General features: G+C 49.8%; 8 protein-coding genes, 1 non-coding gene and 2 pseudogenes across 18 annotated transcripts; 8 read left to right on the top strand and 3 right to left on the bottom strand.

Moving 5' to 3' along the window:
* Nucleotides 1–3,251: 3,251 nt before the first annotated feature.
* Nucleotides 3,252–4,392, bottom strand: LOC120661508. Its single transcript, XM_039940395.1, has 2 exons — nucleotides 4,338–4,392; nucleotides 3,252–4,307 (listed from the first exon to the last, which is right to left on the bottom strand). The coding sequence occupies exon 2, from the start codon at nucleotides 4,230–4,232 to the stop codon at nucleotides 3,705–3,707; it is 528 nt and encodes a 175-aa protein (XP_039796329.1). The 5' UTR covers nucleotides 4,233–4,307; nucleotides 4,338–4,392; the 3' UTR covers nucleotides 3,252–3,704.
* A 12,971-nt stretch (nucleotides 4,393–17,363) lies between these two features.
* On the top strand, nucleotides 17,364–18,264 carry LOC120658946. Its single transcript, XM_039937054.1, has one exon. It carries the CDS (start codon nucleotides 17,559–17,561, stop codon nucleotides 17,925–17,927), a length of 369 nt encoding a protein of 122 aa, XP_039792988.1. The 5' UTR covers nucleotides 17,364–17,558; the 3' UTR covers nucleotides 17,928–18,264.
* Nucleotides 18,265–20,607: 2,343 nt separating this feature from the next.
* Nucleotides 20,608–20,710, top strand: LOC120663081. Its single transcript, XR_005670306.1, has one exon. It is a non-coding gene; the product is annotated as a U6 spliceosomal RNA (small nuclear RNA).
* Nucleotides 20,711–24,332: 3,622 nt separating this feature from the next.
* On the top strand, nucleotides 24,333–30,257 carry LOC120661509 (protein DETOXIFICATION 40-like). 9 transcript variants are annotated; one of them, XM_039940403.1, is made up of 11 exons: nucleotides 25,416–25,846; nucleotides 25,934–26,029; nucleotides 26,117–26,466; nucleotides 26,762–26,990; nucleotides 27,087–27,143; nucleotides 27,237–27,473; nucleotides 27,692–27,748; nucleotides 28,320–28,558; nucleotides 28,857–28,975; nucleotides 29,187–29,273; nucleotides 29,917–30,257. In XM_039940403.1, exons 5-11 carry the CDS (start codon nucleotides 27,112–27,114, stop codon nucleotides 29,986–29,988), a joined length of 843 nt encoding a protein of 280 aa, XP_039796337.1. In that variant the 5' UTR covers nucleotides 25,416–25,846; nucleotides 25,934–26,029; nucleotides 26,117–26,466; nucleotides 26,762–26,990; nucleotides 27,087–27,111; the 3' UTR covers nucleotides 29,989–30,257. The 9 variants fall into 9 exon arrangements, with proteins under 9 accessions (XP_039796332.1, XP_039796333.1, XP_039796330.1 ...); XM_039940402.1 differs by having other exon boundaries at nucleotides 26,117–26,990; XM_039940404.1 differs by lacking the exon at nucleotides 29,917–30,257 and having other exon boundaries at nucleotides 25,406–25,846; nucleotides 26,117–26,990; nucleotides 29,058–29,204.
* Nucleotides 30,258–35,311: 5,054 nt separating this feature from the next.
* LOC120661511 lies at nucleotides 35,312–41,082 on the top strand (annotated as a pseudogene).
* Nucleotides 41,083–44,006: 2,924 nt separating this feature from the next.
* On the top strand, nucleotides 44,007–44,733 carry LOC120661512. The gene has a single exon (XM_039940405.1). It carries the CDS (start codon nucleotides 44,180–44,182, stop codon nucleotides 44,498–44,500), a length of 321 nt encoding a protein of 106 aa, XP_039796339.1. The 5' UTR covers nucleotides 44,007–44,179; the 3' UTR covers nucleotides 44,501–44,733.
* Nucleotides 44,734–49,026: 4,293 nt separating this feature from the next.
* Nucleotides 49,027–53,386, top strand: LOC120661514 (RNA-binding protein L-like). The gene is made up of 7 exons (XM_039940407.1): nucleotides 49,027–49,526; nucleotides 50,059–50,539; nucleotides 52,175–52,230; nucleotides 52,301–52,431; nucleotides 52,525–52,621; nucleotides 52,701–52,949; nucleotides 53,135–53,386. Exons 1-7 carry the CDS (start codon nucleotides 49,095–49,097, stop codon nucleotides 53,135–53,137), a joined length of 1,449 nt encoding a protein of 482 aa, XP_039796341.1. The 5' UTR covers nucleotides 49,027–49,094; the 3' UTR covers nucleotides 53,138–53,386.
* Nucleotides 53,387–53,865: 479 nt separating this feature from the next.
* Nucleotides 53,866–57,454, bottom strand: LOC120661513 (DEAD-box ATP-dependent RNA helicase 32-like). Its single transcript, XM_039940406.1, has 8 exons — nucleotides 56,959–57,454; nucleotides 56,415–56,690; nucleotides 55,996–56,319; nucleotides 55,709–55,897; nucleotides 55,465–55,626; nucleotides 54,767–55,242; nucleotides 54,500–54,654; nucleotides 53,866–54,413 (listed from the first exon to the last, which is right to left on the bottom strand). The coding sequence occupies exons 1-8, from the start codon at nucleotides 57,322–57,324 to the stop codon at nucleotides 54,097–54,099; spliced, it is 2,265 nt and encodes a 754-aa protein (XP_039796340.1). The 5' UTR covers nucleotides 57,325–57,454; the 3' UTR covers nucleotides 53,866–54,096.
* A 16,578-nt stretch (nucleotides 57,455–74,032) lies between these two features.
* Nucleotides 74,033–75,219, top strand: LOC120662845 (condensin-2 complex subunit H2-like). The gene is made up of 4 exons (XM_039941911.1): nucleotides 74,033–74,044; nucleotides 74,262–74,363; nucleotides 74,449–74,604; nucleotides 74,678–75,219. The coding sequence occupies exons 1-4, from the start codon at nucleotides 74,033–74,035 to the stop codon at nucleotides 75,011–75,013; spliced, it is 606 nt and encodes a 201-aa protein (XP_039797845.1). The 3' UTR covers nucleotides 75,014–75,219.
* A 179-nt stretch (nucleotides 75,220–75,398) lies between these two features.
* Nucleotides 75,399–86,529, bottom strand: LOC120661517 (abnormal spindle-like microcephaly-associated protein homolog). 2 transcript variants are annotated; one of them, XM_039940408.1, is made up of 20 exons: nucleotides 85,756–86,529; nucleotides 85,067–85,535; nucleotides 84,906–84,988; nucleotides 84,649–84,762; nucleotides 84,382–84,570; nucleotides 81,061–81,129; nucleotides 80,789–80,845; nucleotides 80,101–80,211; nucleotides 79,892–80,008; nucleotides 79,716–79,823; nucleotides 79,478–79,625; nucleotides 79,099–79,275; nucleotides 78,122–79,018; nucleotides 77,702–77,946; nucleotides 77,486–77,614; nucleotides 77,246–77,374; nucleotides 76,835–77,024; nucleotides 76,431–76,656; nucleotides 75,887–76,045; nucleotides 75,399–75,781 (listed from the first exon to the last, which is right to left on the bottom strand). In XM_039940408.1, the coding sequence occupies exons 1-20, from the start codon at nucleotides 86,380–86,382 to the stop codon at nucleotides 75,697–75,699; spliced, it is 4,329 nt and encodes a 1,442-aa protein (XP_039796342.1). In that variant the 5' UTR covers nucleotides 86,383–86,529; the 3' UTR covers nucleotides 75,399–75,696. The 2 variants fall into 2 exon arrangements, with proteins under 2 accessions (XP_039796342.1, XP_039796343.1); XM_039940409.1 differs by having other exon boundaries at nucleotides 75,887–76,047; nucleotides 76,430–76,656; nucleotides 77,702–77,942; nucleotides 78,121–79,018; nucleotides 85,756–86,519.
* A 2,474-nt stretch (nucleotides 86,530–89,003) lies between these two features.
* LOC120661518 lies at nucleotides 89,004–90,872 on the top strand (annotated as a pseudogene).
* Nucleotides 90,873–131,503: the final 40,631 nt, after the last annotated feature.

Genomic DNA, 131,503 nt, shown 5'->3' on the forward strand with positions numbered 1-131,503 from the left:
CCGCACGAACATAAAACGCCCGTGATCGATTCACATACGGCGGCGTTGGTGGTGTCACGAGCGACGAGCCCGGCCGGCCGCCGGGGGAGAGAACTCGTACGTCGCCGTCCGGGCTGCCGTGGGGGACAAACCCACGCGTGCGCGCGCCGTCGGAGAGCGGCCGGCCGGTCCGCCGCCGGTGAGGTCAGTATGCCGCGACAGGCGGGGAATTGAGGTAGCTGCAGGTGCATGCACGAGCACGGAAAGGGCCGGGCAGGGTGTCCCTCTCGGCTGCCTGCCCCGCGCGCGGTCATTGGACTTGGACGTCTCGATATTTCGGCCAGTCAGGCCACCACCTTTGGCTGCGGCGCGCGCGGGGCAGGAAACTCCTCCCGTGGAAATCCAGCGGCTGCTTTCCAAACGAGACAAAAGACAAGCAACAAATGTTGCTAGTACCTACTGTAGCAGTGTTATTGTGTTGGTTTAATTCGGTGTATCTCGACGAGAGGGGAAGCCGAAACGGGCCACACCTGTTGCTGTTGGGCTGTTCCAGCGGAGCGCAACGCTACAGACGAGACGACACGGTGCGGTCCAGCAAGCCGCCAAGCACCCGCCGCCCACAACGCTCCGAGGGCTGAGGGCCGGGGGGGGGGGGGGGGGCAGATCGGGCGGCGGTACAACACGCGTCGCGGCGCCACCGGCCCGGCCGCCGAGCTAGTACAGCGACGGTTCCGGCAGGGTTGTGGCCTTGGATCGCAGCGGGGGGCAGAGGGCGCGGGTGCACGCACCGGCACCGCGGGCGCGCGATGTGAAGGTGGCGGGAGGACGCGTCCTTGTCACCGGAAAGCAGGTGGGGGCGGGCGGACGGGACGGCGACGACGACGACGGAGCGGGTTTGTCTGTGCTCGTGCGGTGCGGAGCGGCATGTGTGCCGGCGGGGCTCCACCTCCGCGCCGGGACGTGCCCCCGTCGCCGTCCCCCGCTCGCTCCCCTCCCGGGCTGTCGTTTGCTCCGGGGGCCGCGCGTGGTGGGGCGCGATGCCATGCCTCGCCACGCCTCCTACCGGATAGGCTGCGCCGGACCTACGGATGTCGTACTCCGTGCGTGTCGCGTCCGAGAAATACCCCTCCGATTAAACCACTCCATGCTCCTGATTATTGCTGCATTTAGCCGGCACAGCATGTATGTAGGAGTAGTGTACAAGTGTAGATAATTTTCCCTTCTTTTTCCCTCAAAAGGGCGAAGGTTGTTAGGTATTCTCAAAAAAAGGTCGAATCAGTACCCAGTGCAAGCTCTTTAGATATTCTCAGCCGCATTCCATCTACTGCCTGCCGCAAGCGGATCACCTTGCATTCAAGCAAAAGAAATCATCTCCCCTTCTTCCCATCTTCTTATCTCCATCCACCAGATGCTACGAAAGCGCGTTCGCCGCCAGACGAGGATGGCTTGCTGAAATAAAAGTGTTTTACTCTGTATCCGAGCATGTGCGCAAAGTCCATGTAAAATTTTTATTATCAAATACACTTTGGGATGATGAAGTGGTAGCAGGAGCTGTGAGGAACATTCCTCTCTGGGAAGGTTCCGGCATGCAAGCTTCCAGGAATATGCGGCGGTTCAGAATATCAATATATTTCGAGTCAGGCAGTCAGTAGCTTTATGGAGTATCCACCGTGATATATATATGGTGCTGGAGATAAGATCCGTTCAAAAAAAAAAGACGGCAGAAAGTACTTTTATTTCAGCATGCCATCCTCGTCTGGCGGCGAACGGGATTTCGTAGCATCTGGGGGATGGAGATAAGACTGACTCCAACAGCGGAGATGCATTTTGGATAGACAAACCGAGTTTGCCTCATGTGTACAGTAATGAGAGCAAGTAATTTTTTTAGAGGACTCCAACAGCGCAGTGCAAATCGGAGAGGCAAATCAACCTCCGCCAGACCGCCACCAGCGCCGCTCGCCTCCATCCGCGTCGGCCCCGCCTGTCCCGCCTCCCTCTCGCTCGCCGGCCCGCCCTTGCTCCGCTCCGGAGACGCGCGTGGGGGCGACGCGCCTCGCCGCGCGTCCGCGTTTGGCCCGCGCCGGAGACGTGCGTGGGGGCGGTGCGCCTCGCCGCGGGGCGGCGCGCTTGGGGAAGGACGCGCCCCGGAGACAGGCTTGGGCGGCGGATGACGGGGAGCTCCGAGCCACGGTCCGCCGAGAGCCGCCTCCGAGCTCGGCCGGCGTGGTGCCATGGCGGGTGTCCCTCCTCCTCCTCTGCTCCGGTCCGGTGAGCGTCGTGGCGCCCTCCGCCGATTCGAGCTCGGCTCGGCGAGGAGCGGCTGGCACCGGATCTACCCACCCCTCTGCTCCTCCGTCGGCCTGGAGAGGGAGGGAGGCGGCGGGAGGACGGGCCGGCGGTAGAGTAACAGGAGGAGGCCCGCCATGGCCTTCCCCGCGCCGAGGGAGGAGGGCCGCCGCAGATCCGAGGCCTTCGCCGCCTTCCTGTCCACGCGAGGCCGAGGCCGGCGAGCTCGCGGCCGGCGAGCCCGAGGCCGGCCGACCCGAGGCGGCGGAGCTCGAGGCCGCCATGGGCCTCCGTTGCTCGAGCTCCACTGGCCCAGCGCGGAGAAGGAGGGAAGGGGCGGCGGCGACCGCGGCTACGGAGAGGATGGGGCGGCGCCGAGGAGGGGTCGGCCGCGACCACGGCTCGCCTGGCCCCGCGGGCTCGTTTACCTTCGAGGAGAGAGGTGATTCATTTTTACCTCTCCTCTCTCCTCGCGAAGCAAAATGCATCACCGTTTGCGTCTCCTGTTGGACCTCCGATCGGCCATGCCCAGTGCACTCGCGGAGGCATATATGCATTTGCATATGATTGTTGAAGTCCTGTTGGACCTCCGATCGGCCATGCCCAGTGCACTCGCAGAGGCATATATGCATTTGCATATGATTGTTGAAGTCATTCTAAGAGGATGGGAAGAGGGGGAGATGATTTCTTTTGCTTGAATGCACGGTGATCCGCTTGCGGCAGTAGAGAACAAAATACTCGTCCCGTCAAGCTAAAGGCATGGCCTCCTGCTTCTACTGTAGATGAGCGCGATCATTGCCATGTACGTACGCATCAGGAACTGATTGTCAAGTTTGTTCAGTTCCAGCTTATAATTTTGATTCTTCAGCTTGCTTATCTTTTCCTTTCCCCTGTGTGACCGTTTTCTTATTTTCTATTGGGGATTTCATAATATGAAATAGGACTGGGGAATGAAGTTCATCCAGCTCAAGCGCGTCATCAGAATCAGAAGGGGAAAAAAATATCACATAAAGATTCCAATTTTGGATCACAACACATGGCCATTGTTCTGTCTTTTGGAGGCCACAACAAACTAGGGGTAGTGCCCAAAGGAAAGAATCATCAGGCTCCAACCGATTTTAGTTGGAGCCAGCGAGTATCCAACCGCCCAATCAGCAACCAGATTATTGAACCGATGAAAAATGTCCTTGTTGAGCTATACTAGTATACTGGCGCTACTACACACCACACATCCCTTGCTCATCTCTAGCACTTGCTGTTTCCCATTGATGTACTACTCAATCGCCGATGGATCGGAGGCCAAAAATAAGCAGCAACCCGCGCGAGTTACAAAATTTTCATCCAGAAAAAAGGAGAGGAGGAGGAGAAATCTGAGAGCGAGTGATCGAGGAGGCAAAGGGGGGAATCAAAACCCAAGCTTTTGATGGTCGTCCTCGTCGTCATCCGTCGAAGCCCGTCCGGCTCCAGACGGCGTCGCGCACCCGCGACATGTCCCGGCCCTTGAGCGTCCGCCCGGCGCCGTCCACCACCGACGCCCGCGCCTGCCGCCGCGCCAGGTACACGTGCGGCGGCACCCACCCGCCGGCGCCCGCCTTGCCGTCGTCGTCGTCCATCTCCATCTCGAACAGCAGCGCCGGCTCCGGGTCCGGCACCGCGAAGCGGCTCGGCCACGCGGGCACCTCGACGGGCGCGGACGCCGCCGCCTGCCGCCCGAGCCCGTCCCCGAACGCGCGGCTCAGCCCGCCCTGCACCCCGCGCCGCGCCGTCCGACCCTCCGCCTCCAGCGGCCGGGAGGCTACGGGGCAGGGGCTCCCCGAATCGGCGGCCGAGTACCAGACGTCGGCCTCGGCGAGGTCCGGCAGGTCGTCGCCGGCGGGCGCCGGGGCCACGGCCCCCGGCGACCCGCCGCAGGGGAACCCGAGGAACCGCTCGGCGGCGGCGAACGGCGGCCTGAGCGCCTTGGCCATCGGCGGCAACCAGCTAGCGGCGACGCGTCGGCGTCAGATTGGTTGGCGGCAGGAGAGGAAAGCCGGGCGCGCACGGCGGCAGGAGAGGAAAGCCGGGCGCGCACGAGACCTGACCTCCAGGCAGAGAGCGAGCGAGCGAGCGACGAGACGGAGATTGGTTAAGGTTTGGCGCCGGGTGCAACCTGGCGAGGATTTATAGGCCGCGGGCGGGTGGGGGGCGGGACCCACCGGCCACCGCGGGGCCCGCGGCCCGAGCTGGTGTTGATTTGTCGCGACGGGCTCCGCGCGAGTGCGTAACCGATTCACGTTACCCCAGCCGTTTACGTGTCGGTGACGTAGTTACAAGTCGGGTCGGGTCGTCGGTCTTGGTTCTCTTTTTTATTTTATTTTCCCGTTCGAGCAGGGAAGCGGGCGGTCAATGTGTGTACATGGTGTCGTGTTCTTGTCCTCATCGTTTGCACACTGTGTCACGGGATGTGCGTGTGCATTACTCGGACTCGGCCGGCTTGATCACCGTGCACGTACGAAACGATATCCATGGCCGTATGTAGAAACTCCGCCGTGCATTCGTGTATTCGACATCGATCATGTATTCATGTACGTGTATAAAAAAAGTTGCAGTACGTATTTGGGGTAGGTAGTTTGCTTGCTCCCACAAGATTAGGAGTACTTAAGCTCCGTTCGAGATGGGATAATGCTGGGTCAACGCCGGCTTGTTCGACTGGCGAATACGATACGAGGTAGTAGGAGTAGTACAGGCCGTCGACCGTCGTACAGGTACAAAACGCAGTGGTCTCAGCTCCTCGCCAGCGTATTCCGGCGAACGCGAAGCTTCCTGCTCCGTTCCTATCTCTATTCTCTGCTGCGCACCACGCTCCACTCACGCGCAGTGCATGCGGGCGTTCGTGTCGAAGACCGCGCCGGGAGCACGGCGTTATCCCCAGAGGAACGGAGAGCCCGTGGATTTCGTTCAGTCTACGAAGACCGGGTCCACGGGTGGATAGGCACTAGGGGGCGACCCCCGCTGCCGCGCTGGCCTCGCCGCCCGCCACGTCCCCCGGCGCGGGCGGAGCCAATGCGGGTGGGCCAGCCGCCCCACGTGGTGGGATCTGGGCATCTAGCGGCGGCGGAGCGGAATGTGTGGCGCGCTGGCCGCTGGCGTCGGTGATGACGCCACCCAGCCTTCCCCTCCTCCTCCGCTGATCCTGATGGTATCCGGAAGCCTAGGGTTAGTTCAAGATAATCCCGCCACGTGGTCAGATCAAATTAGCGGCCGCAGTAAATGCGTGTGTATAGAGCCGTAGAGGAAGAGGCAAAGGGGGGAACGGTGGATGAGCCATCTACGGAGACACGGAGTACGCCAAGTACCCAACCCCGGCAACCCGTTCATTCGTTGCACCTGGACTGCTTTTCGTGCGAGAGGTACGCGGTGGTCTGCGTGGCCGGAAGGATCGTTCCTGCGAAGGCGAACCGGCCAAACGGCAGGAGGAGATTTGCAGTATTGTGGGTGGCGATCACGTCACGGGCCAAGCTCACAGCTATAGCTGTATGTAGGAGGACACGATAAAAAGGTTGGTTCACGACTTCGCGTAGTGCGATCAACGGATCGCCGGACACGCGCGCTCACGGCTTTCTTGCGAAACTGCATGAGCTCATCACTCAATTAGCTCCATGACGATGAATCTGTTCGCGGATGCAGGACAGGCTGGCGATCGAGACGGTCCAAATTCAATGAACTTGCCGCTGCTGTAGCTGCAACTGAATGCATGCGGAAGGCATGGAGCCGGAGGCCGCAACCGATGCGGAGCTTCAGCGGCGGTTTTTTTTTATATTTAAAAAAAATTAAAATTTCAAAAATATATGTCGGTTTTGGAAAATTTCAAAAATATACTCCGGTCGCCCTATGGGGGAGCGACAGGGTTCAAATGTAATTTTTTTTCTTCAAATTTGCAACGAAGTCCCTGGAGAAAAAAAAGATGGGGGCCTGTCGCCCCCCAACGGGCGACAGGCCCCTATCGCCCACCCCAGGGGCGACAGGCTCCCTCCCCCTATTTTAAACCCTGGCCACCATTCGCCGCCATTCCCTTTGTCATTTGAGCCTAAAAATTCAGAAAAAAAGAGAGGGGTGAGGAGAAGAAAAGCGGCGAAGCTCTGCCGAATTGCGTACTCCTGATTTACAGGTAACTTCTGTATAAATCCATTGATATTGTATAACAATTTAATTTAATTAGTGAATTAGCTGTATTAGATTTGGTGCTTTAGAACACTCGTTTAGTATTACAATTTCAGTACTATTACAGACTTTTTTTAAAATTAATTATGAATTAGAATAGAATTATGAAAGTGCCTTATTGATATTGCAGCATAAGCCAATGACTGCCTCAAATTGTGGAGGATTTTCATGGACCGAAGAAAAATCTAGTATAATACTTGATATCATGACCCATCTTGTTATCAGTAAGAAGTTGGATCCGTTAGCGGATGGTACGATAGAGATAGTGTTGTCCAAAGTAGTAGAGTTTAAAGATTTCACATTATTTCGAGGTATTACGACGCAAGATGTAAAGGGACACCTGATAGAACGTCGGAAGATATACATGAGAGTATGTGAACTAGCGAATCATCCTAATATCATTGGATTCTTACAAAGTTCTTGTAAGATATGGATGCGGCCAGAGGTGTATGAGATGCACATTAAGGTAACTCTCGTTCAGTTGTAATTCCGTCCGTCATTTCGAATCCATATTTATGAAATAGTAACATTGTTTTTTAATTATATGCTAGGATTACCCCAAGGACACGGAGTTGATTAACAAAACAATACCAAATTTCCGTAAATTGGTATGTATCTTCGATGGTGGACTTATGCCGCAAACTAGACGAAGGAGGCGGATAAGATCTTCGGGTGATAGTACTTGGCCTACGCAAGAACAGATACCCGGAAGTTCGTCAACTCATGTTACACCACCTGCAGCACAAACTTGTGTTAACTGGGATAATGACATGGATGACTTCATGCCCCCCAAACCATGGCCTCCAACACATGATGTTCCTCCCCCTGTATATGAACCTAGAATCAGAAAGGAGACAAAGGGAAAGGCAAGAGGTTCGTCAAGTCATGTTGCACCACTTGCAGCAAATTTGTGTTAACTGGGATGATGACATGGATGACTTCATGCCCCCAAACCATGGCCTCCAACACATGATGTTCATCCCCCTGTACATGAACCTAGGATCAGAAAAGAGAGAAAGGGAAAGCCAAGAGGTTCGTCGAGCCATACTACACCATCTACAGCACCACCATCTGTCAACTGGGATGACGATCTAAATGATTTCATGCCATGATCTATAACATATGATGTTCATCGGTTTAAGATGTATTCGCATTTAGTATTGTTAATGTTGCATTATGCTTGTATATATGTCTCGTACCAAACTTGCATTCACTGGACATGTACATAATGTCGAGTTTGAATCGTACTTAGTCGTAATGGAGCATCGAAGTATAAACATACCATCTATTGATTGTAATGGAAAATACGAGAGTGATCAGAGGCGAACGTTGAAGTGTATAAATAAGCGGTCCACAGCTGGGCGTCGGACCCTCTTAGGCCTCTGCTGGGCACGGACATGGCCCTCGGAGCTTTTAATGTCACTAGAATATTAAAAAGCACACATGTAATTAATATAACAATAAGAAATAAGAACTAAGAAATGCATTACGTAATGTGAACCACCAAATTTTACATCATAATACAACGATAATGAAACACACATCACACATGCAGTGGCATGTCAGAACCCGTTGCAAACTACGGTAAACAGATTCCGGACTAACCTAACATGCCTTAGGTAATTTAAAAAAACAGAATAAACACAATGATGCAGCATGTCACTAGCACTAGGGTAGTCCTAGTAGCCGTACCCCCACGTAGCAAACTGCGTTGAGCCTTCTCCGCAGTATCCACCCATTGCAGGTGGTGCAGACGGTGGTGCCGGAGGCGCATGGCCCTTCTTCTTGTGACAAGGGCAGTTGTAGTAAGGAATAGTGCATGGTTCATCCTGTGAACCGGCTGCATTGCTGATATCATCAACTTCGTCGTCTTTGTTACCCTCACTCACTTCCTCATAATGGTTCACCTTACATTCCAGATCAAAGATCTTTATCTGGAGGTACTCGATGAACTCCTGAACAGAATCAATTGGTGTAGGATCTACCCACCTAGTAAAACCACAGTTTTCTGGAGCATCGGAAGACTGCAAAACAAATTCCATGTAAGGTGTCTCATTGAAGATAAAGAAATGAAACAACCGAGTATTAACCATGCGTGTGGACATTTAAAGAAACGCCGACCGCCATCCATCCCGTCGGTGCACATCTGCACTAAGCAGTCCTCACCATGTCTGCATTTTGGCCACGGTTCTCTACGGTTATCGTATTGTCGAAGAGGAGTTTCATTGGTAAATTCACTCTTGTGCTGTGGCGGAAACTCAAACACTGGTTCCGGAAAGGAATCAGGTCCAAGAGGCCCCTCCCATATTATGGGGTCTCCCTTTCTTCCCCCTTTTCCTTTCCCAAAACCATAGTAATTCTTCCCGCTAGACCCACCTCCAGATATTGGGTATACAATGAGGTTTGATGTTTGAGTTGTGCTGGGAGTTCACAAACTTGGGAGTATTTATAGGCGCACAAAAGTCTGATACCCGGAGTGTGGAGTGTAAATGCACCTAAAAAATCTACATGACAACACAGTGAAGAGGCTAGCTGACCTAACACTGAAAATGCTAGATTCGATTCTCGAAATGACTACTCGATGCATCTCTGTGCATGCAGACTCACAGCACTGCATTACTGCCGCTCGGTCGATCGCGCCTAGATGCCGCCTTCCCCACTACACGCCACAGACCTTCGCTGTAGAATGACATGTCCGTCGTCCTCGCCAGAGAGACTGCTTTGAAGATGAGCTGGTGTGGTTGCCGTGTTGTCACATCTTTTTGAAATGTTGGAAGAGCACTGCTATTGGGTTGTCATCTTTTGTCACGTATGTCTGGGCAAAGAATGCGATATTTGGGAAACCCGTGATCGCCGTGCTGAGCAGTGGCAACCTGTGATCTCGTACTCGCAGCTAGATACACTATGGTTTCTATTTTGAGCTATTCGAGCTTTTTAGCAGCAGACCCTGATGTATTTCTTAGTTCTTAATTCTTATCGTTATATTAATGTGTGTTTTTTAGTATTCTAGTGACATGAAAAGCTCCGAAAATATTAAGGAAAAGTTCAAAGATTTCATAGACTCCCGGCTACAACTGCAAATTAATGGTAAAGACTACAACACACAGAGTTAAGCTCTCAACTTAAAACATAAACAACTAATTGCAGTGGCATGTGCACACGACAAGATAATTTCTTGTTGCATCTAAACCTACCATGCCTTATGGAATGTAAAATGCCGGGATTACATGGTACTACTCTACTGAGTGCACCTATGATATTTGCCCTTCCTAATTGCTTCGGGCCCGGCTTCCTTCGCACGGCGTGCCCTCTCTCGCTTTCTCTCCCTGTCAGCTTCACGTTCGGCCGCCGCCTTATGATCCACCTCCTCCATCCTCTTGCGGATCTCTTCTTGCTCTTTGTTGCGCTTCTCCTCTTGCTGTTCCTCGTGCTTCATTCGGCGCCAATGTTCTGCAGCCCATCTTGTTTTTTGTTCCACAATGTCCTTTGCCTGCTACGACTGCACGGTGTCGAACCACTGCATAAAATTACAAAGAGGCGGAGGAGACTTTGTCCAACACAAGTTAGAATCATAACTCAATGTTAGGTCATATAGAAAAATAGCGTATGTTGTCCTGCTACCTTGGCCCGGTCTTTGCCATATCGCTTAGGTGGATCATATTCGTAGTTCTCACACATAAAGAACCTCATGCCGTAGTCATCTCCTAAAACCTCAGATTGCATGAACTTGCATAACGAACCGCAGAAGCACATTGGCACATCAATTCCTTTGGGTACGGTGGCTTTACACTTGCTCCACGGAATGTAGGTTGATCCTGACGAAGACATTGGCGCTATAGTGTGGTGCGCCAAATAACAAACCATAATTTAAGCAATGCACATATCGTATACCAAATCGATGCGTGAAAATATAGGTACTGTTATAATTCTATTGTCTTATACTGCAATATCAATAAGGTACTATCATAATTCTATTCTAATGTATAATTATTTTATTTGAAAAAGTGTGTAATAGTACTCAAATTGTAATACTAAACCAGTGTTCTAAAGCACCAAATCTAATTCAGCTAATCTGCTAATTAAATTAAATTGTTATACAATATCAACGAATTTATACGAAAGTTACCGGTAGATCACAAGTGCGGAATTCGGCAGAGCTTCGCCGCTTCCCTTCTTCTCACCCCTCTATTTTTTCTGGATTTTTTTGGATTTTTTGAGGTCAAATGAGAGGAGGGAATGAGGGGGAGGCCTTATATAGGCGGCCTGACCCGGTCGCCCGTGGGGGGGCGACAGGCCCCCTTTTTTTTTCTCCAGGGACTTCGTTGCAAATTTGAAGAAAAAAAATTACATTTGAGCCCTGTCGCCCCCCATAGGGCGACCGGGGTATATTTTTGAAATTTTCCAAAACCGACATATATTTTTGAAATTTTAATTTTTTTTAAATATAAAAAAAGAAAAAACCGCGCTTCAGCGCTAGCCGCCGCCAGGTTTTTCTCCCACCCACATGCAGGTGCAGGCTCGAAGCCCAGAGACAAATGCGGCCGGGAGAGGGGAAAAAAGGTCCAAAAAAAAAAACTGAGTCGTCAGGTGAGGCCCGTGAGGAGAGATTGGACTGTACTGGTTGCACCGTGGGCCGTGGCATAGTCCTGGGAATATACCGCTGCTTGACTTGGGACACGCGGATACTTTCGGATTTTTTTGAACCGGCGACGCTCTTGGGGATTTTTTTATCGCCGTGCTTTGATCAGATCAGACGGTCGTACGGCGCGCACGTGCTTCCGATGAAGAGGAGGAATATGCTAGTTTCGCACCCAACACGTGGAGTCTATGCATGCGTCTTGCAACTTTTCAACTGTGGTAAGAATGGTGCTAAAAAAAAAAAACTGTGGCAAGCATGGGCTCAGATTCGGTGCGCGTTAACTATTGGTTTATGGGTTCGATAAACATCTGCTTGCTCCATTGGGGCAATCTCATGGTCCTCACAAATTCCACGAGGAGCCTTGAGGAAGGGGGATTTAGTTTAGAGATTCCAGGGATTCAAAGGGAACACGAGGCTATTGTTGTCTTGCTACTTCTTCATAAGCAAGGAATTAATCATTCAATTCATGCAGGTTTGATACAAGATGTCCAAATGATCATGACAATGTTGGGAAATGTTTGTCTTGTCAAGAATACTAGCGAGCAAACTAGAGTAGCATATAAATTGGCACAACATGCTGGACGTATTTGCAACTCCGTTGTTTGGTTAGGAAGTGTTCTAAGATGTATTGAACATGTCGTCCTTATAGAGTGCTACGTCACCTAATCATGTTTAATGAAAAAATCTTTTTCCTTGAAAAGAAAAAAGAAAGTTGGGCGCACTCTTATAGGGCCTAAGCTTCCAGTGTATGGGCTACAATCCAGGCAAACCCATCGTCGTAGGATGGCCCAACCATATCGTGTTATACTTATATGGAGTGAGAAAGCTCGGGCTGCCTTCCTTCCATCCAATTGAGCCTTCCGTCCAGTTCAAACGCGCTCACCATCGAGAGCTTCTAGAAGGCCCGTTTTGACCTGCATTCTCTCTCTGAAAAGCACAAACGCCCGATAATTCCTACATCTAACCCTGGGCTTTGCCCGGCCCAGAGTCACAAAGGCCCAACACGCACGTGCTTATTTTTTTTGAACCTGGGTGACGATTGAAGAAGGAATTCCAACAAATAAAGTGAAGTTGTTCTTAAAGAAAAAAAATCAAATAAAGTGAAGAGTGCTCCGGAGGATCATGAATCTTTTAGTTCCATGCATAGAAGCTGCCTAGATCATCTTACAAGATGCGAAAATAATCTGCAGCGTGCAACGTTACCAGTTAAAATAGGAAATTATTAAATAAATAATTTAATAAAAAGGAACTGGAATGGTAACAAACTGTGCTGCTTTTGCTCTAGTGATGAAACTATTCAACACCTCTTTTTTAACTGTCATGTGGCCAAATTTCTTTGGCGAGTTGTACGCTATACTTTTGATTTAAGTCCACCTCAGTATTACTCATTTATTTGGTAATTGGCTTAGAAGTTTGGGAACCAAGTTAAAAAAAATTGCTAACAAGAGCATCTATTTTATGTTGGGCTATCTGGCTTAGTAGGAATGACATAGTGTTTGACAGATCACCATCTAAAACTTATATGCAGGTACTTTGCCGGGGCACACACTGGCTCAAGCTATGGGCTCTGCTACAAAGGTGTGATGAAGACAAGGGGAAACTACAGGAGGCGTGTTGAACCATGGAGGTTCTGGTCATGCAGATCTTTGTCAACTATGGTTGGAAATTTAGTAATAGGACTTGCTCTTAATAAGTCTTTTTAGCAAACTGTTGGCTGGCTGCAAACTTCCTGCTTAGTCATGTATGAGTGATCACAGTCATTCGGGCTGCAAGCTTTGTTTTGACTGTAGCCTCTCTGGGGTCAAAGTCGGGTACTATTTCCATTATCTAAAAACAAACAGTAGCATAAGTACTACTCCTATGTCAGCTTTCTTAAGGAAAACGTGCTGTATAAGATAAAGTTAGCACCATTTCATTTCATCTCGAAACAAAGTCCCAGCCTCTGGGTGGATAGGATGTGCACACATTGTTAAGCTGATGCATAAACGACGGAGGTTGCTTGCTATAGCTTCACAGTTTCCGTTTCTGTTCCCACATCAGCGTCAGCTTCCCGATCCTCCCTCCGAACAACAGCTGAACTTTACCAGCAGAAACAAACCGATCGATCGGTAGAATCATAAAAACGTCAGAGACTAAAGGCGCCGCTGGTCAAATGGTCTCGGTTGGGTTGCCTCCGCCTCCACGGGAAGCAAGACATCCAGCCAGCCGGCGGCGACCGCGACCGGCCAACTCCCGGCCGGTGGCGGCGATGTGGGGCGCGCGCGCGGTCCCGATGCCAATCAATCAGGCATTCAGGTGGACGGACCAACCCGGCATATATTCCCAACCAACAGGAAATTGTGGACCTAGAACGCAGGTCTTTGCGGTTGGAACATTACATTTGATCCGATGCATATATCATATCTAGTGCAATGCAACTAAACGTCCATCTTAATAAACTGATCCAGATCTCAAGTCTGAACTGAACCATCCCATCGTTGTTTAAGAACTGCAACCTGCAGCTGCACCGTGTTTTTAATCTGAAAAAGGAAACGGAGATTAGAAAAAAAAAAGAGAGAATATTGGGATGGAGTTAGACTGGAAAGTTGGGACTTCTACCTCATGATTATTCTCGGCTTAAAGAGGTGACTGAGGAGTCACTTGAGTTCAGTACCGCGTATCGGCGTACAGTCTGTATTGTTCAGAGCCAGAGCCTATGTGAGCGTACGCTAACTGCTGATCATTCTTTAGTTCCGATATGGTCCATACATGATTGGGTGTCAGCCTAATGATCAGCTTGACATTAAGAGGATTCAGATGGTGACAACTCGACCGCTAGAACAGATTACTACTAGCGGTTTTGCGTACTGGGGGAAGACATGTACTACAACCGAAAAAACTCAGATTTTATAAGGAAAAAAATAGAATATGCTAAAAACTATGCACTCAAGTGATTGCACTGGTAAGCTGTTGCCCTTGCCCATCTGGTTAGTTCAACTCTTGAGTGAAGAAATATTGAAGGAACTGTGAGACAGGGCTGACATTTAAGTAACTGAAGTAGCATTTCTTGGGCCCGTTTGGTTTCCTAGAATTCTAGAAAATCAACACTTTGACCGCTAATTACTGTATTAAATAAAGGCAGATTACAAAACTAACTCCAGAACACCTGCGCTAGGAACCCTGATGAATCCAATGAGGTCTTTGACGGCATGATTAGATGATAGTTACTGTAGCAAATCATCAATTAATTAACGTCATTAGATTCGTTGCGAAAAGTTATACCCATTCTTGAAGAGGTTTTATAAATAGCCTTCATTCTGAACTTCATGCATTGCGTGGCCTAGGATTCCTTCAAGAAATTAAACCAAACAAGGCCCTTCTCTCTAGATGTATGATCAGGTAAGATTCAGCAAGACTGGAAGTTGTTGACGCAAAACTAGGGCCAACATACGAATGCACTCGATCGTGCAGCGAGCGGAGGCGCGCGTTGCAGCGCCGCCGCTCAGACCAGTCAGACTGGTGTTCGCCGGAGTAGACCGGCCACGAACCTGTGAACGCTAGACCGGGAAGACCCGTCAGGACAGGCGTACGCAGGGTTGTTCTAGGGTCGGCAGGCCACCTAGAACGCTCTCAATCGATGTAGAGACGAAGAAGGAATAGCAACTAGTAGATTGGAAAAGTTAGGGCAATAAAAAATAAAAAGATAAAAGTTGTATTGTTTGATCGAATGGATGTTCTCAATCGGTTGTGACCCTTTATATTTATAGGATGGAGTGAACTTATCCCGCAAGAAAACTTTTTACAGATCTAAATCTACAAAATTCCTAAATATACTCGGATTCCAGGTGGACCGGTCTGACCGGTCGGCGCTTTGCCGGATCCGAAATAGGACCGACCGGTTAGACCGCTTATGGGCACCAGTCAGACCGGTCTAGTCTGGCTTATGCCAATTTTGATCGTCAACAGAAACCATGTTTGTACTGCACTAGCTAGCTAGCTAGCTAACTGCGGTGCTCTTTTAAGCCAACCATCAATAAAATAAGCTGGTCTAAGACCTAATCAGCATAACTGCATAAGGTCAAGTGGCGTAAGAGGGGATCACAACTGCAACTGTACAACCTACAAACCGTCCGATGAACTAACCTGCAAAGGCAACTATAATGTCTTCCGAAAGCAGGTCCCAGGAAGGCATGAACTGATGCAAGACTCCACCGAGAGACATAAAGAAAAAAAATGGACGAAGAATTTAAACTTTTCATTTTGGGGTATGGTCGTGTTTGGTTTGAACATTGTAAGTTGTCCTATCAGAATTTAGGCACTGCATACTTGCCTAGTCAGATGCCAAAATTTTTGGTAATGTGTTTAGCAAACTAGTTTATCTTGAGAGCTACATATTTCAATCATTTCAGCTAGAATAATTTAACCGACACCTGAACAGCGCCAGCTTGTTAACCTGAATTGTATGTTTGTTACAGCCAAAATTTTGGCTTACTTTTCATGACTCATGAACATCATTTTGTCAAACCATTTGGGCCCATGTGTATGTAAGCATGTTTTTTATAAGAAAAAAATGTTGACATTTTGTAAGCCTAAGACTGACTTCAACAAGAGAAGACAAATCCATTTTTGCATCACCAATCGATATTGTGCATCACGAAATGCTCTCCAACAGCACAGGCAAAACGCGACGCAAACTGCCTTCCGAGGAGAGAGGAGATGTAAAAATACATCCCCTCTATCCTCGAATGCATTTGGAGCATGGACAGGTGGACGCCGACGGCGATGTGCCACCCTTGGAGGTGCGTGGTGACGTCGACGGCGAGTAAGAGCATGGACAGGAGGAGGAAGGCGCGGAGGAAGCCGTAGAACCTGGTGCGCAGGGCGGGGCTCTCCCCAGGCGGCACAGCGTCGGCGTCGGCCGGGGCGGGGCGGAGCGGCAACGCGCGGGCCGGCGAGAGCACGCCGTGGAAGGGAAGGGAAGAGAAGGGGAGGAGCACGATGGGGCCGCCGGGATCCGCTGCCGGCGCCGCCGCCGCACGCAGGCACCCGGTGCGCGCAGATGCGCCTCCGCAGGGAGGGATGGCGACGGGGAGGTGAAGGCGGGGCGCGGAAGGAGGAGGGCTGCCTCCCGTCGCAGCCGGCGCAGGGAGCAGGACGCGCCCGGGCCGCCGCGCGTAGCCCCTCCGCCTCGCCTTGGACGCCGCCGTGCGAGCTCGCCGCAGACCGGCCGCCGCGCGCCGCGCCATCCGCCGCGCGCTTCCCGCGGCCCGGCCCCCGCGCCCTGCCGCGGACCAGCCCCGAGTGCCGCCGCGGCCCGGTGCCCGCGCGCCGCCGCGGACCGGTCCCCGCGCCCCGCCGCGAGCAGGAGGGCAGGAGGGCCCGAACCACCATCTGCCGAGGCCCGTCGTCGAGCCTCCAGACCTCAATCGACCTCGAGCCGCCGGACCTCGAGCAGCCGAATCGAGGGGCCGGCTGGGACGGAGGAGCCGTCGTGCCCCTCCCCTAATCTGTCAGCTATTGGAGATCACAAAAAATGCGTGGGCAACATTGCTACCGTGTAGAATGCAAATGAAGAAATGCATGATCTATTTTACTTTCTTTTGTTGGAGCCAGTCTAAGATGTGATCATCGTTTTAACTGCTCTGCTAGCTGTGCTATTGCAAAACTCACCCCAAAACCAACTACTCCCTCCGTTCCAAAATGTAGGTCGTTTTGACTATTCTAGATTCATAATATTTATTATGCATCTAGATATAACATATGTCTAGGCAGAGGTGGATCTAAGGGGGGGATGAGGGGGCTCCAGCCCCTCTACTGCCCAAAATTCCATGGAGCCCCCCCTAAAATTTTGGAGACCATTGATGAAGGAAAGGAGGGAGCAAGGAAGAAGAAGGGTCACCAGCCCTCTCTGCCTCCCATTCCTGGCTTTGCCACTATGTCTAGGTCCATAGCAAAATATATGAATCTATAAAAGTCAAAACGATCTACATTTTGGAACCGAGGAAGTAGCTAGTAGTAAATTTAAAACGTAAAAAAAAACACCTCCCCAACAGGAGCCACGTTTACAGCTTACACGGCGGGTGGGCCCTGCTTGGCAAATTAAACACGATTCCTCGCGTTTCACACCTTGCGCCAACGCCAAAGCCCCGACCCGGCCCGCCCAAACACCCGACGCGCGCCAGCGCGATGACGTGGTCGGCCCGCCCACGGGCCCGTCATCCACGACCCGATCGCGGCCATACACGTGTCTCGTCGTCGTCGTCGTCCGTTTCCTTCTTCCCTCCCTCTCCGTCCGCCGTGCCTATAACTACGCCACCGCGGCCGCCCTCGCAAACGATCTGCCATTCCCATCGCATCTTCCAAGCACCAATCTCTTTTTTGCCCCAGATCGTACACGAAACGAAATTCTCTGCTGAGTTCGCGCGCGGCGTTCCGGCGGCCCGACTTGCATGCTTGCCGCGATCGGGCAGAGGAGATGGGGAACTGTCTCGAGAGTTCTCGTCGCGGTAGCTGCGGCGGCGGTGGCGGCGCCGCCGTGCATTATTCCAAGACGCGCGCCGTGTGGGTGGAGGAGGAGGAGGTCGGCAGGAAGGAGGAGGAGGCGCGCAAGGGCGAGAGCGCTCCGGCGGCAGGGGCGGCGGCGACCACAGAGGTGAAGATCAGGATCACGAGGAAGCAGCTGGAGGAGCTGCTGCGGCGCGTCGAGGACGGCAAGGAAAGCGGCGACGGCGTGCCGGCCCGGGACGTCGTCTCGGAGCTGCTGATCGTGGCGAGCACCAGCTCCAACTTCCGGCACAGGGACGAGGGGCAGTGGCGGCCGTCGCTGCAGAGCATACCCGAGTGAGCTTGTTGCTACATCTACGACGATACCCCAGCATGATGTCTTATTGTTGTTACTCCTATTGCCCTATTGGCTTCATATATACTATCATAGGCATAGCACCTAGTAGGCTAGTAGTAGTGCAGTAGCATAGTATTCATTGGGTATTTGGGTGTACATTTGTATAGGTTTGGATCAATAATACATGAGTTCGAGATAGGCTATGTATTAGTTGTGTGGTGCTTGTGAATTGAGCAACTAGTGGCTAGGAGGGCCTCTTCCATTGCTTGCTGTACGATTTTTTTGGACACTGGGGTCGCACAATTGCGTACATATATAGTACTATCTATTACTATTATTATTCAGTTTGCTGCTTATGCGTGTCAGCTCTCTTGGAACCTTCCAATATTTTGTGTTTTCGAACGAGCATCTATCGAGGATTTTTGGATGAAATCGTTCCTGTTAGCTAGCGTAGAAACTCTCGCGTTCCAAATGATGAAATGAACGAACTAGCTCGGTGTTGACCGATTCGGAAACCTCGTGTTGTTTGCGTAGTTCTCTAGAAAGACCTAAACACAGTGCCAAATCCAGTGATGATGAAGGAAGCTAAGGCGAAGTAGGAGTACTGGCATGCAGTAGAATCCCTGCTGTCATGCTGTGCCTATCCTCTGTTTATATTGTCTTAGGCATGTAGCACTTTGTAAAGAAAGTAGGGGACGTGGTTGCCCCAGCTGCTGCTGCGGTTGTGGAAGCTGGAGATGAGAGTGGTTGAGATGGCCGGTGAACCTCCACTCGGCTCCTCATATTTGGACGTGTCTGATTACTCCATCGTGCTCGTCGCCTGCAGCTTAACCTCCGATTATGCACTGCATTTCTTCCCCTTTCGTCCTCTTCGTTTTATTTTTGTGATTTCGTTTGAGTTCTCCTTTTTTCTTTCTATTTCTTTCCCTTTATTTATTCGTTTTGAAACATTTTGTGTCCAGTTCTTGCGGCAGAGGTTCATCATTCGCGTCCCCAGGTCGTACTACTTAACGTCTTAATAGATGACAAGAGTATATATGTTGATCATCAACATGGCTTTTAAAGGGTGTTTAGCTAATTAAATTGGGCATTAAATTATGTCCCAAGAGATTTAAGATGAGGTTTACTTTTGTTTTCCAACTGAGCTTCTGACCCACGCACGGCTTGAATAGTTCTGATCATTGAATCTCAGAACGTGTTAACATTAAAGCAGGTCAATGGTTCTCCATTTCTTTAAAACTCAAATTTATATCCAATAGTTGAAAGCTTGACAATTGGCATAATGAAGGCATTTTCAGAGAATTCATATGTTGCGGCTGTAAACAAGTGAGTCTGATACTGCTTCATGCGAGACAGATAGCCACGCCACAGCAGGTGCAGAACATTTCTGATTCAGAAAACCTTGCATCTGCAGGACCAAAAGAAAACGCATTTTCCCCTCCTCTCTAGGAAGCACTTCGATCCTGCAGAAGACAACAGTCTGCTGCCAGTATTTGAATGCCCGTTTGCTTTTCTGAATTTGAGGCTTCTGGAACCTTGATTCGATCAATGGCGCCGCAAATATGAGACCAGCAAAAAATACACTCTGCAGAGTTCTTCTGTACCATTGACATGATAATTGGATTACTATTATCTTGTTTTGGTTCGAAATTCCACCCATGACCCATGATCGGAGACCGGACTTCGCAGCTGGGATCAGCTCAATTGAAATTCAGTAGCCAGCACTCCATAGAAACATTCTAGGATCGGATAATGATTGTGACGCAGAGAAATTGACAAGTTCCTTCCTCTGGTTTGATGATGTATTAGTATGGCACTAGCTAGTAGTTTGTTTGCTAGCTGGTGATCTGCTCATCGGTGATCATAAATATTTTGTTTATAACCACTGTCGATTCAGACGACCTCACCCAGTTAACTCGGTCGAAGGTCATTGCAAACTTTAGCATTTCTCTCCAAGACTTGAGTGGTTATACAATCATATCATGTTTAACTGCAGTCCGTTTGTCCTTTTCCCTTCATGGAAAATTGTGATGACGAGGTGTGCTGCTATTGCTTAGCCCAACCCGATGCGAAGGGATCACCATTTCGTGGAAGCAGTTTGTCTTGCATGCGTGTCCGCGTAGCAGGTTTTCTTTTTCTCAAAAAAAAAACTAAAAATATGGCGGTGTGTGAATCATATCCTGTTAATGCTCCAAAGATGATGTTACTGCAACTGAAAAGTCAGCTCCGTCTCTGCGTTGCGTTGCATGAATATTAATTATATACTAATATATAATATACTCCAGTTACATATACATATAACTGACACTGTCAATGGGAAGAACTCTGCCCGATAGAACGGCCCAAAGAGCTATATCTATTGGTGTGACTGACAGTGGGTCTCGCTCTTTCTTTTCTTTTTTTCCCGCGCTGTGGATCACGCACCGCGCCGCGTAATATTTTCCCTGATGACGGCTCATCTTCGATAATAACTTGGGCCCATGTCCAGCTTACTCGCGCGTGCGGCCCACTAAAGCTAGCGACCAAGCGGGTGGATGGTGGGCCGCCGGGGGCGCGGCGCGGTTTCCGCGCTGGGTCCGGTGTTTCCTCGCCCGACGCCCGGTGCGGAACAAAGCTTAGTACCACCTTGGCTACCCAACGACGGAAACATCAGCTTATAAACCGAAGCGTTGCGCCTTGCTTCGTCTCTTCGGAGACATCCGATAAAATTGGAACGATACAGAGAAGATTAGCATGGCCCCTGCGCAAGGATGACACGCACAAATCGAGAAATGGTCCAAATTTTTTCGAGATTTTGCGCGCCGGTCCTTGGTTCCTCACAGATATACCCCTGGGCGCTTGTTTTCCGCCCCCTGCAGTCTTCCGCGTCCTTACCACAAGGCCCCCGCTGTTTTCCAGTTGGGTCCGTCCCGATATTTCCCTTGCAGTTGTGCCCTTGGATCCTTGCGTCAAGAGCCTAGCAACTTCAGCATAATCACAATAAGAACCTTCAGTGGACCTGCCTCACGTTTCTCGCGTCAACAGCCTAGCAACTTCTGCATAATCACAATAAAACCCTTTAGTGGACCTGCCTAACTTGTCTCCGATCCTTTACTCATGTTTACTTAACCCCATTTCATCTTTGTGATGTCCTTTACTGCCGTTATTATTCATGCTGTTATTATCCCAGATTTCTCTAGGATTTTTGGTCTTGTAGTAATTAATTGTGTGTGAATCAAATACGGGGTTGATGATGAACAGAACATAATAATTACTGGTAAAATACATTACACCAAGCGCAACTCCCATATCATACCCTCAGTTCTGCATACTCGAACGGGTGTTTTATCTGTGCACTGAGCGATGGGCACCTCCACTGCGGAGGTGCGTTATCCACGCCTGTCTCTGGCCCGTTCGATTGGCTTATGTTTCGATTCGTCCACGCCTGAGCTACCTGTTCACGGGCGGCGAGGCCGTGGCGCGCGCGGTGTCCGACCTCTGCCCGTTCCTCGCCGTCACACCCGTCCTCTCCGGTGAGCCACGCGTCCCGCGCCGTCTGCTTTGCAATCATTACTCCGCGCTCGCTGCAAACTGATGCCCCACGGTTGGTCTGCAATTTGCATTTTGCAATCAGGGTCGGGGGGGAGAGAAACAGGCGTGGCCGTGGGGTGCGGGTGGCAGGCGTTCGTGGCGTACGTGAACGTGGCGTGCAGTACTACATCGTCGGCGACTCGGCGTGCCGCTCGGCGTCTTCCTCGGCCTCTACCTCGACCTCGGCGCCAAGGTACGGAGCCCGGGCAGACAATGACAGGAACTCCTGCCATCTTGAGAAGCGATTCGAATTGTAAAATGCAGGGCGTTTGGAGCGGCATGGTGATCGGGGGAACCCTGATGCAGACGCTCATCTTGCTATGGGTCGCCTTCAGAACCGACTGGGACAAGGAGGTCTGGTCGCTGCCACTCGATGCTCTGCTAGGAGTATAGCCATTAATAGCCGTCGGGCAGTGTAAGAGCCTGAAGTGTTGTTCGCTGCATTCTGACTGAACTGTGAACTGCAGATGGAGAAAGCCAGGGCGAGGCTGAACAAGTGGGAGGACAAGAGGCAGCCTCTCCTAGAAGAATGAACATCTAGATTATTATTCCCAGCGATCGCGCGCACTTACGGAAATTTTTGATAATCATAGTGCGGTTAAATGAGCAAACCTCGCATGGTGCATTAACGAGCTATATAACAAGCTAAAAAGTACTGCTCCCTCCGTTCCAAATTATAAGTCATCATAAGAATTTTCGAGAGTCAAACCATCTCAAAATTTGACTAAATTTATTGAGAGAAACACAAAGATTTATGACATCAAATAGGTATACTATGAAAATATAACTAACAAAGAATCTAATGATATTTAATTGGTATCGTAAATATTATTATCTTGTTGTATAAATTTGGTTAAATTTGAAAAATGTTGACTCTCCAAGATTCTTAGGATGCCTTATAATTTGGAACGGAGAGAGTATATACATAAAAAATAAATTATAGTCAAATGTCCAATTTGCATTAAATTTTTGAATCCATGACTTCAAAGACGAAAAAAAGGGTCACTTATTTGGGAGCGGAAGGAGTAACACATAAAAAAAAACGCACTACTTTCTAGTTAAAATTAATGTACTTGAAGCCATTGTTAAAAAAATAATCAGTCTTCCAGGTTTTTCAATATAAATGTACACATATGGTTTTTATATTGTCAAACTGAATATTTTAAAAGTGACTCCATTAAAAGGGTTTCAAATGTGATAATCTTATGTCAACATCTTCTAGTATTTTTGACCAAAATTGGAAGTGCTTTCGTACTAGCTAGCAATGCAGTACAGCAGCAGTGATGAACTAGACCAAGGGAGATGGTCAGAGAAGCCAAACCATATGACTGCGCAAGTCCTTAGTTCTGATACTGATACCGATGCATGTGCGAGTGAGGATGCGCCTGGGATCACACCCTGGTCCATAGGACTGGGCATTCGGTTTTTTTGTTACGTTCGGTTCGGTTCAGTTTAATCGGTGTGTCAAAACTTCGGTTTACTAAAAATTGAAACCGATCGGAGCTACACAAAATAAAAAACCGAGCTGTTCGGTGATCGGTTTTTCGGTTCGGGTTTCGGTTTTTACCGAAGTTCACTGAACTTTGAGCAACCAGCACAAATGGAGCTAAGAAGCCAGCGCAACGAGCAAACAAGCACCAGAACGGGTGCAAAGCGCATGTAGCAGATCCAAGTTACAAGCAGCACAAACAAGCAACACAAAGATAAGGATGCAAGCAGCCTTATCTTATTAATATAAGAGGCAGTTCTCCTGCCGGTTCCGTTTCAAAAAAAAAAAGATGCAAGCAGCCTTGCAGCCGTGAGCCGTAATGCCATCTCCCGCCGCTTGAGACGACTTTGCCGTGCGCCGTCGCTTGGGCGCTCCTGCTGCTCGCCCGGCCCGATGCTGCTCCCGCTAGTGGCTGTGGCTCCCGCTAGCTGCTGCACGCCGCCGCTCGCTCCCGGGCGCCTGCGCGTGATGCGGGAGCGCCGGCGCGGGGAGGCCGGAGAGGCGGAGACGGCGCGTGATGCGGGAGCGCCGGAGCGGAAGGCCAAGCCGCCGCCTGGTCTGGTAGCCTGTGTGTGGCTGCTGCGTTGGGAGAGGATAAGATTTAGGGTTCAGTTTTGGAGGCAGGGTATTTGTATGCACATGTTTCGTGGACCAAGATGGGCCGCTCTAAGTTGGGCTGTTAGCTCTGCCACGCCTGCGCCCTGGTCTGGTATTTCGGTTGTTCGGCATTTTCGGTGCGTGCACGCTCAAAACCGAAGCCGAAGCCGATCACCGAATTTCGTAAACCGGTACCGAACCGAAAAAACCGAAAAACCGACAATTCGGTTCGGTTCGGATCGGTTCGGTGTTTTCGTTAAAAAAATGCCCAGCCCTACTGGTCTATGCACGAGGTCGCAGCTCGCACCGAGACAGACAGACAGTGCGTGGTCACAAGCAAGAGCAAAGATTTACCCTGTTCGCTGTGCTGGTGCTGGAGGCTGCTGCTGGAGTGGTGTGAGAGAAAAACACTGCTGGCTGGAGACTGCTGCTGGAGTGGTGTGAGAGGAAAATATTATTGGCTGGTGCTGGAGTTTCCCCAAAAAAACAGAGAGCAAAGATTCCCCGCTACTTTTGTCAGTTTAAAAAAAAATCTTTAGCGTTTCTCATAACTGGAGGCATCTGAGCACCTAAATGAGCAAGCTTTAGCAGAGGTCAGAGGACACGCCGAAAATTGTTGAATTCAGAAATGGACACACTTCGTGATGCCCTTTCAGTTTCAAAGACGCTGGACCAAAAGAGCACCGAGCAGGCTAGCAGCCACCTTTTGCTGTAGCGTCGTGGCAGAGCGTCAGAACGGCGTCGCCTTTTTCACCTACCGCGGCTGTCCTCGCTCGCTCACTCACCAAACATGCAAAGCTTGCAAGATCTGTCGTCACCGAGCGCGAGCGAGACACGGCACAGTTACACCAAAGGATGATCTTATTCTTATCACGAGCTAGCTAGACTGGCACGAACCAAAAGATCTTGCTTGCACTTGCGGCCGCTAGCGGCAGCCGGCAGCACACCCATCACACGGGCACCCTCCGTCACCCATCCACCAGTCGATCGAGATGGGTCGGACGGGTGACCACCACGCCGTCGACGGCCGGCTAGAGGCGCTGCTCTCCGGCGCCGGCGAGGGCGGCTCCGGGCCATGGCTCCGGCGCATGGCGGCGGCGGCGGCGCTGGAGCTGCGGCTGCTGGCGCCCCTCGCCGTGCCAGCCGTGGTGGTCTACATGCTCCTCATCGTCATGTCGTCCACCACGCAGATCGTCTGCGGCCATCTCGGCAACGTCCAGCTCGCCGCCGCCTCCCTCGGCAACAACGGCATCCAGGTCTTCGCCTACGGCCTCATGGTACGCACGCAACGCTGCAACGCAACGAACTCTACTACTCCAACAGTCTGCGTACGTATTCCTGTACGCACACCCATATGTATATATACTGTACAGCTCTACGTACGCACACGTGCAGCTCGGGATGGGCAGCGCGGTGGAGACGCTGTGCGGGCAGGCGTTCGGCGCCGAGAAGTACGAGATGCTGGGCGTGTACCTGCAGCGCTCGACGGTGCTGCTCATGGCCACCGGCGTGCCGCTCGCCGCCATGTACGCCTTCTCGGAGCCGCTGCTGCTGCTGCTCGGCCAGTCGCCGGAGATCGCCGGCGCCGCCACGGAGTTCGCGTACGGCCTCACCCCGCAGATCTTCGCGTACGCCGCCAACTTCCCCATCCAGAAGTTCCTGCAGGCGCAGAGCATCGTGGCGCCCAGCGCCTACATCCTCGCGGCCAGCTTCGCGCTCCACGTGCCGCTCAGCTGAATCGCCGTGTACGTGCTGGGCCTGGGCCTGCTCGGGGCCTCGCTCACGCTCAGCCTCACGTGGTGGCTCCTCGTCCCAGTGGCGGAGGGCCCAGTGTGGCGCGGTGTGGCTCTCGCCATACCTCGGCCCGGCCCATAGTGGGAATATACATCGGCCCATGAAAAAAGTCCGGTTTACCTCCCTGACCCTAGCAGCCGCAACTTCGTCAGTTCCTCCTAGTCGTCCCCGCTGCGCACCGAGGCACCGCGCGCCCGACGCCCTCGCCCAGATCCCGGCTCCCTGCAGCGGCGCCCTCGCCCTCCGCCCCTCCGGCCCCGACGCGCCTGGGCACCTCGCTGCCTCCCCGGCTCCCTGTTGCAGGCTGCAGTGGCGTGCCGGTGCCCACGCCCTCCGGCCTTCATCCCGGCTCGGCGCCTCCCCGTGTCCGCGTCGTGCCTGGGTGTCTCGCCGCCTCCCCGGCTCCCTGCAGCGGCGCGGGCGCAGCCGGCAGCCCACTCTCCGGCTCCCCGCAGCGCCGCTGCGGCATCCGGTACTCCATCCCCTCATCCCTCTACCCTCTCCCTCCATCCCTTGGTCACTCTCAAATCTCAATTACAGAATTACTCACTCACTGCAGCAGAAACTAGGGAAGGGAAGGTAGCCGCCGGCTCAAGCTCCATGGAGCAACAACCAAGCTCTAGCAGAAAAGGGAAAAGAAAGGCACAAGGAAGAGGTGAGAGAAGTAGTGTTTTTTGGGTGTTGTATAGGATTGAGAACTTAAACTAATTTACTTTAATGTGAATTTGATTATTTATTTCAGATCTAAAGAGCTATTTTAGTCCATTCGGATCCAGTAGCACAAACCCAAGCACTCATCTGTTGCAGAAGAAGGATCAAAATATTGTTGAGGCCATGTCTTTGGTTATTGACGTGAAAACACGTTTGAACAATTTGAGAAGCGAAGGTTATGAGCCACTACTTGAAGAAGTCAAAACATTTTGCCAAGAAAATGATATCCCAATACTAAATATGGAAGATAGTGTACCAAGATTTGGTAGATCAAGGAAAGGAGGGAGAAACAACATCACTCAAGATCATTACTTTTGTGTTGATACTTTCTTTGCTACCATAGATGCTATCACAACAGAGTTTGATCATCGATTCAGTGAGGTATCATCGGAATTACTTACTTGCTTTGCTTGCCTTGATCCTAGAGATTCATTCTCTAACTTTGATGTGAATAAACTTGCTCGCCTCACGGATATATATTTGGATGATTTTTCTTTTAATGACCGGAAAAGAATAAGAGACCAATTAGAAACCTTCATTATTCATGTTAGAAGAGTTGAGGCATTCAGAGCTTGTTATGACCTTGCAATCCTAGCAGTGAAAATGGTTGAACTTAAGAGGCATGAAATATTTCCCTTGGTTTATCGCCTAATTGAGCTGGCATTGCTGCTACCAGTAGCAACTACATCAGTTGAAAGAGCCTTTTCAACCATGAAGATTATTAAAACTGAGTTGCAGAACAAGATGTCCGATGGTTGGCTTAATGACTTGATGGTGGTGTATATTGAGCGAGAGATATTTAAAGGAATTGATCTTGAATCTATCAAGAAGGCTTTTCCGAAGAAAAAAGATAGAAATATGCAATTGCCAAAGTCTCCTAGACGCAACTAATAATAAATATACCGGTATAACTCTATACTCTAATTGTGTATCTTGTATTACATTTAATATTTTAACTCTAATATTTCGTTACTAATTTATGTTTTCTCTTTGTTTGATAGTTTCTTTGGTCCAATTGTTGATTTGATGCGTACTTTACGTGTTTTTCTTCATTTGAGGTACTTCTAAACCATATTTTTGTTGTGAACATTTATTTCCGTATAATATTTAAATATAATCTAGTAATCCACCGCCACACCTAAAATTTTCAGCGTCCTCCGCCACTGCCTCGTCCTGGGCCAGTTCGCGTACATCGTGTGGAGCCCGCGGTGCAGGGAGACTTGGGCCGGGTTCACCTGGGCCGCCTTCGCCGACCTGCCGGGGTTCGCCGGCCTTTCCATCGCGTCGGCGGTGATGTTGGCGCTCGAGGTCTGGTACTTCCAGGTGCTCATCCTCCTCGCCGGCATGCTGCCGGACCCGCAGGTCGCGCTCGACGCGCTCACTGTCTGGTGGGTACCCACATGGCTGCTGACTCTCTTCATTTTTCAGTATCCTGAGCTTAATTGGAATCTCTGAATCAAATACTGAAATGCTGCGCTCTGAATTCCGGTAACGATAAGCAATTGTTTCCTTTGCTGACTGTTCTCATTCCGTGTTCGGAAAAGCAGTTGGCTTGTGAAAAACATTCAATCTCCACGGACTTACGCGCTCATCATTTTGTCTGCAGCACTTCGATCCAGGCATGGGTGTTCATGGTCTCTGTGGGCTTCAATGCAGCTGCCAGGTTACTTCATCCTGCATCAGTGCGTCTCACTATATTTCTCACCTGTTGGGGACATATTTTCTCAAAAGGAAAAAAAATGCAGCATATTATGGGTACAATATGCACTTAGCGAGTCTCCTGCTCCATGTCCTAACCGACAGAAACCACACCGAAAATGAAACAGTACATTCTGCATTACCTCACCGTACAGTACGGACACATGTCTTCACTCTTCAGCAGTTCAGCGCAGCTTCCTACGATGTTGCCAAACTCACATGTCCTAACTGCGTCATCAAACTAGGCATTCAGTTCCATCTTCCATAGCCAACCTCACGAAATGCAGTATTCAATGACCCCATCCAATCACCCATTGCTATAGCTTGAGGCACATGATGATGTTTTCAACCAATACTAATACAGTGCAATTTCTTATACAATCTTCATTAATTGGAGTGTCAAATATCAGATGAGCAAATTTTTAAGTTTTATAAATCCACTTTACCAGATTTTGGTATCTCAAGTGGTCTTATCCGTATCAACAAGAATTTGTTTGTCTGAACTCGATCTTATCTGAAGAAATTGTGCACTGCAGTGTGAGGGTAGGGAATGAGCTCGGCGCCGGCAACCCCAGGTCTGCCGCGTTCTCTGCATGGATGGTCACCGCTGTGTCGGCCTTCGTATCAGCAATAGCTGGTCTCGTCACTTTCCTGCTGAGGGACAAGCTCAGCTACATCTTCACCACCGGCGAGGTCGTCTGGCGCGCCGTTGCCGACCTGTGCCCCTTGCTCGTTGGGACCATCCTGCTCTGCGGGATCCAGCCCGTGTTGTCAGGTAAGGTTTCAGCAAGCGTGTTGCGGCTTAATCCTCAATTCTCAGTTACTTAAATCGGAGTGATTGTTAAGTGCAGTGGAGTATTTTCAGAGTTCAGACTTATGGAATGCTTACTAGCTAGTAGATTGAATGTGTTTAGCAGCCTTCAGCTTGGCTTGTGCTGATTCAGTGGAAAAACAACTTCAGATTGTTCACCTTTAACTCTTTGAGCTAACAAATTGTATGGAATACTTCAGTAGTTCAGTGATGTTCTGCTGTTCCAACTGAAACTAAATATTGTTTCATTGTACTCATGAAGGTGTGGCCGTTGGTTGTGGGTGGCAAGCGATGGTAGCGTACATCAACATTGGATGCTGCTACTTCATCGGCATACCCCTCGGTGTGCTTCTTGGATTCAAGTTTGACTTTGGAATCAAGGTACTGCTGATTCTGAACATGTTACATTTTAAATCTGCTTTCTACCATCGGAGATAGTAAAAATCACACCGCCCATATTCAGTTGACTTCTCGTCAGTTGTTGGAGCCTGGAGGGAGAGACTGAACAACGGTTATGAGTACTTGTCCGTAGACCATCTGCAAGTGTGAGAACAGAGCTTATTCTGATAATCTGATACGGATTACATTGCAGGGATTGTGGGGAGGCGTGATAGGGGGCACCGTGATCCAAACACTTATTCTGATCTGGATCACGTTGAGAACCGACTGGAACAAGGAGGTAAGGAACCTCTGATGGATGATGATCAGCATAGTCCTGGGAAACCGTGTCAAATATATATCGCGTGTGGGGTCCACTACTAGAAAACGCCTTAGATCCACCCAAAAGTACCCGTATGAATATGAACGGGTACCTATGCTAGCTTAGGTACGGTTCATCTTCATACCGGTATTTTTGGGGTGGATGGAACCTATGAATGAGCCTACCAACTGGTACCTAAGGCTCTCCATAGGTACCGGGTGGTAATTTTTACATTAGTATCGGGTGGTACCAACCGGTACCTAAAGGTCCTTCACGGGTTATTTCAAGCACGTGCAAATCCCAGGTTTAATATTTTTTCTTTGACGGGAGACTTAGGTACCGATTGTTTTACCTTATACTTAAGATCCAGACTTTTAGTCCGGGATACGCAGAAAACCGGTACCTAAGGGTCTCACCACCCGGTACTATAGGACTATTTTCTAGTAGTGGTCTCTTCTAGGTTATGTGGTTGTGCGGCATTTTTCGAGCTATTTATTGTAACCCAGTTCATGTTTCTATGATCATTTGGGCTCTCTAGTGGTCTTCTCTGAATTTGGCATTAACGAAAGTAGCCCTTTTGTTTTGCAATAACTTATTCCCTTTTTTGCTCATCTGGATGTAGGTTGAGGAAGCGAGGAAAAGATTAGACAAGTGGGACGACACAAGGCATCCTCTTCTCGCAAACAAGGAGTGATTGTCAGATGTGGTCTGTGGATGAAGAACCCATATGCTCAAGTAGTCAAGTTGATGCAAAATATTTCGGTTGACATCGGCTTGTGCCACTGCTATGGTCGACCACGCTGTCCAGACTCCAGAGATGAACTGATGAATAGCCTTTTCTCCGAGAACATGTTCTAATTAGTAGTTCAGTCAGGAGATCATGCTAAACTTCAGAATTACAAACTGTTATCCTCACACACTGCTTTCATTGAAACGCAGCCTTGGCATGTGTGCTACGATTTAGATTCCTTGTACCGTACCGTACCTCCGCTCGACAATACAGGCTTAAAAACAATGAAATCTACAAAATCAAAACATATTCGACTACAGTCTCAAGCAGGAGTTTATAGGGATGGTGTGTTTAAGGCCGTGTCCAACGGCCGGCGGTACCGCCGGTTTGAGCTGACGTGGTGGAGTACAAAATAACAAATTTTTAGAAATAGTCTAGTTTACACCTTTGAACTATCATAAAAACCTGATTTTCAACCTTAAATGTCAAAGCCGGATAAGATAGACCATCCAACTATTGAAACCGGACAAATTTGACCCTTTAAGTGGTTTTCCATTATATAAAAATTAAAAATATTCAAATTTAAACTAAAAAAATCATAAGTAATTCATTTTAAGTCAAAAAAATATAAAATGGGTATCATTTTTTTTTAAAATGTAGCCTATCTATTGGCACTGTCATTTATTCGAATCCATTTTTTATGTTCATCGTATTTGGTTACTTGTAGTTATGCCTATTATTTTTGAATAAATAAGATTCAAATAGAACAATAATAGATGGATTACATTTTAAAAAAAAAATTGCTACTAGTTTCATATTTTTCTATTTTAAAATGAATTAGTTTTGATTTATATCTTATTAGAATTTTTTATTTTTTCTTAAAAATACAAAACCACCTAAAGGCCAAATTTGCCCGATTTCGATAGTTGAATGACCTATCTTATCTGATTTTGTATTTTAAGGTTAAAAATCAGATTTTTACGATAGTTTAAGAGTGTAAACAGGTATTTTCCCTAAAAAAATTTTATGCTAACGGTTCTTTAGGCCCTTATTGGTTGCCTGCGAGTCGCAGTTCAGTATCTCGGGATGCAGTGAGTGACAGTTTGATTGCGTGCATCTGCTACCGGCCCAGGCTTTCGGCGTGCAAATGCCCCTCCGTGGCTACGCTCCATCCGTTCCAAATTATAATTCATTCCAAAAAATCTTGGAGGGTCAAACTATCTCAAAGTTTGACTAATATTATAAAGAGAAACACAAAGATTTATGACATCAAATAGTTATACTATGAAAATATATCTGACAAAGAATCTAATAATATTTAGTTGGTATCATAAATATTATTATCTTGTTATATAAATTTGATCAAATTTAAAAAACTTTAAATCTATAAAATTTTTGAAATGACCTATAATTTGAAACATACAGAGTACGTGAGAATCGGCCATATCTGCCGGGTCCAGATCGCGCGAGCGCAGCAAGCGCATGAGCGTGTATAAAAGTAGCATTGGTGCCTGCTCATTCAGACAACCAATCATGATCTCTATTTGGCCTGGTTGGATTAGTCCATTCAACCAAACGTCATCTTTTTGCATGCGCCGGACCTGGCCAGCCGTGGCCTAGCTCTCTCGTACGGGAAGCCAACCAATCACCCCCTTAGTCACTAGCTGATGACACGCTTATCAGAGTGTTGTGTGAGCAAGGGTAGAAACTGAACTTAGTCCCTAGCTGATGACACGCTTATCAGAGTGCTGTGTGGCTGTCCGCACCGGGTGCGCTAAAGCACCCGGTACGCCACCCTCCAGTACCGGTGTAGCAGAAAAATCCCTGCACCAGGTACTCGGGTACTGTAAAGAGGGACGGTATTGTTGCGGACGGCCGCTCGCACGGGATTTCCAGCGATGTACGGACGATACAATATCAACTCCTCCCGCCGCTGGTCCCAACCAACCCTCCTTCGCGCCGGGGCTCCGAATGGAAGGGCAGCCGCCGCCGCCGGAGCAGCAGCTGCTCTGGCCACCATCACTGCCACCGTCCTCGCTCGCACAGATCTAGCCCGTGGCGTGGAGGAGCGGCGGTGCAGCCTCGAAGGGAGGAGTGCGGCGCGGATCAAGGCCACCCGCACGCTGCTGCCCGTGTGTGTCGCCGCGTGACGCGCCACTGCCCGCCGTCGCGCCGCCGAAGAGGGAGAGGAAGGGGACGCCACCATGCTGGCCTCCGCTGCGTGCAGCAGCCCCTGCTCCATCCCGCCGCGCGCTGCTCCCCGTGTGCCCCGCCGCTCTCGCCGCCCGCGCGTGGCCGCCCTTGCGCAGGCCACGCCCGTGCCGGCCGCCGAGCACAGCCCACGCCCGCGCCGGCCGTTGCCTCGCCTCCGCGGCCCACCTCGCCGCCGCGCGCGCCACTGCGGCCCGCCTCGCCGTGCGCCGCCGCGGCCTGAGCCGGCACGCTCCGCCGTCGCCACGCCACACGCCGCCACAGCTCCCGTCCCGTGCGCGGCCGCGGCCCGAGCCGCCGCCGCTCGCGCAGGGGCTGCTGCTGTCGCTGTGCGCCGCCGGCCCAGTCAGATCCGCCCGATGCGGATCTCGCGGCGAGGGAGGTCCGCCGCCGCACGGTCACTGCGGCCCCGCACGCCCGCCGCTGCCCTGCACGCTCGCCGCCGTCACCATGAACTCGGAGCCGGACCCCGCCACCGCCCGCGCTGGCCGCTCGCCGCCTCAGACCCCCGCCCCCGGCCGCCCTGGCCGCTCGCCGCGCCGGAACCCCGCCGCCATACCGGACCCCCGCCCCTCCCGCCCGCCGGTCCTTCCGTGGCAGCAAGGCTCGGAAGGTCCCGCCGCGCGCGCAGGGGAGGGGGAAGGAGGCCGGCCGCGCGTGCAGGGCCCGGCTCGGCACCACCGCGACCTCCATGGCCGCCCCTCCTCATCCTCCACCTCGCCGCAGCTCCGTTGCGCCGCCGCGCCGCGTGCTCCGGCGAACGCGCAGGCCGCGCCCCTCCTCCTCCACCACCTCTGTGCTGCCCTCTTCTCGTGTGGACGTGCGCGATGGCGCACGGGGCGGGAGCACGTGTTGACGCGGCAGGGAGGCGCAGCAGAGGAGTTCCGGCGGAGGGAGGAGAGGGAGGAGGAGGGCGAAGCTCGGCTTGCCGCCGCCGCTGCCATGAATCGAGCAGGAGAAGGGTAGGTCGAGCAGGGAGGGGAATGGGTGGGGAGCCGGGGTGGGGAGAGAGTGAACGGGAAGAGAGAGAGAGTGAAAACGTGAAATCAGTATGACGCGTGAGTCCCGAACTTTCGTTGATACAGAGCATGAGTATAGAGTATCAACGAGTGCGGAAAAATTGAGTATAGATGAGAGAATATTGATGAATGAGATATAATATTTTTTTAGAAAATGAATTTAGAGTATGACGAGTGCGGATAGACTGAACCGGGGTACAAACTGAAAAGAAGCTTACCTTACTTTAACTTTCAGCTCTCCCTCTGGCCGACGATATTGTCAAGGTCGTTGGAGGAGGCCTAAGCGTTTGCACCGTGCTTCATGAAGAGGGCATAAATTCTTAAGAACATGTCCATTGATTAGTTCTCACAAAAATGGCCCAATTTCTCCTCCTTTTGTCATGGGATAATAATACTATCTTATCTCTACTAATGGACAGTGGCTTTTCTATACCAGATAATACCAAGTGGTAGTATTGTGCGCTATAAAAGACCTCCTTTAGAAACCATGTCCAGAGCGAGCACCTGCATGGAAAGGATGCAACAATGCACCTCCTTTAGTTTGTCATCAAATGGTAGATATCAATAATTATCTACTAAGTAAGAGTGGTGAACCACATGGTTCAAGAAAATTGGCTGAACCACACCATCTAGGATCATCCATGCATGCATAATCATTTGGTGCATTATATTCAACCGAACACACGCTAAATAGATTAGGCGTTAAAGGCGAGCAGATACTTGAAGACTATCCTCCTCATGAAACCGAAGGGAGAGAAAAATTGCAAGATGTGCGGCATCCTTTCAAAATCACATGGAGTACAATATCCTCTAGGACTCTAGGTACTGGAAAAGTGGAAATCACGTTGAGAGAAGCTCATCACCAGTTCACCATTCGTACAACTTGGAATTTTGAACCAACGGGTTTGAACTTCTCTCCTTCCCAATTAAACTAAACCAAATAAAGGGGCAAGATGTGTGATCATGTGACAAAAAGTTCACTCCAGAAACCGTGTGATCCGTTGTCTTTGGCTTGCAAAACTCGCAATAAACTTGGACCTGCAAGAAACGAACAATCATAACCCTGCTGGAGAGGGCGCCAACACAGTACCCGGCGCCGTCTATATAACAGGCGCCCACGTTCCAGCAGCCAGCTGCAAGAAGCTCACACCAAGCTTATAAGTTATATAACCAAGATGCAGCAGCCAAGCCCGGCGCCGCCGTCCGCCGCCGCCGCCTACGCCAAGGTGGAGAAGATGGACGCCGAGGAGGCGCGGCACCTCAGGGCGCAGTACCTGATCCGCAAGGTGCTGGAGGAGGCGGCGACGCCGGCACCAGCGAGGCGGCCCCGGCACTGGCGAGGGCGAGGGCGAGGATCGGCGTCCGGCTGAAGAAGCTCAGGCTCGCCATCCGGGGCGTCAGGGCGCGCGCCCGCCGCGCCGTGCGGAGGCATCTCCGGAGCCTGATGAGGAGGCTCGCCGCGCGTGGAGCGCCCGGGCCGGGATCATCAGTGAGGCCCGCACCGGAGCCTTCCTCCTGATGCCGTGCCGGCCGTGATGCCTTCAAGCTGCAACAGCGCGTGTGAAGGCAGGCCACCGTGCTCTGTTCGGTTCGAACACGGTGACAGAGGCGAGAGGAGAGGCATGGGTCGCATGAGCTCGCGGCGAGACGGTCTAGACAGATAGCGACTCTGGTGACGGTAGCAGATATTCCCCGCCAGGTCGCGACGTAGGTAGAGAATGAGTTTGATCTTGTCGGTGTCGATGTTCTGAGACGGCATCCGTCGATTCAAACACATGATATTCCAGTTGATCTGTCCTGTCGAGAAATTAAAGCTGCATTCGCGAGCACACCGAAAAGGTCTTGCAGTTCTTGCCGCGCTGCAAGCCTGCAGCACACCTGGCTATATATATATCACATTCACAGGCTCGTCCCGTAGTCCGCGGCCATCAATGGATCCATCCATGGGGCGGCGACGGGCGGGTGATGACCACGCCGCCGGCCCCAGCGAGGCCGATGGGCGGCTGGAGGCGCTGCTCTCTGGCGCCGGCGATGGCGGGGTCGTCTCGGACCCGTGGCCGCAGCGCATGTCGGCGGCGGCGGCGCTGGAGCTGCGGCTGCTGGCGCCGCTGGCCGCGCCGGCCGTGGCGGTGTACATGCTCGCCGCGGCGACGACGTCGTCCACGCAGATCTTCTGCGGCCATCTCGGCAACGTCCAGCTCGCCGCCGCCTCCCTCGGCAACAACGGCATCCAGCTCTTCGCCTATGGCCTCATGGTTGTATATTCATGCGTACCCGTGGCTGCGTGTGTACGTACGTAAACGTATCTGTGTTTGACGTATAAATACGCGTACGTGTACGTGTACGTGCTCCTTGCTCCTGCAGCTTGGGATGGGCAGCGCGGTGGAGACGCTGTGCGGGCAGGCGTACGGCGCCGAGAGGTACGAGATGCTGGGCGTGTACCTGCAGCGCGCCACGGTGCTGCTCACGGCCGCCGGCGTGCCGCTCGCCGCCGCCTACGCCTTCTCGGAGCCGCTGCTCCTGCTGCTCGGCCAGTAGCTGGAGATCGCCGGCGCCGCCGCGGAGTTCGCCTACGGCCTCGTCCCGCAGATCTTCGCGTTCGCCACCAACTGCCCCGTCCAGAAGTTCCTGCAGGCGCAGAGCATCGTGGCGCCCAGGCCCAGCGCCTACATCCTGGCCGCCAGCCTGGCGCTCCACGTGGCGCTGAGCTGGCTCGCGACGCGCGTGATGGGCCTGGGCCTGCTCGGGGCCTCGCTCACGCTCAGCCTAACGTGGTGGGCCTTCGTCCTGGGCCAGTTCGCGTACGTCGTGTGGAGCCCCAGGTGCCGGGCTACATGGGCCGGATTAACGTGGGCCGCCTTCGCCGACCTGCCCGGGTTCGCCAAGCTGTCCGCCGCGTCGGCGGTGATGCTGGTGCTCGAGGTCTGGTACTTCCAGGTGCTCATCCTCCTCGCCGGCATGCTGCCGGACCCGCAGGTCGCGCTCGACGCGCTCACTGTGTGGTGGGTCTCCGGCTTCCTTCCCCACTTCTCGTATTTATATAGGTTAACATTTCCATGAAAAATTCTTTGGAAATTACAATTATTCCTGCCTTGACTCTGACCTACATTTTCATTGTTCATTTTGTCTTTCATTCATACTACATGGATCTCACATATGCACTCGATGCTTTGAATGCAGCACTTCGATACAGTCATGGGTGTTCATGATCTCTGCAGGCCTCCAAGCTGCTGCCAGGTTGGTTTACTTCATTTTGTATATTTCCCACTGTATTGGCTTTAAGTTGAACATGTCTCTCTCTATATATAACAACTAGCCTCCAAGCTGCTGCCAGCTGCTTTTCTTCTCTTGTGCTTGAAACGGCCGGCAGCAGCATGCATTGATATTTTTCAAACATTTTTTTCCTGAAACGAAGTTCGGCATGCATTGATAGAGAAGGAGACAGTGCGGTGTCTCACCGTATCATACTGTACAGTAGAGACACATGCCTGATCGATGTCTCCGAGCTTCCCAAGATTTTCATCAACACGGTTTCCCCCGGTGCCGCCAAACCCACATGCGAACGCGATCGATGCGATGGCTGTGTGATGACCAGCCCATGCGTTCAGACTTCACTGCTCCAGTGAGCATGTATATCTACAGTGTAGTGTATATAGGACACCTGGATTTAATTTGCAACAAAGAACGCACCGAAAATGTTTTTTTAAGGGAATCATGAATTCTGATCTGGAGGAGTTTGTGCTGCGCGCAGTGTCAAAGTCGGGAACGAGCTGGGCGCCGGCAACCCCCGGTCCGCCGCGTTCTCCGCGTGGGTAGTCACCGCCGTGTCGGCGTTCGTGTCGGCCGTGGCCAGCCTCGTCACTTTCCTCCTCAGGGACAAGCTCAGCTACGACTTCACCGGCGGCGAGGCCGTCTCCCGCGCCGTCGCCGACCTGTGCCCCTTGCTCGTCGGCACCATTGTGCTCTGCGGGATCCAGCCGGTGTTGTCAGGTGAGCCTGGATTCTACTCCTACCTGGGTTTGTTTCTGGATTCTGAACGATTAACCTCCTCGCATGCCTCATGTCCAAAAGCACTGTGGAACCCGGCCTAACTCACAAGGGGTTCGGGGGTTTTCTTGGCCTGCTGTGAGAAAGTCATTCTACCTCTCAAACAATGCCGTGAGGGCGGTCTTACCCCCGCAGGTCAAGTTTTTTTTTTGAACGATTAACCGGCGGTGGTTACAAAATATTTTGACTGAACTTACCAAGGTGTGGCCGTTGGCTGCGGGTGGCAAGCAAGGACGCGTACATCAACATCGGATGCTACTATCTTATCGGCATACCCCTCGGTGCTCTCCTTGGATTCAAGTTTGACTTTGGTGTCAAGGTGCACGGCTTCAGTTCATCGGAGATTGCAAACTCGCCGTCCATTTCCAGTTGACCTGTTGGTTCTGACTTCCGTAAGCTATCTGCAAATCTGAAAACGGATCTTGCGTTGCAGGGATTGTGGGGAGGCATGGTAACACCTCAGGTGTTAATTACCTGTCATTAATGCTAATTACGGTTATTAGCGCCACAAACCACTGCAGGGAAACTTTTTAACAAATTCTGCCCAGTTCAGCCCGGACCGGTCTGACCGGTCTAGACTACCGGTTTGACCGGTCGAGCTCGAATTAGTGGTTTTGGGTCCCACAGCATTTAAATTTCTTCCTCACTCTCACAGCAGCACTCTCTCTCGCGCGTGCCCAGCTCCCTCTCCTTCACTCTCCCGTGCCCTCCCCTCTCTCCCAAACCCTCCCTCTCAAATCCCTCACCCCAAATCAAATCCAAGGCGTGGGAAGCTTCAAATTGGAGTCAAGGATCGTCTCTGGCATGAACTCCTTCCCGGGGTGAGGTGGAATCCAAGTTCTTCGTGGGGGAGGAGCCCTTTCAAGGTAAACAAGTTAGAGTTGAGTTGATCTCCTTTTCTAGGTAATTATGAGTGAATCCATTTGGTCAAATACTCTAGTTAGATCCATGAACTAAAGGCTAGAAGGGAATGAGAGTTTGAAGGCTAGTGTACTCATATAAGGTATGTCACCTAGGGTTGGGTAAATCCATCTTTTAGAGGTTTTCGTCAATTTCCTTTGGTCAAGATCATCTTTATGTATCCCTGAACCTAGGTCTGGAAAGTATTTGGAATTTGGTGGACTAGTTTAACCGCGACATGGACTCCAGCTTGTGATCTGGGTAGGACCGGTCTGACCGGTCGAAGTGACCGGTCTGACCGGTGGCGTGGCTGAGTATCAAGAACCGGTCTGACCAGTCTGGGGCACCGGTCTGACCGGTGTGGCAGTGACAGAAAGGGTTCAGTCTGGGGTAGTTAATGTAATCAGTCAGAAATTGTTTTGGGTATTGGGTTAATTATAATTCTTGCAAATCATGCATGCATTCTCTCATATCATATGCATATGCACACGTGTAGCGGCCGCGGCGGAGGAGGTCGTGTACGAGGTGGTCGCGGAACCACAGGGGCCACAGGGGCAAGCCCCGCAGAAGGAGGACCGTGGGGAGTCGGCCCAATGCCCATCTCACCCTAGTACTGAGTAGCAGACGCAAGGCAAGCCCCGGTGCATGTCCTATTATTTTAAATTATGATTCACTATGTATATGTTTTATCTATTACTTGTGCATTACGTATTAGGAATTGATTGGAACCCTAGCTGCATGATCCCTAGGTTTCCTTGAGTTTTTACTAGTATGTCTAGGTCGATTGCGGTGCCTGGCTAAATAAGTCCGGTAGAAGTCGGGCGACTTCGTGTCACTCGCGAGACACAGAAAACTTTAGAAGCCGAGTAATTGCCGGTTACTCGCGAGATACATTATTATCTTTATACTTCAGTATTTGAGAAATGGATTGAAATGGATATGGAGCTGTGAGACCGGGCGGGGATGATGGTATTAGGTTGGCAGCAGGACAGGTTCCTGGGTGTCTTAGCCCCGTCCGTGTCGATTAAGGACCGGTCGTTGTGGCAGTGCTGATCGGGGATTGAATTGTACAAACCGCATGCCGGGAGTAGGAGGTAGTCGAAACCGGTAAGCCTAGTACTGCTTTGCTTCGAAAGTACAGGACTTCAACTCACCTCCTGGGGTAGTCGCGGATAAATGGGGATGCATGTTTACTTTTGGTGGTCTCACGTTGAGCTCGGCTGACCATATGATGGTGGGGCGGTCCTGTAGTTCGAGGTGGGGAGGGGAATGGTTGGTGCGTGTGGTCCGACGGGGCCTATACGTGCCGTGTTGGTTAGGTCCACCTTGCAAGGTTAAATCGGATCGATTCGCCGTGTCTCGCGGATATGAGGGCCTTGATCTCTTTGTCACCTCGTAGCAAATGAGTTAGGATATTAGAGATATAAAAATAGATACTATTCTGAATCTTAATTGGATGCTCCAACATGCGTGTGTAGATAGGCAAACATTAGTGAGAGTCTATCTATATAAAATATGCGGCTAAAACATTGAAAGTAAGGATACACCTCTAATTGCTATTTCTGCAAAACAAACCATCAGCCAAATGCCGTGCATGTCTAGGTATGTGGGCTAAGTTATACCCACTAGTCGGGTAAGCCTTGCTGAGTATTAGTATACGGCACCCGGACATCGACTTCTGCCCCTGCTGTGTCAAGTTCATCCGCCGGGATGCAGAGGGGTGGGAGGTGGTGGAGCGAGACCCTTAGGTTAGGGGATCGTCGGGTTGTACACTCGAGGGCAGAGTGTTCAGCCTCTCTGTTTTGCGCAGACCGGTCTGACCGGCCCGTGGGACCGGTCTGACTGGTGGAGGCGGCAGAAGGGTGCCGACCGGTCCGACCGGTTGGGTGAACCGGTCCGACCGGTCGAGAAGGATCAGAACTGGTGATAGTTAGGATAGATGTATGACCTTTTGATTTCGAACTTCAGACCATCTATTGTAGAGTTTTGTAAATTAATTGCATATATTTGAACTCGGTTTGTAAAACTTATTGTTTCGTTTTCATTGAGTTTATTATTTCAAGTAATATGCCGTGTTTGTACCATATGCGCCCACCTTCGCGTGGGACTACCGGTGATGTTTCGATCGGGCCGTGGGTTGAGAAAGGATCGTCAAATTAAACTGTTAAGTTAATGTGCCCGATGTATTCAAATGACGGCCATTACGCTTAATTAGAGATTTATTTTGACGGTTCCGTCACAGGCATGATTGGGGGCACCCTCATGCAAACACTTATTCTGATCTGGATCACGTTCAGGACTGATTGGAACAGGGAGGTAAAGTCTAGCCACCTCTGGTTATCGTCATGTTCCTCGGTAGCCGCTCGTTTCACTGACAGATGATCCTTGATTAAATCTACCTCACATGCCGACTGCCGAGCCGCATCTAAGTTATGCGCCGATGCGCTATTTTAGGGCAATTATTCCATGCATTGCCTGCTTGATTGTGTGGCCATTCTATTTTGTTCCTCTCTGAGTTCTTTACAACAAAAAGGATTTTTTTTAACTTGTAAATTTATCTGCCCTTTTGTCTGAACTGAATGTAGGTTGAGGAAGCGAGGAAAAGATTAGACAAGTGGGACGACACAAGGCAGCCTCTTCTTGCAAACAAAGAGTGATTGGTGATGTCAGGAGTGGATGGAGAGTCAAGATGCTGCTGCAAGTTGATCCAATTCTGCAATGATAGACCACTCAAATGAAAATTCAGTAATGCACTAATGTGCAGTTCAGTCAGTTTCATATGAGGTCATACTATTTCAGAACTGGCACACTATTCCTCCTCACCTTGTGGGCCATGATACCCTTTTAAGGCACGGACCAGAATGCTTTATTGTTTCTTGCAACAATCATTTCAAAGAAATATGACAAGCTGCCTTAATAAGTACTTGAATGAACCGATTTCTCTTCGGTTACTAAAATCGTCTCTTTCTTTTCCTCTAAAGGAAACAGGTACTAAGTTGTTTAGTCTATGAACATCTTGGCAAAGTGTGGCTCTGAACCAAACATGCTGTGCCTAGCTCTGATCTGATCTCCAATACTTTTTTGGTGCCATCTCATCAGCCACTGCGAACTGCAATTATTGACCACAAGAATCGGTTATGCACTAATGCATGGTTTAGTTAATTTCATATGAGATCATGCATGCTATTTCAGAACTCGCAAGCTAATCCTTTGACCTCACCTAATGGCTAATGAATAGTGATACTAATTTGAGGCACCAACTGTGATGCTTTACTAATCCTTTGGTACAATTATTTACCAGAAATATGGCAAGTGGCCTTACTGAAACGCTACATTTTTTTAGATAATGGAAACGAGTTCCAGCCTCTACAAAATGTACACTAATAAAAAAATATTACAAAACATAGCCGCCCATTGGCTAACCGGGAGATGAACAAAGGGAAAATGATCTAAACCAATCCTGAGGTTATACTTCCACCCGTAATTAGCTAACTCTAAGGCGACGGTCTCCAGTGCAAGACTCGCCCTTCGGGAACAACACCTTTATCCTATCTTTGTGCTACATAGAGTGAAGCCATCGCGATTACTGAAATTGTTTAGTGTCCATCAAGCTTCAACCCTAGCGTTGCCCTGAAGGCAGCAGACGGCAGACCTGGTTGGAATTAGAAATTCTGAAGGCTGCTGGAGGCAACAACCGAAGAGACAAATGGGCGCTAGGCCTTGTCTTGCCTCATCCTTTGATACATTAGGAGCCATGAGTTCAGATGAAAAATTTAACACAAATTCATCAACAGAAAGCTAGAGCCGTTTCAACTCCCATCACCTGGACAAATGGCATGTGGGTGCCTGGGCGGTAGCATTCAGGAGAAGTTGTCTCCGGCGACCTGATAAGGCGCTCACCACTATGTGCATATCTTATGGAACCTCGTGGCCGTGCTGTGCTTGCTGAAAACAAATTCTTTTCTGCAAGGCTGGATATTGTAGTGAGCCGATATGACAAAAATTCAGGCCTGAGACGGCAGGGTTTCAGATGAAAAGAAAATCTTGAGCTGGCAATTGCGTGTCTGCAACTGTATGACAAGATTGAGAAGCTGTGAGAAACTATATTTCATCCTACTATTAACTCGTTATGCATTCATCGAACCAACTCACCTCAAAAACTAGCACAAGAGGTGGATGTGTAAGCATTTATGGCAAACAACATAGAATCAGCTAATAAGGATGACATGAAAGAAAAATACTTTCCCGGGATTTGTTAAAATTTTGACCTGCTTGAATTTAGTAAGAGGAATCATGCCTCATCTGGCTCTTTCAGTGACCTCACAGGTCACGAGTGCCGGCAGGGGCGACATGTTTAGGTGATATAGTGGAGGTCAGAAGTTATTTTCAAAATAGTGGAGGTCAGAAGCTGACCTTTTTGGCCTTTGGGCGATGTATCAGAGACAACAGTTTCCAGGCGCAAAGCGAGAGATCTGGTGCAGGCCTGCCTGGACCTGATGCAGTTTGCCTCTGACGATCGCCATTGTTTATGCCCTCATCATCAGTTGACTTGCATCGGAGCACAGCCTTGAGTCCTTGACATGTGTTGATTAGCGGCAACGGGAATCTCTGAGGAGACCAGTTCGGAAAGGACCTCTCCCGGTTGGTTGAGATTCTGATGAGAAGCTGGAAAAACGTTTTTTTTTAATTAAAGAATTAGTGTATTCTGGGAAGTGCTTATTTGCTGGAGAGGGATCAATTTGTGTTTCAGCCAATCCAGTGATGAAGCTTGTAAGGCTACTCTGATATAGTACGTATCTCAAACCAGAACCAGGGGCGAAGCTTATGGTTAGGTTGGGCTGGAATTGCCCCTGTTTTCGCCTATTCTGATCGCTATCAAGTTGTTTCGATCTTAAGTCGCTGTTACGTTTTAGGTTTCTGGGTCACATGGAACGGAAGCACATAATCGTCGCGGAGACACTAGCACCATGGTACCTCACTGGTCCGGACTTGATGTTTAAATTCCATGAGAAATTTGGAATCCATGTTTGAAGGGAGAAAGGGACGGACAGCTAGATGGGAGCGCAAAATTCTCCTAGTACCTGAAATCGCATTCAGAGCTCATAATTTGTTCGTCATGTATAGAGTTACAGCCTAGATTTTTTTTCTCTCTTCCACGAGAGACAGAAAGATACCGAGATGTGACTGAAGTTTTCTACAGTGGCCTTGTTTAGTTGCAAAATCCAAAATTCCAAAACTATCACATCGAAAGAGAATTTTATATGCATGGAGTATTAAATTTAAACAAAATAAAAAATAAATTGCATAATTTGCTTATAAATTGCGAGACGAATCTAATGAGTCTAACTAGATTATGATTAGATACTAAATTAATATAGTAACTACTACAGTACACATGTACTAATGATGTATTAATTAGGCTTATTAGATTCATCTCGTAGTTTACAGACGAGTTTTGTAATTAGTTTTGCAATTAGTCTATGTTTAATATTTCAAATGTGTAAAAATTTCATTTCAAAAACTTTACGACTGCAACTAAACGAGGCGAATGTGTGTGAGCACGTATTTTATTAAGAGGAAAGAAGAAAACACAGTTATATGAATGATGTGACTATCGTTTTTGGCAGTCTGTCATGAGCTTGGGAAAATGGAAAATGGTTATAGAGAAAATAAATAAATAAACTCGGAGATGCAAGAACTAAACAATGTTTATGAACATTGACGCTGCCTGTCCAAGTAATACCCTCATGATCTCATCAATAATTCCAAAAAATATAGGCGAGAGCCAGCCTGCAGGAGCCCTACCAATTACCGAGCACCAGCCTATATAGCAGGCGCACACGTCCCAGGACAGACGGCCAGCTGCAAGAAGCTCACACAAAGAAGCCTCCCCTGATCTCCTCCTCCTCCTCCTCCTCCTCGTCGTCGCGCCATCGTCGTCGTTGCTGCCTAGCCACAACGCGGCGTCGGTCGCGAAGATGCTGCTGCTGAGGGCGTCGACACCGTTCTCGTACGCGAAGGTGGAGAAGGTGGACGCGGAGGAGGCGCGGCACATCAGGGCGCAGTACCTGATCCACAAGGTGCTGGAGGAGAAGAGCCCCGCGGCGCGGTCCCGGCCGCCGGCGCTGGCGCGGGTGAGGACCAGGATTGGCGTGCGGCTGAAGAAGATGAGGCTTGCCATCCGGAGCGTCAGGGTGCGGGCGTGCCGGACCCTGCAGAGGCACCTCAGGAACCTGAGGAGGCTCATCGCGCTCGGAGGTCAGCAGGGATCAGGGGAGCCTGCAGGGTCGCCTTCTTGATGCCTCGCTTCCTGGGGGAAGAAAACGAAGGAAAGTTGCCATTTTTTTTTTTGTTTTTGGTGTTCTCGTGTGGATCAAAGCAATGGCTAATAACATCTGAGCTTTGCTGAGAGGTTTGGGATCACAACTTGTATCAGTTTAATTAGGTGGGGGAAGGAATCATATATATACATACAAAATGTGTAATAGTAGTAGCAATCAAGCAATGCACCTGTTCAGGTTTTGCATTTTCATGCCTTGCTGTGTTCTGGAATCCTGCTCTGCCAGTTCTGCAGAAGCCAGAGATTTCTTTTTATTCTTCATTAATTTATTTACTTTTTATATAGATTTTGCTAGTTTCTGTCTCATTTTATCATGTTCTTACTAGATGTTTTCCAATAATTCAGCAACCTCTGTATCCAACCGTCCTCAGTTTCTGGATCTGCGTTTTTTTTTGTTCCTGCACTCTGCAAGTTTGCTTGATCCCTGCTGATCTGGAGCAGGATTGACATGATCGATTTTAAAAAAAAACTCATCTTACCTGTTCCTCTTGTATACATGCAACTCTGAATCTTCAATCAGATACTTGTGTATAAATTCCACTTCTCTGCATCATGTATTTCAAAATAAATAAATAAAATTGTGCTATATTCATGCATTTTGTGTTTCTTCCTTCCATCTTCTGGAAGTTGGTTAAACAATACTACAAATCTACAATAGGAGCGGCAAAAATTAGAGGTATCCCTACATCTACCATATCATTTGGTATCAGCCTTCTGATCCTGCCGCCTATCCCCACCTTCACCACCGCCACCGCCTTCTTCTGTTCCTGCGACCACCAAGGCCGCCCAATCCCACCCATCGCTCCAGTTTGATCTGGCATGGCCCTCGCCACGCTTCATCGTATGGACACCACCCTTGATTCAATCTCCGAGAGGTTGGATCGCATGGTGCAGCTGATAAAGGAGATGACCATGGGGATAGATGCATCCATGGCTTCGCCGCCAATTCCTGCATCACCGACGCCGCCTGCTGACCTGCAGGCTCCATCTACTCCATCCCGGCAGGCGACGCCAGCGATCTTCGCGCCATCGACGCCGACACCAGCTGCGCCACCCACCGTCATCGATCCGCTTGTGGGAGGGGAACAGCAGCCCCTGCTCCGCCTGTCGAGGCCACCCTCATCGGCGCGGATCCTCGCCGGCGGCGTTTCCGCCCGTCGCGGATCCCGTTGCCCCGCCCGTCGCGGTGCAGTCCGCGCTCCTCCTCGGGCCGTCCGTCGCGGCGTCCATCATCCGTCACTGCGGATCCATCCCCGCCTGTCGCGCCCCCATCTGCGGCGGTCCGCGTCCATCCGCGCCCGTCGTGCGCCGTGCGCGTACCTCCGTCCGTGGCCGCCCGCACGCCGTCCACGCGCGCCTCCGCTTGTCCGCGTCCGCCCGCGCGTCTGCACGCGCCTCCGCCCATCCGCGGTCGTTCGTCCACCTGCTGTCGCCTGTCGGTGGCTCTTCATCGCCCATCGCAGCCTGTTGTCATGGCTCTCCGCCATCTCGTCCGCTCATTTCCCTACTTCTACGGTTGGGATTGGAGCAGCAGAGGTCCGCCTTCTATGCCGCACCCCGCGGCCAAGACTCCCACGTCCGCGCCACGCGCGGTCTCATCTGTACCGGCAAGCAGGTCCTCGTCGCCGGTTGATACGAGGTCATCACAAATGCCACTGGCCACCACCAGCACCGTCATTGTCTCCACTGACGGCTTCGCCAACAACTCCTGCAGCAACCTCGGTGGCATTCGAGTGCCCAGCGCCGCTGGCCATGTCTGCATCCACCGCCATGGACTTGCTCGGTCTACTCGACGGTCTACTCGCTGCTGGCTCAGTGGTGGCTCCACCAAGCACTTTCTCTGCATTGGCGTTCCAGCTCGAGCTCGGCGTTCTCACAGACATCATCGCCAAGAATGTCACCGTCAACAATTTTCCATCAACATCTGCAGCCATGTTCACCCACCACAGCTCGAGGACGAGCTGTCTTGGAAGGGTGGAGTAGTGTTATGGCAAGTGGAGCCGGTCCAGGGCCATGCGGTACTGTAGCGCGTGAACAGTACCGCGTGAACAGTGCCGGGAATAAAGGATTAGTTGGGTTTGTTAGGAAGGAGATAAGTTAGATTGATTCGGTTAGGATATTGCTTAGGGGTCAAGTCAGTTGTCTCTATAAAAGAGACTATCATGTATCAGTTAGAAGGAAGCAAGAAGAACCCTAAAAGTAGTCAGAGCCTCCAAAGGAGGGCGACGAACAGGTTCTTCGTGCTATCCCTACATCTACCATATCACACACTTACCTTGACAAATACCTACTACCCAATAGCTCGGAGCACGTTTCCTTTTGAGCAAAAGAAAGAGTGTGATCAGTTGTTTATGGTAGATGAGGAACAATACCTACTCCCCCATTTTCTCGGCAAACGTTTTGAAGCTAAGTACTTCATGTTCTCTCCACAGCCAGCTACTGATCATCGAGAAGAAGCAGCCAAAGAAGTCACGCTTAGCTTAACATCAAATAAAGGGCACCCGTTTGATGGATGAGAGCATGTGGCCTGTCCAGCGCAACATGAAAGGAGAGTGAACAGTTGTTTATGGTAGAGGATAAAGCAGATTCGTGGTCCAACCACGCTGAATCGGTGACCATTTGGCAGAATAACTGAGCACACAATGATGATCATCTTGAATCCAAGCAACTGGTCTTTCGCCCACGGCAGCTACTGATAATTATAAGAATGACCTCATCATCAGCTTCGCAAGGAAAATGCAGACCGTACTGAAAAGAAAATCGATGGAAAGTTGCAAGTCTGAATGAAACGCTTGGCAGAACCTGTTTAGAAAAAAAAGGGTGAAAGAATAGTTCGCTCTGTGCTCACCACGCAGCTGCGTTTAGAAAAAGTAAAAAACGTTTGAACTGAAAGTTTACAAACTATCTTTGGTCTGCTGGCAGATTTGAAAGGAGAGAAACACTAGAATTTTCGGAGCATAAGTTTCAGCACTTCCTCAGCTGTTGATCTCGATCAAATCCGAAGCTGAACCCTGGGTGCTGGCAGGGGCCAAGAGGCTAGGTTGTTTATATTTCGTAATTTTGAGTAATCAATTTTCTCTCTTTGTAATAGCAGCTGAACTCTTTTTTGTAATAGCAGCTGCATAAGCGTGCTCCGGCATTGCGCGTTGTAAAAACTCTCTTTTTTTTCTACCTATTAATACAAAGGAGAAAAAAAAGTTTACAAACTATGCTACTCGTGTCTCACTCGGTCAAGGCCATCTACCAGAAACAGCCTGACTGTCGGAAATTTCAAGCTTTGATCAAAGGCTGAGCAAAACGCTCGATATGAACGTGTCTTTTTTCTAAAGATGCTATTTGAATTGAAAATCCAAAAGGAAACGAACAAAAAAAAAAGGAAACAAGAACACTCAGCTCAATTTGAAAGTAATTAAGCGGCCGGGGTTGAACGCATCGTTGACAAATGCCACCAAGGTGTCAAGCTCACGGGGCGGTCATTCTCACGCAGAAACGGCCGCAGCCTGATGGCGTCAGCGGCGTCTTCCTCCGGCACTAAACAAGGTGATCACAAGCCGCCATGGCCGCAGCCCAGCGATGTCAGTCTGGCGGAGATTGGTGGTCGTCTCGTCTATCATCAAAGCGGAAAGCTTTAAGTAAAACAGTCCAAACTTGAAGCTAATTTTCTTTTGGAGGAGGAAAATTAAAACTACCCCCCTCCATTTTAGGAAAAAAACAACTCTAGATTCCCGAGGAGTAAAAAATTTCAGATTTAATCAAGTTTTACAAAATAGTATTAATATTTATTTTATAAATAAAATAAATAATATTAGATAAATCATGTATTATGTTTTTATAGTAATTTGGAGACATAATTATTAGTAATCTTTTTATAAATTTGGTTAAATTTGAAGTTGGTTGACTTCTTGCAAAGCAAGAGGTAGCATCTTTTCTGGGACAAGCGAGTAGAAGCATGTGATTATTCTTCCTTTTTTTAGGGGAGGGGCAGGTTTGTTTCAATAATTGCACGGTGCCGAAGTTTCCTACATGCCTTGAACTCGTGTCGTTGTGACATCGTCACATCAAGGCTCAGCTTGTCATAGAACGCGCCTACTGAGGTGTATCGTGGCATATAAGAATATAGGTCATGACATGCGTGCGCATGAACATTGCAGATACCATAATCGAGTATGATTTTTTCCCTTAAAAAGATCAGGCTCCGTTCCGAACTCGAGCTCAAACTAAGCACGACCCATTTAAGCCTGCACCCTCATCTGCATCTCTACCCGTCGATCAGAGATCTAACGGGTGAACTCGCAAGCGTTTTTTTTCCATTTCTTGGCGAAACTCACAAGGGTGAACTCGCAAGCAGTTCGGGACAGCTTTGAAATCGTAGCCCATCCGGGCCCGTTACGAACCGGATGATGCTTCCGACCGGATTCTGTTGCAACGGCCTGGCCCGGCCCAGATAAAACCCCGACGCGCCTCGTCTCCATCTCCCCGCATCGAGATTCCAAAGCCCTTCCTCTCGCTCTCGCCTCCGCGCCCTAGGGTTTCGCCGCCTTGCCGGGGACGAGATGCAGCCGCCGGTGAACGGGCAGCAGGGCCCGCCCCCGCCGCAGGGCTCTGGGGCCCCGGCACCGCCTCCACAGCAGCACCAGGCGCCACCAGCACCGTATTACCAGCAGCAGCCGCAGTACTACCAGCCGGGGCCGCCCCCGCAGCCGTGGGGCCAGCAGCAGCAGTATCCTCCTCCGCCGCAGCAGTACGCTCCGCCGCCGCAGCAGTACGCGCCCCCGCCACAGCAGTACGCCCCGCCGCCACCCCAGCAGTACGCTCCTCCACCACCCCAGCAGTACGCGCCTCCGCCACAGCAGTACGCGCCGCAGCAGCAGTACGGCACCGCGCCAGGAAGCGGCGAGATCAGGTCTCTTTGGATCGGGGATCTCCAGTACTGGATGGACGAGAACTACCTTAACTACCAAGCCTTCGCGTCCGTGGCGCCGCAGGTGACACTTCTATCTTCCCCTTTGATATGCGTGCGGCTGTTGTAGTAGCTGTGTTGCTTTTATTTATGTTTTCTGTTCGGTTTTGGACAATAGTTGCTTGGTCAAGTGTTTCCTTTGAGGGGCTAAAACGCTTACATTGCATACTATTTTAATCTAGATGATAGGTTTTAACGCCCAGAACATGCATATTTATTTTGTTAGGCTGTAGGCACTAATACTAGGTCGTACTGTTCATCGTTTTGAACTTCTAATTCTAGATTCTGTAATGTACCATTTGCAATGTGTTTCTTATATCATTCATTGGAGTGTAACACATTGGGGAATTTACTTTTCATGTTATATCAGGATTGGTAGTGTGTTTTGCTAGGTCGCTTGATTGTTTTGCCAACTTTTGAAGTTCAATTTCTGGATTAAATAATAAGTTTATTTTAGTAAAGTTTACTTCATATACTGTTATTGTTGTATGATGGGGAGCATAATCCTTTTGTTAAAAGTAAATTTTATTCGTACTAATACAATCAAGTAACTGCAGATTGCCAATGTGAAAATTATACGGAACAAACAGAGTGGGCTGTCTGAAGGTTATGGATTTATTGAGTTTCACTCCCGAGCTGCTGCAGAATATACTCTGATGAACTTCAATGGGCAGATGATGCCGAATGTTGACATGGCTTTTAAGCTAAACTGGGCTTCAGCTAGCACTGGGGATAAGCGTGGAGACAATGGTTCTGATCACACAATATTTGTTGGTGATTTGGCTGCTGATGTTACTGACTCCATGTTGGAAGAGGTGTTCAGAGCTAGCTACCCTTCAGTTAGAGGGGCCAAAGTTGTTGTTGACAAGGTCACTGGACGCCCCAAAGGATATGGTTTCGTGCGCTTTGGAGATCTGAATGAGCAGACACGTGCAATGACTGAGATGAATGGAATGATGTTATCTACAAGGCAAATGAGGATTGGACCTGCAGCCAACAAGAAGAATATGGATGCCCAGCAGACATACACAACTAATGGTATGTACCGGTGGAACATTTCCGTATAGGTTTATTCCCCTTTTCTGTTGTTTCATACTTGCTTGCATAGAATCCTAAAAGGGTACTGATTATGAGAGCATCTAAGTGCATCACAGTATCTTTTTGAGTACTAAGCCAACTCACATATTCTGATTTCACTGTTCTTGCTGGATGAACTAGTTGTCATAGCTGTTTTCTTATTTGTCAGTCCACCTCAGCGTAGCCAGCATCGCTTCTATTGCTGTAAACAGACATTTCCTTCCAGCTCTTTCCTTTTAAGTCAAAGATTGGGATAACGTAAGCATAACTAAGTAATAAACCTCTGAACAGAATTCGTGTTTCTCAAAGCAGGATGCCATGCCATCTGCATTTAGGGCCTGGAAATATCTTCAGCTGTCTCCTGTAAGTTAGGTCAGTGTTTTAATTTTGTGAGATTTTGGTTCTAAAATACTTTAGAGGGCCAACTATACTATATGTGTTCTCACTCTCAGCCGTTACTGTATCTAAACTAGTAAATTTACTTCTGGTCCTCCAATTATTTCTCTCTCTCTTTTTTGAAACTTAATAGTAGCCCATCATGCTCCAGTACTTGTAATAGTTTATATGTATAATTTCCAGACGGTCTATCATATCTTATTATTCTTATTTCTCATTCTCAACTTTGACTTTCTTGTATCCTCACCTAGTAACACCTGTAGCGTATTTATTTGGTTTATTTCAGCAATGTAGCGCAGAAAGCACTTAGTTTTACTTTTAGTTTATCTGATTTACTCAATTTACCATGTTGTTGATTCCTTCCGAATTCTACTGCAGTGCAGAAAATATTCTTTCTTTCTTGTTCAACTTTTCATTGCATGTGCCTGCACTTAATTCCACGTGCAGGTTATCTGGTTTATAAGTTTATTCCATATTGTACCATGTTGCAGATTCTATTTGTTTTTATCTTCATTAGTATGCTTTGAGTACCCCTTTTTGAAGTTATGCATATTTGTTCACTTAATGTTTTTTTTTTGCTTTCTAGATATTATTCAAATAGTGCTGATTTATGTTTTTTTTTGTTTATCTATGTTGCAATCTTGTTCACCACATGATGCGTTGTGTTGGGTCTTGGGAGTTGGGGTTGGCATGGCAACACAGTTGCCTTTTTTTTTGTTTCTGATTTGGAATGTTTCTTCTGTGTCAGCCAATCCAGTACATGCAGTGAACAGCCCTTGAAGCAAGGATTCCTTGTTCTTCCTCTGGCCTCTATGGGATGCATTTCTATATTTTTTTATTTGCGGGCTTCAGTTCTTTGGGTTATTAATATGATAGATAAATTTACTATGAAATTATGAAAATATATAGTAAATAGTATTAGTGCCTACGCCCCAAATAAATTTATTATGAAAATATATACTGTAACTAATCTAGTAGTACTTATTTTTTATCATGAATGATATTACTTTTTCATATAACTTCAGTCAAAGTTCAAATTGTTTGGCTTATCGAAAAGCGAGAATTGCATTCTTTTGTGCATGGAGGGAGTAGATTATACTATTCTGTGCTGACAGCAGCAACACAATGGGTCTCCTGTGTTTAGTATGAATATAGGTTTGCCAGCTTTGTTTCTGATGGTAACTGTATGTGTATTTGCAGGAGCATACCAGAGCTCTCAAGGAAATCTTTCAGAGAACGATCCCAATAATACAACAGTGAGTATTTTTTCAGAAAAAGAATAAACTAGGAATTGCTGTTACCTTATCTTCCATTATTTTGCAATAGGTGTTTGTGGGTGGGTTAGATTCCAATGTAAATGAGGAGTATCTAAGGCAAACTTTTACTCCATACGGAGAAATTGCCTATGTGAAGATTCCTGTAGGCAAGCGTTGTGGATTTGTTCAATTTACAAGCAGGTTCATAAATTCTTGATGCTCTTTAGCTGACCGTTCTGACTTGATATCTGTAAGCTAATTCTTTGTTGCCCAATTGGTTTGCCATACTTTTAGGTCGTCTGCTGAGGAAGCAATCCGTATGCTCAATGGGAGCTTGATTGGTGGGCAGAATGTTCGGCTTTCATGGGGGCGCAGTCCTCAAAACAGACAGGTATTGTGTGGAAAGTAGAATCTTAACTTTTGCTGAATGCTCGCATTTAACATTGATTAACCTGAGTTTATCCCCTTAGGCGCCCCAGCAAGATGCCAACAGCCAGTATAACGGAAACAACTACTATGGATACCAACAGCAGGGTTATGAAGGTTATGGCTACAGTGCACCCAATGCACAAGACTCAAGCGTGCAAAACTATTATGGATACCCTGGTTATGGCAACTATGAGCAGCAGCAGCAACAGGCAGCACCCCAACAGCAGCCACTGCCAGCACAAGAGGAGCAGCAGCAGCCTCCACCACCACAGCAGCAACCCCCGCAGCAGGTAGGACCCCAACAATCATGTGTTCCCTTAAATCTTATGCCTTTTAGAGTGGAACCAGGAAAGTATACAATGTTGAAAGACTTTCTTCTCATCCCCCCAGTGATCCCAGAATTTGTTGTACTCCATGTTCGTATGTTAACTTTCATTTTGACTGATGAATAACATTGTTGCCTTTTATTCTGCAGTGACGACCACTGCAGGGATGATTGCTTTGTGCACTTCCAGAGCGCTATCAGCTTAGAGGAATGTAGAGTTACAACTGCAGTTCACTTCCACCGTGAGGAGTCCTATAGATTAGTGGTTATGCAGTTGCATGGACGTGGTTGAACTTGTTCTTAGGGACCAGTGTTATGTATGATGACACTCCTGATGTTTCTTCTGAAGATCTTGATTATTGAAGTACGTTGTGTGTCTTTGAGATTGATGTTTTTGTTGAACCGTTGGTCTGCTGCTTTCTACATTTCTTTAGAGGTAGCCTGATTGCGCTTATGTTTCATCGTTGTTGGTTGAATTTCGCTGAGACTTTGCTGTCAGTGATGCTATACAACCTTTCCCAGCGTGTGCCGATGCGCGGCATGTGTAATGAAACTGAGCTGTCTGTTGTTGCATCACCGTTTCCCAGTATTGGCCGACTTCGTGATTACCGACCGTGCATCAACCTTGGAGGAGCAATGGTGGGATCCGTGATCTAGGCATCATTACAGGCGAAGTAGACATCAACCGTTGTATTTGCACAAAGCATTATCATAAGTTTTTCAGAGCAAAGCAATTTGCTATTATTGAGAAGTTTGATTCATGCTCTTGGTGCGATTGAAAATAGCGACACCTTGTATGTGAGCTTATTCATCATCAGAAATCAATATTATTTCCACTCGTCAGTACGTAACTAATTAGATTGAAGCAGTCATTTTCTATCGTTTTAAATTCGAAACTCCTTAGATCCATATTTCTTTTACAACTTGGCGGGTTACCATTGATTTCTCTTAATACCTGGATATGCCTGATAAGTGGGCTAATATCTCATATATTAACTCCCAGAAAAAAAACAAAGCCGTAACATGATCAAAATTTCACACCCTCCGTAATGGAGAGCTCACTAGGATGGGCAGCCACCACCACGGCAACTTACGCCCATCAGTCTCCCAAGTTAACTGTGCATTTTACTCAGGAGCTTCAGGGCCAAGGCCTCCTGCTGAGCGAGGACGTCACCATCCTTAACAGTGTCATCGGCTTCATCGTCACTATTGAAGTACCTCTTTTTGCCCTTTCTAGCTATGTCTTGGTCTCTGTCAGACTCTGAGCCGCTATCCTCTTCTGACTCGACTTCTTTCTCCTCCTGCCTCTTGCGCTTCAGCTTCAGCTTCTTCTGCAGCTTCTTCTCCCGCATGCTCTTCTTCTGTTCAAGCTTGTCCTCTTTGTCATGCTCCCGCATTTCTCTCAACATCTCAGCATACCGCTGAGAAACTGGAGCAACAGAAACAATAAATAAATAAAAGAGTTCAAATCATTCATGCAAGATTATACAACTTAGAAACAGGGACAGAATAGACTTTTATCCTTGTGAACCACGGGTTCTGAAGCCACTTCTTCAGCTACAGATGCGAGAGGTGGGATGGCATTGCCCTCATCATCATACTTGACCCTTGTTCCCACTGGCCTGTGCACATTTATCTTCAGTTTCTTCTTTCTCAAGGGCTTTCCAAGTCTGACAAGGATAATTAGTTAGCATGACTTTAGCAAACAATACCTGGAATTAGATATTTGGTAGCCTGAAATTCATAGGGTTCATTTTGAAAATTGTGTTGCAAGGTACATACTCGATGATTTTCTCTGGTTCTATATTTGTATCTGTGGCGGGCTCCTTGGGACGGAGGACATCATCAAGTTCATCATCCATATTAGCATCTGCAATGGGCTTCTTGGGATAAAGGATGTCGTCGTCTCCATCACCCATAGTCAAATCACTGTTGACCTGTGGATTGATGATAAATTCAGGTTTGGAACTGGATTTCATCTGTTTCTTATCAAGATCCACCATATCCTTCTTTGACACATTCTTCTTGTGGCTTATGAAGCGAATGGTGGGGGTAACAGGCAGACCAAGCGAAGCAGCATATGCAGCAAACTGCTCTGCAGAGAACTTGCTCAGGTCGAACACCTTTTTGTCTTTCTGGAGATAGACTGACTTAAGATATGTAACAAAAGCCCTTCTACCCAATTGTTGCAGGTTGGGAAATTTAACCAGCACCGATGCTATATTCTGAGATATCTGTTCCAGTTGTTCAGCCTTTGGCTGCATCAAAGCAATTAAGAAAATATGTGATACATCAAATAAGGAACACATTGGATGAAGTAGTTTAGATGAAATGCACTAGTTGAGTAGTGCTGTGGTACAAACAACTGTCAAGTTTCTGTAAATCAAACCAAAATCATTCTAAAAGCTTGTCTTAGTGCGTACTGGCATAGATCAACCATAATCAGCTAAGCACAAAAACCAGAAAATGTTCCTGCTAACCTTCCGTATATGTATAGGTATTTTGCTTTCAGTTGCCTTCAATTTTTCAAGCATTGCTTCTTCCTCAGGACAAAGGAACATAAGTGATTTCCCTTTCTTATTGTAACGAGCTGTACGGCCAACTCTATGGATGTAATTATCAATGCTTTCTGGGCAATCAACCTGCAAATGTGATAAACAGGTTACAGCATGAAAAATAGTAAAATACAGGAAAAAAATAATAGTGCTTAAAGTAGTGGCATACCTGTACCACCCAATCCACATTCTTTATATCCAGTCCTCTAGAAGTTAAATCAGTTGAGAACAGAACTGAAGTAGATTCATTGAAATCTGCAACTATGGCCTGCTGTACTACATGTCTCATCCGTCCATGCATACATTTCAGAGGAACACCAGGACGAAGTTTCTTAAAAATTTCAAAAACGAATTTAACCTGCATAAGTCCAATATTGAAAGAAATTAACAACATTCATGTGTAGACCAATACGACTGTGCAACAGTGTACTTTTCAGAGGACAAATAAATGATTACCTGCTTCACACTAGATAAGAAGACTATCGTCTTTGAATTTAGATGCCTTTTAATGAAGCTCCAGAGCATATTTAGCTTCTGCTCAAGAGGTACAATCATGGCATACTGCTCAAGAGTATCAGGGGTGGCTGTTCTGGCTTCCTCATGCACACTTATATATTCAGGATCCCTTAGGCTAACCCTTGCAAGGTCCTTAACTGACTTCGTTTGTGTAGCAGAAAACAGTAAAGTTTGTCTAACTTTGGGAATCTGAGAAATGATAGCATCAACCTGACTTTTGAAACCATGATCAAGAATTTGATCTGCCTCGTCAAGCACCAATATCTGTTTTCCATAGGAAAAAAAAGGAACACTTTAGATTATCTAAATCTCCAAATTAGGCATTCACTATTATCATAGAACAAGATATGCCTGTTGACCTGGAGCTGTGAACAGTCGAAATTGGCAGTTTCATTGAAGTGCTGGACTAACCGCCCAGGTGTGCACACTAAGATATTCAAGCTGTTCACATGTTCCTTCTCCATCTCGATACCTTTGCGCCTACCAACAATAACACCACCACTGAAGTTATGGAACTCCCCCACCTTCTTGATCACTTCAAAAATTTGCCCAGCCAAATCGTTTGTGGGGGAAAGAATAATGCAGCCCACACCATCCTCTGGACCCCATCTCTCTCTGTACAGCTTCTCTATAACCTGCAAAGAGAATGAATGTGATGAGGTAAAGCTGACAAGGAATCTTAGCTGCTATGGTCCATCACACCTCACTGTAGGGGGCTATGGACATGCAAATATGATGAATTGGACAGGCGAGGTATGAGCAGCAATTTACAGGGAACAATTCAGAATTCCCAGAGCTAAAGTTAAAACTCTAATCGCAATTCATAGTCCTAGGACCGATCTTCCTTCTGCTTCCCCAACACCCAAACTTTAGGTGGCAAATAAGCAGCAGCGTGAGCTTTACCGGGATGACGAAGGCCAGGGTCTTCCCGGAGCCGGTCTTGGCCGCGCCGAGGATGTCCCGTCTGCAGAGAGCGTGCGGCAGGGCGGCGCGCTGGATCTCGCTCATCTCCGTGAAACCGTTCTTCCGCAGCGCATCCTTGGTCATCTGCGACAGCGGCAACTCGTCAAACAGCGTGCACGCGCTGTACTCCGGGTGCTTCCGGGCAGCCGGAGGCGCCTTGCCCGCTCCGGCGGATTTCGAGGGCGGCGGGGGCTTGGTGCCTGAAAGGGGCTTGGCGGCTTCGATCCATTCGTCGAGGAGGCGGATCTCGTCGGCCTCCTGGAGGCGGGTCTTCTTCGCCGCGCCGCGGCGCTGCGGGCGGCGCATGGCGCTAGGGTTTACAGTTCCGGGAAGGAGAATGGGGGTGAAGGTTCTAGAAGGCGTGCGGCTCTGGTGTGCTAGGGTTTTAGGCTTTTAGCCGGGGCGGGATTTGAGAACTCGTAGCCGATAGAGGAGGTTGGGCGAGGCTGGAAAATTGAATTTAATGTTTTCTGACAAACCCTATGTAGTTGCTTTTGTGTTTTACTAAGATTCTATTTAGAACATTAGTCTATGGTTAATTTTGAGAGATAATATTTAGCTTTGAATTGATAGGTTAAGAATTAGCCTAAGTGGGTTGTTTGGATCCATGGGCTAATGCCCACCCTCTCTCTTTCATTTTCATGTCTAGGTGTGTGTGCATCCTCACTTTTTTGTGGAGACCATGCAAATATTAATTCTATTATCACCTCGTGAGGCTAAGGATTTTAAAAGAAATAATCCACTTTAACTTAAAAATATGCCACATGTTTGGATGCATAAGAATAATTTGGAACTAAAAGGTAAGGGCTAAGAGGGAGGGATTCTCATCAGGAAAGAAAAGGCTGGGATTGTATATTTCCTCCATCCAAAATCGCATGGGTAGTCTTGTGTTGGGTCCTGCTAATCCCCGCGCGCGCCAACAACGCTCCTGGCGCACAATTCCGACAGGGGTCGCTTTCCTTTTAAAAAAAATGATTCTGCACAGTTTTCTAATTTTGGAAAATTATAACTTATAAATATAATTTGCAAGTATAATTTTTGGCACATCTTCGCTGAAGTCAGATTCTTATCATAACTTTTTATGATGTTTACGTATAACTTTTTTTTAATAACTTGAAATTAATAATTTTTTAGCACAACTTTCACAGTACATACAAAATTTAATGCGTAGTTTTCTAAATTAACTTATAGAGATAACTTTTCACCACAAATTGTATGAAGATGTTATGTGAAAGATTCCTCACACAACCTTTGTACGCACAATTTATCATGCAACTTCTAAGCACAACTCTTGGTATAATTTTTTAGTATGATTTCCATATAAAAATTGTCAAGAAAACTTCAGACATATAGAAGATAAAAGAGAAAATTGGAAAAGAAAAAATAATAACACTTATGGAACGTAAAGGAAAAACAAAAAAATGAAAAGAGAAAATAAATATCTGTGACGTCACTCACGTGGGAGTGGGCGAAAATTAACAGTGGGGTGGGGACCGTGCATCGTGCGCCAGGAAACCTTGCAGCGTGCGCTTGTAGAATTAGACTAGTCAGGTTGGCGCGCTACGCGTGCCTATACCAAAAACGTGGACCTAAAATATTAATAGAAAGATATTATTCATTACTATGTTCGAAGCAACATCGTATCGATGTATTGAGTTAGATCTAAAAATTACAGTAAAGCGGCATAGTAGTTTTGTGTCTGAGAGCGCGCCAATCTCAAGCATTATAGTATAGAGGTACAGGTAATTTTTCCTTAGGAATTTTTTTTGTGTCAGTAGGTATAGTTTAATTATTTTAGTAGGAAAAAAAGTAAGATTAGAAATGAATGAACATTTTAATTATATTTTGTGGATTTACGGAGGGAAATCAAAACCCAAGAAGTAGTACAACTACCACATGTAAATGTAGTATACAAAGTTTAGTTATTATTTTTATATGTAGAAAGTAGTTAAATATATTTTGTATTGTCAAACAATGAAAGAAAAATATTTTTTTAAGATAAAGAGACTAACTTAATAGAATCGTGGGCCCCACGTGGGTCCCGCCTGAATAGTAAGCGCCATGCTGCCCTGATTGTCTTCTTGCGATCAGGGCAGCATTGTTTTTGACTTTACCTTGGTATTACTCGTACTGAAGCATTTTTGATGGCGAGTAGTGCTAGTTATCTTGATGTTCGTAGCATGATTTTTAGTAGATCTATCATGTTCTTATTGTTTACCATATACGAATATCATGTTTTCTCTATGTGTTCATGCTTGATCTTAAGCTAATTCTCGTCGTAAGAGGATTAGTTGCGTAGAGTTAACACCTTACTTCTTTTCTATCTAGTAGATCCAATCTGTTATGGTTTATAAGGATTTAGCTCAATATCTACTAGGTTAGGCCCTGCTAACGGATTGGATGTTCTGGTGATGTAATAGATGCTTTATCTTAGCCTTGATAGGGATTGTTCCAGGAATCGGCTCTTGCTAGTTCTTAGGCCTCTGTTTTTTGTTATGTTTAGTTATCTGTTATGTTTGCTAGGCCCAGTTACGTGTAGGATGTTCCGATCTAGCGGTGAAGCTTTTACTATTGTGGATCGGATCAGCTAGATTTAGTTGAAGCAAGTTTCTCATAATTATTTGCTTTATTCATCAATATCCGGATACAAGCAGATCTAATCTGACACCGGGACTCGATCGGCTCTTTAAAGCCGATGCAAGAGTCGTCCCGGAGAGCCGACCACGGCTCGGACTAATGTTTACACGTGTTTGTGCATGCAGGCAAATCGTTTAAAGCACATTCGCACCTTCCTGATCAGGTATAGGTCAGGTGGCACGCCTTACATTCTCCGGAATCTTCGGCGTGTGCCGGATTGCGGGCCGTTGTCCGAGGAAGCAGTGCCTGCCAGCGCCCCGGCGACCTCCCGGTTCTTCGTGTTGCCTGTCGCTACTCGCCGGTGGGTTTTGACCGACAACACATTCTGGCACGCCCAGTGGGACCTTCATCAACAATAATGCCCGCTGCCGAGATGACTGGACCTCAAGACCAAGCTCCTGTTCCGCCGGTCACCAAACCTGTCACGTATGAAGAGCTGACTCCAGAACACAAGCAAAAATATGATGAGGTCAAAGCTCAGTTTGAAGCTGATCTTATCAACTCTTTTGAGAGGACCCGCAACCACGGCATCAGGTGGAAGGGGTTCTCACCAGAGGGCGCACTCGACAACGTTGATCTGTCCGTGCCGTCAGAGGAGCGCACCATGGCCCTACGCCAGGAGATGAACTATATGGTGGCTAATACGCTTCATCGGCACTCAGAAAGCCTGGTGAACGAGCTTGAGCGCGTGGCACATCGCATTGTCCAGGAGGTGATCAAGAACCAGTACTCCCCATCGGGACCAATCCTGGGGAGCCACAGGGGAGAAGCTGCATTGCAATCTAGGCCGCCAGTATCGTACTCACTCGCGGCAGCAGGACAGCAGAGCTCGCCTATCTACGTCGTCTACAAGACTGGCGGTGACCCCGGGGAGGGACAGTTCCTGAGCGAGCCGCCCAAAGAGATCCCGCACGGTTACACGTGCGTGTACATACCTGACAACATCAGCCCAACACGCACGGGGCAGCTGGTGGATACAGGGGCCTCAGGAGCAGACGCAGAGAAACAGGCATGGCTGGTAAAGTACGCTACCGGGCCGAGTGCTGAGCCCTCGGCCCCAGAAGTTCTTAGTGTGGAGCAGGTCTGTGCAATACTAAGGGACCAGTTTGGCATCCTGCCCAAGAGAAAGGCGATCGGCTATTCCAAGCTGTATCCAAGTGACTATGATTTGATCCCGTTGCCACCCAAGTATCGGCTTCCGGAGTTCACCAAATTCAGCGGATCAGAAGGAGCCAGCTCCATTGAACATGTGAGCCTGATACCTGACGCAGCTTGGGATGATCTCAGTATCGGATCCTCTGAGGGTCCGTTTCTTCTCCCAGTCTCTCACAGGTTCAGCTTTTGGATGGTATACATCACTGCCTCCAGATTCGATCCGGACTTGGAGGCAGCTAGAAGATCAGTTCCACACCCAGTATCACTCAGAGGCTGCTGAAGCCGGGATTGCCGACCTCGCCCTAGTAAGGCAGAAGCGAGGGGAAAGTGTCTCAGAGTACGTGCAGCGCTTCTGAGAGGTCAAGAACCGATGCTACACGTCGCGCATAACAGAAAAGGAAGCGGTTGATTTGGCAATTCTGGGACTCGCTAAGCCGATCAAGGATCTGGCTTTTTAGTTGGAATATACCTCTCTGGCACACATGGTGCAGAAGCTTACGACATATGAACACTACCACCCCGAACTATACCAGGAAAATTTCAAGCGCCATGTCAATATGGCCCAAGCAGGTGATTCTGATGATTCTGGTGAGGAACAAGAAGTGGCTGTGGCAGAGTGAACCCGGGGGGCAAACCTCGTCCCATGCAAGTGGGTCAAACAGAAGGGGCTTGTGAAGGGCTTTGACTTTGATGTGGCCAAGGCAGAGCAGATATTCGATCTACTGCTCAAGGAAAAGCAGTTGAAGCTCCCAGAGAATCACAAGCTACCAACGGCACAAGAGCTGCAGGGGAGGCTGTACTGCAAATGGCACCACCCGTTCACCCATGCCACAAATGACTGCAAGGAGCTACGTCGGCAGATCCAATCGGCTATCGAGCAGGGCCGATTAATTCTGGCTCAACACAGGATGAAAGTGGACAGTCAACCGTTCCCACAAGCTAACGTGGTGGAGCTGTCAGATTTCGGACCCAAGGGCCAGAACTTAGCATTCCATATCAACATGGCGGGACCCATGCGCCGCCATGAAGAGCAGAGGAAAGAGGCCGCTTCTGGCAAACGGCCCCAGGATAAACACGAGCCGGAGCAGCAACATGTTACTGAAGAACAAGTGCGTCACATCCGCATTCAGCTCCCAGCTTCCAATCGGCTTCTGGAAAAGTACCAGTATCAGTACAAGTTGCGCCGCCGATATGAATCGGAAGAGGAGGAGTATGACCACCGCACAGGGAGGACGCTGGGGAGGCGCCAGGCTATACACGACCACTGGCATTGCCCGTTCTTCAGGTACTGTTGGAATTCCGGCATGAGCCGATTGCCTACTATAGATGATTGCTTGGAGTGCAGACCTCGGGGACGACATCCAGGCGAGACGTCGGTGTTCCAGCGCTTGGGGCCCAAAACACGTCACAACGACCATGTTGAGCGGCTATCCAGAGACGATTTTGAACTAGAAGAAAAAGATAAGTATCATCGTCCACGATGGTATCCTGATGGGCTCAGCCGCTCACAGAAGCGCAGGGTGCAGCGCCTACGTAATCTTGAAGAGGCGGAGGCAAGGTACCTTGACGTGCTGAGGAAAGCGCGTCCGGATCTCGCAGAGCAAGTCAGGCGCCTGCAAAGGGTGGAAAGGCGCCCTCCAAGGAGGGAGTGGCGCCCCAAGTAGCCAAGAGCTGATGACAAGCCATCAGCTGATGTGAACATGGTGTTCATGCTCCCGTCGGAGTTTCGGGCGCCCCAACCGGAGGAATTGGCCATCGCGCAGCTGGATCTCGGCCCACAGCCGATCATCTTCGAGAAACCCAAGGAGAAAAGCTACAAGCGCCTGAAGGGATTGTATCTCAAGAGCCTCATCGATGGCAAATCTGTGAACAGGATGTTGGTCGATATTGGCGCCGCAGTCAACTTGATGCCGTACTCAGTGCTGCGCCAGTTGGGTCATTCCACTGCTGATCTTATCAAGACCAATGTGATGTTCAATGATTTCAACGGTCAGCCGTCGGAGGCACAGGGTGTCCTCAATGTGGAGTTGACAGTTGGCCGCAAGACCGTTCCGACATCGTTCTTCATCGTCAACAGTAAGAGTACATACACAGTGCTGCTTGGGAGGGATTGGATTCACACAAATTGTTGTGTTCCTTCCACGATACACCAGTGCTTGGTCCAGTGGGATGGCGATGAAGTGGAGGTGGTCCGTGCAGATGATTCCAGTGAGGTTTCGCTTGCAGACATGAACGCCTAGGATGTGGAAGGGCAAGAACCAATCTCAGGGATCGCGCTGGAAGACTGTGATCGGATTGAAGCGACAAAAAACGGGCTGAGGCTGGTCTTATCCACTGGCCTCATAGAGTAGACACATCCTGACAAGCTACGAAATCCAGCAAGGTTAGAGAGGCCAGTCCCAGCGACCGGCCCCAAAAAATGAGTAATATATACTTGAGGTTACAATTGTTACATTATGTACAAACAATGGCCTTTGCTGAGGATTCAGTTTTGAATAATAATAGAAATGTGGGAACGGCCAGCCCGTGCGGTTGGCCGGAAATTTTTGTTGTTATCTCCCTGTGTTTGCTGTCGATGTCGATCTTTCAGATGACGGCAAGTTAGGGTACTGATTTACGTCTGCTGACGATTTGGAGGAACTCGATATCGGTCCCGGGGATAAGCCGCAACCGACATTTATCAGCAAAAAGTTAGACCCGATCTTGCGTGAGCAAATGATAGCACTGTTGAAGGAGTACCGGGACTGTTTCGCATGGAATTATACTGAGATGTCCGGCCTGGATAGAAACATTGTCGAGCATAGGCTCCCGCTTAAGAAGGGGTTTCGGCCGTTTCAGCAACCAGCACGTCAGATGAAGGCCGAAGTCCTAGAAGAGGTTAAGAAAGAGGTGCAAAAGATGCTGGATGCAGGATTCATCAGGCCATGTCGGTATGCGGAGTGGATTTCCAGAGTGGTCCCTGTACAAAAGAAAGATGGCCGATGGCGGGTCTGCGTGGATTTCAGAGACCTCAACAGAGCAACGCCAAAAGATGAATATCCGATGCCTGTTGCGGAAACATTGATCAACGCAGCGGCTGGTCATAAGATGATGAGTTTTATGGATGGTAATGCCGGCTACAACCAGATTTTTATGGCCCCAGAGGATGTACACAAGACCGCGTTCAGAGTACCAGGTGCGGTCGGGTTGTTCGAGTACTTGGTTATGATCTTTGGATTGAAAAATGCCGATGCAACGTATCAACGTGCCATGAATTGCATTTTTCATGATCTCATCGGCAAGTTGGTAGAGATCTACATTGATGATGTCGTGGTCAAGTCCACATCGGCTGGGGAACATCTGGAAGATTTGCTTCAGGTCTTGGAGCGGACTCGAAGGTTTGGGCTCAGAATGAACCCAAAGAAGTGCGCCTTTGGTGTATCGGCCGGTCAGTTCTTAGGATTCCTGGTGCACGAGCGGGGAATCGAGATCGGCTTGAAAAGTCAAGAAGCTGTAAGGACAATGAGACCGCCTACTATGAAGAAGGAGTTACAAAAGCTCATCGGCAAAATCAACTTTGTCAGACGATTTATCTCCAATCTATCTGGGTGCATCGAGCCGTTCATGGGTTGGGTGAAAATCAAGTCTGATGCTGAGTTTCGTTGGGGGGCAGAGCAACAAAAGGCTTTCGATGAAATCAAGGAATATCTATCGAGGCCTCCAGTGTTGGTTCCACCCCAGCAAGATAGGCCTTTCTACGTGTATCTGTCCGTGGGTGACACTTCCATTGCTTCGGTATTGGTTCAGAAGCACGACGGCTAGGAGAGGGTGGTTTTCTACCTCAGCAGGCGCATGTTGGACGCCGAGACCAGGTACCTTGAGATCGAGAAGCTTTGCCTCTGTTTATTCTTTACATGCACAAAGCTTCGTCATATTTTGCTCTCGGCGGAAACGATTGTCATCTGCAAATCGGATGTCATAAAGTATATGCTGTCGGCTCCAGTTCTGAAAGGCCGGCTCAGAAAATAGATGTTTGCATTATCAGAGTTCGATATCCGATATCAGCCTGCGAAGGCAGTCAAAGGACAGGCACTGGCAGATCTCGTGGCAGACAGGGTCAGCACCGATATAGCTGCACTGTTTATACGTTCCTGGGCCATATTTTTTGACGGATCGGCATGTGATGATGGATGCGGCGTGGGAATTCTGTTGGTATCACCACGAGGGGTGACTTATTCTTTTTCCATCAGGATGACTGCTCCATGCACCAATAATTTAGTAGAATATGAGGCCGTGCGCAGAGGGATGAAATTACTCCTGGAAGCTGGTGCAGAGGCAGTGGAAATATTTGGGGATTTGAATCTGGTGATTTCTCAGCTCACGGAAGAATATAAATGTGAGAGCGGAGCTCTTTTCCCAATATGGATGCAATGCCGTGAGTTGATGTCCCAATTTAGGTACATTAATTTCCACTGGATACGCAGAACTCTGAACAATAAAGCCAATGATTTGGCACAAATGGCTTCCGGTTACAAGGAAACAGCCGATGGGGTCGATGTGGAGGTTCAGTTTCTAGAACCTGGAGACTGGAGAGCCGATATCTTCAATTATTTGAAGGATTCGGCTCGGGGGGCACCCAGAAGGATAGGACTCAAGGCTATGAAGTATGTTCTGATTGGGGACGACATGTTCTACAGGACTTTGGAAGGACTGCTGCTTAAATGTCTGGGACCTGCAGAGTCGAATCGGCTCTTGCATGAGATTCATGAAGGAGCTTGCGGCACTCATCAATCGGCTCATAAGATGAAATGGCTGATTAGGCGATCGGGATATTACTGGCCTACCATGCTTGAAGATTGCTTCAAATATTACAAGGGATGTCAGGCATGTCAAAGATTCGGCAAGATTCAGATAGTGCCGGCATCAGTAATGAATCCTATTATTAAGCCGTGGCCGTTCAGGGGTTGGGCCATGGATATGATCAGCCAGATTAACCCGCCGTCTAGCAAAGGTCACCAATGGGTGTTAGCTGTTACAGATTATTTCACGAAATGGGTAGAGGCGGTACCCATGAGGTCGGTGGCATCAAAAGATGTGATCAATTTCGTCAAAGAGCACATCATTCATAGGTTTGGGATCCCTCAGACCATCACGACCGACGGAGGGTCGGTCTTTATTTCGGAGGAATTTAGAATGTTTGCCGATGACACGGGGTTCAAGCTGATCAGATCATCTCCATATTATGCCCAGGCTAATGGACAGGCTGAAGCATCCAACCAGAGCCTTATCAAGCTGATCAAGAGGAAGATCGATGAATATCCTAGGCGTTGGCATGAGGTGTTGTCAGAGGCTTTGTGGGCATATCGAATTTCGTGTCACGGATCCATCAAGACGTCACCATACCATCTGGTCTACGGTCAAGACGCTGTGTTACCATGGGAGATCATGACCGGATCAAGGTGTGTTCAGTTTCAGAATGATCTATCGGCTGAAGAGTATGCAGCCTTGATGAATGATAATGTGGAGGATCTTACAGAGCTAAGATTTTGGTCAATTGAGAAGATTAAGGAAAACAAGGCTAAAGTTGCTCGTGCATACAACAAAATGGTCAGGCTGAAAGAATTCCAGGTTGGAGACCTAGTTTGGGAGGCAGTGTTACCATTGGGAACTAAAGATAGAAAATATGGCAAGTGGTCTCCAACTTGGCACGGGCCGTACAAGGTTGATCAGGTTTTGCCTGGAAATGCCTACATGGTTGAGGAGTTGGATGGTGTCAAGTTCCCTGTGGCTGTCAATGGCCAACACCTCAAGAAATTTTTCCGGAGCATGTGGGAGGGCGAATGACAAAAGCCGATGAAATCCATCTGGCTGTATCATGAGAGGCCAACACGTTGAGTTGGCCAGTAAAAAAAATCATGGGAGGCCAACACGTTGAGTTGGCTAGTAAAAAAGGGGGAAATTAGGCCAACACGTTGAGTTGGCCGGTTAAAAAAAAGAGAAAAGAGATAATATATGAGAAGCGAGACAGCCGATGTGTGACCATTGACTTAAGCTATTTTAAACAGTTACAAGTTTCAGGTTAACAGGCAGTACTAAATGTTTCTTGAGCCTATCTATTAGTTCAGGAATTCTTCTATGGCATGGATGGCTTCTGTACGGACGGCGTCTTCTCGTGCGATGATTGCTTCGTCATCCTTGTCATCGCCTGTTACTATCTGCCGACTCAAGGTGCTTATCTTTGCAAACTCTGCTTGTATCTGCTCGGCTATTTCTTGGGTTTCTTGCTTGGAGTTTGCAATAGAAGCTTCCTCGGCCTGGATGAGTTTCTTGGTGGTGCGGACCTTTTCTCCGAGTTCTGCCAATTCTTTCTTCAGGAGACCGAGTCGGTTCATGTTGGCAGACACGTCAGCTTTGATATCTAGAGTTGCCTTCTTCTGGTTGAGGGCCTTGCACTTTTGAGCAATGTCAGCTTTCAGAGAGACTTGAGAACGACGTGCTTCTATTCTTTGTTGTGCTCTATTCACTTCTACCCTGAAGAATGGAAGATTGCTGGCTGGCCAAAGCTTGATTTGCAGCAGCTTCGGGAGTTGGGATTCTATTTGCTCGAAGATGTTCTTTATTTCGCTGGAATCACCAACTAGAGCAGTAATTGGAGCAGAGAGCACACACTTGATATTCTGAAGCTGATTTGTAATTGTAATCGGCTGCTATGGTGATTGCACTTCTGCATTCGGTGCATTCAGACCCATTGATGCTGGGTCAAAGGAGAGCAGGTCTGAAATATTGAAGCCCTGCCGATATGATTAGTTGGGAGCAAAACGCATTAATGGAGTGATCAGCTGATTCAAATCGGCTCATAAAGTTACCTGTTCTGAACAAGAAGTGATGATCGGTTCAAGTGCGGCCGATCCAGTTGGATTGGAGGTGACGACAGGGGCTTCGATTATGTCAGCTTGTTCATCATGCACATCCGTCAGAGCATTGGAAGTTTCAGTTGCTCCAGTGTCAGCTTCCTGAACGATGACTTCGTGTTGTACTGGGCTACTAGTATTAAGGTTGTCTTCAGTTGCGTCCTGGAAATAGAATTACAGCCAATCAGAATATATATGTATGCAACAAGGAAGAGGCTTTGGGAAAATGAATTACCTGGTTGGTGTTAGACTCTGATGGACTCGGGGAAGCTTGTGCTGATTTCTTGATGACTCGCCTCATGATCATCTTCCTTTTCTTAGTTGGGACTCGGGGGGCAACACTTGCAGAGGTTTGTCTTCGTTTAGAAGCCGACTGGAGTAAGTCTGGCTGAGCAGCCATTATTACTTTCTTCATTGATGGTGATCCCTTGCAAAAGAGGACATCAGGAGCAGTTGGAAGAAAGTGGAATGATTCCTCGTTACTGGTCACGGGTTCTGGATCATCTTGTTGCTGTAAGCAGGGTGAGCAGAATTAGTCAAGTAAAGGGATAGAGGACTCAGAAAGGATAAGTGCACAGATACAGTACCTCTTCCTCGGGGATTACATATTCAGGATCAATTTGCTGCAGTCGAGGACCTAAAGCTGTTCTGAAAACATGAGTTTTTCACATTCCCCACCATGTGCAGAAGTCGATTGATGAGGGAGTGAAGGACAGATCGGCTGGTATTGGAATGTGGAGGTTGTCAAACATGCTGTAGCATTTTGAACTGGTGAAACCATCAGGCAGATCGGCTCTACTCTCCAGCAAGTGGTGAATATGAAAGTGGGGAGGGACTTGTCCTAAGCCAAATTGCCGAGCTGCTATGACTGGTTGATAGGTTTCATAGCCTGGTTTGATGATTCTATTGGAAGTACTCATGCCAACAGAGAGGAAGCCAGGTCGAATCATCAGGGAGTATAGATGCCGAGTGCTGTCGTCATCGGCAAAACTATCAAGCCTAATGGCAGTTGGGTTCTCAAAGGATTCAGATTCAGTGAATGGAAAATAGAGTAGATTGTTTAGTCCTTTGTAGAAAACTTTGAACCAGTTTGCTGCATCTGTTGGATTCAGTCTGCTGCCAGGGAGGCTGAATAGGGCTTGACCATAGCTAGTGCATCTAATTGGCCTGCCGTTTTCATCGGGGAAGGAGTTCTTGGTTAGGCTTTGAAAGTTTGGGATCTAATGCTGAAAGTAAAGTTGTGCCCATAACTGAATAAACCACCAATGGCCTCCAGTTTTGAGTTTCTTTTAGTTGAGCAAGTTGGTTTTCATCAGGTGGAGACATCTGTATGTTTCTCCAAGGAAAATTTTGCCTAGGCCGGTGCGGTTGCCATGGGCCAGGTGGTAGGCCAAAGGAAGGTAATTCTTAGTTGGAGCTAAGGAAGGACCACAGAAGATGAAGTGTTCTAACCAAAGATTTAGAAAGGCTGTGTATTCCTTTTCAGTCACTGGACCTTTTGTTTTTATGTGCTGGTTCATGTAAGTGCCCCAGTTTGTGCAATTTGCCTTGGATGAAAGTTTAAAGGGGACTTCTGCCATTTTGTGGGCAGCAGGATTGGGGGATCCAATGTCTTGGCCAGTGATCATGGTGACATCTAGCAGAGTAAGGGTCATGGGACTGTGGCCAAAGAGGAAACAATTCAGAGCATCAGACCAAAAATAGCCGATGGTTTTCATAAGGTTCTCATCTTTGTCAAGGGATGATAATGATAAGCTAAGTGCATCGGCTATGTTCAATTCCTGCCATAAGGGCATATAAGTTTTTGCCACTCTGCTATACCATGTAGTCCGGCTCTCAGGAGTGTTAGGCCAGGCTCTTAAGTAGTCAGCCCAGAGGTTCAAATCAATATTTTGACTTACGAAAGGGATCCTATTTGCTTCACAAGAGATTAAATCTGTGGGATTTTCATAAGTTCGTGGGTCAAGACAAAAGGATTTGGGATTGGAAGGATGCGACAGAAGGATGTCTGACACATGAAGTTCAGAGATTCAGAAATTTACATGTGGTGTCATATTTCAGAGTTTAATTTGTTGGAGGCTCAACAAGCTGAAGAAAGTCAAAAGGGCAGGCTGAATATTACCTTTAGGCCGCAGATTGCCGCGTCATTGGTTGCAGAATTCGTCGTCTGAGCTGCAGAATCCGCCATGGTTCAGATCTGCTGACTTAGGGTTTGGATGTTTTGCGGGTTTTGATTCGAATTCTGGATGATTTTGCGAGTTTTTGCTCGAATTTATGGAGCGGGGTTCTCGAATTACGCTCGGACTTGGAGTGTCTATTACGAGTCAGATTCAGAATGGAAGTGGTGTTCTGTTCTTATGCGGGTTGCTTCCAATTTTGAATTCCATCAGTTCTTGGACATTAGTAAAGCCTGATGCGATGCCATCGGCTTTTTTGGGAATAATCCAAACAAATAAGATAAAAAGAGACTTCATTAAAGGTTGGATTTTTACAAGCAAGAAGCCTATTTGACAAAGGATGAATCCTTCGGCTTTACAATACTACTCCTTCACTACTACCTACATCTACCGCTCATAGGTACCTAGTACCTACGGCGCTTGGGGCTTCGGGCCGGCGCATCTCCGCCGTCGCTGTCGTCGTCGTCGTCGCTGGCGCCGTCGAAGGCGCTGCTGCCGCCGTCGGTTTCGGCGTCGCTGCTCCAGCCGCCGCCACCGCCGCCCTCTTCTTCGCTATCTTCCTCGGAGGACCCGAGGAATCGGAAGGGCTTTTCTCCCATCGGTTCGTCGCTGCTGGAGGAGGAGCCGATTTCCTCTTCCGAGGAGGAGTCGGCTCCGTCCGAGGAGGAGTCTTCCTCGCTGCTATTCTCCAACTCCTCCTGGAATAGGAGTTGGAGGTCTTCACCTTCGGTCTGGGGCTCGTCGTCTTCGGAGGCGATCCCGAAGTCGAACTCCTTTGCATCCCAATGCAGAGGAGCGAGCGCCTCGTACGCTGCCGCCGGGTTGTACTCCGGCGTCGGTTCCCGACTCTCTGGAATGGAGTCGAGGGAGGAAGCAGATAGGTCTGAAGAAGAAGGGGAAGAAGGTGGGGAAGGAGATTGGCCGATGGAGTTGGAGCCGGAAGAGGAAGAAATCGCCATGACTACCGGCTACTAAAGGTTGGGGTTTTCTGTGCTATTTGGCTTAGGGAGGAATATGAGTTTGCGATGAAGAGAGCCGATTCGTGATGAGATTAAATAGTAAAAAATGAGAGATGGATCGGCAGTTTCACATTCTACGAGGAGCCAGTTGCAGTGACGTTGCGTCTTCCTTGGTGGTTGCAGTGTGTTTTAATGAGCATTAACGGGAAGATGAAGCGACGGAGTGGTTTTGGAATTATCATTGCCAAAACCAGGGGGACATGTGTTATCGCCATAAATTAACAAGGTTAATTAATGGGCCGCGAGTGAGTTGAGCTTAATGAAGAAATTGAAGAAGGCTTATGAATCGGCTCCCGCGTGAGCATTTGGGCCATGTGGGCCATGTATCCTTAGATTTAGTTCAGATTGAGTTAGAGATAGAGTCTGATATGGACACATTAGTTTAGATTGTTTCCCAAGTCTCCGGGCTATAAATATGTACCCTATGATATTCGTAAAAAGAGAACGTCATCACGTTTTGCAACAACACCTTGGCGCAACGCCGCCCCTAATTCTAGGGTTTCATCCAAGTAAGCGCCATGCTGCCCTGATCGTCTTCTTGCGGATATCCGGATACAAGTAGATCCAATCTGACACCGGAACTCGATCGGCTCTTTAAAGCCGATGCAAGAGTCGTCCCGAGGAGCCGACCACGGCTCGGACTAATGTTTACACGTGTTTGTGCATGCAGGCAAATCGTTTAAAGCACGTTCGCACCTTCCTGATCAGGTATAGGTCAGGTGGCACGCCTTACATTCTCCGGAATCTTCGGCGTGTGCCGGATTGCGGGCCGTTGTCCGAGGAAGTAGTGCCTGCCAGCGCCCCGGCGACCTCCCGGCTCTTCGTGTTGCCTGTCGCTACTCGCCGGTGGGTTTTGACCGACAACAACAGTATCACACAAACTTTTTCACCAACTAAACACCCCTTAAGGCACGGACATCTAGACGAGAAGAAAAAACAAGCAACATATATTTTAATAGTCAATTTAAAATGTTGCAACTATTATTTTCGCATGTTCCAAGGTGAAAATATTGCATGAAACATAGTATTGATGTTGCGGCTGGAATTTTCTATCCAAGAGTCAAATGACATAATTATTTTTTTCAATATTGCATCTATAAAGTTTCGATGTTGCAGATGTCTTATTTCGATGTTGCAATGCAGCATCCGATGAAAAGTTTCATCGCAAAACTATTATTATGCACATGCTGCGGAGTGCATCCTTCATGTAATAGTATGTCTTTTAAAGTCTACTATCAAATGAATTTATGCCAGGGAAGGAAAGGTAATGTCGGTGTCCTGACCCGACGTCCGGATCCAACTAGTGATGATGCTGCGTGTTCCTCGTCCCAGATGGTTGATGCAAGAGGCAACACAGTCACGCACGGATTTATCCTGGTTCCGGCCGGGGGTGGGGGTGGGGGCATACGTCCAGCAAAGGGGTGTGCGAGAGCACTGTACTGTCTTGCACCGGGGGTGTCTGTAGTAGGGGGTACAAACGAGGCGAGAGAGGGAGGGAAGCTCCCAGGTCTCTGCTAGAGGAGGGATTGATTGAGGCAAGTGCCAATATCGGGACTCTGAAGAGCGTATGTGTTCTGTGAGTAGTGCCGAGTGTTGTGTTCTACCGGATGGATCGACCGACCCCCCTAAGGGAAAGCCCGCCTCCTCCTTTTATAGACACAAGGAGGGGCGGTGTACATGCACAGGAAATCGTGGAAGTCGTTGTCTTCTCCCCGAATCGCGGGGGTGCAGTGGTCGAGCACTGTGGAAAGTACACTGTGGGGTATGGTGCCTGGCGTGACTATCGTCCCGGGCGTCGTCCTTGGCCTTGCGGAGATCGCGCCGGTGTCCCTATAGCTCCAGCAGGCGGCGTGGTTGTTGCTGTAGGGGGTACTGTCCTCTAGGCGTGGCGTGGCGACGTTTCGAGGGTCCTGCGGGCCAGGGTCTCGTCCTGGTCAAGACCGGAGCCGCTTCCGAGGGTCGTGCCCATGCCGCTCGATGGCTCCGCGGAGCGGAAAGCTTGAAGGAGGTATGGAGAGTTGGCAGTACAGTGGCTGGAGCAGTGCCGAGCACGTCTTGCACTGCGTCGTAGGTTCCCACAGTGTCACCACAACGTCCGGTATGGCGGATGAAGCGTCCCCTCATAAGAGAAGACTTAAATGTGATACAATATCAGTCCCAGGAGGCTGATAACACATTTATTACATCAGATGGTACATCACCATACAACTCTATGCGGTAATGGGCAATGAAGCGCCACTATCGCGAGGATGACAACTAAAACCCACACAACAACATTAATTACGAAGAGGTCATCAGAGTCTTGCGCCATACGGAGCTTCCTGCGGTTGACCCTATCCACAGGCAAGGTTGAGTGCAGGACGGAACCCCTACTTAACGTCTTCGAGAACGAAGTCTGGATCTTTCTCTTTAAAAATTAAGAATGGGGGCATAACAGAATTATAATGCACAGGGTAAATCAAAGATAAGGCTAAGGTTTAATTTGTGGAAAACCAATTTGTCTGCTGGGGTTTATTTGAAATAAAGGGGTTTTCAAAAGCAATGATCTTATTGAGTAATACACGGGGTTGTTTTCGACCTTAGCCTCAGAATCTGGCTGGACTGAGCTGCATCTGCTAAGAGAAAAAAAAATGATCGGTTTGATAAGATTTTGAGGGCTGTGGGGATAATTTGAGGCTGCAGGAGTGAGTTCAGGTGAATGGGAGCTTGATTGATATTGCATGGCCAGCATCGTCCATGAAGGAAAAAAAAAGAAAAGGGGTGAAAAAGAGCACCATGGTTGGAGGAGCGGAGAAGAAGATCGAAGGGTCATTGGGGATTTTCTGTTTCTTTATTTATAAGTAGGCTCCATGTTTTAAAAGCCCAGCACTTAAACAAAACAACCTGGCCTTTGTCACATCACCACGTGTTTCCCCTTTGTGTGTACATGCACTGGTTAATGTAGATGATCAATATGCCATCTTGGCCATATGTTACTGTGCCCCCATATAGATGATCCTTGTAACACTGCTACGGCTGAAACAGAATCACAATGAAAGATCAGAGCAAATCCCTACCAACTGAGCTATATTCTTCAGTCCAACCCCACCCACCCAGCCTCCGGCATGCGCAAAAGTACATGTGGAGGTGATGCGTCATGGCTTTTATGGTTAGAAAGTTCACTTCCACTGCTTATTTCCAAAAACCAAATTACAATTGAGAGCACATGTGGAGGTGATGCTTCTTGGCTTTTATGGTTAGGAAGTTCATTTTCACTGCTGATTTCCAAAAACCAAGTTACAATTGAGAACTTTCTATTTGTGAGCTGTGTCCTGAGTTTATCTTTGCTCCTCGTTTTGAAAACTGGCAGATAACTCTTTATACAGAATGCTCTCCTTGCCAGCATAGCTGAGGTTGAACAGCAGAGTGAGATGGATACTCGAGTTTCGACGTGGAAAGAAAGAATTGAGCATGCCTTGGAAGAGCAGGTTTGCTCCTGGCTTGAACTGCCCACCATTCCCCATATACAAATTTGTATAGCACTTACCCCTCATGCATCCTATGTCTTCTCAGGATAAAAATCCACCTTTTGATATCGGTTCATACGGAGAACAAATCCTTGACACGCTTTCAAGTAGAGACAATACGGGGATTGCATCTTTTAGTGAGATTGTTAGTGGCAGACCAAAGTATGAGGTTGCACGAACATTCTCTGCCCTGCTCCAGCTGGTAACCCCCTTCTCTTCCAATATCATATAATCTGGTGAATCGTGAGCATTTCTAAGCCACATTATTGTTCCAGGTGAATGGCAGAAGTGTTGATCTGGACAAAGGACAAGCCACGAATGAGCTGGTGTGTTACACAGTCGAGAATCCATTCCATGTAAAGGTCATCGGTCCCAACCGGAGGCCAGAAATGGAAGCACGCTTTGCACGGAAGCGAGGGAAGTCCCCACTGCAAAATCCTGGCCAAAGTGGTGAGTCCTCCCTGGCGCAACAGGAGTCCCTGAAGAAACCATCGCATAAAAATGGCAAGATTCCAGTCAATACAGCTATCAGGCTGACTCCTGATGGCAAGCGAAGGCGAAAGTCAGCTGCTCACCTAATGCAGCCGATCAACCTGGAATCCAGCAGGTGAATGGACTGTAACCTCAGATTGTGATTCTTGTTGTAACCTCAGTGGCAGGGTGGGCTGTAACCTGTAAGTTATGACTTAGGCCTAGGTAGCGGGTGTACATGTATATTAGTTCGTTGTGCTGTTATGTAGGTACGCTATCAGCCCCAAGTGTAATGTTAACAGGGCAAGATTTGTTGACGGACTTGCCCTTTTATACCGGGACGACATTGTCAAGTGATTCATTCTGATTCAATAAACTAGCATTTTGCCGAGTCTGTTAGGTAAGTTGCTGTCTTGAAACTGCATGCCTCAAAATTACCGGATATTATGGTGTTGAAGTTGTATTTAAATTTGATCAAAGATTTTTCTTTTTTGAAATGGCAACTTGAAAGAGCGAGCAACACCATGAATAAGCTGATCATTATCATACCTGCTACACAGAACAATCACATTCGAGATGGTAAGGCAGTTAACCCAATACATCAAGCCGATGCTTATCACACTTGGCACACAAAACGATCACAGTATCACACACTAAAGCCTGCAACAGAACTTGCATCATATCCCACACAAGATTCTTGACACTTGCACCACAACTAACTTCAAATTACCGAATAACATGTAAACCTTGCAGGACCAAATGGCCATAAGCAAAACGGCAGAGGATAGCCTTTCAGCTAGCTATATCACCGACGCGTTAAACATCACCAAGTGAGGAGATGATAGAGCGTGGCAGCCTCCCGAAGCCGCCGTAGATTGTTCTCCTTCACAACTCCAGTGCGGCCATTCCTTGCAGAAGGAAGCCCGTCCAGTGGACCAAAGCATTAGCAGTCGGGGGCAATCAAAACTAGCACAAATGGAATTCGAATGTTTCAAAGGGTTTATTGCAGTTACCTCTTGTCGAGTTCCACCTTCTTTTCCAGGTCTTGCACCAGATTTCGCAGCATTTTGATGTGGTGATGCAGCGCCCGGGCGGTTTCATGGCCTCCCTTGGATTCACATAACTTCTTCAGAACATCTGACGCGATGAAGAAGAACCCAGCTGATTTGCTCCTGGGGACATTATCCCAGCATAAGAATGTATGCCCGATTACACAGCTAATCACACACACACACAACCAAATTCAAAGCAAGCTTATTCGCAATCTAGTATGTTCAGAATCAATGATTGGGATATGCAGCCATGAAACAAGAAAGACTGGCTTTTATAGAACAGACCACCCATAAAAGAGTAAGGTTGACAGGGAGACGCTGTTTTGAGCTAAGCCTCTGTTTGAAGAATATATAATGATGCGATTGTGACAGCAAGAAACTAACCAGGCAACCTAAATGCAATTTTTCCCACAAAGGGGGATCCCCCGGATTTCATTACTTGAGAACAAAATGGCAACCTAAATGCAATATGTGAAGGAGAGAAATGGATAGTACATATTGATACCTCAGTAATTCCTGGAAGATGATTTCAACAGATTCTGGAGTGTTGACCAACACCTGTCTAAGATTTGGATAGCGTGCAATGTTCCTGAAAGTAAGGAACACTTGCTTCAAGATTTCCTGGTCAGGAATCCCACGGTTCAGCAAGTGGATTTGCTTCAGCAATATGTCTACGGCTCCAGCAGTGACTAGTGTCTCGCAGCATTTCTTCGAATATTCTGTAGCCGTACCTGTAGGATAAACAGAACATATAAGTGTATAACATCCTAGCTCTTAAACAAAAGTGCTTAGACTGACAAAGTAATAGCTCAACTGAGACAGAACTGGGATTATGATATCAGAATCTAATGTCCTATGATGAATCTAGATTGGAGAAAAAATTAAAAAGGGTGCATAGGTTGCATTTACTCAATGTAGTGCAAGCTTGTCTAATTCTGTGTGTGCTCCTAGACTGACGAAGCTGCGACAGTGCAGCCACCAATCTGTTGATCAGGCGCATACTATCATCAACTTGTGAAGAAGACTTCTGCAGTCTTGATCTTATATGAGCAACTTCTTGCTTCGAAGCTTTCCGCACAAGGAAGGCTTTGACAAATGACTGCAACAATCAGTTACATTGGATGTCAATGAAAATAGTGCACCATCTTAGGTACGATTGTTTATGCTATGAAATGAAGGATCTTTTGCATAATGAAATCATGTTTGACACATTCAGAATCTGGATGGATGCATGAAATGAAACAGAATGTTGATTTTCATAATTCCAACTAACAAAAAGAAGCATAAAGAAATCAGGCATCATCTGCCTCCCTATTGTACCTGTATTGTAGTAACGACTTTTCTAGTTCTAAAAGCAGCTTGTCGTGCTACCCAACCACGGAAATGAGCCTGGATAACAATCACAGCTCGCCTCCTCAATTTAAGGAACAAAACCTTTCTCCACCATCTCTGCAAAAAGAAAAAAAATATATCAAGTATGAAATCAAGTTTGATTTGTGTATATCCAATTAACAAAAACAACTTTATAGAAACCAGACATCATCTGAATTTTTATAGTACCTGTATTGTGGTAATACAGTTTCTAGTTTTAATAGCATCTTGTCGTGCGACCCAACGACGGAAATGAGTCTGGATAATAGTCACAGCTCGCGTCCTCGATTCAAGGAATAAAACCTTTCGCCACCATCTCTGCAAATGGATTTATCAGGTTAACTCTTTTCACACTTAAATGATACTACCCAATGTATAAGCAACTTAAAAAAATAGCACACATACTTGAATGATGTTGATGCAGCATACAATACGATTTACTCGTTTCCGTGCCAGCCAGCCACGGACAAAAGATTGAATTGAGATCACAGATGTTCGTACAGACTGATGGAACAGGAACTTCCTCCACCATCTTTGTAGCCTTATGACTGAATGCAGCACAATCTTCAACTCAAGGCTTTGATGACATTTTCTCTGTTGACATTGGTCAAGTACACAAAGTCTTGTGTAGGTTTGGAGCGAAGAAGAACCTGTACAAGTAATAATCGGTCAATAATATTTTAGAAAATGCAACGAAAAACATATCCCAGCGTGGCCTCTATATCCATAATTCCATAGACGCACCCAACCGTCAATATGTAATAAAAATATATCAAGAAATAAAAATATATCAAGAACAAAGTTAGATGTACGATGCATACTAACCTAACAGTCTCTTTCTAGCTAACCATCCTCTGACAACTCGCTGAATCAGTACTGCGGAGAGTTGGTTGCGCTGACAAGCCTGACGGCACAAGGACAATCTTACTGAGGTCTGGATTCCTACAATAGCCTGAACTTGCCTTGTGAAGCACTTGTGTACTGAATAACACCGCCAATGGCTCTGGATTTTAATTGCAGCAGTTATCCTTAAGTTTCTGTTGTTCAAGAATATTCTATATGCAGATTGTATCCTCTGAGCAGTCAGTGATTCCTTGCAAATAGGTAAACCAATCCGGGTAGATACAAGCTGTTGGTGCTCTAAGAATGCTTGAGAAGAAATATTACTGCTATAATCCATATCATCCTCACTTGCAAGCTTACGTACAGAAATTACGTTGGGAGTCTCAACTTCACACAACTGAGATCTAGCTGTACTTTTACAGCTACTCTCAAACATATTCAATGGAGAACTGGGACGAGGTATAGATTCATGCCCGCTTTTGCACGGTTGAGTGGCAGAAATTATAGAGTTGCTCTGTTTGTTGTCAAGCTGCTGTGAAGCGGTTGAACCTAGACTGTCCATGCCATCAAAACTAAGAATATGAGCAGCAGCAGAAGCTTTCAATGTATCCACATGCTCGCAGTGCTGCCATGAAGTGGCTGAAGCTATGGTTTTATCATCACCACTGCAATGCTCCTGAGGGGAAGGAGCAATGCTACTAGTTTTGGATGGAGTTTTACCTTCTGGGAACTCATATCTTTCAAAGGGCTCATTGTTCTCGAGCCTTTTTCTTCCTCTAATCCAAACCCTTACAGCCTGCTGAATTATAATGGCAGATTTTCTCATCTGCACAAATCTATTCCTCTCCATTATGCAAATGAAGTATCTGTTGTAGTTTTCTGAAAAGAAATGGATGCCAATAATGTAACAGGGGCAAAGTTAATGCATAAATCATGAAGAATTAGTAGGGAGGAAGTACCATGTGCTTGCCAAGTAGTGGCAGCGGCAGTTAAAGGACAACGGTTCCTTTTCAAGGTCGTGGCTGACCATGCCTTCATAGCACCTTGCAGGATAAATATTGCCTTCTTACGCTTGCAATATTTATTCTTTGCAATAAAACTTCTAGTCTGACTCTGAATAATTGTTGCAGCCCACTCTAGAAAAAAAAACGAATTTCACCAGATTGAAGAAAATTATAGTGTTACCAGCATAGCTAATATGGTTAAAACATGGGAATTCATAGAAAAACAGCACTGTGTACAGCTACGGAGTATAATATTTGAATATTTCACAATGATATTAAGAGATTTCATTCAGCAGCAGAAATTTGCAAAGTGAAGAATTGATAAAGAACAAACCCTGGTTGGTACATGAGCCATCTTTGTTATCTCTCTGGTGGAGTTGGTACTTTACATCATTCTTTCCTCCAGATCTATATCTTGCTGAAATATTAGTCTGCGGGCTCTCATAGTGCAACCTCATATTGATCAAATTCTTTAGTTGATCCTATAAACCAAAGAAAATGCTTTAGGCATGCTGACCAGGACTCTAACACAAGGCAGGATAAGAAATTTGAAGTTGACAAAAAAATATTACCAATCTTTTGTCATTAGTCAGATGTGAAGATAGGAAAGCTAGCAAAAGAATGGCACTCTTCTCATCAATTAATACACCATCAGCTAGGATATTACTACCTGGAATGTCCTGCATATCGCAGATAAACGTTTGAGAAAGAAACTACTACTTCTGCAAACAAACAAATAAACCACTACCTGAAGTACATCTGCAAATACTTTTCCCATCTTGCTGGATGGGCAGCTGGTGATATCAGTTAAAGTATCAAGTTCATGACAGGTGAACAATTCCTTTCGGCAACCTGTTTGTGTTTCCTAACAACAATAATCAACAGGAACAATGAGCATATCATAGGAAGCAAAGTTGCACCTAAAGGTGTAATTCCAGTGCAAATAAAAAATAGAACCTCGTTAGGGAAAACATCAATGTTCAAATAATAGTTGACGAGACAGTTCAGTGCTCTCCTGTCAAACTGAGGTGAACTTTCAACTGTTATGCCATATTTTGAGCGTATCACCTGTAAAAGTGCGCAGGAAAAACATACACTGAAATCAGACAACAAAGGCAGGGCTGGAAAGTTAGCACCACACAAGTTGACAATTAGTAAGCTTATAAGAATCCCAACTCAAGTAATGATTAAAGCTTTTAAGATTAACAATGAATAAATGATGTAACTGTGTTACCTTTGAGCTTGCAACATACTGAGGTAGTGAATCATGTAAGGAAATAACTTAAAGTACAAAATGAGGAACATGGAAAACCAGAATACAGAAAGGAAGAGCAAGGCCAAGTGGCCAACAGTCATTTTACAAACTAAAGAATACTTAGGAATATGCATTTTTGAACAGTCTTGAGACTTGGCACGTGAATAGAGTGTCAACCATTCACTCATTTTACAGGCACCAGGCATAGGAAATCAATTTTTACAACTTTCCCACTTAGTGTTTTTGGTTTCCTAAAAGCAGACAGTGACAACAAATACTAGTGTATCCTGTGAGATAATCAATTAGTGAAGTAGGGAAGTTACACACTGACTCATATATTTCTTAGCGTACAACTATATAAGCAATGGAGAGAAAAAAAAGGAATCTTACCTGAACCCAATCGTAAAGCAAGACCATGTGTGATTTGTTCTCAGGCATTCGTTGTTCCTAACAGAAGAAATAGAACCTCTCATTAAAAGTAAAGAACAGAAGTCTCCGATGAAAATGATAAGCAATTAAGCACAGAAGCAAACTTATATGGCAACTTCATCAAGGAACTTTGTTCTATTGCTTGTGATGGAATAAAGAAGGTACTGTGTGGTACATTTTCCTATCCTGTCCAAATATTTGAACTGTTTTAGACAGATGAATGAATCACTCACCATTGACATCAAAGGTACACCTAGCCTGGTTAATTCACGAGATAATGATGTGCTAGCTAACAAGGGCAGCTGAACAGGAGCAAAAGATAACTAGAGTTAATGCCATACAGATCAATTATTCTGGAATCAGAATGGGTTAGGTGAAAACTCAAAACAGTCTTAACAAAAAAACATTATGAAATTCCTAGCATACAAATTGCACAGCATCTCACGAAACCATTATACGAGTATTTACAATATAACTTACTAATTTTGAGAATAAGCGTTAGGATGAGAAAATTAGATCATACACATAACCACTAACTAGAAAGCTTTAGTGCAAACCTTGTGATTAAGGCAACTTAAAAAAACTCAACCTGCAGGCATTTGCTAAGAAGACCTTCTCACGTAGGTCGAGAAAACCCCCGAACCCCTGCCCCACCCTTACACAGGGATGTTGTAGCCCGTATTTGAGAGTGGACCGGGGCGGGCTAAGATCTGTTAGAGTATATTAGGGATATCTCTATATTAGGTAGATTAGGATTGTATTTGTATCCTACCAGATCTGTAGGAGAGGCTCCTCGCCCTCCAAGTCATGTACCCTTATATATTCAACCCCAAGGCTCAGGCTAATACAATAATCAATTACACCAATCCTATTATTCTACATGGTATCACGAGTTCAGGTTTAAACCCTAGGCCTCAAACCCTAGTTTTCCGCTGCTCGCGCCGCCGGCGCCCCTCCTCTCACGCCGCGGCTGCCCTGTTCCCACGACGCCCCTCGAGCGCGCCGCCCTCACCAAGCCCTAGCGCGCCCCCGGGGAGGTTGCCCATGACCTCCGCCGGGGGCAGCGCTCTCCACCCTCTCCACGGCAGATCAAAGGTCTGCCGATCTTCTAGTTATTGCGGCAGATCAACCTGATCCGCCGTCGTCGTCGTCAAGCATCAGCGAATCGTGATGGAACTCACCTTGGATGTGTACCGGTGGCCTCCCCTGCTTCATCCTCCTCATCGCGTCGGACCTCTTAGAGATCCGCCGCCGCGGGGAGACCTCGTCACCCTCTCCGCGCTCGCCAAGGAGGACGCTGGGCGTCGCCCCACCCCGCGCTGCCGTGGTGGTAGCCCGGGACAGGTCGACCTCGACAGCAAGCCGCCATGGTGGTGGTCGGCCAATCTGCGCCATCCTCGCGCAACCCCATGGGCTCATCTTCATCGGCGGTGCTGTTTCGTCCCACCTCTCCAGCGACCTTCTCGACGGGATCCGCCGCCCCGCGCCGCGAGCCGTGCCAGGTCCCCTCTTCTCCGGCTCCTCGGCATCGGTCCCAGCAGGCGGATCCGCCCTCCCTCTACGCGTCCCCTCCGCCGGGAGGTCACCGCTGCAGTCATCCGCCGCCGTCGCACCACCTCCCCGGCGGGATCCGCGCCGCCTCAGCCTGGGCTCATCGCTCCTCCGCCCTCTGTCTCCCTCTCACACTTGCGTGCAAGTGTTGAAGAGGAGAGAGAAGGGCTGACGGGACTTCTTCTACTCCGCGCACGCAAGGATTTCTACACGAACTGCTGCTGCATGTATCTTTTTTAGGTTTTTCCCGATTCGCTTATCGCGTTTGAGTCGCCCACCGCCTGTCGACATCGCGCCTCTACTTCGACGTCGGCATCGACTTCACCGGCCTCTTCTTCGTCCACGACTGTGCGGCATGGCAACATGGATGGTGCCCTAGGGGACGCCCGTATGCACCACCCACCTCGCCACTTCGTCTGCACGTCGTTCTTGGCCGTCTCGTCATCGCCTTCACCGATCGGGACGCCTTCACCGACTTCGCCCACCGCCGTCTCGCCTCATGCTACTCGGTTTGATCAGCCGAGGTGCGTGATCCACTCGGCTCCCGTGACGTTCATCTTCGTCAAGCGCGCCCCTTCACCGAGTACGGAGGGTTGCCACTGCGTCGCCTCTTCGGGCAGCAGTGCCGCCACCAGTGGTCTCATTCATCTTGCATCTTCGCCGCCGCCGACCACGTCCTTGACCTCGTCTTCAATGACGCGTTGCTGCGCCTTGCACGCATGGTCTTCATCAAGCTGTTCGAGTTCTTCGCCGACTTCTGCGACCGCCGCCGCCGCGACTACTACGCCAAGCTAGCTGGCTTTTGGGCTAGTGCTCAGCTGCTCTATCTCTACGCTTCTTCTAGCACGACCTCGTCGCCACCACCGTCATCTGTACTTCGCCTACTTCGTCTACTCCGACAACCACGGGCTGCTTCGGCTTCTTCTTCCTCGCCGTTCTGCACCGCAACTGTCGTCGAGACCTCCTCTGCTGGTCCCTTACATTCTACGACTTGGTTGTGCGCTCTCCCTTGTACGTCCGGTATTGGCAACACCGGCGCGTACCTTCGTCCCCGACGCGCTACTGGGTCTGGCAAACCCAGTACTCACCTCGGCCTTGGCGTTTTGACGGCGTCACCCTCCCTTCGCCCTCGACGCATCACTGTCTTCGTCTACGGCGCCTCCGCGCCACCACTGTTTGGCGCCCCCTTGCGCGCCAGCGGCTTCATGTGCGGCTACCTCTGCATCGGCTAACTCGACAGCTACGTCGACCACGGCTACCCTACGCACGGCATCATCGACCATGGCTACTTGTCCTCCACTTGGCTACCTCGACATCGGCCCAAAGGGCTATTGTCTGCTTGAGCAACCTTGTGGTTTTCCACTCCAGCCACAACATCTGCGGCGCACTGACCGTTGTGACTGCGGGGGGATGTCAGTTTACCGACTTCTCTCCAGTCTCACTGTCTGCGATGCTCCCGCTATGACTGCGGGGGGATGTTAGAGTATATTAGGGATATCTATATATTAGATAGATTAGGATTATATTTGTATCCTACCAGATCTGTAGGAGAGGCTTCTCTCCCTCCAAGTCATGTACCCCTATATATTCAGCCCCAAGGCTCAGGCTAATACAATCATCAATTACACCAATCCTATTATTCTACAGGATCACTTCTAGTTCCATGTAGTTCCATGTGCTTTGGCGTGTAGGCAAGCGAGGGGATTTTTTTAACCTCAAGCCTGAAATTCGCTCCCACGGGGAGTTGAACCCAGGACCTGAGGAGTGCCACCTAACCAATCCGGCTAGGGACTCGTTCACCTGATTATGGCAACTGAGAAGGATGTGAAACTGAAGGTTAAGCTAATTACCACAGTGACTGCACTCACTGCAGTGACTAAAAACCCACTAACAAATAGTAAGCAATCTATAATTCCAGATCTTTGTGCGAAAAAAGGTATACATAATAGTAAAATTCAACACGAGTAATAAGATCTGTAATAAGTTTATACTGAACAATTGACCTGCTTATGGATGAATAAATTCCACAGCAATGAAAGAATAAGCTCCTTATCCCCAGTAATGATGTCTTCTGCAGAAATTGTGACTCCATCAGGATCAGATAATGGAACCCGAGCTTGCTTGATGTATCGTATAGCAGTGGTGCAGTTACTCAACCTCTTCTTTTTTGTATCTGAGGGAGCAATCACATTCTGAAACAAAGCATATTTGCACATTAAATCAAATAGAAAAGCATTGGACTGATTAATATAGCCGAAAGAAATACTTGCCAAAATGATCGATGCATCTGAGATGAGCAGCTGAACAATTCTACAGAGAATTATGCCATCTTGGAGATCTTCAAATAGACTCCTTACAGTGAAATCATATTCTGATAGAGCAGGCTGGTGAGCAAAAGGAAAATTAGAGTAATCTAACAGATATTTAAATAAAATTCTAAACTACACCATTCCTGAAAAAAACTTATAGCAACCTAAAACACAAAAAGCAGATTGTTCAGCACAGTAATACAGACAAATCCATATACCTGTTGATAATTTAGTTTATACCCCATAGTTGCGAGGTGCATCAGAAGGTCACCTTCTCCGTGCATGGCCTCCCCCAAAGACTCTACAATTCAGTAATCAGTTGAACACTTGCACGTCACATAGAACAATAATAAAAAACAGATGGATTCAGCTATATTACCCTGAATGATTTGCCGACTAGATTTTACTTGGCCTTGGTGACAAAATAAGAGAGGGGATCCACCGTCAAGGCCATCAATTCCAGCTTCAAGAGGTAGAGCACTTTCTATTTTGGCTCTATCTAGTGCAGCAACAAACAGAAAAATTCTTTTCAGTATGATATTGCCCGATGCTTCACTATAACCCTGTACATTGTGCCCTTCTACCACCTTCTTGTGCGCACAAAACTTTGCAGTCATGATTTGAGAAAACATCTGCTTCTCCAGAATTAGTTTTAGAAAATGAACCTCCTTGTCCCGTTTTCCTAATCCACACTGCATCAAGGAATCACCGCCATGAACAATATGCAAGCCAATCCTAAGCCAATCTGGATTGTAGCACATGAAAATCCTAGTTGCTTTCTCTTTGAGCCTAAGATCAGTAACAAGGGGGCACTGTGCTTTCATCTTCAGTCTGCCTTCATCAATGCTCTGAAAAAAAAGGAGGGGGGGGATCAGTGGTTCTGCTGTGTAAGACTGAAAACTTTTTCCATTCTATACAATCCACAAAATAACCAGACAACACAGCAGTTTGGTCTCGATTTGAAGATTTCTAAACTATATTGCTATAACAATCCAAAATGAGTAGTAAGCCACAATGAGACAGTTAGATTTCCAAGCCATCGAGTTTCAACCCTCCAAATCGTCTCACCTTACAAACTTGAAAGATCATGACGAGCACCTCCTCGCACGCGCCCTTGCTCATATACCTCCCCATCCTCTCCGTGACATCGTCCAGGCTGCACACCTCCCTCAGAGAATCCCGTAAAGCGGCAATCATCGCCGGCGTCATCTCCTTCCTCTTCTCCCCGCCGCGATCACCACCACCGCGGCGCCGCTTCGGGCTGCGCACCCCACGCGCCCGATCTCCACCGAGAGCGTCGCGCTCGCCCGCCGCGCAGGGCTGCGCGGCCGCGGCGGTACCCGTGGCCGCCGGGGAGCAGCCGCAGGCTGCTGGGTCGCGGAGGAGCAGCGAGAGCCATGACGAGGCGGAGGCGGCGAATGAGCGGAGCGCGCGCTCGCGGCCGGACTCGGCGCGGCGGGCGGAGCGCGATTGGTCGACCTCGAGCGCGCGGAGGCGGCGGCCGAGGGGCGTCGGGGTAGGGGCGCCGTCTCCGGGCCTCCGGAGGCGGAGCGGCGTCGGCGTGGGAGCCTGGAGGGGAGTTTTGGAGGCGGTGAAGAAGGTCGGGGAGGCGGGTACGTGCTTGGGGTTAGGTCTTGGGGTGCGGAGGTTGGAGAGGTCGCGGAAGGGGGAGGCGGCGGGCTCGCGGCGGCTCATGGCGGCCGGGAAGGGACGCTCTAGAAGGTTCGGGAGTGAGCGCTCATGGGATCGTGAAGGTTCTGGAAGGTTGGAGAGGACCGGGGGGCGGGGGGATTGGAGGTCGGGCTGGAACTAAGACGAAGACATTTGGCGTTTGAGCGGGAGAATTGAGGTTGGATGCCGAACGGTCGAAATTCGAAATGGACGCTCCTCTGACGGTCTGACCTCTGTTGGGCTAGGCTTGCATGGGCTTCAATCTATCTATTGCATACCAAGGCCGAACAATCTTTTCAAATCTTTCTAAATGAACATTTTTTTCAGTTTGAATTGAACATTTGAATAGTGCATGCCGAACAAAAATGATTGCGCCCGTGCTTTTAGAAAGTGCTACTGCATGAAATATTTTAAAACGAGTGCATACTTCTATTCCATGAGGCTCTAAGAAAAATTTCCAAAATTTGTTAAGCGCTTCCTTTTAATTTGGTTAAGTGGTAGCGTTCCAACAAACATTATCTACACTCTAGAACCCACAATACACTACTAGAAAACAAGTCTTAGGTCCACCCCAAAAGTATCAGTATGGAGATGAACCGGTACCTATGCTATGATGAATGAAATTTATGAATGAGCTTTAGGTACCGGTTGGTATTATCAACCGGTATCTAAGACTCTCCATAGGTACCGGGTGGTAACTTTTATATTAGTATCTGGTGGTACCACCAACCGGTACCTGTAGACGAGCCTTAGGAGCGTTAGGTACCGGGTGGTACCACCAACCGGTACCTTATGCTCGTCCATTGGTTACTTTAGAAGGAAAATATCTCTTTCTCGATCAGAACAACTGTGTAGCTGAGATAGTAAAGGAGCAACACGCGAGGCTAGAGGTCGCGAGTTCAAGTCCCAACAAAGAGAATATTTTGCGTGAATTTTGAAGGCTTAGACACCGGTTGTTTTACCCGGCACTTTGGGGGTACCGGTTTTTGAACCGGTACCAAAGGCTCCTCGCAACTGGTGCCTTAAGCTGTTTTTCCAGGAATGATATAATTCGGGTTGGCCTTGACCATAAGGACAGCGATGTTCAGGCGTTAATGTTTGCCGTGAAAAAAAAATAAGGGGGGTAGGCAAGGAGAGGAAAGTGGGGTTTTATAGTTGATAGAGGGCGTTAATTAAGGCACTTTCATTTTTTGGCATATTAACCATTTTGATTCATCCATGGTCGCGCACACACATGTTGTATAGCACTTCTAGCCCCATAAACTGTGAGGGGGCAAGGAAAGAAGTAAATAGAGGAATGACGTAAGCGCATGCATGCATATCAGCATATGTGTGGGAGACAAATACTGGGTGAGTAGCCTTGCACATGCACATAGTTTTAAAATAAAAGGACCATAGGTTCAAAATCGAGCATCGAAATCAAAATTCATTTGCGTAGTTGTGTTTGTTTCAATAAGAGCTTCAAAACAAAATCTCACACTACTATATTTCCATGATATATTTTTTGAGAGAAAATACTTTTTAGTGTCTTTTAATTTGCTTATAATGTCTGCAAAAAATTTTCTAATGGCTTTACAGAATGTTGCTTCACATGACTGAGTTCAGTTAAGTGGATATTGGTTTCATGTTGTAAAGATAGATTGTCTGGTGTGGTTAGTGGATAGGGGTAAACAACTTTGTTCGATAGGTGAATATTTATTGCATGATCAGTAATAGGAAGATCAGTTAAGTATTTTAACTAATTTATTTTAGTATTTTTTCCATTATACATAAAGCAATTTACATGTAGTTGAAAAATATTGTCGAAATATATATTTTGAAGGTCTCTTTAAAAAAGATACAATTGTACAATCGGAATTTGAATTTAATCGATGGTTTAGGAACTTTTAAAATTGCTTGCATGTACTCACTAGGATAAACATTGTACGCGGGGTGGTGAAAAAGAGTAAATTTAGAGTCTGTTCGGCTGATCGGTTCTCGGCTTGTTTCGACTTATTTCCTCTCACATAATACTATTTATTCTACCAGCCGAATATTATTCATCAGATCAGCCGAACAACCTCTTAGACTGTCGTGCAATAGCACAAATGGACGACTGGACGGAACAAAATCATTACTATAAAGAATTTCTTGATAAAAAGGGTAAATAAAGATAAATGCATAACATAGTAAGAAAGCATGCGGTTGGTGGCTAGAAACAGGCGCCTTGTGGGTACTTTGGAAGTTTGGATGCCCCTCCTCCCATCGTGTGCACAGTGCACGGACCATGGTCCTTGGCTCCCCATGCCCAACCGGCGAGCGCGCACACCGCACCGCCCGGCTGATCCGGCAGGATCGTGTCCTCCAAGTAGGATGCCGCGCGACGCGACTCCGGTCAAGGCCCAGCCGGCGGAGCGAATCCTGGCACTGACGAGCGCCGGTGCGCAGGACGAACAGGCTTTTCTGACTGGCCATTGCCCGCGCGCCACGCGAAGACCACAGTCGCAGAGGAGGTGACCGCGAGTCCACGACGCTCCCTGCGGTCGCCGTCCGCTCCCCGTTCTGCCACTCCCCAAAAGCACACAGGAAAAGAAGTTGCTGCCAGAAACGGAAAAGGCTTGGCACGGCGCACCAGCTAGCCAGTAGCCACACCCATCGACAGAAGCCAAAGCCAAGACCCCGGTGCCGTGCTGTGCCCGGACGCGAGCGACTAGCCGGCTAGTAGTAGTAGGAGAGGCAGGCAAGGCAAGAACCGCTTGCGGCGGCGGCGACAGGCGGCTAGCGGGGATGATGGAGCCCTCTGCGGCGGGAAGGCAGGCGGTGGACGCGTACCGGAAGGCGCTGGCCACGGCGGCGTCGGCGGCGGCGTACGCGGTGATGGCGCGGGAGGGAGCGCCGCACGCTCGTCGTCCGGAGCCAGCAGGCTGGCGTCGGCGGCGGGCGCGAGGAGAACCTCCTCTTCGACGCCGCGCGGACGTACCTGGCCTCCAGGCTCGACCCGCGCGCCATGCGCCGGCTGGGCCTCACGCTGGCCCGCGCCAGGGACGGCGACGGCGGCGCCGGCTGGCGGAGGGTCCTCTTCCTCGAGCCTGGGGATTCCACCGTCGACGTCTTCGAGGGCGTCCAGTTCAGCTGGGCCTGCGTCGAGGCGCCCAGCGGCGGCGGGGGCAAGATGAAGGCCAGGAAAGGCGAGCCCGGCACCGGCGGCGACCGCGACTTCGTGCTGGAGCTCAGCTTCGACGCCGAGCACACGGACGTCGCCATGGACCGGTACGTGCCCTTCGTCATGGGGGCCGCCGAGGAGGTGGAGCAGCGGGACCGCGAGCTCAAGATCTGCATGAACGAGGGCCGGACCTGGTACAGGGTCAGCCACCACCATCCGGCCACGTTCGACACGCTCGCCATGGACCCGGAGCTCAAGCGCTCCATCGTCGCCGATCTCGACCTCTTCGCCAGCAGGAGGGACCACTACCGCCGCATCGGCAAGGCCTGGAAGCGCGGGTTCCTGCTCTACGGCCCGCCCGGCACCGGCAAGTCCAGCCTCGTCGCCGCCATGGCCAACCACCTCTGCTACGACCTCTTCGACCTCGACCTCTCCCGCGTGAACATGAACAGCTCGCTGCAGTGGCTGCTCGTCGGCATGTCCAACAGGTCCATCCTCGTCATCGAGGACATCGACTGCTGCTGCGATGCCGCCATGTCGAGGGAAGATGGTAAGGCGCCGGCGCGTACCGGAGACGGTGGTGGCGACGACGAGATCGGATCGGCAACGGCACCGCGTCGGATTCGGACGCTCCCCTACCTCCAACCAAATCCAAAATCAAACCCAAATCAAAGAACGATCAGGTAGGCAACAGTCTCTGAAGTCTGAACCACCTGTGGACTGTGGTATGAATTATGTTAATTTCTTCATGACACTGACTTTGGTTACAATGGAGCACGGCTCGAGAGCCAACTGACCCCGTTCCTGAATGAACTTCTAGGGACCTGCCGCCGCGGAGGGCATCACCCTGTCCGGGCTGCTCAACTTCATCGACGGGCTGTGGTCGACCAGCGGCGAGGAGCGCATCATCATCTTCACCACCAACTACAAGGACCGCCTGGACCCGGCGCTGCTCCGGCCGGGGCGCATGGACATGCACGTCTACATGGGCTACTGCGGCTGGGAGGCCTTCAGGACGTTGGCCAGGAACTACTTCCTCGTCGACGATCACGAGCTGTTCCCGGAGATACAGGCGCTGCTCGTGGAGGTGGAGGTGGCGCCGGCCGCCGTGTCGGAGATGCTGCTACGGAGCGACGACGCCGGCGTCGCGCTCCGGGGGCTCAAGGAGTTCCTCGAGGACAAGAAGCAGCAGGCAGGGAAGGCATGAACCAAAAGGGAGAATATGCTAGCGAAAGGAGCAAGATGAGCCGCAAGCTTCTCTAATTCTACTAGTATTTTGTGTTCGCAAATGTGAAATGTCATATGGCCCGACTGTCACGTTGCTGCTAGACACTGCTGGTTTACGCATGGCTATGGACTTATCGTAGTGGCAGATGATGCTCTGTGTCCTGATCTTGACTCCTAAATCCTAATCGCTATGCGGCACTCCTTAGGCATGGTTTCATCTGATGATGGCATTTTGCATGGTAATTTTGTGGACTGGTGACCTTTAATCCAATCCAATGCTGACCCAACATACTAGACTGAGCTGTGGCGCTCGCGGCCCTGAAACGAGCTCAACGTTTCACGGACTCCCGCAACGCCTTCGACTTCGAGCGAGGAACGCTGCTGGCAACGGCCTAAAGGTGGCGTGGCGTGCACAGGGCAGCGGGGGAGGTCAAATCAGCCGGCTTGGCAGGGAAAGGCCAAAGACGAGGAGAAGAGACACAAGCTCTCGCATCTGGCGGCATCCCTGCTTGGTCCAAGATTGCCGCCTCGCCGTTGTGCCCGGCTGCCCGCCTCCTCCGCCAGGTGAACTATTGCTCAATGGCGTCGCACTAAGGCTAAGCACCTAACTAGAAATGAATCCCATGCCGTTAACCTTAATGGCGTGAGTGTTCGCATAGTTCGATTGAATTCCATGGTTTTAGTCAATAGTTCATCAAGCGTGTTCTTGTAGCAGCTAATAATTTTGAGAGACTTAAATATTAGTTCATTAGCCGTGTTCTTGCACCAGCTTTAGATTTAGGAGTACTTTAGATTATGTAATGCGTAATGTAGATATAGATTCTGTTCCTTGCTTGTACTTAGGCAGTTTCTCTTTTTTCTTTTTTGTTTCTTCTTCTCTTTGCTTTCTTTGTTTTTTTGTTTTCTCGAGTTTCTTCAAAAAAAATGTAGATATAGATTCAAAGGGTTACTCTTATAGAATATTTTATATGAAAAAATTTGAAAAACTATCACAAGAGTCCGATTTCAACCTTCAATTATGAAACCAGATAACGAATGTCATCCAACTGTTGAAGCCGAACAAATTTAGCCCTATAGATAGTTCCAAATGTGGTTTTCCATTTTATGAAATTAAAAGTATTCAAATCTAAACTAAAAATCATTAGTAATTCATTTAAATAAAAAAAATACATGGGTATCAAAAGTGCCCTAAAAATGTATCCTATCTATTGGCACAATACTTGTCAATAACTCAGATTCAATTTTTTATGTTTATAACATTTGGTTGCTTGTAGTTATGCATGTTACTTTTTAATAACTAACATTCAAATATAGAAATAATATATAGATTAATTTTTTTTGAAAAATTGTGGTACCGGTTCCATACTTTTTTAATTTGGAATGAATTAGTTTTTAATTTTGTAGATCTGCATCTACTTAATTTTTTAATTTTATTTTGAAAAATTCAAAACTTCGAAACCATCGTAAGACCAAATTTGCTCGGTTTTGACAGTTGGAAGGTCTCATTTATCTTGATTTATTGTTGAAGGTTAAAAATCAGATTTTTGTGATAGATTGAGGGTGCAAATCAGACTTTTCCTTTTTTTATAATAGCAATGGTGCTTAATTCTTTAGAAAATACAATAGATTTGATGTTTATGATGATTATATCTACTGGATTGATAACAGTAAATGTCTCAAATCTTTTGAGAATATCTTAAATTTATTTTTTTTCCAACGCCTCGCTCAGTTCCTTACTCCTTAAGTTAATTTGGTGGGTACTGAGCAGTAACGGTAGTGGAGGCAGGCAATTATGATGCTCACGCCTAAAGACAAAATCCTCAAGAACGGGCAATGCAGCCAAGCAGGTGTGTCTAGCTCCTTGCCAATTGTCGTGGCTGGCAACAAATCACCGCGTCGGAATCAGGGCTCCAATGTGTGCATCTCCCTACATTGTTCTTGTTCCTGGTTGCTTCTAGGAAGTAAGTGCTTGTCCTAGCATACGCATCAGTTATCAGTATATATGGCTGGGTGTAGGCGAGGGAGACGACGGCATCGCAGTTGGCAGCCGCACTAGTCCGGCCTCATGCGTTAGGTGGTGACTAGTAAAGTACCCGTGCTTTGCTACGGTCTCCAATCTGTTTTGCCTGCTCATTCGCCCCATCGTCCGTGATACGTGTGGTCGCACTGCTGGCCTCCACCGGCGTGGGGCCGTGCCGCTGGCCTCCGCCTGTGAGGAACGTCGCCGACGGCCTCCGGCTCGTCGTCGCCCGTCTCCGCCATAATCTGATCCCCGAAAAGGCAGAAATTCAAATGGTGATCTCAACCGACAATCGCCATTTCCCATACATCAATCCCTCAAACTAATAGGGTCATCACATAATGAGCAGCAGTTCTAAAGGTGGTTGTATAAACCTTCGTCACAGTAACGTTGAAACTGAACATTCTAAAGAAACTAAACATTCTAAAACAAACTGTCGTGGTGCTGCAAACCACAGCCGGGTGGCGGAAGGCACCCGCCCTAGCCCAGAGGGTGTGTACTCGGGGGTTAGCTAGTCTTAGATCAATCTTCCTCAAGAACTTGATGAACACAACGGGATTTAGAGTGGTTCGGGCCGCCGGAGCGTAATACCCTACGTCCACTGTGTGTTGTATTGCCTTCCACGAGAGTGAGAAGGTGCGAGAGTTTTCGCCTGTCTGGATTGTGTTCATTGTCCTGTGCACAGCGGGCTCCTCCCTTTTATATCTCAAGGGGGCGCGTACACGACTGTTGGATCCCCGACAGGTGGGCCCAACGATGCGATATAAAATAACGAGGTGTTCATACATTATGGCGTTGCAGGCGAAGGAGATCTCTCTCTTGGATTCGCTCGCCTGCTCCCGGAGCCCTCCGTCCATCATGTCTTGGCGCTGTCTTGTCGAGACGGAGCGCGACGCAGCTAGTAGCATCGCTTGCTACGTAGCTGAGCGGCTGTGTAGGGTGCGGCGTAGGCGGCATGATGGAAAAGTGCCGGGCCGTCGTATCCATTTAATGCGGCAGACGTGCTCTGCGTGGGCGCGGCCCAGGCGGCTCCACTGTGCTCCTTGGTAATACGCGGCGCGCAGCGGGGCCTGACAAAAGGCTGTCTTGTGTACCGCGGTGGCAGAGCACGCCTTGTCCATCGCATTAAATGCGGTAGGTGGGCGAGTCTTCCTGCGGAAGACTCGCGCACAACCCCACGTCTCCGGGACACGTGGCGGCTCCGGACCCCTACACGGTGAGGGGAGTCCGGACGGGCGCAGGAGGTTCCGGACCCCTCTGGGGGTCCGAGGCCCCGGCGGTCAGCTCGGAGCTTCCCTTTTGTGTAGACACGTGGCGTCACCGGACCCATCCTCAGGCGGGGAACGGTCCGGGGCCGTTGGCCTGGTGAGGGAAAAACCTGGCCTGTGGGGCCTGGCTACTCCATTTTTCCCGCGCAGCTACGGGTAACTACGCGGGTCCTGCCTTGCTGCAGTAAGAGTGGGTATCCCTGTTACAGGGTACCGACAGTGGCCCCCGGGCCCACCTTGGGAGAGGTACGAACCCACAGGTGGGGCCACTTCAGCGATTTGGCTCTGTATAGCTTGAAGCTCCTTTCCGCAGGGGTCTTGACCGGCTTTGACCGCCCATTGGGTTGGTTGCTGCTTCATCACGTCGCAACGGATTACTGACTACGGGCCCCACGATCAATGGTTCACCTAGTCACACGCGCGACGTTCGGCATTGCTGCGGCCGGAGTAAACAGGTCATTTACCACCGGCGCAGCTCCCGAAAAGCTCGGCCACGCCTGCGATTAATGCGCGCACGTCAGCTCGGCTTTCGCCTTGCTTCACGCGCGCAGGCGACGGTTCGGATCCCGTCTTCTCGCACCCTCGTTGATTACCCACCCTCCCTGACATGTGGGCCTGGGCCCCCACGTCATGGACTGGGCGGCCAACTCCGGGTGCGGGCGTCGCTTGAGTTCCGGCGACGGTTCCGGGGCGCGCCGGTTGAGTCAGGCTTTATAACGGGGCATACCGCATTCCACGGTTGCTTTCCCGCATTCGTCTTCTTCCTCCAGCCTTTGCGCCCCTTTGCCTCCGAGCTTTCCTCGCCCTTCTCTCCCCCTTACACAGGCTCCTTCCTCACCCACCAAGAGATGGCATCCCTCGTTCATCCCCGTCGCTTCCAGACTGAGGGTGAGCTGAACACAGTGTGTCGCCTGCTTGGGTGGAGTGCTCAGGAGACCGGCTGGGGGGTGCGAGCAGGCTCGGTTCCCCTTGGCAACCTCCGCGCCGGGGAGTTCGTGCTATTCACCTCGCATGTCTCCGCCGGCGTGGGACTGCCGATTTCTTCATTCTTGCTGCTGCTGCTGGAAGACTTCGGCCTCCAACTTCAGCATCTGACGCCGCACTCCCTCCTCCTGACGTCCATCTTCGTGCACCTATGCGAGATGTTCGTAGGAGTTCGGCCCTGCGTCATCCTCTTCCGCTACTTCTTCATTCTGGTGAGGTCCGGAAGGAGCAGGGACGAAGTGGGAGGGTACTACTTCCAGATAAGGAGCGACCTGCCGACTCCTTACATTCCCGGCCTTGCTGGCGGAAGGTGGGAGGAGTGGCGCAGGGATTGGGTGATCGCCACCACCGAAGCCAACGAGCGCCTTGCCCTGCCGATCGCGGGGCCCGCCTCCGACAAAGCATCCTGGAGGGCCAAGCCGTCGCTGCAGCCGGAGTTCGACTCCGTGCTGGACAAGATCAGGTCGCTGGCGGAGAGCGGCCTCACCTCATGGCACGTGCTCGGCGACTTCGTGAAGCGACGGATCGCCCCCCTGAAGCAGCGGCCACGACCGGCGTGGAGCTTCACCGGCCTCAACGATTGCAGCAGGACCCACCGCGGGGAGGGAAGCGACCTGACCCAGGAGGCCTTGGAGGTCCTGGTGCGGAACGTGACGGGAGACACCTTCATCCCGGAGAACCTGATCCTCCCGCAGGGCATAGTCCCCCTCTGCGAGGACTCCGCAAGGGTGGCGGTGCTGGCAACCCTGCCGACTCTGGACGACGGGGGACTGGCCCCACGCCAGACCGGAGGCGACGCGAACCGCGGGCTCCGAATCCCTGGCACGTCCGGGGATCAGGCTACGCTGGGCGCTGCGGGGTCCGGTGTCACTACGAAGGGGAAACAGGCCGCGGCTAGCAGCGCGGCCGCGGCCGGTTCTAGCCGGGCCCAGAGCAGCTCCGGTGCGTCGTCGGGGGACGCAGGCCGGCGGAGGCTACTCCGGGGCGACGGGACCCTAGTCTCGGAGCCCGCCGCGAAGCGCCAGAGGTCTTCTGAAGGTGCAGGCCAAGGTAGCTCCCGGGCTGCCGGCCCCCACGGGTCCTCTGGCGCAACTGGACCACCACCATCGCCGCTGAGGAACTCATCGCGCCGGCAGCGAGAGCAGCAGCAGCAGGAGCAGCCGCAAGAGCAGCGGCAGCAGGCGCACGGACGGCAGCAGCAACAACAGGTGCGACCCCGGGCTGCGCCCATGCCGCAGCCGCAGGAACAGCAGCAACGGGTGCAGGCCCGGGTTGCGCCTGCATCGCAGCTGCACGGGCAACAACAGCAACAGCAACAGCAACAGCAGCAGCCACAAGAGAAGAGGCCCGGGCTCCGGGGACGCTGGGTACCCGGTACTGCTGGGTTAGTGTCATCCTGCTCTCCTTGCCTGCGCCGGTGTTCTGTTTGTTTTTGTTGATGGCCTCCTGCTTTGCTACCAGGGCTTCCCGCCCCAGCGGTTCTTCTACCACCGTTGGCACATCAGCAGGTGTCCGGGCGGCGGCGACCTCGGCATCGACAGCGACGGTGGCAGCAGGTGCGGGACCCTCAGGTACGGCGTCCTGCTGCTTACTCCATGGCACATGATGCGATGCTGACTGTCATGCCATTTCCAGACTCTGCAGTGCTCAGTGCAGCAGCGGCGGCGGCGGTGGCGCCGGTGCTGGGTGCTGCCGCACCCGATATGGTGGTGGAGGTGCCAGTGCAGGGCGCAGCCGCTCCTGACGCATCGGTGGAGGGGGCACCCGGTGCGGCCGCGTCCGTTACGGCGGCAGCGGGAGTGCCGGAGTTAGGCTCGGCCGCGCCCGACTCGGCGGCAGCGGGGGCACCAGAGCTGGGTCCGGCCGCGCCCGACTCAGCAGCAGCAGCGGGGGCGCCGGAGCTGGGTCCGGCCGCGCCCGACTCGGCAGCAGCAGGGGCGCCGGAGCTGGGTCCGGCCGCGCCCGACTCGGCAGCAGCAGGGGCGCCGGAGCTGGGTCCGGCCGCGCCTGACTCGGCAGCAGCAGGGGCGCCGGAGCTGGGTCCGGCCGCGCCTGACTCGGCAGCAGCAGGGGCGCCGGAGCTGGGCTCGGCCGCTCCCGACTCGGCGGCATCGGGGGCGCCGGAGCTGAGCTCGGCCGCTCCCGACTCGGCAGCAGCAGGGGCGCCGGAGCTGGGCTCGGCCGCTCCCGACTCAGCAGCAGCGGGGGCGCCGGAGCTGGGTCCGGCCGCGCCCGACTCAACGGCGGCGGAGGCGCCGGAGACAAGTGCCGCAGCGGAAGCCCCTACCTCCAGCTCCGGTCCTGTTGCGGAGGAAGAGTTGGAGGTGGTGTTTGGCAGACGGCTCCTGCAGCTCCAATCCCCGGAGGAGGATGCGACTCCGCTTCCTCAGGTGCTGTTGCGAGTTCGGCGGTCGATCGAGGAGGCAACCTCCTCTGCCGAGGCGGCCTTCTGGCGGGAGTGGTCTGCACTGGAGAGCGAGCGCCAGCGCCTCTCCGACTGGCACACCCGCCTAGAAGCGCACACGAAGGCAGAAGCCTCCCGCGCTGCGGAAGCTCGGTCGAAGCTCAAGTCGGACCAAGAGGCCTACCGAGCCAGCCTTAAGAAGGTGTTTGACCGAGAGCTCGCAGTGTCAAACCGGGAGAAATCCTTGGCGCAGCGGGAGCAGGACTTCACCCTGGAGGTTGTTGGCTTCGCTGCTCAGCGGTCCGACCTCGAGGCTCACCTCGCAGTTCAACAGTCCGAGCTGGAGAGTCGCAGTGAGGACCTCGAGTTCCGGAGGCAGGAGCTCGACGTCTTCTCTGCGACTCTGCAGGGATGGCGCGAGCAACTGCAGGAGAGAGCCAGCCAGCTGGCTGCCGACGAGGCGGATCTGGAGGAGGGCCGGAAGTCCCTCGCCAAGCGGGAGGCCCACGCCACCGGCATAGAGAAGGAGCTCGGGCGCCAGTGAGAGTCGCTCAAGAAGCTGAAGGGATATGCGGAGCAGAAGGAGGCCAAGCTGGAGGAGCGGTCTCGCGAGCTCGAGGAGAGGTCCCGCGAGGTGGAGGCGGCCAAGGCGGCCTTGGACACCCGGGTGCAGGAGGCTGTCCGGGAGGCGGTCCAGAAGCACCAGGAAGACCAGCGCGCTGGAGCTCAGCGGATCGCTGACTGGGCGGCCGAAGCGAGCCTCGCACTGGTGCCATTTGGAATGAGCCCGATCCAGGTGGCGGAGCCGCCAGCTTCGGTAGCTGACGCCCTCCCAGTGTTGAGCTCTGCTTCGGATAGGCTCCAGCGCCTGGGGCCGGTCCTTACTGGACAGCTTGAAACCGAGGGCCGCGAGCTGATCCGGATGGTGGCGGAGCACATCTTGACCTGCCTCCGGAGCCACGACCCGGCCATCTCGCTGGCGCCCGTGGTCGATGGCCCTGTAGCAGGGACGGAGGCCGCCGCTCGGGACAGCGTGCGGGAGGTCGTTGACTTCGTCGCCGCCTACTTCAAGCGAGAGCCTGCGGACCCTTAGGCTGGGGATTGTATCTTTTTTCCTTTGCATTATGTAACAAACATTGTATTAGTTGAAAGTTTTTGAAATAGAAGAAACTTCAACTCAGCTGTTTGTCGGTTGTTGATTTGCGGTATGCGGCATCCTGGCGCCCTGGCCCCCTGGCGGATAGGTTCAGTTGTTTGGACCTGTCTGCCACGTGAGCCGTAGAAGATACTCCGGACCTCCTTGGGCATAGGTGTCACATAGTTTGTAAGACGAGCAAGCGTCTTGTTCCCTGCGTAGCATACAGAACTACAGAGAGAAGAAACAAATTTGCTTATATGGTAGCAATGATACTGCAACTTAGCTGTTTGGCGCATGCAGAATCCATTCATGGTGTCTGGGACAAGGTGGATGCTCGGGCCCCCTGGGAGATAGACTCAGTTGTTTTGAGTCTGGCTACCACCCTAGAGGCGGCTCAACCTGTGTACCACTTCAAATTCACAGCTTAGTAGTAGGCCCGCGGGACTTATCCCTGACCAGTGCCAAGCTGGTACAGGGTCCGGGGCTCAAGATGCGCAGGTCCAGGTTGGTCAGTGCTTGTTACAGAGTGGTGGAGTGCGTAGGCTTAGGGTCGGAACCAGGCTAAAGCGCTACGCAGGGCTCCGGACCATTCCAGGAACAGCACGATCTTCCCGGACCTGGCTTCACTGTCCCAGACCCTTCGCAGCAGTGGGTGAGGCCACTTTGCTGTGCTCGATCCTTTGAGATATAGTGCTGGACATGCCGTGTTGGACTTAGGAAGCCAGCTCTTGAGTTGGGACGAGGTCCGGGCCCCTAATTACCCGGCTCCAGGTACTAGAGTACTCGTTACAGGGTGGTGGAGAGTGCAGGCTTTTGGGTACGGAACCAGCTAAGCGGCTACACTGGGCTCCGAACCGCCCCAGGAAACAAGTACCCGCTCCCCAAAGTAGGTCTCTAGGGGCCCGGACCCCTCTCCAGCAGCAAGAGGGTCCGGACCTGTACGGTAGTCCAGCAGCTCAATGCGGATCTTAGTTGCAGCAGCAAGAGTGGAGGTCCCGCGGGGGTTAGAAAAAGGCGAAAATTCCGAGAATCGAAATGCGTAATTTAGCTTCTACACAAGGATAGAACTAGGAGAAAATCCTTCCTTTGCAAACTCGATGTACATGGCTTGCACGATGGATGTCAGAGGCCGGGTTTATGAGGTCGGACCTCTACCGCTCTGAGCCGCGCGTTAGCCGACGGTGCGATGGATGCCAGAGGTCGGGTTTACGAGGGTGGCCCTCGACCGCTCTGGGCCGCACGCTGACTCTATTTTATTACAAAGGAAAAGTTATTTCCCTGCTCTGCCTAGGTGTAAAACTTACGCAGATGCTCTATGTTCCACGGGTTGGGCAGCGGCACTCCGTCTTCTGTGGCGAGGCGAACGCATCCGGGCCGGCATACCTCCGTAACCTTGAAAGGCCCCTCCCAGCTGGGGGAGAGTTTGTGGAGCCCCGCTCGGTTCAGGATCCGCCTGAGGACGAGGTCGCCAGCCCGGAGCTCCCTACTGTGCACGAACCGTTGATGATAGCGCCGGAGCGCCTGGTTGTAACGTGCATTTCGGATTGCTGCTCGCCACCTTCGTTCGTCAACGAAGTCCACGTCATCGCACCGCAGCTGCTCCTGCATGGATTCGTCAAAGGCCTGGACCCGTGGGGAGCCCAGGTGAATTTCTGGGGGAAGGCATGCTTCGGCCCCGTAGACCAGGAAGAACGGAGTCTCCCCGGTAGCCCGGCTGGGTGTGGTCCGGTTGCCCCATAGTACACTCGGAAGCTCGTCAACCCATTTGGCTCCATGCTTTTTCAAGCAGTTGTAGGTGCGGGTCTTGAGTCCCCTGAGGATCTCTGCATTCGCTCTCTCAACCTGTCCATTGCTGCGGGGATGTGCCACGGACGCAAAGCATAGCTGGATGCCGATGTCCTCACAGTACTCTTGGAAGAGTCTGCTTTTGAATTGGGTCCCGTTGTCCGCGATGATGCGGTTTGGGACGCCGAATCGGCACACAATGGACCTGAGGAATGCGACTGCTGATTTCTTAGTAATATTCACCACAGGAGTAACTTCCGGCCACTTGGTGAACTTGTCGATGGCGACATAGAGGAACCGGTACCCGCCGACAGCCCGGGGGAAAGGCCCCAGGATATCCACACCCCACACAGCGAATGGCCATGAGGGTGGAATCATCTGCAGGGCTTGAGCTGGGGTGTGTATTTGCTTTGCATGGAACTGGCATGCTTTGCAGGACCTTACCAGCTCAGCCGCATCCTGGAGTGCTGTTGGCCAGTAGAAGCCATGCCGAAAGGCCTTGCCAACAAGCGTGCGAGAGGAGGAATGACTTCCGCACTCGCCTCCATGGATCTCCGCGAGCAGTTCGCGGCCCTCTCCCTGGGAAATGCATCGCATGAGGATTCCGTTGGCGCCACGGCGGTAGAGATCCCCTTCTACCACCGCGTAGCGTTTAGCCAATCGGACTATGCGCTCAGCGGACACATCGTCATCAGGGAGGATGTTATCCTTCAGGTAGCCCTGGATCTCGGAGATCCATGCATCGGGAGCTCCCAAAGCAGGTAGGAGTGGCTCCGTGAGGTCACCAGGCTCCTCATCAGAACACACAGCCCCGGTTGGGCACCATAGGTGGAATGCTGCCGGGGCCGCTAGCTTCGAGGCGCCAGCTTGGTCCCCCTCACCCGGCTCGGCAGGCTGGGCGGTAGGTTTCAGCAGCCGTCTTTCAAAGACACCCTCGAGCACAGATGCTCAGGTAGATGCTCTCGCAGAGAGATCATCTGCTGCTGAGTTGTGCTCGCGGGGAACGTGTTGCAGCTCCAAGGCGTCGAAGTCCTTCTCGAGCTTCCTCACGTGAATGAGGTATGCCGCGAGCTGGGGATTGTTGCAGTTGCAATCCCCTCGGACCTGCTTGATGATCAGCTGGGAGTCCCCCTTCACCAGAAGCTGCCGGACCCCCAATGAGAGGGCTTGCGTCAGGCCGAAGATCAGAGCCTCGTATTCCGCCATGTTGTTAGTGGCCTTGAACTCAAGGTGCACCATGTACTTCAGCTGATCTCCGTTTGGGTCGATGAGGACCACACCAGCCCCGGACCACTTCTCGCGGGCGGACCCATCAAAGAAGAGTGTCCAGTGAGGCTCGGTGAAGACTGGTGTCCTGATTTCTGGCTCCGGGTGTCCAGCATTTATGACCGGACCCCCAGGGTTGCTTGGGGAAAGGAGTCCACTCCGCTATGAAATCAGCCAGTATCTGGCTCTTGACCGCGTGGCGTGGCTGGAAATCCAGTTGGAATTCTGCCAGCTCTGCTGCCCACTTGGCAATATTGCCTGTGGCGTTGGAGTTGTGTAGGATCGCTCTTAATGGGTAAGAGGTCACTACAACAACTCGGTGTGCTTGAAAGTAGTGGCGCAGTTTCCTGGACGCAATAAGTATTGCATAGATAAGCTTATGCGTCTCAAGATACCTGGCCTTTGCCTCGTGGAGGACTTCACTGACGTAGTAGACTGGCTTTTGGACGGTTCGGACCCTAGTTCCTGGGTCCAGCTCGCCCTTGTCCATCACATCCGTCCCTTGGGCCCCCAGTGGTTCTGGGTTCCCACTGGAATGAGGCTCCCCCGGACCTGCCTGTGCAGGCCCCGGACCTTCAAGCTGGGGCGAGGCTGACGGGCCTCCGTGTCCGGGGTCCGGCTCACCACCCTTGGCCAAGGAGTCCTTGGTGCTCCCCTGGGGAGTTTGCTCCATCCTTTCGGCGACCAGCACCATGCTGACGGCCTCCGCAGATGCATCAAGATACAGAAACAACGGCTCACCGGGTTCTGGAGCCACCAGTACTGGCAGCGAGGTGAGGCGCTGCTTCAGCTCCTGGAAGGCTTGTTCAGCCTCTTCGGTCCATGAAAATGGACCGGACCTCCTCAACAGCTTGAAGAAGGGAAGGGCCCTCTCAGCCAGCCTCGATATGAAGCGGCTAAGAGCAGCGAGAGATCCAGTAAGCTTCTGGACGTCCTTGATACGGCCAGGAGGCCTCATTGCTTCGATCGCCTTGATCTTGGCTGGGTTTGCCTCAATGCCTCGATGTGAGACCAGGAAACCTAGCAGCTTCCCTGCTGAGACGCCGAAGATGCACTTCTCTGGGTTCAGCTTGGTGCGCGTGGCGTGAAGACGGTCGAAGACGAGGGACAGGTCCTCCACTAGTGTTGACCCTACCTTAGTCTTGACCACAATGTCATCGACATAAACCTCAACAATATTTCTAATTAGATTACAAAAGGTTTTGTTCATAGCTCGTACAAACGTGGGTAAGGCATTCCTTAGACCATACGGCATGACAATGTAGCAATAAAGCCCATCTACTGTTACAAAGGCAGTATGCTTCCTATCCTCTCTAGACATCTGAATCTGGTGGAAACCAGAGTATGCATCTAGGAAAGACAAAAGTTCACACCCGGAGGTGGAGTCCACGATCTGATCGATACGCGGAAGAGGATAGGGGTCTCTTGGACATGCCTTGTTGAGGCTGGTGTAGTCGATGCACATCCGGAGCTTCCCGTTGGCCTTTGGGATGACGACCGGATTGGCCAACCACTCGGGATGGTGGACCTCCTCGATGAAGCCGGCGTGTAGGAGCTTGTGGACTTCTTCGCGGATGAAGTTCTGCCGCTCCACGGACTGCTTCCGAGGCTTCTGGCGCACCGGCGTGGCGTCAGGGTAGATCCTCAGATTATGCTCGATCACTTCCCTGGGGATCCCGGGCATCTGTGACGGTTCCCAGGCGAACACGTCGACATTTGCCCGGAGGAAAGCGATGAGCGCGTCTTCCTATTTCTCCTCCAGGTTTCCCGCGATGCGGGTGGTCCTGGTGGAGTCTGTTCCAATCTGTACCGACTTCACGAGAACTTGGTCCGGGTCAGATGGTTGGACCTTGGGAGCCTTTACAGGCGCCCTGGGTTGCGAAGTGGACGGATCCTCCTCGGAGCGTGCAGCCTCTGCCGCCAGAGTATGCAGTCTCTCAACTACAGCGACGGCAGCGGTGCGGTCACCCTGCACGGTGAGGACTCCGGCAGGGGAAGGCATCTTCAGGACCAAATACCCGTAGTGGGCAATGGCCATGAAGCGGTAGAGTGCCGGTCGGCCAATGATGGCGTTGAACGGGAGGTTCACCTCTGCAACATCGAACATGACGCTCTCTGTGCGGAAGTTCTCCTCGGTCCCGAACGTGACCGGCAATGTGATGCTCCCCAGGGGGAACACCGGGTGTGGGCCCACTCCGGAGAATGGGCGAGAGGGAGTCAGCTTGGACTCTGGGATCTGCAGCTGCTTAAATGCTGCATAACTGATGACGTTGAGACCAGCTCCACCGTCAATCAGCACGTGGTAGAGCCTCACGTTGGATATGACAGGAGCGGTGACTAAAGGTAGCACACCAGCTCCGGCCATATTCTCCGGGCAGTCGGACGGCCCGAAAGAGATGGTGGTGTTCATCCACCTCTGGTGCGGCGCCGCCCTCGGGACCCCCGGCTTCACCGAAAGGACCTCCCGGCGAAGGGTCTTCACGTCCCGCCGGGAGACAAGCTCCCAGCTAACGCCATACATTACGTACAGCTTCTTGCGGCGGTCGCCGTTGTCGGAATCGGAGTCGTCGTTGTGATAGACGCCCTTTAGCTCTCGGGCGGGGGATTGGTACCCCAGCTCCTTCTCCCCGGCCGCGGCCCCACTGTCAGAGGCCTTCTCCTTGCCGGCCCGCTGGCGAGGAGGGGGTGAGCCATCCTTAGAGGACTGCTCACGCCGCCCACTGACCCGTTTCGCGAGCTTTTGGATCTCGCGGCAGTCAGCGGCGCTGTGGCGAGCGGTGGGATGCACTGGGCATGAACCTCCGCTTCCACCTTGCGGGCGAGGGCGTTTGCCGTGTGTATTCTGGCCCCCAGCCGCTGCAGCCGCAGCCGGCGCCGCTGCTGGCGCTGCTGCTGCAACGACTGGTCCGCCGGAATGCGGCTCCCCGCGACCCCGGTTCTTCTTCTTCTTCTTGCCACCGCCCTGAGCGGTAGCACTGGAGCCACCAGCTTTGGTGTCTCCATCTTGGGGGGCTGAGTGCCACGCACGGCCCTCAGCGGCCCTGGCACACTTGTCTGCCAGGGAGAAAAGCGTAGTGACGCTTTCCACCTCGTGCGTCGCCAGCTTCTCGAGCATCTTCTCATCACGTACCCCCTGACGGAAAGCAGTAATAATAGATGCATCTGAGATACGAGGAATGGTACCCCGTACCTTGGTGAAGCGCGAGATGAAAGCCCGAAGCGTTTCCCCGGGTTTTTGCCTCACGGCGTGAAGGTGTGCCTCCACACCATGCTGCTGGTAGGCGCTGGCGAAGTTCGCTGTGAACCTCGCACAGAGCTCTTCCCAGGACTGGATCGTCCTGGGTGTGAGATTCATGAGCCAGGTCCGGGCTGGCCCAGACAAGGCTACATGAAAGTAGCTTGCCATGACGGCGCCGTTGCCACCAGCCGCTGTGATGGCGGTAACGTACACCTGCAGGAATTCCGACGGGTTAGTAGTACCGTCGTACTTTTCCGGCAGGTGGGGGCGGAACTTGGGTGGCCACGCCACGGCGCGGAGGTGCTCCGCAAGCGCAGCACAACCCACCCCGGCCACCGGTGCGCCCGACTGAATCCGGGCGTTCACCGGAGGCATGGGTGCCGCCGCGTCCAGATCAGCATTGAGGTTGCGTCCCTCAAAGTTGAGGCGGCGCTCTCGCGCCCTCTCGACAGCGATGCGGGCATCCTCCCCCGCGCGCCGGCGGTTGAGCTCCGCCCGCAAGTCTTCTGTTCGTGCACCCCTCACGGTAGGGGAGCGCACAGATGCTGATGCTCCGCCCTGACGCTGGTGGTAAGGTACCACCGCGTTGTCAGGCGGAGGTCGTTGCCCAGTCTTTGCAGAACTGGGGGAGGCCTGAGCCAGATGGAGGAGACGATCGACGTCGTCCCACCACTGCCTTAGGGCGTCTGGCGAGGCTGCCTCAGCCGGGGGGTTGCGAAGCAACTCCCTAGCCGCTGCCAGCGCTCCTCCGCTCGCAGCCTGTGAGGGGACCCTTGACAGGCGCCCTGACTCTTGCCGGCGGGCGGCACGCGCCACCGCCAACGGTGCCTGCTCCACAGGTACAGTTGCCCCTGGAGCAGGGACGCGAGAGGCATGTGGCGTGGAGGACGCCACCCCCCTCCGTCATCTCCACGTCGTCTACGCGAACCATGGGGACGAAGAAGATGATGGAATGCGACCAGCTGGCTTCCCCTACCTGGCGCGCCAAATGTCGTGGTGCTGCAAACCACAGCCGGGTGGCGGAAGGCACCCGCCCTAGCCCAGAGGGTGTGTACTCGGGGGTTAGCTAGTCTTAGATCAATCTTCCTCAAGAACTTGATGAACACAACGGGATTTAGAGTGGTTCGGGCCGCCGGAGCGTAATACCCTACGTCCACTGTGTGTTGTATTGCCTTCCACGAGAGTGAGAAGGTGCGAGAGTTTTCGCCTGTCTGGATTGTGTTCATTGTCCTGTGCACAGCGGGCTCCTCCCTTTTATATCTCAAGGGGGCGCGTACACGACTGTTGGATCCCCGACAGGTGGGCCCAACGATGCGATATAAAATAACGAGGTGTTCATACATTATGGCGTTGCAGGCGAAGGAGATCTCTCTCTTGGATTCGCTCGCCTGCTCCCGGAGCCCTCCGTCCATCATGTCTTGGCGCTGTCTTGTCGAGACGGAGCGCGACGCAGCTAGTAGCATCGCTTGCTACGTAGCTGAGCGGCTGTGTAGGGTGCGGCGTAGGCGGCATGATGGAAAAGTGCCGGGCCGTCGTATCCATTTAATGCGGTAGACGTGCTCTGCGTGGGCGCGGCCCAGGCGGCTCCACTGTGCTCCTTGGTAATACGCGGCGCGCAGCGGGGCCTGACAAAAGGCTGTCTTGTGTACCGCGGTGGCAGAGCACGCCTTGTCCATCGCATTAAATGCGGTAGGTGGGCGAGTCTTCCTGCGGAAGACTCGCGCACAACCCCACGTCTCCGGGACACGTGGCGGCTCCGGACCCCTACACGGTGAGGGGAGTCCGGACGGGCGCAGGAGGTTCCGGACCCCTCTGGGGGTCCGAGGCCCCGGCGGTCAGCTCGGAGCTTCCCTTTTGTGTAGACACGTGGCGTCACCGGACCCATCCTCAGGCGGGGAACGGTCCGGGGCCGTTGGCCTGGTGAGGGAAAAACCTGGCCTGTGGGGCCTGGCTACTCCATCTTTCCCGCGCAGCTACGGGTAACTACGCGGGTCCTGCCTTGCTGCAGTAAGAGTGGGTATCCCTGTTACAGGGTACCGACACAAACTCGTACAAGCTCCAAGATCAAGTTAGAGCGAAAAATCCAACAATGCCTAATGGTCACGATGAGACAGCTTAGCTTTGAAGAATACATGCGAGATCTGCACTTGCGACTTGAACTTGGAGATCGATATTGGACTCCTCCAGCATCTCACTCTGCACACAAGGAATAAATAAATACCACCAACACATGAGGAAGGCTAGTACCCAAGCCATAGACTAACCAAATCAAATCAAACCATAAGATAAGAAACAGCCCGCCACGCAATGCCTAGCACTACCTTCTGAATGTCTGCCTTGGAGACGAACGACTCGGACATGCTGTCGAGGCTGTCGTTGAGCACCTCGGTGATGGCCTCGGCCTGCTTGGTGGGCACTCCCTGCGACTCGAGCTTCCTGACCTGCGACGACCACAGCCCCCCCACACCCACGCCAGCGTCCCCGTCGGAGGAGGAGCATTTCGCCAAACACCTCCCGAGCACTCGTAGGACCCAGGACGTAGAGGCTTTACCAGGGCGAGGGTGTCGACGAGGAATGCGCGGCAGCCGTTGGTCTTGACGAGCTATGACATGGCGCGGGAGGCGGGCGGCCAGCGGTGAGGCCATTGCTACTGCTGCTCCGCGCTAGGCCTTTGCTTGCCGTCGCCGGCACGAGGCTGGGCTGGCCGCGCCCCATCGCTGCCGGTGCGGCGTGACACTTGCCCGAGGCCAGGCCGACCACCGGCCCGCTCTTGGCCACGCTCGCCGCAGCCTGCCCCAGCCCACGCTCGCCGCAACCCCATCGCCGCCGCCGGCACGAGGCCACGCTCGCCCACCTGAGGCCAGGCCGGCCGCTGCCCCGCGCTCGCCGGGAAGGAGAGGGAGGGGGAAGAGGAAGAGGGGGATCCGAGGGAGGCGCACCCTAGAGTGGTTGTCGGCCGCGCTCTCCGGGAAAGGGAGGAAAGGAAAGAGGAGAGGAGGGATCTGGGGGAGGCCGAGGCGTACCTGGATCCAAGGGAGGCGCACCACATAGTGGCCGCCAGTCACCAGTGTAGGAGTCGCGAAGTTCCTACGCGACCGATGGAGGCAGCAGCCGGGCGGAGTGTCGATCGGTGGCGGCGGGGCTTCGCGCCTGCGGCGACCAGGCACCGTGACCAGGTGGGGCAAGGCGGCGACCGGGGGAGACGGCCGACTTGGGGTGGCGTGACGGACGGGTGCGCACGCCGATGCGGTTGCCGGCGGCCGGGCGGACGGCAGCGTGGAGGTAGGGACGTGCTGGGACGGACGGTTGGGTGCGTGGGCAGGGGGCGCTGTGGCGTGGGCTGCGGGTCGTGCACTCGTGCCTCGCGTGTCGCGGCGGCTTCGTCCGGCTCGCGCTGCCGCGCGGCTTAGCCGACGCACGAACCACTCCCACATTATAGGAGTAGAGATATGATTAAGAGGCAATCATATATGAACCAGATATAGATCCGAAAGGGATTAGAATCCTAATGGATTTCCGACGTGATGGACCATTAGTGGGATTTATATAACAAGAGGTGGGTCTGTAGGTGGAGGAATTAACCGGCGTCATAAATCTTAGCCGTCGCCGCCGCCGCCTCTCCACTTCTCCACGAAGCTCTAGCCAAGCATGTAGTGCAAGTACACCAGCGACCGGCGTTGAAATAAGGAGGACCCGCGAGGTGTGATCTGCTTCCTTTAAGTTGGGGCAAACTATACATCTCTACTTCTGCTGCACTGCGCATCGAGAGGTAGCTATTCATGATCATCTGTTTACATGACATCCATAGAACACGGTAGAATCAGAGATTCGTGCTAGCGCAGAGGTTCCCGTTTGCTTAAAACTAATCTCTTCCAGTCTGTGATTTGCGCCTCGCGGAGCAGCTTGCGGATGGATCTGTTGACGGTAGCGGCGTCGTCGCCGTCCTACGGGAAGGCGGTGGAGGCCTACAAAAGATGGATCTGGATGTCTGAACATCCGAATTATCCGTATTCGTATCCGCTTAAAACGTAAATATGGATATCCGTATTCGTATTCGATTTTAATATGGATGTCATATGGATGCATCCGAATCCGATTTTAAGAATTTTTCTCTATCCGATTCCATATTCGTATTCGAGGAATATCCGATCACATCCGTATCCGTCCGTATCCGCAAAGAAAAAGTGACTAGTGAGACAATGTTAAACTTATCTTTATACCTAATTACTTGATGATGTACACTATTTAAATTACTTAGAAAGCTAGATAACTAATAATATATTTATTAAAATTAGTAATGATATAAAAATTAACTTAACTATTTAATATATTTATTTCATGATTAAAATTATTTAATACGAGTCAAATTAATTATTTATTTAATGATAAAATCTTTTTATATATCTTAATTATTAAGTATTTAAATATTTATTTATTTTACATTTATAATTAGTATTATATATTTAATATAAAAGCTATGCATAGATAATTATATTCTTTTTCTATTAGTTATCTTCTAATCTTTTACTCACTACTTGTATAATGATTTTGATTTACTATAAAATTGTTGACAAAATCAACTGATACTCATGATAGCTCTATGTTTCAAATCGAGAAGGTATCCGGATCCGAATCCGGATTCAAACTATCCGTTTTGTATTTGTATCCGATGAGATCCGCATTCGCATTCGTATCCGGATTAAAATGTGGTAAAAGGTGACATCTGGATCCGATTTCATCCATATCCGATCCGAATCCATCCTTACTACAAGCCCCTCGAAGGAGACGGATGTGACACCCTAGATGTTTGCACAGTAGAACTGTATTTATTTTATGCATCATGTGCTTAATTGCTTGAACAAGGGTCTTGTTTTAAAAATATAAGGTTAATTGTGTAAATATGAATTAATACAATGTCTTTCATATAAATTAATTTGAATAGGATGTGCAGATATTGCTTTTGTGGAGGGTTTATTTGTAAAATTCAGTGTAATCATTACATGGCAAAAAATTTTACTTTTTAGTCTGAATTTGAGGTGAATTTGCAATGGAAAAGACAAAAATCCAATAAATTCAAAATCCTTCCTATGTTTTCAAAATAACTCTTTAACATTTGGTCAAATCAATTTTTGCACAACATCAAGGTTGTAGATTTTGAAAAGTTGAACAACTTTCATGTTGGGCACTTTTTCATTTAAGCCCTAGTTTAGAAGTTATTTTATTTTATAGTGGGACCCTTGAACTTTTTAGAATTTGCAAACCAGTCCAGCCTCCTTCTTCCTCCTCTCTCCCTCTCTGCGTCTCTGCGCGCCGGAGCTGAGCGGTGCTGCACGCCGCCAAGGAGGGCCGCAGGCCACCTCCTGCTTCGCCCACCGCCCCACGCGGCACCCCAGCGACCTCCTGGACCCACTCCCCCTCGCGCTGGACCCCTCCTCCCCTTGCCACGCCATCCCGACCGAGCTCCGCGGCCGCCACCTCGCCGTTGCCATGGCTAGCTCGCTGTAGTGCCCCGGACCCCCAGCTCTCGCGCGCCTCAGCACCCAGAGCACCCCTGCATCCTATTCCGCTCACTCTTTCGCTAGCTCCCTGCCCCAAACCTCCAGAACACCGCCGCCGCCCGCCCAAGCTCCGACGAGCTCGACCTCACCATCGACCAGCCACTCTAGCCCTCCTCCGCCCACGCAGACCCTACCTCTAGCTCCGCCTCATCCTCGCGCAGCTAGCAGACCTCTCCTCCTCGCCCAGTAATCACCGGAGCACCCTCGCCGCCGTTCCCCGTGCTCCGACCGCCGCTGCTCGCCGTCGACGATCTCCTTCCGCCCGCTCCTCCTCGACCCAAACCCACCAGAAGGTAGCACTTGGCGCCCTGAAGCTCCCACGCCTCTCCACCCTCGCCGCCGGCGACCAGAGCCGCCGGAATCGGCCGGTCAACAACTCCCCCTCGCTCTGACTCCGGCCAGGGACCTTGTTGCTAGGATTCGAAATCTTCTAGGGGCCTGGTTGCAAGTCTTCAGTTCTTTTCCTTTTGTTTTTAGGCTGAACTTTGAAAATGCCTAGAAATTCGTAGAAAAATCAAAAAAATGCAAATCCAAATGTTTTGAAATCCTTGTTACAAGAACTACAAGTTTTGTTACATGTACATCTTCAGTTTTGATCTGTATTTTAATCCAAGAAAAAGAATTGAATAATTAGGCTTTATTTGTTCTATGAGTTCTACTCAGTAACTGTATGTGGTTTTTGGCTAGCTTATATCTTGCAGTGTTACTCGTGTCTGATAAAAATTTGAACCGTTTTTGACATGTTGAACTAGGTCAAAGTTTCAAGATTCCTAAATCTCCTAGTGTTACTAAATTATTTGTGCTGGTAAAATTATGAAAGTCCTGAGTGTGAAACTTTTTCCACACATGCATGTTACTAAAACCTTGCTGTTTCCAAAGTTTGGAAAATTTTAGAGCTGTCTAACTATATCTTTTATTTAATGCTTGTTATGTAGGCTTTAATTGTGATAAATAGTTTCCTTGCCTAGAAAAATCTAAGAAAATTTTAGGAACTCTATTTTGGTCATATGTTCATGTCTGTAAAATTTAGGATCCAGAAATGTTATAGAACTTTCTGTGCTAATTAGTTTTATCATATGTGGTGTATTTTACTCGAATTTATTACTCCTGTTTTATGTCTAGATAAATTCTGAAAACTTTATGGAACGTTCACAAGAATATGGAGTATGTTCTTAAAAATTTTGAGCATCATAAGTGTTATTGTTTGTTCTGTATAATTTAATCTTGTTCTAGATGCTGTCTGAATAAATGATTTATTCTGATTATTTGGCTGCATAAAATGGTATGAAACTTATAGGGTAGATTGCTCTTTGTACTTCCTGTTTGAGGTAACTTTGCTGAATTTAAATGTTTTTTTGGGTTGAGTTACTCATTTCTTAGCAAATCATGATTTACATGCTTTATAAACTAACTAACACTTACTTTGTAAGTATAATCAAATTGTTTTATGAGGTTGATCATGTTGTTTTGTGTAGTAATAGTTATTAGATAACTACTCTATAAACACTTTCCCAGATGATAAGTATGTTTTCTTAGTGTTAGACTACAATTTTATCGTGAAATATGTATGTGGTAATGTCATCTCTTGCATCACATATAGATACGACTAGGGATGGCAACGGGTCTAAACCCATCAGGTTTAGCCGTCACAAACCCAAACCCATGAAAAATATTTGAACCCATTAAAAAATCCATACCCGTGACGGGTTTAGAATTTTGCCCAAATCCAAACCCATCGGGTTAGCGGGTACCCACGGGTTACCCGTGGGTCTACACTTTACTATACAATTTTTTTTATGATCAATAAGTTTGACATAGTAAACATCATTTGTAGTGTATTATGAGTAAGAAATCTATGTTCACTAACAAGCTCTATATTTAAATGATCATAACACCATGCAAAGTCATAAATCCATCACATGCATATACAAACACGACAACTGCAAAGCGACAACACCCATACCCATCACCTAAGGGTTCACTAAAATAAGAATTGAAGGAAAGGGATGTTAAATTTGTTATAAACTCACAAAATAAAATGACATTTGCTCTATGTTGGATCGGGTTTAAAAAAACCCATGGGTTCACAGGTTCGGGTATTATATGAACAAACCTGTGCCCATAAACCCAACGGGTAGGACTTTGTGCCCTTTAATAAACCCACGGGTCTAAAAGTTGACCCAAACCCGTACCCTAATGGAGCAAAAACTCATCGGGTTTCGGGTTTCGGGTACCCATTGCCATCCCTAGATACGTCTGTTCTAGCGGACGGGACGTACGAGCTGATCCCGGAGTCCGAAGGAGTTGATCAAGAAGCCCAAGTGAACGCCGCCATACTGACTGAAGACCCGGACCAAAGTCCGGAAGAGCCCAAGGCTGATCTAGTTAGCGACTACCGCGAAGGCAAGCCCCGGACATAACCCAGTATTTCAAATTATGCAACTTATCGTTACTATTTACTTGTGCATTTACAGTTCTTAGTATTTGAATTGAAACCCTAGATGCATGATCCTAGGAACCTATGTACTGAACACTAGACTTGAGTTCGAGTAATTGCTATGCTTATAGGACCGGTAAAAGTCGAGTGATTGCCTGTCACTCGCGAGCTTAATAGGAATTGTTTGTTTACATTCTGCAATAACTATAAGGACGTCGGTCGGGGTCGTGTTTGATATCATGACCTTGGGTGAGACCCCGTTTGAGTTGATGAATTTTGCTAAGGTCACGGTATGTAATAGCGGTGGTTAAGTGTTTGAAAGTACTAGCCACATGCCGTAAATATGGTATGCGGTAAGCCTAGTAGCTGATCGGACCGGTGAGTGGATATACCTTTCACTCTCTCTAAGAGATAGGTTTTTATTTATGTTTATGTTGCGCAACACCACGGGGGTGCAGGGAGGAAGTTGGTGCCATGTAGTCGGGGAGAGTGACCCTATCCACAAGCCGGAATGAAAGGTTAACGGTTGTTTGGGAACGACCCGACGATGTTCCAAACGTGTGTGTTAGGTTTACCTTGCAAGGTTGGAAATCCGATTCGAATCGTCCGTCTCTCGCGGATATTGAGACTACTTGATCCCTTTGCCACACAGAGTAATAAGAGTAACATTATTTGATCAATTTTGATGTTTGACTAAAGTTCTACCATGGTTGATTAGAATTAGTGGCTTACATAGAATGGTTAATCAACTAGAATGTTGAAAACTAAAATGTGAAATTAAGGACCTACTCTTTATTGCTTTTTAGCAAAAGAAAAAACAGAGCCTTACAGAACCCTGCATAGTCTAGCTAAGTGGACTAAGTATATCTGTTGACAGTTAAGTCTTGCTGAGTATTAGTATACTCAGCTTTGCTGTTGAATCCTTTTTCAGGAATGAGCTTTGAGGACCAGACCACTAGTCTGACTTGGTCCTGCTCTTTGCCCTCTGGCTGGTCCGTTGAGTGGGATCTGTCTTCGGCCGGCAATGACCCCGATGAGTGATACTTTGCTTGGGCTAGCTTGGTATACTTTTGCGACGTGTTGTAGCCGTCGTGTTTTCTTTCCGCTGCTTAAGCTCTAAACTTTAAACTTATGGCTTGTATAATGTTTTACTGAGTTTGGACCTGTAATAATGCTTTGAACTTGTTGTAATAACTACTATGCTTGTGTTGTAAAATATATGGTTGTGATATCTCTGGACTCGCCTTCGTGCGGGGTATGCTTGTTCGATACGACATCCGGTGGTTGTATCGGGACATTACCTGACAGACCAAGAATTGTTCCGTTTGAAGTGCGTTTGAGTCGGTGTTGCCTTTATGGTGATGGCCAGCGCACTTGAGCCGGGATAATTCAGGTGGTTCTGCCACAATGGACGTCGCGTTATCATTCGCAACGCTCATCACCTCCCCGAGCCCCTCAAACTCCGACAACAACCAGTCCAGAAGCTAAAAGATAACCTGAGAACCCTCGGCTGGCTCAGGCAAGGGCAGAGGCTCTACTCTGAGAGCAGCAAGAGCCTTCTTGTACTCTTGGTATACTCCCTCGGCTCGCGAAGCGACCTCCGCGAAAACTTGCTCGAGCTCACCCACATTAGCATGAACCTTCTCCAATTCGGTGATCCTTCCCTTAAGGGCAGCCTTCTCGTTCGCATCTCTTTCCACAGTATTCCGAAGGCTCTCTAGAACCTTCACATTGTCCGAAGCAGTTGTCTCTAGCTTCGAACACTTGGCCTTCATTTGCTTGTTTTCGTCCTTCAGAGCGAGAATTTCCGCCTCAGCCCGCCACAGTTTGTCCGCCAGACTCAATCTCTCAGTGGTGCCCTGGACCCGAAGGTCCGCATCCGCCTTGGCCTTCGGCATCAAAATACGGCTGGCTTGGGCAAGCTTCTTGCTCAAGTCAGCAACAATGAAGGCAGCATCGGAGGTGGATGTTTCTGCCACGGCTGCATTAAACTCTGAATCAAACACAAAATCACCTTCGGGGACACCAAAAATTGAACAAAAGCTAAATGCAATCAGGCCCCGCCTTACCCTTTTTAGGGGGGGGGGAGAATCCCGGTCATGCTAGGCCCATGCATCACGGCCAAAAGCTGCTGCATCGACGCAGACACAACTGCAAAGACAACAAAAAGGGGGCCCTCAGGTCACAAACAAACCAAGTGCCCATGCAAAACAAAGTAACGAAGCTTACCGGGTTCGTCGAAGTTCAACCCCTCCAGCATCTCCAGCTCTTTGTCCGCAGGTGGAGCCGAGGACCCACCCGGGATATCCCCGCCCCTAAGAGAGAGCAGCGTCTCAGCAACCAAGACCTCCCCCTCCTCGATGCCAGCCGCATGGGTAGGAATGGCGTCCGCCAACACCGGCACCGGAGCCTTCGGAGCACCGGCCGCAGGCCCGGTGGGTCTCGGCTCAGGTGGCTTCGGAAGGTCCGAAGGCTTGGCGCCAGTCTTAACGAGACTCTGAATCCTCCGGTGTTTTGTTATACCTTCGGGGGGACAATAAAGGTTAATTAGTGCATTCGCCACCTCAACCCTTCGGCCGGAACCAAAAAGCATGGTCCCGTACTCATCGCAAAGATCATATTGAGATCTAAAAAGCCTCCCTTCGGGAACTACAATCTCTCCGCCCACCATCCCCATGAGCTCTTCCATAAAGGAGGGCGTACCACCATCTCCCAAAGAAACCTCCTCGTTCTGCGCCTTCCTCTTAGCGCTCTCGGCCCTCGCTACCGAAGCCTTCGAGCTCAAAGGCTTCCTCCCCCTCTCGCGACCACGACCACCCCCTCCGCCACCTTCGCCCGAAGTCCCAACCTCCTCTTTCTTAGCCTTGCCCTTGGACTTCTTCGACGCCACCTCGGAGCCAACATTGCCCGGAGGCGTCATCCTCGGAACTGCACCCGCAGGCACCGGCCGAAGGCCGTACTCAACGCCCATCTCCGACAAGCATCTATTCAAACGAAGGTTCCTCTTGCAAACCTCGACCAAGGAAAGATATTTCTTCCTGTTCCAAGGCCCCAAGATGTCCGAAGCCTCCCGCTCCAGCTCGGCAACAATCACCTCGTCACTAGAACCTTCAGGTTTCCGAAGACCGAAAATTGGAGAGATCAAGCCATATGCCATCCCAGAAAAACGCTTCCACTCGAACCCTCGAGGAACCCAACCAGCGGACAAAGGCCAAATCCCAGCAGCCAAAAACTCTTCAACCACGTCTCTGCCCCCGCAAACTTAACAGGCCGTCATAAAAGCTTCCACACACGGTTTAAAGCCTGGCGCACGCTTGTTGTACGAAGGCTGATAAGTGTGATCGAACGGCTCGATATCCGAAGCTAACAGAAACTCCTCCTCATTCGAACCCTCGGGATCCGGAAAACCGATCTTGGCATAAAACCAGTACCCCAGCCAGTTCCCCTCCCATTTGTTTTCCTGGGCTGCGGCAAGCACAACCTTCGTCAAGCATGTCTTCTTGTTGGACTTGCGAGGGATGAAGGTGCAACACCCATTCTGCACCTCACTCTCTTCCTCATCATCATCCACAAAAACCTTCCGAGGTTGATAGTGCAACTGAAACAGCCTACAAAAGGCATCAACGGACACCCCCACCTCCGAACGTCCTCGCAACCCACAAAAAATTTGACAACGCCGCTATCCCGTTCGGGGTGAAATGGTGAAGCTTCACGTTGAATGGCTCCAGTAGCTTCGGAACTACAGGATCCATCAGAATGCGCAACCCAGCAGTAAAAAAATCCTTAAAAACAACCACCTCTCCAGTCTGAGGCACTGGGAAAACCTCTGGGCCAGGAGGGCGACACACCCCCTCGGGAAAAATATCCTTTCGAAACATAGAAATTGATCGTACTCTGAGAGACGACAGATGGCTCGAAGAGCAAGGTCTTACGCTTCTCAGGACCCATCAGGTCGGAAACACTCGCTGAAACCCCCGACAGACTTCCGCTGGCCTGTTCTTGTTGGACCGTCGGACGCGAAGCCTCGGATCCTTCGGGATGTTCAACGGGATCAGAGTCTGCGCGGAGAACCGCCCTCTTAATAAATGCCATATCTACATAAAAACAAAGAAGGGAAAATTAGAAAAAAGGGTTCAAACGAACCTTCGATCAACCTCGTCGTTTGCTTAGTGCGAGCCATGAACCGTTATTCTACTTACACCAAGAAAAACGAGCAGCTTGATCACGCACGAAGCGGAACCATCAGAAGAAACGCTTTGTTGTGGGCTTTTTAGGGTACCCACAGCCGGGTGGCGGAACGCACCCGCCTAATCCCAGAGGGGGAGTACTTGGGGAAGCGCTAAGCGATTAGGCTCCAGCTCCATCTTGAGAGGAAACCTTGAGCCGACGTTGTGCCGACGGAGGGGGGGGGGCTCCCGGTGGTTTCTTGAGAGAAAACCTTGAGCCGACACCAAGGTGTCGCAGGGTGACACGCAGCAGGCGTCGCCCCTGCGCGCCACCGTGCCGGCTCTGAGGTGTCGTAGTGGCGACGCACAGCAGGCGCCGCTGCCGTGCACCACCGCACCGAGGACACTGCCGCTTCGGTGCCAGGGCATGCGGCGTAGGTGACGCCGTGCCATTATTCATCTTATCGTCGTCGTTGCAGAGGATGAGCTCAACCTCAGAAGCCAGGAGGCGAGCGAAGATCTGGCGAACGCTTGCGCGTTCCCCACGGACGGCGCCAAATGTTGTGGGCTTTTTAGGGTACCCACAGTCGGGTGGCGGAACGCACCAGCCTAATCCCAGAGGGGGAGTACTCGGGGAAGCGCTAAGCGATTAGACCGATTAGCTTGGGGGCAAGAATGCCAAGAACACGATGAACACACACCGGGTTTAGAGTGGTTCGGGCCGCCGGAGCGTAATACCCTACATCCACTGTGAGATGTATTGCTCTTAGTAAGAATGAGTCTATCCTCTGCCCAGCTGGGACTTGGCCCTTCCTCTAGCGAGCGTCTCCCTTTTATAGACCAAGGGGACGCGTACACAGGCGTTCAGACCCCGACAGGTGGGTCTAACGTGGATGTATAGTATACTGCGCAGAAAGCTTTAATGGAACTACAGCGGCTGAGAATCTCTTCTCGGATACGCTTCATCACCCTGTAGACTTCCTGACCGAGGGGAGTCTTTATTTGTCCCATCGGCGAGGCACCCGTTGGTGCAATGTAGCTTGCGGCGTAGTCTGTCGAGGCTACCGTGTAGGCGTCATAATGGGCGAAGCCGAGCCGTCGTGTCCAACTGGCATAGTAGACTGACATACGCGGCGTGGGCGGCGCCAGTGACTGCACTGTACGGCTTGGTAATAGGTGACCAACATTGCAACCTGGCAAAAGCCGCCTCGGGCTCTGCTGTGGCAGAGCGCACTTCTGCCTACCGCATTGAATGCGGTAGGTAGGCGAGTCTTCCAGTGGAAGCCACGCGGCCCCGCGCGCGTAGCCGCCACCTGTGGACACGTGGCGGCTCCGGACCAGCCCCAGGCGGGGTGTCAGCTCCACCCCGCTTGAGGGGTCCGAAGAGTATATGGGGGTCCGGGACCCGGCGGGGGTCCGGGCCCCAGCTGTTTTGGCTGAGGGCTACCTCCTCCGGGACACGTGGCGTCGCCAGACCCTCCCCAAGTGGGGAGCAGGTCCGGGGCCGTTTGCCGGGAGAGTAGGGCTCCGGACCACAAGGGTCCGGCTGCTCGGCCGTCAGGGCGTAGTTAACTCTTGCCTAGACACAGCAAGAGGGGGTACCCCAGTCCTGGGGTACCGACACGTTTTATAGCAGAAAGCGTCAAAGGTAAGCAAAGCTCAAGAGGGCACATGTTTTACCCCCCCCCCCCCCCCCCCGCTTATATAGGCGGGGGGAAAGCAACAGTACCAACGGTAAATCGAGGAGTCGGCCGCCCAAGCGACGCAATCGGAGCCTGACACGTTGACAACCAAAATCGACCGTTGCAGCCGACGGTTCGGGAGACGTTTTTCCTTGGGAGCTTCCCGAAGGTTACGCGCAGTCGTCTTCTTTAACGCGGGTTCAGACCGTCGGCTTTGGACCTCGCCCTCAAGGGGCTACTGTTGGGGATTGGACCTTCGGATAGGCTCCCACCCTCGGAAATGCTCCCTAACTCGTTTGCAGGGCTCCAACGAAGGAAGGCGAGCATACCCGAAGGGCGACAGTCGCTCCCGAGATCGCCCAGGCTAGGGAGCTCACCTTCGGGTGGCCGAAGGTGACGAATGGTCACTCAGAAGCAGCTTAAAGACCAAGACCTATGATAAATGAAGGATCTCACCTTCGGGTTGCCGAAGGTGACGAGTGGTCACTCAGAAGCACAAGCTTAAAGACCAAGACCTGCGATAAATGAAGGATCTCACCTTCGGGTTGCCGAAGGTGACGAATGGTCACTCAGAAGCAAAAGCTTAAAGATCAGGACCTTCGGGACCAAGGGGATCGCCTTCGGGAACGAAGATGACGGCTGATCGCTCGAAGACGGAACCTTCAGGGCCGTGACCTCCGAAGTACCCTGAAGGACACGAAGTCCTTCATCGGGTGTAGGCGTGCGTGTAAAACGTGAATACGTGAGAAGGTCGGATTTGTACACCTCTCACCTTGTAATTTTATCCCAAAACCGGCTGTAAGTGAGCTGTAATTGAGTTGGAAGGGGGCAATTTAGGAAAACTTGGCTGAGGTCTAGGGTATAAATAGCCCCCTCTCCCCACAATGTAAAAGGGGTTGAATTTTCTGGTTATTACTGGAGAATTAAGTGCCTACTTTCATTGCCATTTTCATACTGTTCATGCTCCCTGTTTGGGCATCTACGAAGCTAAGATCCCAACACCACCCTGTTCTGCTTAATTGAACAAGTCCAATCGCGCCAGATCAACATCTCCCTCGCCCGTAGCTACACCCTCACCACCGGTGAGCTCGAGCTTCGCGGGTGCGATTGCTGCATGCAAATGATCGACGGCACCAGCGGCGAGCTCGAGCTCCGCGGGGGCGACCATCGCGTGCTAGGTGAATCGAGGACTGTCGCACCGTGGTCGTGCCCCTCCCTCGGCTCAAGCTGCTTGCCATGGACGACGTCGACATCGGCTCGACCGACCGTGAGGATAGGATGGGGGCCAGTGGCGCTGATGGGAGGCGGTAGGACGGATCCGGTGGGGCGGTGCTTGAACGGGCGGGAGGCGCCGGTGGATAGAAAGAGGCGGCGTTGGTCAGGTGAGGCGGCGCGGGTGGGGGCAAGGGTGCTGGTGGGGAGGCGGTGCGGGTGGATAGAAAGAAGCTGCTGCCAGGTAGCAATCTTGGCCCAGGCGTACGAAAATCGAGGGCTTCGATAAGCTGCCTGGCACAGGAAACTTTCCTAGGCTGCCCCACGGAGGGAGATATATTTTATTTTTTCCAATGGATACATCCGAAATAGCCTAAATATCATATCTTGGGGGATAGTTTTTTGGGTGTGCTATTTGCAAATAGCTCTAAAAATAGCCCCCTTTTGTGGCCCTATTTGGATCCTTTTAGGCTATTTGGGGCTAAAAGGTGGAGGGATAAAAAAATATCTCATGGATCCAAACAGAGCCGAACATTGACCAGTCCAGTCACCGGCTCACTTAGTACTGTTAGGGATGGACTTAGCCTGGTGTTGTAGGCTTAGGTCCTGTTTAGATCACAACTCGTAAACCCCGTAAATGCAAAAAAAAAGTCACATCGAATGTTTGGACATATGCATAGAGTACAAAATGAAGTCTATTTATAAAACTTTTTGCATGGATGGGCTGTAAATCGCGAAACGAATCTAATGATCATACTTAATCCATGATTTGCAACAGTGATGCTACAGTAACTATCTGCTAATTATGGATTAATCATAGATTAATTAGTAGATTAATTAGCATCATTAGATTCGTCTCGCGATTTACAACACATCTGTGCAAAAAGTTTTGTAAATAAACTTCATTTAGTACTTCAAATTAGCAAGATTTCATCACAAATTTTTTTTGCGTTTCATCTAAACAACCAGCTGCTGGCTGCTCAAATAGGGGGAAGATGCATGCTATTCGTGGGTATTTCTGAAAGTGCAGTTACATTCTTCATCAAAAAGTGCAGTTGCATTGCACATGTTGGCATGGTGCATTTTTCTACTGTTAGCTCTGTGTTTATCTAATCCTGCATTTGGGTCTGTTATGGTATTTCCAAACATTTGGGCCATGTTTAGTTCCCACCCCATAAACTCAATCCTGCATTTGGGTCTGTTATGGTATTCCCAAACATTTGGGCCATGTTTAGTTCCCACCCCATAAACCCTATAAACGCAAAAAAATATCACATCGAATATTTCGACACATGCATGGAGTACTAAATAAAGTCTATTTACAAAACTTTTTGCATATATGGGCTGTAAATCGCGAGACGAATCTAAGGAGACTACTTAATCCATGATTTGCAACAGTGATGCTACAGTACCATCCGCTAATTATTAATTAATCATGAATTAATTAGCATCATTAGATTCGTCTCGCGATTTACAACCCATTTGTGCAAAAAATTTTGTAAATAGACTTTATTTAGTACTTCAAATTAGTAAGATTCTATCGCAAAAAATTTTTGGGTTTCATCTAAACACACCCTTGGTCTAGCCATATCTTGATTGCACGGACGTAGGTGTGTTGCGAAAGGGTCGCATCTTGTAGTGCTTCCCTGGGCAAACTGCATGTCAGCATACGGAGTAGGCATCAATTTAAAACCAGCCAGCCGAACACATCGATGGTCAAATAAACACTAGGAATCGTCAATTTAGAGAGGACAACACCGTAGATTAGGCATCCAGGAAACTCTAGCCAATGGAAATTAAAAGAGAAGTCAAGTTGCAAAGTACTAGGAAGAACAATCTTAGCGTGCTGTGCAAAGTACTAGGATGCACAACAATCCCTTGATGGAAGCTCAGACTCTCAAAGCAAGACAAAAGTGAACATCGTACGATGCTTAATTGCATGGCAGTTCCAGTTCCAAATCATAGGTCCCATGATGTGATGGGAAGTAGAATGATGATTGTCCCAAACTAAAGCAGACTCTAAACATTTGGGATGGGATTTAGTGAACCACCACAACCCTAACACTAGCTTGACACAAAACTAGTAGATAATACGAGGAGAATTGAAGCATCAGAAAGGCTCGGAAGACTTGCGACAGCAAGGGCCTGATTTATTCTTGATTGAAAGGCGCTATTACTTCCCATCACGGCTTGCCTCTCCCTGCTGCTTCTTGTCCTGCAGGAACTCCACGAGCCCCTGCAGCGCGACGTCGGCGTCCTCGCTCCGCAGCAGCATCTCCGACACCTCGGCCGGCGTCACCTCCACCGCCGAGAGCAGCTCCTTTATCACCGGGAACAGGGCGTGGTCGTCGGCGAGAAAGTAGTTCCAGACCAGCGTTTTGAACGCCTCCCAGCCGCAGTAGCCCATGTGTACCAGCATGTCCATGCGGCCCGGCCGGAGCAGCGCCGGGTCGATGCGGTCCTTGTAGTAAACTTTTTGCATTTTTGACCACTAATTTAAAGTATCAAATAAAGTATAATTACAAAACCACCTCCACAACTCTCCGTATAAATCGGGAGACGAATCTAATGAGGTCTGCGACCACGTGTTTGGAGGATGGTACTGTAGCATCACTGTAGCAAATCATCAATTAATTACCGTCATTAGATTCGTCTCGAAAAATTACATCAATCCCTGAAAAGGTTTTGCAAATAAACTTCATTTAGTACTCCATGCGGACGTTCGTCTTTTTGTGAAATCTTGATGGGACGTTTAACCAAACGCGCATCACTTTGCCAAAATTTTTTTGAAAGGGAATCTTATTAATTTAGAGTATTAAATAAAGTCTATTTATAAAACTTTTTGCATAGATGGATTGTAAATCGCGAAATGAATATAATGAGTCTAATTGATCTATAATTATTATTAATTTATAGTTAGCAGATGATTATTGTAGCATCACTATTGCAAATCATGGATTAAATAGATTCATCTCGTGATTTACAACCCATCCGTTAAAAACTTTTTTGTAAATAGATTTTATTTAATACTACATAGAGCATTAAATAAAATTTATTTACAAAACTTTTTGCACGTAGGGGTTGTAAATCGCGAGATGAATCTAATAAATCTATTTAATTCATGATTTGCAACATTGATGCTACAGTAACCATCACTAAAAAAATCATAAATTAATTAGGCTCATTAGATTCATCTCGCGATTTACAATCCATCCGTGCAAAAAAAAATTATATAAATAGAATTTATTTAATACTTCAAATTAGTAAGATTTCCTTTCAAAAATTTTTGGTAAAATTTAGTCCCCCTATTTTAGTCCATTTTTAGTCCCTAGGAAGCCAAACAAAGGGGTGGCTAAAAAGGGACTAAAAGCCCCATCTCTATATTAATGTTTTTTATTCCCTCCGTCCCGAGCTATTTGGATCCTTGGGCTATTTTTTTTAGCTTCACCCAAAATAGTCTAAATAGGGCTATTTGCAAATAGTCCACCCCAAAAAATATCCCTCTAAAGGAGTGCTATTTGGGGCTATGTCGTCAGGTGGGATCTATTGATTCTTTCATTGGAGTGCTATTTTATTTCTTAGATTAAATTTTAACTTTCAAAATAACCTTTAACTATTTCTCCAAACAGAACCAGTAGAGACAATTTAGTCTAGAGAAAGTTTGTTTGGCCTGCCTGCCAGATCAGGGGGCAACTTAACTCCTGAGAAGTGGCATGCAGCTCGTCGCCGCGCATTCGGAACTTCGGCCCGGAACTACTAGTAAATGGACGAGGAATCTCAACAGAGAGTTTTGTTTTTACATTTTTCTTATATATCCTTTATATATGACATCATTGACTTTTTTGTTTGCATTCTATCTTTTTTACGTTTGTATTTGCATTCTATCTTTTTTCTAGACTTCAGGCATCAGTAGTCGCTCTTCCTTGCGCAGCACGCCTCTCCTTGCCCAATCGGGCTGCTGCCTCGAAAACTCGGTTTTAAGCCCGGCTACTCGTGTAGCCGTTATTGTGGGCGCAGATTCTGTCTTGAGATGTGTATCCGGCTACCTCCAACGGTGCCCTGTAAGGCGAGCTCCAACGGAGCCCCCTAAAACGCCCCCCACCCTACCTAGGGGGGTTTTGGGGGAGCGAGCGGTTCAACTGCTCCCCCTACATAAGGGGAGAGATGAATCTCCCCCTATATATGGAGGGAGATCACATCTCCTCCTATACTCTAATCACATCATTTCTTCATGATATTAATCTCGTTTGAGTCCTGTAACATGATGATAATGCGTATTATGACAGTGCAAATACTGTATGTTTTTTAAATTCAAAAATAATAAATAAATAGTTAGTTAATGAGTGATAGTATATAGAGGGAATAGATATGGGGGAATGGTTGGAGAGAAGGAGTTATAGGAGGAGGAATCTTTTGGAGGGAGGTAGTAAAATATAGTAAATAGTATGTTTGGGGGGAGTTCGATGGGGGAAATAGTTGGAGATAGCCTAAACCGCCTCCCACCCCACGTAGGGGGAGCTTTGGGGGAAAATCCGATCTAACGGTTCCCCCCAAAGCTCCCCGTATATAAGGGGGAGTTGAAACTCCCCCCATATATAAGGTGAGTTTCAACTCCCCCTATATCTCTAATCACACCGTTTCTTCGCGATATTAATTTTATTTGAGCCCCGTAACATGATGATAATGCGTATTATGATAGTATAAATACTGTATGATTTTTTTAAAATTCAAAAACGATAAATAAATAGTTAGTTAATGAGTGATAGTATAGAGGGAATAGATATGTGGGGAATGGTTGGAGAGAAGGAGTTATAGGGAGAGGAATCTTTTGGAGGGAGGTAGTAAAATATAGTAAATAGTACGTTTGAGAGGAGTTGGATGGGGGAATGGTTGGAGATAGCCTCATGTTGTCCCATTTAAATGTATTTAGGTATTTTTATTTTTTCTTTCCGTATTCCGAACTTTGCCCTGCCGTTATTGTCAGAGTAAATGGACTTAGGCTATCTCCAACCATTCCCCCTCTCCAACTCCCCCAAACGTATTATTTACTATATTTTACTATCTCCCTCCAAAAGATTCCTCCCCCTATAACTCCTTCCCTCCAACCATTCCCCCATATCTATTCCCCCTATATACTATCACTCATTAACTAACTATTTATTTATCATTTTTGAATTTTTTAAAAAAATCATACAGTATTTGTACTGTCATAATACGCATTATCATCATGTTACGGGGCTCAAACGGGATTAATATCGCGAAGAAACGATGTGATTAGAATATAGAGGGAGTTGGAACTCACCCTATATATAAAGAGAGTTTCAACCCCGTATATAGGGGGAGCTTTGGGAGAACTGTTGGATCGTCAACTCCCCCAAAGCACACCCATCGGTCGGTGCGGGGAGGTAAGGGGAGCCGTTGGAACTCGCCTTAAAGTCCGCAAGCACCGAGGAAAAGCCTGTTCCTGTATGTACTGTGACCTGCATCCCACCACTAACATTTTGAATTTTGAACATACTACTCCTGACCGTTGCAAAGTGATAATTTATTGAATCTTTTTTGAACAACCAAGACCGTTTGTGGGCGATGGCACTCCTGCCCCAGTTAATAAGTACAATTAAATATAGAAGTGTACAATTAAAACATAGAAGTGAGAATATGCATATTCCTTCTTTCATAAAAAAGAGAACATGTGTATTCCAATTTTCTAGATGGCGGGTCCTAGAGAGGATTAAAGTCTAACTAAAATATATCGGTACTGTCTACTAGTACATGCTCGTACCTAGAGAGAGTGAAGGTAAAATATATCCGTATGTTTACGGGTATATGCTGGTAACTTGCCTATAAATACTCACTTACAGAATCATATCTATACCTTTTTTTTCTAACTTCATGTGTTCGTTGGTACCGGAATACACTAGTACCATCTGTATATGTACTCACTACTACCATAGGTAGCTCTTTCTGTTCCACAACGGCAAAGCACCGCAAGAAGCATTTCTCAAATCGGCAAGCACCAAGAAAGTCTCTCCGTTTGTCTCAGCAATTTCTTCTCCACGAATAGAGTAGCACATCAGGCAAGCAGGAGCGCTCATCGCTCTGCTCTCTGTTTTCCCCAAATCTCAAATGGTAGCACCTCCCTCCTCCACATGCTGAGAGAAGCACAACCAGCTGGAATCCAAAACACAAATGAGCATACGGCATACGAGTACATATAGATTAGCATGTACTGCTACATGAATGCACAAATGAGATTCTACAAGAAGACAGCAATAATGCAGTTATTGTCAAAACAAGTTTGTTTCAGATTAAGCAAAACAAACAACATGCATGTACCAATATGCACAATCATTTTGAGAAACTTTAGACCAAAACTCAACTACATTCTGAAGAACCTGAAAAATCAAAATATTACTACTGGTGATGAACCTGAGAAAGAATGGACGTTTCAATTAGCAGAAAGACTCGAGTGCTCATGCTATACTAAAACAATTAGCAGGAAGCAGGAACATGAAGCACGGAGAGAAAGAACGGAGGTTTCAAAAACTACAAACTACAAACTACATGATTGCACTGCGTTCGGCTGGTCATCTCCCCTCCAGCGCTACAGTATTTTTCTCTCACACCACTCCAGCCACCAGCTCCAGCTCCAGCCAGCCCAACAGTATTTTTCTCTCACATCATTCCAGCTCCAGCCTCCAGTTCCAACCTGCCGAACACAGTGAATAAATATTTGTACGCATGCGCAGTGATTAGGATGCTTCAATCCAGTCATGATTTGTACGCATCCAGAAAAATCAATTCATAAATCAAAAAATAAAAAAGAAGCCAAGCAGAGTGAAGACATGAAGCAGAGGCACCACGGGGTTGACCTGGAAGTGCCCATCGGGGCGCTCGGCCTCCTTCGTGAGCAACCATGGCAAGCACGTCGCTGCTGGAGTACCAGCACTGCGCGCCGCTCCTGCTCCTGCGCTTCGACTTCGCGTTCACGCCGCGCCGGGACAGCATCTGCGTGGGCGGCGGGCAGTGCTCTCTGCCTCGGCCACTCGCTCTCCGCGCCCGGCCAAGAGGTGCACCGCGGCGCCATGGTGAACCCGACGGCGAGCTGCCCGCCCGGCGCTGGTGCCCGTGCCGTCCCGCTACCGCCGCTGTCCGCGTCGCTCACGCTCTACATGAACACCTCCGAGAACCGCTACCCGGGGTGCGCCTGGAACTTGGACGCGCCGCCGTCGAATGTCCAGAATAGGCCGTGCCGCAGCCACATGCCGAGGGGCCATCTCCGCGAACTCCGCAAACCACGCCGTGTGCGGGAAAGCGCCGCCCGCGCGCACACGACCGCGCGCTGCTGCCCGGCGTCACCCCCGCCGAAGAACGGCGCCTCCAGCCACTTAGGCACCACCAAGAGGTACCTGTCCCGCGCTCGGCCGCCGTGCGCCGCGCCTCCGCGTCGCCACGCGTCGGATAGCGTGGCCCCGCGCCGTAGCTCCCGTGTGCAGAGGAGCAGGGGAAGCCGGCGTGCTGGAGGGAGGAAGGGAGCCGGCGTCCTTGACAGAGGAGGGAGCCACAGCTGGGAGCCGCCAGCCGTGGCGCTGGCCTGGAGGTCGTCCTCGAGGAGCCAGAGCGGGCGACGGGCTGCGAGGAGGGGCGCAGGACGAGCAGCCGCAAGGACGAGGGAGCGGCGAGGAGGGGTGCAGAGCGAGCAGCGGCGACGGCCGCCATGGCCTCCACTATCGCCGCACCATGGCCGCCTCCGCGGTGGAGCCCGAGGCCATGGACCCGCCGTGCACGAGCTCCGCTCCGGACGGTCCGTCGGTGCTGGAGGCGACTGCACAAGGCGTGGCGAGGAGGTGGCGGCGGCGGAACGGTGAGCACGGTGGAGAGGAGCTCGAAGAGGAGGAGGCCGCGAGGAAGCGGCGGCGGCCGGCGAGCTCACAAGGCGACGCCGGAATGGACGCCCCGCCTTCCACACCGCCGGATCTGGCCGGCGCATTACCTGATCTGGACCTAGCGTTGCCGGATCTGGCCGAAGCACCGCCGCCGGGGGCCGGTACCGTCGGTGGGGGAGAGGACGAGCGAGACGAGAGAGGTTGTTCAAATGATTTTGAAACAGTGATAGGAGGAGCCGGCTATTTTATCTGAGTACATCGTGAACAACTTCCTGTCCCACCGTATGCTATACATACTTGCTGTACATGATACTGACCCACCTGCAGCGCTACAGAACATGGCACAAATCTCTATACCTAATTCAACGCACGGGTTACCCTACTACCATAAATAAATCTTCATTCGCCTCTGCTCCCTACGCGCCGCCCCCTGCGTTTCCTTACAAAAGAAGCTTGCGCCTGCACCCTGCAGCAACTAGTAGTCTCTCGTATTATGAACTGTAATTCCCCAGGTCAAAGGCTGCACCGGGCTCTGGCAGACCAGTATTCAAGCGTACGTAGCGGAGTGGCGGAGTGCTACCGGCGAGAATCGAGAAAAACTCTCAGCCATGCCACGCAAATAATTTTTTTGAACGAACGCCACGCAAATATTAATTGTGTGTACATCTTCAGGCCTTGTTTAGTTCCTTCAAAATTCCAAAATTTTATAAAAATTTCCCATCACATCAAATCTTTGAACGCATACATAAAGTTTTAAATGTAGCTAAACAAAATAACTAATTATATAATTTGTTTGTAATTTGCGAGATGAATCTTTTAAGTCTAGTTAACCTATAATTAGATAGTAATTATCAAATATAAACGAAAGTGCTACATTACTTTACACCGAAAACTTTATGCATCTAAACAAGGACTCAGTCCGGAGAAATTCAGCGTTTGTCAGAGTGTTCACGGAACGGCACTGGCTTGTTATATATTGGCAACAGTAGCATTTACCTTTTAGCTGGCTTAATCATTAGCCATCTGATCGGTTTTAGAATCCACAAACAGTAATATACAAGCGCAACTAAATCCCGTCATTTGATAATACATCTCACATATGAAAATTTAGCTTACCGTTACCACCTCTCTCCTGTGTTGGTACTATTTCAGGGAGAAGTTTTCATTAACTTTAAGACATATTTTGTGAATATCTCCATTTCTCTTTCTCTCTCCCCCTCACACCAGATGGATTGAGTATGCGACCCTCGCCTCACCTCCCCGACCTCTAGCGGATCCATGGCCATCTTCTCTGACCTCCATATCCTCACTGCACCTCCATATCCTCACTGCCGACCTCCCCCTGCACTCCTTGTCTCCGCCGCCGCTATCGACCTACACCACGTTGGTATCATGTTCGGGCTGACCGTGCCCATCGTGCTAGCATGTAACTACACATGCTACAGTATCCCGGCCCAGTACTGTTCAACTCGGCCCACTGGCCCACTTAAGGCTGGGATGTCCCCCTTAGGACTCGACGTCCTCGTCGAGGCATCGAACCAGCTTACTCATACGGGACAGGAACATGATCTCCTCTCTTGGCCACGACTGTATGTCCTAGTGCCAATCAACACATCACGTCTGTGCGTCCAGTGCTAATGGCGCATCCCAGATGCCCGCGCACTGACCCACACACGCCCGTGTACATGCTGGGCCCGTGACCCACACCTACCCGTGAAACCGCGAGAGTCGGCTCTGATACCACTGTAACGACCCGGCCCGGGAAAACGGCTAAGATCTACTCTGCAAGTTGAGTAAACCACACCTACTAATTAATCCTCTTGCGCTTTCGTCCTCGCTTCGCGCAAAAAAAATCGATCCGGAATTAATTAGCTTCCCGCGACCGGCTATTTAAGCTGGTCTGCTCCTTCCTCCGATTCCAGTATGGGATCATCGGTCCGGCGCTACAGTGCCCCGTGATGAACAGTACCCCGCTACAGTACCAGGCGTGATACAGTACTCGAGCTACAGTACCCGACATTAGGTCCAACCCAATTCTACTGCAGTACTCGAGCTACAGTACCGATACCTGCTACAGTATCCAGCCCCAGTACTGTTTAACTCGGCCCACTGGCCCGGCTAGGATGTCACATAGCACGACACGACCACGCGGTCTTAGCGCCGTATCCGGACCATGGGAGCGGTACAGCGAGAGACTCCTGACAACACGATTAGTTAACCGTACCTATTCATCTTGTGCCCAACCCTACTAATTTGTTCGGTTGTCCAGATCGTGTCATGCGGGGCTGCCCATTTATCCATCTATAAACATGCACAGAGCACGTTGAGACCGACGAAGAAAGGAGAGATCCGGCACCGTGGCCCGTCAGCCCAAATAAAAGTTTGAACGGTGTGATCATAGTCATAGCATAGCTTGAACTCTGTTACGCTAACGTTTTGGACGCACACTCAAAGCTCAAAGGAAAAATAGAGATAAATCCTGTTATAATTCGCACGAATAATGCTATTGTTATGAATTGTCATATCTTTAGGTTAAGAATCTAGCCATTAGTACTATAGGTGGCCAAACGGGCCGCCCGGGCACGGCACGGCCCGAGCACGGCGAGGCACGGCACGCCGGGGCACGGCGGCGCCACCGTGCCATGCCCGCAGTGCCGGCATCCCGGCCTGGGCACGGCCCTATGAGGGCGCCGGCGTGCCCTACCGTGCCCTGAGGCACGCTGGGCCTGAGCGGCGCGGCGGTCTGCGCGGGGGCGGCGGTGGACGACCGGCGACGGCAGTGGCCTTCCCGAGCGTCACGGCGGTCTGCGCGAGGTCCGGCCGTTCGGGCACGCGGCCGCCTACAGCCTGGACGGGAGGAAGGGATGGAGGGAGCAGCGCTGCGGCAGCGGCGGGGGGGGGAGGAGTAGCGGCTGCGGCGGCGCGGGCTCGGGAGAGAAGCGGCGCGAGAGAGAGGACACGGGAGGAAGGGGTGGAGTAGAGATTGATTAGGGTTTATAACTTATATGAGCATTGGGCTGCTTCTTACTTGGGCTGTGTTGCTAAACGGGCCATTATCATGCCGGCCCATTAACCGGGCCGTGCCCGTGGTAATGCCGCGGTCCGCTTCGCCGGCCCAGGCACGGCCCGGCGTCTGGCACGGGCACGGCACGGGCCCGAATGGCCACAGATCGGGCCGTTCTCGGGCTGTGCTCGTGCTGGCCCAGTTGGCCAACTATAATTAGTACCAAGAAGCACTGTTTTGTGTAGTAAAGCTGTAACATCCCGTAATTTTTACGAAATGTTATATATTCCAAATATACGAGTTTTCAAAAACTTTTTGTGTGCTTGTGTTAATAGCTGGAAATAATATAAGGTTGATCTCTTTTCCCATCTCAAATCCTAGTAAATTAAAAATCGAGACAATATAAGGACAATAATGCTAGTGTGAAATATTTGGAGTTATTTGAATCTTTTTGGGATCTACCTTGTTTATTTAAAATTTGATTTGAATTTATTTCACCTTGTTTGAACTTGTGTGGTATTTTATTTTAAAAGGCCATTCAAATAAAATACAAAAGCTAACTCCTCTAACATCTAACCTCTCTATCTAACCAGCCCAGCTAACAAACCTAGCTTAACCCACGGCCTGCTAACGCACACAGCCCAATCAGCCCGTCACCCCAGCCCAGCACACACGCGCGCCTCCGGCCCGATAGCCACTCCACCACCACCCGCACGGCCTGCTTCGCC

Source organism: Panicum virgatum, chromosome 2N, assembly GCF_016808335.1.
Source record: "Panicum virgatum strain AP13 chromosome 2N, P.virgatum_v5, whole genome shotgun sequence".
Classification (NCBI taxonomy): Eukaryota; Viridiplantae; Streptophyta; class Magnoliopsida; order Poales; family Poaceae; genus Panicum; species Panicum virgatum.

Bases quoted from the DNA above. Each gene is read 5' to 3' on its own strand.
- LOC120661508 (XM_039940395.1), bottom strand. From the start codon at position 4,232: ATGGCCAAGGCGCTCAGGCCGCCGTTCGCCGCCGCCGAGCGGTTCCTC.
- LOC120661514 (XM_039940407.1), top strand. From the start codon at position 49,095: ATGCAGCCGCCGGTGAACGGGCAGCAGGGCCCGCCCCCGCCGCAGGGC. The intron at 50,540-52,174 runs GTATGTACCGGT...GTGTATTTGCAG, and splicing joins GCAGACATACACAACTAATG to GAGCATACCAGAGCTCTCAA. The intron at 52,231-52,300 runs GTGAGTATTTTT...ATTTTGCAATAG, and splicing joins ACGATCCCAATAATACAACA to GTGTTTGTGGGTGGGTTAGA.
- LOC120658946 (XM_039937054.1), top strand. From the start codon at position 17,559: ATGGGGAACTGTCTCGAGAGTTCTCGTCGCGGTAGCTGCGGCGGCGGT.
- LOC120662845 (XM_039941911.1), top strand. The intron at 74,364-74,448 runs GTTTGCTCCTGG...ATGTCTTCTCAG, and splicing joins AGCATGCCTTGGAAGAGCAG to GATAAAAATCCACCTTTTGA. The intron at 74,605-74,677 runs GTAACCCCCTTC...TTATTGTTCCAG, and splicing joins TCTCTGCCCTGCTCCAGCTG to GTGAATGGCAGAAGTGTTGA.
- LOC120661509 (XM_039940396.1), top strand. From the start codon at position 24,573: ATGGGTCGGACGGGTGACCACCACGCCGTCGACGGCCGGCTAGAGGCG. The intron at 25,386-27,251 runs CCTCGTCCCAGT...CCTCCGCCACTG, and splicing joins CTCAGCCTCACGTGGTGGCT to CCTCGTCCTGGGCCAGTTCG. The intron at 27,474-27,691 runs GTGGGTACCCAC...TTTTGTCTGCAG, and splicing joins CTCGACGCGCTCACTGTCTG to CACTTCGATCCAGGCATGGG.
- LOC120661512 (XM_039940405.1), top strand. From the start codon at position 44,180: ATGCTGCTGCTGAGGGCGTCGACACCGTTCTCGTACGCGAAGGTGGAG.
- LOC120661517 (XM_039940408.1), bottom strand. From the start codon at position 86,382: ATGAGCCGCCGCGAGCCCGCCGCCTCCCCCTTCCGCGACCTCTCCAAC. The intron at 80,009-80,100 runs GTTCTATTTTTT...TATTGTTGTTAG, and splicing joins TTGATGTTTTCCCTAACGAG to GAAACACAAACAGGTTGCCG. The intron at 76,046-76,430 runs GTATCAATATGT...TAATGTCCCCAG, and splicing joins ATCTTCCAGGAATTACTGAG to GAGCAAATCAGCTGGGTTCT.
- LOC120661513 (XM_039940406.1), bottom strand. From the start codon at position 57,324: ATGCGCCGCCCGCAGCGCCGCGGCGCGGCGAAGAAGACCCGCCTCCAG. The intron at 56,691-56,958 runs GTAAAGCTCACG...TTCTCTTTGCAG, and splicing joins CCCTGGCCTTCGTCATCCCG to GTTATAGAGAAGCTGTACAG. The intron at 55,898-55,995 runs GTAATCATTTAT...GGACTTATGCAG, and splicing joins TCTTATCTAGTGTGAAGCAG to GTTAAATTCGTTTTTGAAAT.